The sequence below is a fragment of the Rhinichthys klamathensis genome, unplaced genomic scaffold (genome assembly GCF_029890125.1).
Source record: "Rhinichthys klamathensis goyatoka isolate OS25496 unplaced genomic scaffold, OSU_Roscu_1.1 h1tg000197l_1, whole genome shotgun sequence".
NCBI classification, from domain to species: domain Eukaryota; kingdom Metazoa; phylum Chordata; class Actinopteri; order Cypriniformes; family Leuciscidae; genus Rhinichthys; species Rhinichthys klamathensis.
Genome location: NW_026606723.1, coordinates 115,164 through 251,158, shown reverse-complemented (window position 1 = coordinate 251,158; position 135,995 = coordinate 115,164). Strand labels below are relative to the sequence as shown.

At 38.6% G+C, this 135,995-nt stretch overlaps 5 protein-coding genes across 7 annotated transcripts; all 5 read right to left on the bottom strand.

The window, feature by feature from the left end:
• Nucleotides 1-59,786: 59,786 nt before the first annotated feature.
• On the bottom strand, nt 59,787-67,909 carry LOC130096455 (signal-induced proliferation-associated 1-like protein 1). Of its 2 annotated transcripts, none has more exons than XM_056262935.1 (11): nt 67,466-67,909; nt 67,291-67,391; nt 67,076-67,188; nt 66,265-66,560; nt 65,191-65,733; nt 63,512-63,674; nt 63,238-63,376; nt 62,944-63,084; nt 60,267-60,387; nt 60,065-60,143; nt 59,787-59,957 (listed from the first exon to the last, which is right to left on the bottom strand). In XM_056262935.1, the coding sequence occupies exons 1-11, from the start codon at nt 67,561-67,563 to the stop codon at nt 59,811-59,813; spliced, it is 1,941 nt and encodes a 646-aa protein (XP_056118910.1). In that variant the 5' UTR covers nt 67,564-67,909; the 3' UTR covers nt 59,787-59,810. The 2 variants fall into 2 exon arrangements, with proteins under 2 accessions (XP_056118910.1, XP_056118909.1); XM_056262934.1 differs by having other exon boundaries at nt 60,065-60,146; nt 67,466-67,904.
• Nucleotides 67,910-70,643: 2,734 nt separating this feature from the next.
• itpkca (inositol-trisphosphate 3-kinase Ca) lies at nt 70,644-82,218 on the bottom strand. Its single transcript, XM_056262933.1, has 7 exons — nt 81,527-82,218; nt 78,466-78,565; nt 77,927-78,140; nt 72,959-73,163; nt 72,738-72,839; nt 72,049-72,120; nt 70,644-71,954 (listed from the first exon to the last, which is right to left on the bottom strand). Exons 1-7 carry the CDS (start codon nt 81,884-81,886, stop codon nt 71,748-71,750), a joined length of 1,260 nt encoding a protein of 419 aa, XP_056118908.1. The 5' UTR covers nt 81,887-82,218; the 3' UTR covers nt 70,644-71,747.
• Nucleotides 82,219-83,213: 995 nt separating this feature from the next.
• On the bottom strand, nt 83,214-96,486 carry ccdc61 (coiled-coil domain containing 61). The gene is made up of 13 exons (XM_056262932.1): nt 96,328-96,486; nt 95,507-95,682; nt 95,337-95,419; nt 94,238-94,398; nt 94,006-94,158; nt 93,480-93,681; nt 93,274-93,356; nt 92,944-93,167; nt 92,756-92,834; nt 92,197-92,403; nt 83,969-84,002; nt 83,781-83,847; nt 83,214-83,700 (listed from the first exon to the last, which is right to left on the bottom strand). The coding sequence occupies exons 2-13, from the start codon at nt 95,658-95,660 to the stop codon at nt 83,606-83,608; spliced, it is 1,542 nt and encodes a 513-aa protein (XP_056118907.1). The 5' UTR covers nt 95,661-95,682; nt 96,328-96,486; the 3' UTR covers nt 83,214-83,605.
• Nucleotides 96,487-98,929: 2,443 nt separating this feature from the next.
• On the bottom strand, nt 98,930-110,513 carry lifrb (LIF receptor subunit alpha b). Its single transcript, XM_056262931.1, has 18 exons — nt 110,376-110,513; nt 105,014-105,112; nt 104,710-104,885; nt 104,475-104,625; nt 104,125-104,373; nt 103,335-103,461; nt 103,095-103,219; nt 102,859-102,995; nt 102,592-102,745; nt 102,147-102,208; nt 101,845-102,055; nt 101,565-101,756; nt 101,268-101,369; nt 100,518-100,685; nt 100,315-100,428; nt 100,114-100,207; nt 99,942-100,005; nt 98,930-99,331 (listed from the first exon to the last, which is right to left on the bottom strand). The coding sequence occupies exons 2-18, from the start codon at nt 105,072-105,074 to the stop codon at nt 98,948-98,950; spliced, it is 2,571 nt and encodes an 856-aa protein (XP_056118906.1). The 5' UTR covers nt 105,075-105,112; nt 110,376-110,513; the 3' UTR covers nt 98,930-98,947.
• Nucleotides 110,514-113,364: 2,851 nt separating this feature from the next.
• rictorb (RPTOR independent companion of MTOR, complex 2b) lies at nt 113,365-135,425 on the bottom strand. Of its 2 annotated transcripts, XM_056262928.1 has the most exons (39): nt 135,324-135,425; nt 135,150-135,197; nt 132,468-132,565; nt 130,883-130,947; nt 129,869-130,000; nt 129,402-129,465; nt 129,000-129,126; nt 128,743-128,912; nt 128,425-128,492; nt 128,250-128,317; nt 127,809-127,891; nt 127,276-127,363; nt 127,073-127,163; nt 126,885-126,951; nt 126,504-126,584; nt 126,308-126,408; nt 126,032-126,197; nt 125,850-125,951; nt 125,089-125,135; nt 124,862-124,997; nt 124,465-124,664; nt 124,219-124,345; nt 123,908-124,072; nt 123,538-123,614; nt 123,145-123,223; nt 122,846-122,955; nt 122,653-122,740; nt 122,473-122,565; nt 122,032-122,138; nt 120,923-121,188; nt 119,030-120,065; nt 118,475-118,546; nt 116,680-116,857; nt 116,307-116,391; nt 115,989-116,192; nt 114,735-114,887; nt 114,512-114,635; nt 114,128-114,266; nt 113,365-113,873 (listed from the first exon to the last, which is right to left on the bottom strand). In XM_056262928.1, exons 1-39 carry the CDS (start codon nt 135,385-135,387, stop codon nt 113,799-113,801), a joined length of 5,244 nt encoding a protein of 1,747 aa, XP_056118903.1. In that variant the 5' UTR covers nt 135,388-135,425; the 3' UTR covers nt 113,365-113,798. The 2 variants fall into 2 exon arrangements, with proteins under 2 accessions (XP_056118903.1, XP_056118904.1); XM_056262929.1 differs by lacking the exon at nt 118,475-118,546.
• Nucleotides 135,426-135,995: the final 570 nt, after the last annotated feature.

Below are 135,995 nucleotides of genomic sequence, written 5' to 3'. Positions count from 1 at the left end.
AATAAAGGGAAAACAAACAATATTGACAATATTGTGTCTAAAAAGTAACTCCCAATGTTAACTTATTGTTAATTTAACTGTTGTATAACATAAATATCACAGTTGCAATTGTGCACGGGAAAACGGCACTCTTGCTGATGTGATATTCTAATATAAGAACATAATATGATATAAATATAAGACAAAAACTAATTTGGGGACATAGCCTACCTATGAACTGCACACAGCAGTGAAAGGACGATAGACAAATGCTATGTCAGCTCACAGTGCCTCGTACATACCGTGAAACTTCAAATAATAGCCGAGTCCCGAATAGACGCCTGTCTCTTTTACACGCCTGGTGTGGCGACAGGTTTGGGTACATAAAGGCCGGTCTCAAATAGAAGCCGGGTCTGTTTTTAGTTTCGGGTTGTATTTTATCTTCTAAAACCCGTCAGAGCGCCCGCTTGCTGCGCTTGACAGTGCATAACGAGCAGAGAGAGAGAGAGAGCGCCCCGGCCGCGCGCGCGCACTCACCTCTTCAAACATTCTGCCGCGATTCCCGCGAATGTGATGCGAATTGTCACGTGAAAATGCAAATCCACAAAGATAGAAAAATAAAAAAATAATACACATACAACGATAGCAAAAAACAGTTTTGTAAAAATTATTTCAAACTCCACATTTAGGGGGGCCACAAGGGGGGCCAAGCTTTTTGTCACAGGGGCACTGGCCCCCCTGGCCCCCCCTCTAGAACCGCCACTGCATCTGACCGTAGTAGATACTGAATGAGGACAACGCGTTTTTCTCAGGCACTGATGTGATAGAAGAGTCAACCGCTTTCACGCACGTCTTTCAAAATAAAAGTCTAGTGTCAGAAAAACAGAATTACGTTTGTTGACACAAGGTATACATCTTGCTTTTGGAAACATTGGACCCGAAGCCTGTATATGTTTTTATAAATGATGCCACTTCCGCATCATGTTTTACTGTTTGTATTGTTATTTATTTTATATATATCTGTACGGTGTTGTCTCTATGGACCTTTGTGTCTTGAATAAAAAGTTGATTGTTTCTTTGACTGCACACTCCGCGACCCACTCAAATGATCATCAAATATTCATCTTTGACTTGTCAAAGCACACCTTTCCTTAGCTGAAACTTAACCTTGTTCAGCTGGCTGACCGTACAAATATTCATATGGTAGTTAACATTTTTTTAAAAGGGAAATTACATTATAACAAATGTACCTTTTGTTAAAAGAAAAAAACTGAGTCTGCACATGCGCATAACCACTAAGTAGCAAATTCGATGGGTAGCATCTCTGGGTAGCATGAATCGTCAGAACACCTGTTGTAGCCTACAATGTTGCCAGATATTACTACGAAAAACAAACAAACATACAATAATAATCCGAAATAAGTTTAAAGCTTGTGTTTAGAAATAAGATTAATATATCACTAACCCTAACATGCAAATTCCCACTTTTTTAACGTCCTAAAGTGTCACAATAAATGGTAAAAACGAGTCCAAAAGACGTATAATAGGTGAATCTGACAACACGGAGGCTGCACCCGCGCCCTCGCTCAGCTCACAATACGCGCTCAAGCCGCGTTACCTGCGCTAGCTTCTCGCAGTGACATGAATTGCAAACATATGATGTGTTAAACGGCTAATTAATTATTCAGAAAACTTGAATTTTTATTTTTGAATATAAAAAAAATGACCAAGGTCCGACTCCGGACCTATAGACCTCGGTGACCTGATAGCTGGCTCGCACGCCTTGTGTCACCGAAAGGAATTGCACACAGAACGTTACACAAAAAGTTTCTTCGCTAACGTAGGCCCACGCCCAAAAGTCAATTGAAGCAATGTTGCTATGTGGTGTTCTTGAAGCTCAAACACAGATGATAGTGCCACCGAGTCAGGGTTTTCATGTTTTTGTAAGGAAATCAGCACGACTTATTTTAATGGTATTTTAACATTTAAAAAGATACACCCAGGCTTTAAAGTTTATTAAATGCATTTATTGCTAAGCAGCCCAGTAACCAGTTGTCACGAGGTCTGTGTAAAGGACCTATTGGAGAAAGCCTGATGCTTCTCGTTAGCCAATCCGCGTGAGCACTGAAGCTGATTGGCTCTTTTCTTTTCCAATGTCATTTTAAGAAGCTCTATGTTGGTGGAGATTTAATTTACTGAATATCCGCAATATACTGTTGCATTTTTAGACTCCGAAGAGTGTAATTCAGGTAAGGCAACTACATCTACACAAGAAAATATGAATCCATTAAAAAGAATAAAACATGAAAATAAAAGAGACGTATCAGTGATCAAAGAATTATGCGAACCTATTTACAAGCCAACAGAATCTAGGGTCTATTCTAAAGTATTTTAAAATAATATAGCTTTGAATAAAGCGCGAAACACATTGATACTCAGTCAGCTGTGATAAAATGACAACGATTATTTTAAAACTATATTTCTCAAAACTATATTATTATTAGAGAATTATTATGTAGAATTAAGAATAAGATATGGTGCTGTAAGCAGTGTAGGGTAAATTACTCTAAACTCTTCAACATTGTAACTAGATTACTGTACTAATTACTCTCTCTAAAAAATATTTCATTACTTATTATTGCTGATTACTTTCTATATCCCATATCAACCTCGACCAGTTGAACAATACAAGGATAGACATCAAGCTGCTCTTTTAATTCTTCTAAATAAATAATATAAAATTGTATAAATTATTCTTGAACTGACAAAAAAGCATTTAAATGGAGGTGGTTACATTAAAACATACATTTTAACATTTAAAGTTTGATGTTAAATCCACTATTGTTTTATATAGAATTGTTCTATAGTCTATACATAATTTAATGCAATTGCATCAGAAGTAACTAATTAAATTAAGAGTAATTCCTTACTTTTTTTTAAGGGAAAATGTATTAATTACATAGTAATGCATTTCACCCAACACTGATTGTAAGGGACTATATCTGGAGCATAATACTTTTTCTAGGCGTTAAAAAAACAGTCAATAAAAAATACTTTTCAATTTGTTACATGGCCCGAATGACTTTAATACATATAGTTAAAAATAATGATAAAACAATGTTATTGACTCTGTTTTGTGACTCTGACTCTGTTTAACAGGAGACCCTGATAAACATGCTGCAGTGCGTTGACTTCCACCACAGCCACATTCATAGTCTGAAGAGTCATGTTCCCCCACACTGTCTCCCCAAAAACAATGAGAAAAGTAAGTTGCTTTATTGTTTATGCTCAATTCAAGTATTTTTATGCATTTGTTTTGAAATATGGAAGGGGGCATGTGATATGTCTAAGACCTGTGTGTGTCTGCAGAGTCAGAGAACGAGGACACTCCATTATCGAGCCCACCACCACAATTCCTAAAAGCCAAGAAAATGTACACCTACAGTGGCATAAACAAGTATACAGGTAAAGTATATGTTTTTAAAGAATAAGATATTAAAGAAAGAACAAATCGTATATTTTATTATACAAAATGGTATTTATTTTCACATACACTATACGTTTACATTTATAAACAGTACAATTGAGTGACAAAAAGTGGGGCCCTCAGCGCAAAGACTCTGAGAGATTTATCTTAAACGCTGTTGAGAAGCAAGAACTCCAGCTGGTGTGTGACGGACAAAGCGATTCATCAGAAGTCCTAACTGCAGAGGACAAAGAGTCGTGGTCTGTTGATGATAGCCAGCCATCACAAAGCTCCATAGACTCCAACTCCACAACTTCCTCTTACAATACAGGTGAAACAATATTTTTTTTTTTCTTTTTGGTGTTAGACATCAATTAAATCCACATACTTAAGCATAAATGATACCAGGATATTTTTTGGTTATCAGGGAGCACCGAGACTGAATGTACCTGTAGTATCTGTGAAGACCAAACAGGAAGTGAGGATGGGAGCCCAGGGAGAGAGTTGTTGGATACACCTCCATCAGGGTTTGTATATTGGATATTTAATTTATATTTGTGAATAGCAGAGAAATTACATCTTAAATTGATAGATCACCAAAAAAAGAAAATTCTTTACTTACCCTCAAGTTGTTACAAGCCAATGTGTATTTCTTTGTTCTGATGAACACAAAAAAAGATATTTTGAAGAATATGGGTAGCCAAATAGTTAATGGACCCCCATGACTTCCATAATATGGGGGAAAAAATACTTTGGAAGTCAACGAGGCATCAACTGTAACCGACATTCTTCAAAATATCTTCTTTTGTGTTCAGCAGAAGAAAGAAATTCATACAGGTTTGGAACAACTTGAGGGTGAGCAAATTACATTTTTGGCCGAACTATCCATTTAAGATGTACCTGTGTGCAAGCTTGTAACTCGTTTTTATGTTTTACTAAATCTTCAGATCAGGAATTCTTCTTAAAGACCCCATGCTTGGAGCTTTTCCAGCTGCTTGGAAAATGCATTTTCCTTTCAGTCCCCCGCTGCCAAAAACACCAGTTCTGCCTCTGCGGCCACCCCTGTGGGAAGCAGACAGCCTGATCCTCAACCCCTCTCTGCTCGCGTCTCCTTCTCAAGGTCTCAGCCGGTCTCTCCATCCCGAAGGGCGAGAAGTGCTACAAAGTAAAGATGAGCCATACAGGCCTTCACACATAGTATTAGATATACATTATATATACTACTATAGACTAGCATGTATACTATTTATAAAAATCGATGCATTAGTTGTTTTATGAATAATATACTTTGTACAATATAAATGGAACAAAAACAGTTAAATAGACTTAGATACGGTGGCCGAGGGAGCTCAACGCACTGCAACAGAAGAAAACACATGCAAATAGAAAAAACACCAGCAAACATCTTTTCAGTTTGACAACACATGTGCTGCAAATACTCACAACGCAACCAAATTCAGAAACACGCTGCAAATACAATGCACATACGATCACGATGTTAAAATAAACAATAAACTCTCCTTTCGGGTCATTGACAACACCACTGACAAGTAGACATTGAGCAATAATCATGTTCCAGCCAGGTTCCTCACTTGTTGGGGTCTCCTTGAAATATTTCCTTTGTGGTCTGTGCTATTTGCAGCACGTTTCTGTATTTGGTTGCATTGTGAGTATTTGCAGCATGTGTGTTGTAAAACTGATGAAGAAGTTTTCTTAATTTGCTGGTGTTTTTTTTTCTCTATTTACATGTGTTCTCTTCAGTTGCTGTGTGTTGAGCTCTCTCGGCCACCGTACTTAGAGCCAAATGTGCACATTACTGACAGTGTGAAATTACAAACAAGACAGTGTTGCTGGAATGCTGACTGACCAATATTTTTTACCATAACAGCATTATTCGAGGACGTGTGGGTCACCCCAGAATCTACCATCTTAAATAGTCCGAGTTTGCATGGCAGTTTTGCAAATGACTCAGTAAGGCCAACCTTTGTGATCCTTTGTTGCCTCTATATACAGTGGGGTCTAAAAGTCTGAGACCACAATGAAAATCTGGGGTCAGAGACCCATCATAGCAGATTTTTAACATTTATGTAATGCAATGAAATAATGCATAACTTTATATGGGTAAAAACTACACATAACAGTGTGTTGTGGTGCGAAAAGTCTAACATACCCTGAAATTTTGAACGTACATAAATTTGAGACTATTCTAAGTGCAGCAAAAATGCAACACTGTGCATAACGGGTGAAGCTTTTTAATATTGTTCTCATATAAATGGAGCCTATTCAAAAATCCAGGTGTTTTTGGAGCTTGTTACAAGTTGGATATATTTGTTTGTAAATAGTGAATTTATTTTAAATTTTAATGACTGTATCTGGTTGAAATACATCAAATAAGTTTATCAAAACTTTCACTTACTGTATCAAAAAATAGTGGTGAAATTGCCATTCTGCAATATTTTTCCAATGGTATGTTAACCATTGGTATCCTCAAGACATGTTTAATGTGGACACAAATAAATAAATAATACATTGTGAACAAGCTTGGGTCTCTGGGGGTTAAACAGTTTCACACAGAAAACAGGATTTTCAAAAGTGTAAAATCTAGAAACGTTACGCATGTTAAAATGAAAATCATTATAGATTAATAAAAGATTCTGCACTACAAATAAGCTACTTTGTGACACTGGACATTTGTCTTTGTACAGGGTGCAAAAACTTCACGCTGAAAATAGGATAAAATTGGAGACAATTGTAATTAGAAAAAATAGAAGCATTTTTACCAGTGGAATTTTGGACCCCATTGTATGTTAGTTTAATGAGATATTGTTTTACAGTGAGCTCTCTATTCATGGTATCTTCTCTGCATTTCAAATTGCCAGACTTTCATGAGTGCTGGAAAAAACAAAAGTTCAGAAGACGAGACCCCAGAACAACTCATTCCACTGAAAAGAGCAAGAAAAGAATGTTCACGCAGGCGCACTTCAAGAGCAGGACGTGTTACAACGCAGCCAATCCCTAAGAAGAAATGTGTAAATGGCTTCATTATGTTCTGCCGAATGAACAGAAAATTATATATCAGGTGTGTATACTACTATTAGACCAATCGAAATATATTTGAATATATAATCCTTTAATGACACACAGTGTTGATATTATTGGGGAACAGATCCTATCCCGGCATCCCATCCACTACAGTCACCAAAGAGTTAGCCAACCTCTGGCACATCTTGCCCAAGAGGGAGAGACGTTTGTACTGGTAGGCTCTCTGAATTCTCCAAACTTCATACAGGTTAATCTGTTGCATTGCAATTTCATATAAACCTCTATCCATTTTAGCCTGAAAGCCTGGAGCTTCAGTCGGCAGCAGAACCGCAATGTGCGCGATCAAGAACACGAGACCGAAATGAAGGCAGAACGCTCTGTGCCCAGTCCACTGCACATGTTACTGGCCTACAGAGAAGTGTATAAAGCTGTCAAATGAAGGTCTTCACACCTCAGTTACCTACTGCACTGAGAATATGCTTGAACGGTCTAAGAAAGGCAAGCCAAACTGATCTTTAAAGTGCGTTTTATAGTTCGATACAGGTTTTTTTTAAGGTTAATGACTGTTGTGATTAAACACAATTACATCTCAGGCATTTTAAAATAACTTATTTATTGTGTTACGTATATTTTTTATTGTTCTAATGTTTTTAACCATCACAGAGCATATATTAGTGTTTTTATATGCTGTTTTCAGCATTTTCCATTGTGACTTTACATTGTTTGATAAAGCATATTCTGACTTTTATTACTTATTTATAATAAATGACAATTGTTAAGTATCTATCTTTGTATATAAATATTTATATATTTATTATAATGTTTTATATCAAACTGTTTTATAGCTTTTTTTACAGCCTTAACCTAATTATTCTCTAAGAAGCCTTAGGGGAGCTGTAATGTTTCCCAAGAGAGTTATCAACCTTATGAAAGTTGTTCTGGTTTGTACATACTGTGCTGTTATTAAACCTGGACTGAGTTCAGTTTGTTTGGCTTTTCTGTGGCTTTCAAACTCACATAAAACCTGCGTCAGAAGAACTGGAACATTGTCATTTCTGCAGGTCTTCATTCACCTTTACACAAATTAAGGCCTTAAAAAGTTCTTAAATCAGAGCAGAAAGTCTTGGGGCTCCTATTTTAAGGATCTAAGCGCATAGTCTAAAGCGCAGGGCGCAAGTGCACTTAGGGGGTGTCCGAATCCACTTCTGCTAGTTTAACGACGAGAAAAAGGGTTGTCCCTATTCTCTTAATGAGTAATGGGTGTGTTTTGGGCATAACGTGCAATAAACCAATCAGAGTCTCATCTCCCATTCCCTTTAAAAGCCAGTTGTGCTCGCACCATGGCGGATTCGCTATTTACATGACGGAATTTGCAAGCGGAAAGACCGAACGTGTCTCCAGAGAGGAAACGGATCTGCTCGTGCGCGAGATTAAAGCGCGCAAGCAGACCATCTATGGGACAAGCCGGATTCCACTATATCTTTATACACACAATATTAATCTTTTACATTGTAATCCTTTTATTTTTATTTGGCGTGTTTGTGTGCTGCTGCTGCGCGCCCCTGTGTGTGTAATAAGAAGAGTGTAGGCTACGCGTGTTGTATATGTGTTGCCTATAGACACACATTCCTAACGCGGTCTTTAAATAACAAAAAAAATAAGGCGCCATTGACTTTAGACCAGGTTTCAGTTGGTAAATGGTGCAGTCTATTTCAGTTGCCTCAAAATAGCAATGCGCCAACAATGCCCTGGGCGCAAATGCATTTGCTATTTAAACAACGTGGCGCAGGACGTGAAAATGATAACTGCATCGGACTGAAACTAACAAAAGACAAGACACTTGCTTGGGGCTGCATTGCGCCGGGTGTATGATAGGGCCCTAAAATTCACACAGTAAAAAATGTTGCTGCAATTAGATATAACAACTTAAAATTTGTTGAGATAACTATATCCAACTTAACTAAACTAAAGTTAACTACACTTTACATTTTAAGTCAAGCATGAACACATATTTTTTTAAGTTGAAATAACACTATTTCTTATTCTAATGTTGAATATTAAGATAAATAATCACACCAATCATTTTTTACAGTGTAAAATTATGAAATTAAATGTTGCATGCATTGCAAAAATGACTATATCTTCCATTTTTGTCCTGTTTTCCAATTCAAATATCGACTTGAGATGCTAATGTTAAATGTCTTGAAAGTACTTAATTAGGGCCCAAGCCTTGAAAAGGCGAAGGCCCTATTGTTTTCCTAAGGATTATTATTAGGGCCCAAGCCTTGAAAAGGCGAAGGCCCTATTGTTTTCCTAAGGATTATTAGGGCCCAAGCCTTGAAAAGGCGAAGGCCCTATTGTTTTCCTAAGGATTATTATTTATTATTATTAGGGCCCAAGCCTTGAAAAGGCGAAGGCCCTATTGTTTTCCTAAGGATTATTATTTATTATTATTATTATTATTATTTTACTACCTTTTGGGCACTTTTGGGGGCCTTAACGTGCTCGAAAACTCTTGAAACTTTGCACACATCTCAGAACCCGCGGCCATCAGGGCCGGGCTGAAGCTGGTACCCGGGCGTGGCAGGGGGGCTCGACAGCGCCCCCTGGAACGTGGTTTGAACACTTGGTCCATAAATCAAACACGCTTGCATGTAATAATATGAAACTCAGTACACATATAGATCTCATCGGTTCATATATACTTCATGCTCTTACTTTTTACCCCAGCCCAACAGGAAGTCGGCTATTAAGGGTTGTTTGGAAAACACATGCAATGGAATGTGAAATACTCCTCCTAGAGAATTCAAACACACGGCACGAAACTCGGTCAGCATGAAGTCAAGACACTGAGGATGAAAAATTGCCAGGGGATTTTTGATATCTCGAACGGTTTGGCCGTGGCGAGTAAACGAAATTATGGCGAGAAACGTGAAACAGGAAGTGTGTTATAACTACTGCATACATTAACTAATCTTGATGAAACTTCAGCAGTGTGTTCGTTGTAAGAGCCCGATCACATGGATGTGACTATTGTGAGTCAAAGTTATAGCGCCACCAACTGGCAGCAGGAAGTGTGTCACTTTCAAAATGCTTTTAAATCACCCTCTTATTTTTACCCGATTTGCTTCAAACTTCATGTGCATAATGTAGACACACGCCAGATGTAGACCTGTGAAAGGATTATTGATATCTTAGATACTGTTGCCATGGCAATGCATCAAACATTAATATTCCTTTTTTTAAGCTTTTTCATGCTTTTTTATGCTTTCGGGCACTTTTGGGGTTCTTAACGTGCTCGAAAACTCTTGAAACTTTGCACACGGGACAAAACCCGCGGCCATCAGGGCCAGGCTGAAGCTGGTACCCGGGCGTGGCAGGGGGGCTCGACAGCGCCCCCTTGAACGGGTCAGACAATTTGGTCCATATATCCAACACGCTTTACCCTATTTGCTTCAAACTTGATGTGTATAATGTAGACACAAGCCAGATGTAGACCTGTGAAAGGATTGTTGATATCTTAGATGCTGTTGCCGTGACAACGCATCAAACTTTAAAATTCTTTTTGGATACTTTTGAGATTCTTAGCGCACTTTTGGGGCCCTTAACATGCTCGAAAACTCTTGAAACTTTGCACACGGGTCAGAAACCGCGGCCATCAGGGCCGGGCTGAAGCTGGTACCCGGGCGTGGCAGGGGGGCTCGACAGCGCCCCCTGGAACGGGGTCCGAAAACTTGGTCCATAAATCAAACAGGCTTTACCCGATTTGCTTCAAACTTGATGTGTATAATGTAGACACACGCCAGATGTAGACCTGTGAAAGGATTGTTGATATCTTAGATGCTGTTGCCGTGACAACGCATCAAACTTTAATATTCTTTTTGGATACTTTTGAGACTCTCAGCGCACTTTTGGGGCCCTTAACATGCTCAAAAACTCTTGAAACTTTGCACACGGGTCAGAACCCGCGGCCATCAGGGCCGGGCTGAAGCTGGTACCCGGGCGTGGCAGGGGGGCTCGACAGCGCCACCTGGAACAGGGTCCGAAAACTTGGTCCATAAATCAAACACGCTTGAATGTAATAATATGAAACTCGGTACACATATAGATCTCATCGATTCATATATCCTTTGTACTTTTACTTTTTACCCCAGCCCAACAGGAAGTCGGCTATTATGGTTTGTTTGGAAGCGTATGCCCCTGGAATTCGATATACTCCTCCTAGAGAATTCAACCAATCGCCACGAAACTCGGTCAGCATGAAGTCAAGACATTGAGGATGAAAAGTTGCCAGGGGATTTTTGATATCTCGAACGGTTTGGCCGTGGCGAGGAAACGAATTTATGGCGAATAAAGGAAACAGGAAGTGTGTTATAACTTCTGCATACATTAACTGATCTTGATGAAACTTCAGCAGTGTGTTCGCTGTAAGAGTCCGATCACATGGATGTGACTATTGTGAGTCAAAGTTATAGCGCCACCAACTGGCAGCAGGAAGTGTGTCACTTCCTGAAGGCTTTGAAATCACCCTCTTATTTTTACCCAATTTGCTTGAAACTTTATGTGTATAATGTAGACACACGGCAGATGTAGACCTGAGAAAGGATTATTGATACCTTAGATACTGTTGCCGTGGCAACGCATCAAACTTTATTATTCTTTGTTGATGCTTTTGAGACTCTTAACATACTTGAAATTGCATGAAACCCGACAGACACATCACATTTATTAGACAGTAGACATGTGCAGAGTTTCAGAAACGGGCGTGGTGAGGGGCTCAGTAGCGCCACCTTTTGTCAAAAGTGGGGGGATTGATTTTATCTACAGTAATAAAAATCGGTATGTGTATTGTTCTCCTCCAGCCAGACAACTTTCTAATTTACACTCAATAGCTCCAACCAACAGGAAGTCAGATATTTTGGTTTGAAAATTGTCATTTTATGTCTCTCTCTCTCTGAGCCTACGTCTATGTGTGTGTGTGTGTGTCTGTGAGTGTGGGGAGGGGGAGGGGGGCTAGATTAACCATTTGACTGCTGTGTGGTTTGGCCTGCATTAAAAAAGAAAAAAAAATGTCTTACGCCTTGTATTTTTTAAATAAGTTGTATTAATAAGTAAAGGCATATAACCAGTTGAATTGTAGTGCATTGAAAATAGTTTTATATAATTAGTTTATTAATTAAATTAACTTGGTCAGAAAATTTGGTCCATAAATCAAACACACTTGCATGTAATATTATGAAACTCTGTACACATATAGATCTCATCGGGCCAAACAACTTTAAGCCAGCCCAACAGGAAGTGGGCTATTTTGGTCTTAATGTGGATGTTTTGCAAAACCAGGCTCTACATTTTTACCCACTCCTCTTAAGTGGTTTATTTTATTCCCACCAAACTTTTTCAACATGATGAAAATACATTAAAGAAGCATAATTGTGAATATCTATTGAATATCTCTAATTGTTTTGCTATGGCGAGGGATTAAAGTCATGTAAAAAAAAATAAACACCAAAAGCCTCATATCTTCTAAAAATTTAATTATACACCATTTATTTCTAGATAAAATTATACAAATATCAGAACTAAACCCATTTTATTCTTGTTTTCAATTTAAGAATAATGTACAAGTTTAAAAACAGCCAGGATGCACTATTCAGTTAAAAAATAAATATATCAAGTAATACATAGGGCTATACTGCCCTCTTGTGTTCAAAATCAGGTAGGCCTGTTGTATTTAAATATAGGTAGCTGCTATGTGACTCCGAGAATTTTTTCTCACCGGTTATTTGACGTGTAACACCGGGGGCTTTTATATCGCTAAGTTAAAAGTGAAAGTAAAGTAAGGACATTTATAGTGGTGGCGCTCACAGTGCGCTCGAATGAATTTCTATGGAAGTAGAAATGAAAAAACGTTCGCTCTGTTTTGCTCGCTCGTCGCCATGGACGCGCACCGTAATGAATGCCACTGCAGCCGCATACTTTTTAGTGTCACTTTAAAATTAGTGCAATATCGGGGGCCAATTGCTTGAATTGTGAGTTCAATAGTCTATTATTTTTCACGGAAAACACAACAACAAAAGAGTACAATGATAGATTCGCTTAAATAGGCGCTTTTACATAAAATAGCCTATTCCGTCATCATCTTTTCAGTCAGCTCTTCACTCTCGTGATTAATGAAATTTGACTCCTGTTGCTGATATTTGCTGCAACTTTCGTTCCGCTCACAATTTAGTAAGCAAACACGCTTCAAATGTGTTTTTATTTTATTTTTGTGTATATATATGTGTGTGTATATATATGTGTGTATATATATATATATATATATATATATATAGCTTATGTTTCAAATATGAGTTAATTAACAATCGTTTGAAAGAATGATACTTTTAAACATATCACTAAGCCGTCATTAGGTGTCGCCAGGCGACCGTCTTAATGAGCGAGTCATTGATTCATTTGTTCGAACGATTTGTTCGAACGGCTGAGTCATTCATGAATGAGACAGATTATGGATTGGTCATTGAATCTTTGAGTCAACCGATTCGTTCAAAATGCTGAATCATTCAGTAATGAGAAAACACGTTGCTGTGAGATGCTCGATGGTTCTGCTGTGATCTTTGTTTAACTAGTTTCACTGCTGAAACAGAAAAAAGTCAATATTGCATATAAAATGTAAGTGATTTGACTTGTGTGTGTGTCTGTGTGTGTGTGTGTGTGTGTGTGTGTGTGTGTGTGTGTGTGTGTGTGTGTGTGTGTGTGTGTGTGTGTGTGTGTGTGTGTGTGTGTGTGTGTGTATGATTGTGTCTGTTACTTTTTGGATATATATCTTTTTATATAAAAAAAAATAGGCATACAACCCATATATTTTAAATGTATTGTTTGCTTTAAATTACATTAAGATTTGTATGTTTGGTAATTGAACCTGAATGAATTTTAAATGAATGTGCTATATTTCAGAGTTTTCCTTAAAATTTGACCTAACACTAACTTTATTCTCATCTGAATGATAGATTATTTATTTCTGTATAAAATAAAAAAGAGATTTTGGTTGGGTGACAGTTGTAGTTTACAGTTTGACAAAAGCACAATGTTGTGTTTTATTGCGATTGTTCACAAATATAAGTAAACACTTATGAGATAGATGTTTATGGATTGATTGGTCATTGAATCTTTGAGTCAACCGATTCGTTCAAAATGCTGAATCATTCAGTAATGAGAACGCGTTGCTGTGAGATGCGCGATGGTTCTGCTGTGATCTTTGTTTAACTATTTTCGCTGCTGAAACAGAAAAAAAGTCAATATTGCATCTAAAATGTAAGTGATTTGACGTGTGTGTGTGTGTGTGTGATTGTGTGTGTGATTGTGTCTGTTACAGTGATAAGAGTTTAACCCTTGTTAAACTTTAGACCTTGTCTTTTTGGATATATATCTTTTTATATTAAAAAATAGTCATACAACCCATATATTTTAAATGTATTGTTTGCTTAAAAATTACATTAAGATTGTATGTTTGGTAATCGAACCTAAATGAATTTTACATGAATGTGCTATATTTCAGATCATATATTTGTTTTCCTTAAAATTTGAACTAACACTAACTTTATTCTCATCTGAATGATAGATTATTTATTTCTGTATAAAATAAAAACACCTTTGATTTTTCTTTTTTAATCAATGTAGAATGTGTAACTGAAAAAATAAACAGATTAGGGCTCTGTTTGATGACAAGAAATGAAAACCAATGCGATATGATGAATGTCCAAAAGATGGCTCCCACAGACTGTTTTTAAATAGGATTGTTTGATATTTTTTGCTTTTAAACTGTGTGTGTGTGTGTGTGTGTAAGAGATTTTGGTTGGGTGACAGTTGTAGTTTACAGTTTGACAAGAGTTTATAGTTTGACAAAAGCACAATGTTGTGTTTTATTGCGAGTGTACACAAATATAAGTAAACACTTTGCAGTTTGAATAATGTCCTGTATGAACAAAAGGACGGAGTATGTCTTTATGTCTACATTGTTCAATTACGCCACACACACACACACACACACACACACAAACACTATTTTTCTAATCAGATCAGGCAAGTAATATTCTGTCTTGTCTCTTAAAACAATATATATATATTTATGTATATATATATATATATATATATATGTGTGTGTGTGTGTATATATATATATAAATATAGCTGCGAGCAGCGTGAAAGGGCCAAAGCCGGCGGCACCGCCACCCCGGTTATAGCGCCACCAACTGGCAGCAGGAAGTCTGTCACTTTCAAAAAGCTTTGAAATCACCTGATTGCTTCAAACTTCACTACTATGATGTAAACACACGGCAGATGTAGACCTGGATGTAGACCTGACCTTTCAGAAGGTTGCTCTCGCATACTTTGTGGTTGACATGTGCCCTCAATGCACACTTTTGCAGAGCCCACACTGATACAAGCTCTACAGCACACTTCTTTTCGACAGTCAAAGCAGGGTTACGTTTTTGCACGTCGTGCACAATAACCCTAAAGGCACCAGGGTGGCGGTGCCACCGGCTTTATATATATATATATATATATATATATATATATATATATAAATAAATATAGCTGCGAGCAGCGATGAAGGGCCAAAGCCGGTGGTACCGCCACCCCGGTGCCTTTAGGTAACTAAAGGCACCGGGGTTGCGGTGCCACCGGCTTGGGCCCGTAATCGCTGCTCGCAGCTATATTTATTATTATTATTATTATTATTATTATTATTTTACTACCTTTTGGGCACTTTTGGGGGCCTTAACGTGCTCGAAAACTCTTGAAACTTTGCACACATCTCAGAACCCGCGGCCATCAGGGCCGGGCTGAAGCTGGTACCCGGGCGTGGCAGGGGGGCTCGACAGCGCCCCCTGGAACGTGGTTTGAACACTTGGTCCATAAATCAAACACGCTTGCATGTAATAATATGAAACTCAGTACACATATAGATCTCATCGGTTCATATATACTTCATGCTCTTACTTTTTACCCCAGCCCAACAGGAAGTCGGCTATTAAGGGTTGTTTGGAAAACACATGCAATGGAATGTGAAATACTCCTCCTAGAGAATTCAAACACACGGCACGAAACTCGGTCAGCATGAAGTCAAGACACTGAGGATGAAAAATTGCCAGGGGATTTTTGATATCTCGAACGGTTTGGCCGTGGCGAGTAAACGAAATTATGGCGAGAAACGTGAAACAGGAAGTGTGTTATAACTACTGCATACATTAACTAATCTTGATGAAACTTCAGCAGTGTGTTCGTTGTAAGAGCCCGATCACATGGATGTGACTATTGTGAGTCAAAGTTATAGCGCCACCAACTGGCAGCAGGAAGTGTGTCACTTTCAAAATGCTTTTAAATCACCCTCTTATTTTTACCCGATTTGCTTCAAACTTCATGTGCATAATGTAGACACACGCCAGATGTAGACCTGTGAAAGGATTATTGATATCTTAGATACTGTTGCCATGGCAATGCATCAAACATTAATATTCCTTTTTTTAAGCTTTTTCATGCTTTTTTATGCTTTCGGGCACTTTTGGGGTTCTTAACGTGCTCGAAAACTCTTGAAACTTTGCACACGGGACAAAACCCGCGGCCATCAGGGCCAGGCTGAAGCTGGTACCCGGGCGTGGCAGGGGGGCTCGACAGCGCCCCCTTGAACGGGTCAGACAATTTGGTCCATATATCCAACACGCTTTACCCTATTTGCTTCAAACTTGATGTGTATAATGTAGACACAAGCCAGATGTAGACCTGTAAAAGGATTGTTGATATCTTAGATGCTGTTGCCGTGACAACGCATCAAACTTTAATATTCTTTTTGGATACTTTTGAGATTCTTAGCGCACTTTTGGGGCCCTTAACATGCTCAAAAACTCTTGAAACTTTGCACACGGGTCAGAAACCGCGGTCATCAGGGCCGGGCTGAAGCTGGTACCCGGGCGTGGCAGGGGGGCTCGACAGCGCCCCCTGGAACGGGGTCCGAAAACTTGGTCCATAAATCAAACAGGCTTTACCCGATTTGCTTCAAACTTGATGTGTATAATGTAGACACACGCCAGATGTAGACCTGTGAAAGGATTGTTGATATCTTAGATGCTGTTGCCGTGACAACGCATCAAACTTTAATATTCTTTTTGGATACTTTTGAGACTCTCAGCGCACTTTTGGGGCCCTTAACATGCTCAAAAACTCTTGAAACTTTGCACACGGGTCAGAACCCGCGGCCATCAGGGCCGGGCTGAAGCTGGTACCCGGGCGTGGCAGGGGGGCTCGACAGCGCCCCCTGGAACAGGGTCCGAAAACTTGGTCCATAAATCAAACACGCTTGAATGTAATATGAAACTCGGTACACATATAGATCTCATCGATTCATATATCCTTTGTACTTTTACTTTTTACCCCAGCCCAACAGGAAGTCGGCTATTATGGTTTGTTTGGAAGCGTATGCCCCTGGAATTCGATATACTCCTCCTAGAGAATTCAACCAATCGCCACGAAACTCGGTCAGCATGAAGTCAAGACATTGAGGATGAAAAGTTGCCAGGGGATTTTTGATATCTCGAACGGTTTGGCCGTGGCGAGGAAACGAATTTATGGCGAATAAAGGAAACAGGAAGTGTGTTATAACTTCTGCATACATTAACTGATCTTGATGAAACTTCAGCAGTGTGTTCGCTGTAAGAGTCCGATCACATGGATGTGACTATTGTGAGTCAAAGTTATAGCGCCACCAACTGGCAGCAGGAAGTGTGTCACTTCCTAAAGGCTTTGAAATCACCCTCTTATTTTTACCCAATTTGCTTCAAACTTTATGTGTATAATGTAGACACACGGCAGATGTAGACCTGAGAAAGGATTATTGATATCTTAGATACTGTTGCCGTGGCAACGCATCAAACTTTATTATTCTTTGTTGATGCTTTTGAGACTCTTAACATACTTGAAATTGCATGAAACCCGACAGACACATCACATTTATTAGACAGTAGACATGTGCAGAGTTTCAGAAACGGGCATGGTGAGAGCAATTAGAGAATAATGTTTAAGTTTAAAAACAGCCAGAATGGTTGTTTAGTCAAAAAAAATTTTTTTCCAAATCATACATAGTGTTATACTGCCCTCTTGTGTTCAAAATCAGGTAAAAAGCGAAAGTAAAATAAGGACTTCTGCACAATTCATTAATAATGGTGCAGAGTAGAGTGAGCTTTTTCAATTAATTCCTATGGAAGTAGGAATGAACTAAACAACGTTCGCTCTGTTCTGCTCGTCCCTCACCGTGGGCGCGCAGAGTTATGAATGCCCGTGCAGCCGTGAGCATTTTAGTTTCATTTTAAAATTAGCGCCATTTCGGGGGACGTATTACTTTAATTTATTTAACAAAAACACAATGTTGTGTTTTATTGCGAGTGTACACAAATATAAGTAAACACTTTGACGTTTGAATGATGTCCTGTATGAAGAAAATGACGGAGTATGTTTCACTGTTCAATCGCGCTGAGCCACCCAGACCCCCACACACACACTGACACACACACACACACACACACACACAAACACACACACACACACACACACACACAATAATAAAACATTCAACCTAACATATACAAATTACACTGCTATGTTGAAATAGTCAGTAGTACAATTTGTATCATTCACAGTAAGCACCGCTCCACTGTGATTTTTCCAAGCACATTTTTGCACAAGTGAAGAGGATGATTTTTTCCGTCGATATTGGAACGTGAGTGAAGTACAAAGCCTGTAATAAAGAATAGTTTAGCATCCAAATACATCGCAAATGTTGCAACATTTAGATTCTAAAGAGAGATTTACGTGAGCCTAACACCACTTACTTTTACTTTTGTTTTAAATTATTTCGTTTTGGCTTTATTATAGTTATTTTTTTATTCGTGTTCTGTTCTGAATATCATTCAATTTAAAGGATTTGTTGTGGAATATTTAATCAAATAACACTAAACCGTCACTAGGTGTCGCCAGGCGACCGTCTTAATGAGCGGGTCATTGATTCATTCGTTCAAACGATTCGTTTGAACGACTGAGTCATTCATGAATGAGACAGATGTTTATGGATTGGTCATTGAATCTTTGAGTCAACCAATTTGTTCAAAATGCTGAATCATTCAGTAATGAGAAAACACGTTGCTGTGAGATGCAATGGTTCTGCTGTGATCTTTGTTTAACTATTTCCGCTGCTGAAACAGAAGAACAGTCAATATTGCATCTAAAATGTAAGTGACTTGACACGTGTGTGTGTGTGTGTGTGTGTGTGTGTGTGCGTGTGAGTGCGTGCGTGCGTGCGTGCGTGTGTGTGTGTGTGTGTGTGTGTGTGTGTGTGCAATCAATCCCAGGTAAGAGGCATGAATAATGAGAATTGGACTTCTAGGAGTGAGGTTAATATTCCGGAGACGGTTCCCTCGGATTGTGAAAAGGAGGCGGCGCGGGAGTGGCCAGGCATTGCGCTACTTCTATTTCAAAGTTTAAAACAATGCTAATATCATTTTTTTGAACGATTTCATTACAAATGTTTATTTTATATATTTATAAAATATTATAAAATATAATAACTATGTTTTGTCCTATGTCCTATTAACAAAAGACAGGCAATGTACTATTAACAAATGTTAATAGTTTTTTAAAAGTTAAAATGATACTTTATGCATTTGTTTTGTGTCAGATGATTAACAATATAAATTAAACAAAGCTTAAAACAAACAAAATAATAAAACGAAAACAAAGCTTGAACATTTTATTTAATTGAAAAGCCTTTTTGAAATAAAATGTGTTTTTTTCCCTCTGAAATAGCAAAAGCATCGCACACTTAGCTGTACCTGCTCTAAATAAATAATAGTATTTAAATAAAAATACAAAATCGAAATAAATAAATTATATAAAACAAAATCAAATCAAAGAAAATAAATCTTATTAAAGTTATGCAGGCACACATTTAACAATAATTTTCAAGTGACAAATAAAATCAATCAAAATTCCTTACACATGGAGTTAATCCTGACGATTCCTGAGGCGCCTTTCCTCATGACACTCGCTTTTTTTTTCGAAGATATATTTTCTTTGGTTTGATTTTGTTTTTGTAATAATTTATTTTATTTAGTTCGATTTTGTATTTTTATTGAATTACTATTTTTTATTTAGAGCAGGTACAGCTAGTGTGTGATGCTTTTGCTATTTCAGAGGAAAACAATAATTTTATTTAATTAATAATTTTTGTTTCAGTCCACCATATAATTATGTTGTGTTTGATCTATGGAAAAAAGTTAGTTGTGAAATGGTTGAATATTAACAAAAGTTAATAGTTTTTTACAAGTTAGAATAATACGATATATATATATAAACAAGCCGGTGGCACCGCCACCCCGGTGCCTTTAGGGTTACTGTGCATGACGGGCAATATCGTAACTCCGCTTTGACCTTTGAGAAGATGTGTGCTATAGAGCTTGCATTGGTGTGGGCTCTGCAAAAGTGTGTGTGTGTGTGTGAGGCGTGATTGAACAATGTAGACATATATATATATATATAAAGGCACCGGGGTGGCGGTGCCACCGGCTTGTTTATATATATATATATATATATATATATATATGAATATAGCTGCGAGCAGCGATGAAGGGCCAAAGCCGGCGGCACCGCCACTCCGGTGCCTTTAGGTAACTAAAGGCACCGGGGTTGCGGTGCCACCGGCTTGGGCCCGTAATCGCTGCTCGCAGCTATATTTATTATTATTATTATTATTATTATTATTATTTTACTACCTTTTGGGCACTTTTGGGGGCCTTAACGTGCTCGAAAACTCTTGAAACTTTGCACACATCTCAGAACCCGCGGCCATCAGGGCCGGGCTGAAGCTGGTACCCGGGCGTGGCAGGGGGGCTCGACAGCGCCCCCTGGAACGGGGTTTGAACACTTGGTCCATAAATCAAACACGCTTGCATGTAATAATATGAAACTCAGTACACATATAGATCTCATCGGTTCATATATACTTCATGCTCTTACTTTTTACCCCAGCCCAACAGGAAGTCGGCTATTAAGGGTTGTTTGGAAAACACATGCAATGGAATGTGAAATACTCCTCCTAGAGAATTCAAACACACGGCACGAAACTCGGTCAGCATGAAGTCAAGACACTGAGGATGAAAAATTGCCAGGGGATTTTTGATATCTCGAACGGTTTGGCCGTGGCGAGTAAACGAAATTATGGCGAGAAACGTGAAACAGGAAGTGTGTTATAACTACTGCATACATTAACTAATCTTGATGAAACTTCAGCAGTGTGTTCGTTGTAAGAGCCCGATCACATGGATGTGACTATTGTGAGTCAAAGTTATAGCGCCACCAACTGGCAGCAGGAAGTGTGTCACTTTCAAAATGCTTTTAAATCACCCTCTTATTTTTACCCGATTTGCTTCAAACTTCATGTGCATAATGTAGACACACGCCAGATGTAGACCTGTGAAAGGATTATTGATATCTTAGATACTGTTGCCATGGCAATGCATCAAACATTAATATTCCTTTTTCTAAGCTTTTTCATGCTTTTTTATGCTTTCGGGCACTTTTGGGGTTCTTAACGTGCTCGAAAACTCTTGAAACTTTGCACACGGGACAAAACCCGCGGCCATCAGGGCCAGGCTGAAGCTGGTACCCGGGCGTGGCAGGGGGGCTCGACAGCGCCCCCTTGAACGGGTCAGACAATTTGGTCCATATATCCAACACGCTTTACCCTATTTGCTTCAAACTTGATGTGTATAATGTAGACACAAGCCAGATGTAGACCTGTGAAAGGATTGTTGATATCTTAGATGCTGTTGCCGTGACAACGCATCAAACTTTAATATTCTTTTTGGATACTTTTGAGATTCTTAGCGCACTTTTGGGGCCCTTAACATGCTCAAAAACTCTTGAAACTTTGCACACGGGTCAGAAACCGCGGCCATCAGGGCCGGGCTGAAGCTGGTACCCGGGCGTGGCAGGGGGGCTCGACAGCGCCCCCTGGAACGGGGTCCGAAAACTTGGTCCATAAATCAAACAGGCTTTACCCGATTTGCTTCAAACTTGATGTGTATAATGTAGACACACGCCAGATGTAGACCTGTGAAAGGATTGTTGATATCTTAGATGCTGTTGCCGTGACAACGCATCAAACTTTAATATTCTTTTTGGATACTTTTGAGACTCTCAGCGCACTTTTGGGGCCCTTAACATGCTCAAAAACTCTTGAAACTTTGCACACGGGTCAGAACCCGCGGCCATCAGGGCCGGGCTGAAGCTGGTACCCGGGCGTGGCAGGGGGGCTCGACAGCGCCCCCTGGAACAGGGTCCGAAAACTTGGTCCATAAATCAAACACGCTTGAATGTAATAATATGAAACTCGGTACACATATAGATCTCATCGATTCATATATCCTTTGTACTTTTACTTTTTACCCCAGCCCAACAGGAAGTCGGCTATTATGGTTTGTTTGGAAGCGTATGCCCCTGGAATTCGATATACTCCTCCTAGAGAATTCAACCAATCGCCACGAAACTCGGTCAGCATGAAGTCAAGACATTGAGGATGAAAAGTTGCCAGGGGATTTTTGATATCTCGAACGGTTTGGCCGTGGCGAGGAAACGAATTTATGGCGAATAAAGGAAACAGGAAGTGTGTTATAACTTCTGCATACATTAACTGATCTTGATGAAACTTCAGCAGTGTGTTCGCTGTAAGAGTCCGATCACATGGATGTGACTATTGTGAGTCAAAGTTATAGCGCCACCAACTGGCAGCAGGAAGTGTGTCACTTCCTAAAGGCTTTGAAATCACCCTCTTATTTTTACCCAATTTGCTTCAAACTTTATGTGTATAATGTAGACACACGGCAGATGTAGACCTGAGAAAGGATTATTGATATCTTAGATACTGTTGCCGTGGCAACGCATCAAACTTTATTATTCTTTGTTGATGCTTTTGAGACTCTTAACATACTTGAAATTGCATGAAACCCGACAGACACATCACATTTATTAGACAGTAGACATGTGCAGAGTTTCAGAAACGGGCATGGTGAGAGCAATTAGAGAATAATGTTTAAGTTTAAAAACAGCCAGAATGGTTGTTTAGTCGAAAATTTTTTTTTTCCAAATCATACATAGTGTTATACTGCCCTCTTGTGTTCAAAATCAGGTAAAAAGCGAAAGTAAAATAAGGACGTCTGCACAATTCATTAATAATGGTGCAGAGTAGAGTGAGCTTTTTCAATTAATTCCTATGGAAGTAGGAATGAACTAAACAACGTTCGCTCTGTTCTGCTCGTCCCTCACCGTGGGCGCGCAGAGTTATGAATGCCCGTGCAGCCGTGAGCATTTTAGTTTCATTTTAAAATTAGCGCCATTTCGGGGGACGTATTACTTTAATTTATTTAACAAAAACACAATGTTGTGTTTTATTGCGAGTGTACACAAATATAAGTAAACACTTTGACGTTTGAATGATGTCCTGTATGAAGAAAATGACGGAGTATGTTTCACTGTTCAATCGCGCTGAGCCACCCAGACCCCCACACACACACTGACACACACACACACACACACACACACAAACACACACACACACACACACACAATAATAAAACATTCAACCTAACATATACAAATTACACTGCTATGTTGAAATAGTCAGTAGTACAATTTGTATCATTCACAGTAAGCACCGCTCCACTGTGATTTTTCCAAGCACATTTTTGCACAAGTGAAGAGGATGATTTTTTCCGTCGATATTGGAACGTGAGTGAAGTACAAAGCCTGTAATAAAGAATAGTTTAGCATCCAAATACATCGCAAATGTTGCAACATTTAGATTCTAAAGAGAGATTTACGTGAGCCTAACACCACTTACTTTTACTTTTGTTTTAAATTATTTCGTTTTGGCTTTATTATAGTTATTTTTTTATTCGTGTTCTGTTCTGAATATCATTAAATTTAAAGGATTTGTTGTGGAATATTTTGAGTGTATAATCAAATAACACTAAACCGTCACTAGGTGTCGCCAGGCGACCGTCTTAATGAGCGGGTCATTGATTCATTCGTTCAAACGATTCGTTTGAACGACTGAGTCATTCATGAATGAGACAGATGTTTATGGATCGGTCATTGAATCTTTGAGTCAACCAATTTGTTCAAAATGCTGAATCATTCAGTAATGAGAAAACACGTTGCTGTGAGATGCAATGGTTCTGCTGTGATCTTTGTTTAACTATTTTCGCTGCTGAAACAGAAGAACAGTCAATATTGCATCTAAAATGTAAGTGACTTGACACGTGTGTGTGTGTGTGTGTGTGTGTGTGTGTGTGTGTGTGTGTGTGCGTGTGAGTGCGTGCGTGCGTGCGTGCGTGCGTGTGTGTGTGTGTGTGTGTGTGTGTGTGTGTGTGTGTGTGCAATCAATCCCAGGTAAGAGGCATGAATAATGAGAATTGGACTTCTAGGAGTGAGGTTAATATTCCGGAGACGGTTCCCTCGGATTGTGAAAAGGAGGCGGCGCGGGAGTGGCCAGGCATTGCGCTACTTCTATTTCAAAGTTTAAAACAATGCTAATATCATTTTTTTGAACGATTTCATTACAAATGTTTATTTTATATATTTATAAAATATTATAAAATATAATAACTATGTTTTGTCCTATTAACAAAAGACAGGCAATGTACTATTAACAAATGTTAATAGTTTTTTAAAAGTTAAAATGATACTTTATGCATTTGTTTTGTGTCAGATGATTAACAATATAAATTAAACAAAGCTTAAAACAAACAAAATAATAAAACGAAAACAAAGCTTGAACATTTTATTTAATTGAAAAGCCTTTTTGAAATAAAATGTGTTTTTTTCCCTCTGAAATAGCAAAAGCATCGCACACTTAGCTGTACCTGCTCTAAATAAATAATAGTATTTAAATAAAAATACAAAATCGAAATAAATAAATTATATAAAACAAAATCAAATCAAAGAAAATAAATCTTATTAAAGTTATGCAGGCACACATTTAACAATAATTTTCAAGTGACAAATAAAATCAATCAAAATTCCTTACACATGGAGTTAATCCTGACGATTCCTGAGGCGCCTTTCCTCATGACACTCGCTTTTTTTTTCGAAGATATATTTTCTTTGGTTTGATTTTGTTTTTGTAATAATTTATTTTATTTAGTTCGATTTTGTATTTTTATTGAATTACTATTTTTTATTTAGAGCAGGTACAGCTAGTGTGTGATGCTTTTGCTATTTCAGAGGAAAACAATAATTTTATTTAATTAATAATTTTTGTTTCAGTCCACCATATAATTATGTTGTGTTTGATCTATGGAAAAAAGTTAGTTGTGAAATGGTTGAATATTAACAAAAGTTAATAGTTTTTTACAAGTTAGAATAATACGATATATATATATAAACAAGCCGGTGGCACCGCCACCCCGGTGCCTTTAGGGTTACTGTGCATGACGGGCAATATCGTAACTCCGCTTTGACCTTTGAGAAGATGTGTGCTATAGAGCTTGCATTGGTGTGGGCTCTGCAAAAGTGTGTGTGTGTGTGTGAGGCGTGATTGAACAATGTAGACATATATATATATATATAAAGGCACCGGGGTGGCGGTGCCACCGGCTTGTTTATATATATATATATATATATATATATGAATATAGCTGCGAGCAGCGATGAAGGGCCAAAGCCGGCGGCACCGCCACTCCGGTGCCTTTAGGTAACTAAAGGCACCGGGGTTGCGGTGCCACCGGCTTGGGCCCGTAATCGCTGCTCGCAGCTATATTTATTTATTATTATTATTATTTTACTACCTTTTGGGCACTTTTGGGGGCCTTAACGTGCTCGAAAACTCTTGAAACTTTGCACACATCTCAGAACCCGCGGCCATCAGGGCCGGGCTGAAGCTGGTACCCGGGCGTGGCAGGGGGGCTCGACAGCGCCCCCTGGAACGGGGTTTGAACACTTGGTCCATAAATCAAACACGCTTGCATGTAATAATATGAAACTCGGTACACATGTAGATCTCATCGGTTCATATATACTTCATGCTCTTACTTTTTACCCCAGCCCAACAGGAAGTCGGCTATTAAGGGTTGTTTGGAAAACACATGCAATGGAATGTGAAATACTCCTCCTAGAGAATTCAAACACACGGCACGAAACTCGGTCAGCATGAAGTCAAGACACTGAGGATGAAAAATTGCCAGGGGATTTTTGATATCTCGAACGGTTTGGCCGTGGCGAGTAAACGAAATTATGGCGAGAAACGTGAAACAGGAAGTGTGTTATAACTACTGCATACATTAACTAATCTTGATGAAACTTCAGCAGTGTGTTCGTTGTAAGAGCCCGATCACATGGATGTGACTATTGTGAGTCAAAGTTATAGCGCCACCAACTGGCAGCAGGAAGTGTGTCACTTTCAAAATGCTTTTAAATCACCCTCTTATTTTTACCCGATTTGCTTCAAACTTCATGTGCATAATGTAGACACACGCCAGATGTAGACCTGTGAAAGGATTATTGATATCTTAGATACTGTTGCCATGGCAATGCATCAAACATTAATATTCCTTTTTTTAAGCTTTTTCATGCTTTTTTATGCTTTCGGGCACTTTTGGGGTTCTTAACGTGCTCGAAAACTCTTGAAACTTTGCACACGGGACAAAACCCGCGGCCATCAGGGCCAGGCTGAAGCTGGTACCCGGGCGTGGCAGGGGGGCTCGACAGCGCCCCCTTGAACGGGTCAGACAATTTGGTCCATATATCCAACACGCTTTACCCTATTTGCTTCAAACTTGATGTGTATAATGTAGACACAAGCCAGATGTAGACCTGTGAAAGGATTGTTGATATCTTAGATGCTGTTGCCGTGACAACGCATCAAACTTTAATATTCTTTTTGGATACTTTTGAGATTCTTAGCGCACTTTTGGGGCCCTTAACATGCTCAAAAACTCTTGAAACTTTGCACACGGGTCAGAACCCGCGGCCATCAGGGCCGGGCTGAAGATGGTACCCGGGCGTGGCAGGGGGGCTCGACAGCGCCCCCTGGAACGGGGTCCGAAAACTTGGTCCATAAATCAAACACGCTTGCATGTAATAATATGAAACTCGGTACACATAGATCTCATCGGTTCATATATACTTCATGCTCTTACTTTTTACCCCAGCCCAACAGGAAGTCGGCTATTTAGGGTTGTTTGTAAAACGCATGCAATGGAATTTAAAGTACTTCTCCTAGAGAATTCAAAGAAATGCCACGAAACTCGGTCAGCATGAAGTCAAGACATTGAGGATGAAAAATTGCCAGGGGATTTTTGATATCTCGAACGGTTTGGCCGTGGCGAGGAAACGAATTTATGGCGAGAAACGTGAAACAGGAAGTGTGTTATAACTTCAGCATACATTAACTGATCTTAATGAAACTTCAGCAGTGTGTTCGCTGTAAGAGCCCGATCACATGGATGTGACTATTATGAGTCAAAGTTATAGCGCCACCAACTGGCAGCAGGAAGTGTGTCACTTTCAAAATGCTTTGAAATCACCTTCTTATTTTTACCCGATTTGCTTCAAACTTCATCTGTATAATGTAAACACACGCCAGATGTAGACCTGTGAAAGGATTGTTGATATCTTAGATGCTGTTGCCGTGACAACGCATCAAACTTTAATATTCTTTTTGGATACTTTTGAGACTCTCAGCGCACTTTTGGGGCCCTTAACATGCTCAAAAACTCTTGAAACTTTGCACACGGGTCAGAACCCGCGGCCATCAGGGCCGGGCTGAAGCTGGTACCTGGGCGTGGCAGGGGGGCTCGACAGCGCCCCCTGGAATGGGGTCCGAAAACTTGGTCCATAAATCAAACACGCTTGAATGTAATAATATGAAACTCGGTACACATATAGATCTCATCGATTCATATATCCTTTGTACTTTTACTTTTTACCCCAGCCCAACAGGAAGTCGGCTATTATGGTTTGTTTGGAAGCGTATGCCCCTGGAATTCGATATACTCCTCCTAGAGAATTCAACCAATCGCCACGAAACTCGGTCAGCATGAAGTCAAGACATTGAGGATGAAAAGTTGCCAGGGGATTTTTGATATCTCGAACGGTTTGGCCGTGGCGAGGAAACGAATTTATGGCGAATAAAGGAAACAGGAAGTGTGTTATAACTTCTGCATACATTAACTGATCTTGATGAAACTTCAGCAGTGTGTTCGCTGTAAGAGTCCGATCACATGGATGTGACTATTGTGAGTCAAAGTTATAGCGCCACCAACTGGCAGCAGGAAGTGTGTCACTTCCTAAAGGCTTTGAAATCACCCTCTTATTTTTACCCAATTTGCTTCAAACTTTATGTGTATAATGTAGACACACGGCAGATGTAGACCTGAGAAAGGATTATTGATATCTTAGATACTGTTGCCGTGGCAACGCATCAAACTTTATTATTCTTTGTTGATGCTTTTGAGACTCTTAACATACTTGAAATTGCATGAAACCCGACAGACACATCACATTTATTAGACAGTAGACATGTGCAGAGTTTCAGAAACGGGCGTGGTGAGGGGCTCAGTAGCGCCACCTTTTGTCAAAAGTGGGGGGATTGATTTTATCTACAGTAATAAAAATCGGTATGTGTATTGTTCTCCTCCAGCTAGACAACTTTCTAATTTACACTCAATAGCTCCAACCAACAGGAAGTCAGATATTTTGGTTTGAAAATTGTCATTTTATGTCTCTCTCTCTCTGAGCCTACGTCTATGTGTGTGTGTGTGTGTCTGTGAGTGTGGGGAGGGGGAGGGGGGCTAGATTAACCATTTGACTGCTGTGTGGTTTGGCCTGCATTAAAAAAGAAAAAAAAATGTCTTACGCCTTGTATTTTTTACATAAGTTGTATTAATAAGTAAAGGCATATAACCAGTTGAATTGTAGTGCATTGAAAATAGTTTTATATAATTAGTTTATTAATTAAATTAACTTGGTCAGAAAATTTGGTCCATAAATCAAACACACTTGCATGTAATATTATGAAACTCTGTACACATATAGATCTCATCGGGCCAAACAACTTTAAGCCAGCCCAACAGGAAGTGGGCTATTTTGGTCTTAATGTGGATGTTTTGCAAAACCAGGCTCTACATTTTTACCCACTCCTCTTAAGTGGTTTATTTTATTCCCACCAAACTTTTTCAACATGATGAAAATACATTAAAGAAGCATAATTGTGAATATCTATTGAATATCTCTAATTGTTTTGCTATGGCGAGGGATTAAAGTCATGTAAAAAAAAAATAAACACTAAAAGCCTCATATCTTCTAAAAATTTAATTATACACCATTTATTTCTAGATAAAATTATACAAATATCAGAACTAAACCCATTTTATTCTTGTTTTCAATTTAAGAATAATGTACAAGTTTAAAAACAGCCAGGATGCACTATTCAGTTAAAAAATAAATATATCAAATACATAGGGCTATACTGCCCTCTTGTGTTCAAAATCAGGTAGGCCTGTTGTATTTAAATATAGGTAGCTGCTATGTGACTCCGAGAATTTTTTCTCACCGGTTATTTGACGTGTAACACCGGGGGCTTTTATATCGCTAAGTTAAAAGTGAAAGTAAAGTAAGGACATTTATAGTGGTGGCGCTCACAGTGCGCTCGAATGAATTTCTATGGAAGTAGAAATGAAAAAACGTTCGCTCTGTTTTGCTCGCTCGTCGCCATGGACGCGCACCGTAATGAATGCCACTGCAGCCGCATACTTTTTAGTGTCACTTTAAAATTAGTGCAATATCGGGGGCCAATTGCTTGAATTGTGAGTTCAATAGTCTATTATTTTTCACGGAAAACACAACAACAAAAGAGTACAATGATAGATTCGCTTAAATAGGCGCTTTTACATAAAATAGCCTATTCCGTCATCATCTTTTCAGTCAGCTCTTCACTCTCGTGATTAATGAAATTTGACTCCTGTTGCTGATATTTGCTGCAACTTTCGTTCTGCTCACAATTTAGTAAGCAAACACGCTTCAAATGTTATTTTTGTGTGTATATATGTGTGTATATATATATATATATAGCTTATGTTTCAAATATGAGTTAATTAACAATCGTTTGAAAGAATGATACTTTTAAACATAATATCATTATCATTATGTAAACTAATATCATTTTTTTGAACGATTTCATTACAAATGTTTATTTTATATATTTATAAAATATTATAAAATATAATAACTATGTTTTGTCCTATTAACAAAAGACAGGCAATGTACTATTAACAAATGTTAATAGTTTTTTAAAAGTTAAAATGATACTTTATGCATTTGTTTTGTGTCAGATGATTAACAATATAAATTAAACAAAGCTTAAAACAAACAAAATTATAAAACGAAAACAAAGCTTGAACATTTTATTTAATTGAAAAGCCTTTTTGAAATAAAATGTGTTTTTTTCCCTCTGAAATAGCAAAAGCATCGCACACTTAGCTGTACCTGCTCTAAATAAATAATAGTATTTAAATAAAAATACAAAATCGAAATAAATAAATTATATAAAACAAAATCAAATCAAAGAAAATAAATCTTATTAAAGTTATGCAGGCACACATTTAACAATAATTTTCAAGTGACAAATAAAATCAATCAAAATTCCTTACACATGGAGTTAATCCTGACGATTCCTGAGGCGCCTTTCCTCATGACACTCGCTTTTTTTTTCGAAGATATATTTTCTTTGGTTTGATTTTGTTTTTGTAATAATTTATTTTATTTAGTTCGATTTTGTATTTTTATTGAATTACTATTTTTTATTTAGAGCAGGTACAGCTAGTGTGTGATGCTTTTGCTATTTCAGAGGAAAACAATAATTTTATTTAATTAATAATTTTTGTTTCAGTCCACCATATAATTATGTTGTGTTTGATCTATGGAAAAAAGTTAGTTGTGAAATGGTTGAATATTAACAAAAGTTAATAGTTTTTTACAAGTTAGAATAATACGATATATATATATAAACAAGCCGGTGGCACCGCCACCCCGGTGCCTTTAGGGTTACTGTGCATGACGGGCAATATCGTAACTCCGCTTTGACCTTTGAGAAGATGTGTGCTATAGAGCTTGCATTGGTGTGGGCTCTGCAAAGGTGTGTGTGTGTGTGTGAGGCGTGATTGAACAATGTAGACATTTATATATATATATAAAGGCACCGGGGTGGCGGTGCCACCGGCTTGTTTATATATATATATATATATATATATATATATATATATGAATATAGCTGCGAGCAGCGATGAAGGGCCAAAGCTGGCGGCACCGCCACTCCGGTGCCTTTAGGTAACTAAAGGCACCGGGGTTGCGGTGCCACCGGCTTGGGCCCGTAATCGCTGCTCGCAGCTATATTTTATTATTAGGGCCCAAGCCTTGAAAAGGCGAAGGCCCTATTGTTTTCCTAAGGATTATTATTTATTAGGGCCCAAGCCTTGAAAAGGCGAAGGCCCTATTGTTTTCCTAAGGATTATTATTTATTATTATTAGGGCCCAAGCCTTGAAAAGGCGAAGGCCCTATTGTTTTCCTAAGGATTATTCTTTATTATTAGGGCCCAAGCCTTGAAAAGGCGAAGGCCCTATTGTTTTCCTAAGGATTATTATTTATTATTATTAGGGCCCAAGCCTTGAAAAGGCGAAGGCCCTATTGTTTTCCTTAGGATTATTATTATTATTATTATTATTTTATCGACTATTCGGGCACTTTTGGGGCTCTTAACGTGCACGAAAACTCTTGAAACTTTGCACACTGGTCAGAACCCGTGGCCATCAGGGCCGGGCTGAAGCTGGTACCCGGGCGTGGCAGGGGGGCTCGACAGCGCCCCCTGGAACGGGGTCCGAAAACTTGGTCCATAAATCAAACACGCTTCCATGTAATAATATGAAACTCGGTACACATATAGATCTCATCGGTTCATATATCCTTTGTACTTTTACTTTTTACCCCAGCCCAACAGGAAGTCGGCTATTATGGTTTGTTTGGAAGCGTATGCCCCTGGAATTCGATATACTCCTCCTAGAGAATTCAACCAATCGCAAGGAAACTCGGTCAGCATGATGTCAAGACATTGAGGATGAAAAATTGCCAGGGGATTTTTCATATCTCGAACGGTTTGGCCGTGGCGAGGAAACGAATTTATGGCGAATAATGGAAACAGGAAGTGTGTTATAACTTCTGCATACATTAACTGATCTTGATGAAACTTCAACAGTATGTTCGCTGTAAGAGGCCGATCACATGGATGTGACTATTGTGAGTCAAAGTTATAGCGCCACCAACTGGCAGCAGGAAGTGTGTCACTTTCTAAATGCTTTTGACAAAAGTGGGGGGGTTAGTTTTATCTACAGTTACAAAACTCAGCGTGTATATTCTTCTCCTCAAGCCAAACAACTTTCTAATTTAAAGTAATTAGCTCCGACCCTCAGAAAGTCAGATATTGTGGTTTGAATAGGGTCATTTTCTCTCTCTCTCTCTCTCTGAGCCAATATGGCAAGCCGCTTTAACATTTAATCATTTTAACCTACTAGTCTCTATTTTCATGCTACTAGTACTTATTTTTAGATACTAGTATCTATTCCATTAAGTACTGGTACTTATTCATTAGCGACTAGTGCTTATTCTTTAGTACTAGTGCCTATTCTTTAGATACTAGTGCTTATTCTTTAGATATTCTTTTGAATACGTATTAGTAGCTAATGAATAAGTACTGGTATCTATTTAATAGGTACTAGTATCTAATGACTTAGTACTAGTATTTATTGAATAAATACTAGTATCTATTAATAGGTACTAGTATCTAAAAGGTCATTTTCTCTTTCTCTCTCTCTGAGCCAATATGGCAAGCCGTTTTAACATTTAATCATTTTAACCTACTAGTCTCTATTTTCATGCTACTAGTACTTATTTTTTAGATACTAGTATCTATTCCATTAAGTACTAGTACTTATTCATTAGCGACTAGTGCTTATTCTGTTTAGAATATTCAAAGTGCTTATTTAATTTTTTTGCTTATTTATATTTTCAGAGCAGAAAATCCGATTTTTCTGCTTATTCAATATTGCATCTAAAAATGTAAGTGACTTGACGTGTGTGTGTGTGTGTGTGTGTGAGAGAGAGAGAGAGATGTGTCTGTTACAGTGACAAGAGTTTAACCCTTTAAGGCCTTGTCTTTTTGGATATATATTTTTTTTATTAAAAAAAATGTGCATACAACCCATATATTTTAAATGTATTGTTTGCTTTAAATTAAATTAAGATTGTATGTTTGGTAATTGAACCTAAATAAATGTTAAATTAATGTGCTATATTTCAGATCAATATATTTGTTTTCCTTCATTTTAATCAACACTAACTTTATTCTCATCTGAATTATAAAGAATTTATTTCTGTATAAAATAAAAAATCCCGAATAATCCAGACCAACCAGAGCGCACTATTTCTACAACATCATCAGTGCTGAAGCGAAACTACCAGAGCCGTTCGGCAGATAGCAAGCAGATATTTTGTGTCACGTCGTGCACAATAACCCTAAAGGCACCAGGGTGGCGGTGCCACCGGCTTTATATATATATATATAAATATATATATATATATAAATATATATATATATATATATAAATATAGCTGCGAGCAGCGATGAAGGGCCCAAGCCGGCGGCACCGCCACCCTGGTGCCTTTAGGTAACTAAAGGCACCGGGGTTGCGGTGCCACCGGCTTGGGCCCGTAATCGCTGCTCGCAGCTATATTTATTATTAGGGCCCAAGCCTTGAAAAGGCGAAGGCCCCTATTGTTTTCCTAAGGATTATTAGGGCCCAAGCCTTGAAAAGGCGAAGGCCCCTATTGTTTTCCTAAGGATTATTAGGGCCCAAGCCTTGAAAAGGCGAAGGCCCCTATTGTTTTCCTAAGGATTATTAGGGCCCAAGCCTTGAAAAGGCGAAGGCCCTATTGTTTTCCTAAGGATTATTATTAGGGCCCAAGCCTTGAAAAGGCGAAGGCCCCTATTGTTTTCCTAAGGATTATTATTTATTAGGGCCCAAGCCTTGAAAAGGCGAAGGCCCTATTGTTTTCCTAAGGATTATTATTTATTATTATTATTATTATTTTACTACCTTTTGGGCACTTTTGGGGGCCTTAACGTGCTCGAAAACTCTTGAAACTTTGCACACATCTCAGAACCCGCGGCCATCAGGGCCGGGCTGAAGCTGGTACCCGGGCGTGGCAGGGGGGCTCGACAGCGCCCCCTGGAACGGGGTTTGAACACTTGGTCCATAAATCAAACACGCTTGCATGTAATAATATGAAACTCAGTACACATATAGATCTCATCGGTTCATATATACTTCATGCTCTTACTTTTTACCCCAGCCCAACAGGAAGTCGGCTATTAAGGGTTGTTTGGAAAACACATGCAATGGAATGTGAAATACTCCTCCTAGGGAATTCAAACACACGGCACGAAACTCGGTCAGCATGAAGTCAAGACATTGAGGATGAAAAATTGCCAGGGGATTTTTGATATCTCGAACGGTTTGGCCGTGGCGAGTAAACGAAATTATGGCGAGAAACGTGAAACAGGAAGTGTGTTATAACTACTGCATACATTAACTAATCTCGATGAAACTTCAGCAGTGTGTTCGTTGTAAGAGCCCGATCACATGGATGTGACTATTGTGAGTCAAAGTTATAGCGCCACCAACTGGCAGCAGGAAGTGTGTCACTTTCAAAATGCTTTTAAATCACCCTCTTATTTTTACCCGATTTGCTTCAAACTTCATGTGCATAATGTAGACACACGCCAGATGTAGACCTGTGAAAGGATTATTGATATCTTAGATACTGTTGCCATGGCAATGCATCAAACATTAATATTCCTTTTTTTAAGCTTTTTCATGCTTTTTTATGCTTTCGGGCACTTTTGGGGTTCTTAACGTGCTCGAAAACTCTTGAAACTTTGCACACAGGACAAAACCCGCGGCCATCAGGGCCAGGCTGAAGCTGGTACCCGGGCGTGGCAGGGGGGCTCGACAGCGCCCCCTTGAACGGGTCAGACAATTTGGTCCATATATCCAACACGCTTTACCCTATTTGCTTCAAACTTGATGTGTATAATGTAGACACAAGCCAGATGTAGACCTGTGAAAGGATTGTTGATATCTTAGATGCTGTTGCCGTGACAACGCATCAAACTTTAATATTCTTTTTGGATACTTTTGAGATTCTTAGCGCACTTTTGGGGCCCTTAACATGCTCAAAAACTCTTGAAACTTTGCACACGGGTCAGAAACCGCGGCCATCAGGGCCGGGCTGAAGCTGGTACCCGGGCGTGGCAGGGGGGCTCGACAGCGCCCCCTGGAATGGGGTCCTAAAACTTGGTCCATAAATCAAACAGGCTTTACCCGATTTGCTTCAAACTTGATGTGTATAATGTAGACACACGCCAGATTTAGACCTGTGAAAGGATTGTTGATATCTTAGATGCTGTTGCCGTGACAACGCATCAAACTTTAATATTCTTTTTGGATACTTTTGAGACTCTCAGCGCACTTTGGGGGCCCTTAACGTGCTCAAAAACTCTTGAAACTTTGCACACGGGTCAGAACCCGTGGCCATCAGGGCCGGGCTGAAGCTGGTACCCGGGCGTGGCAAGGGGGCTCGACAGCGCCCCCTGGAACGGGGTCCGAAAACTTGGTCCATAAATCAAACACGCTTGAATGTAATAATATGAAACTCGGTACACATATAGATCTCATCGATTCATATATCCTTTGTACTTTTACTTTTTACCCCAGCCCAACAGGAAGTCGGCTATTATGGTTTGTTTGGAAGCGTATGCCCCTGGAATTCGATATACTCCTCCTAGAGAATTCAACCAATCGCCACGAAACTCGGTCAGCATGAAGTCAAGACATTGAGGATGAAAAGTTGCCAGGGGATTTTTGATATCTCGAACGGTTTGGCCGTGGCGAGGAAACGAATTTATGGCGAATAAAGGAAACAGGAAGTGTGTTATAACTTCTGCATACATTAACTGATCTTGATGAAACTTCAGCAGTGTGTTCGCTGTAAGAGTCCGATCACATGGATGTGACTATTGTGAGTCAAAGTTATAGGGCCACCAACTGGCAGCAGGAAGTGTGTCACTTCCTAAAGGCTTTGAAATCACCCTCTTATTTTTACCCAATTTGCTTCAAACTTTATGTGTATAATGTAGACACACGGCAGATGTAGACCTGAGAAAGGATTATTGATATCTTAGATACTGTTGCCGTGGCAACGCATCAAACTTTATTATTCTTTGTTGATGCTTTTGAGACTCTTAACATACTTGAAATTGCATGAAACCCGACAGACACATCACATTTATTAGACAGTAGACATGTGCAGAGTTTCAGAAACGGGCATGGTGAGAGCAATTAGAGAATAATGTTTAAGTTTAAAAACAGCCAGAATGGTTGTTTAGTCAAAAAAAATTTTTTCCCAAATCATACATAGTGTTATACTGCCCTCTTGTGTTCAAAATCAGGTAAAAAGCTAAAGTAAAATAAGGACGTCTGCACAATTCATTAATAATGGTGCAGAGTAGAGTGAGCTTTTTCAATTAATTCCTATGGAAGTAGGAATGAACTAAACAACGTTCGCTCTGTTCTGCTCGTCCCTCACCGTGGGCGCGCAGAGTTATGAATGCCCGTGCAGCCGTGAGAATTTTAGTTTCATTTTAAAATTAGCGCCATTTCGGGGGACGTATTACTTTAATTTATTTAACAAAAACACAATGTTGTGTTTTATTGCGAGTGTACACAAATATAAGTAAACACTTTGACGTTTGAATGATGTCCTGTATGAAGAAAATGACGGAGTATGTTTCACTGTTCAATCGCGCTGAGCCACCCAGACCCCCACACACACACTGACACACACACACACACACACACACACACACACAAACACACACACACACACACAATAATAAAACATTCAACCTAACATATACAAATTACACTGCTATGTTGAAATAGTCAGTAGTACAATTTGTATCATTCACAGTAAGCACCGCTCCACTGTGATTTTTCCAAGCACATTTTTGCACAAGTGAAGAGGATGATTTTTTCCGTCGATATTGGAACGTGAGTGAAGTACAAAGCCTGTAATAAAGAATAGTTTAGCATCCAAATACATCGCAAATGTTGCAACATTTAGATTCTAAAGAGAGATTTACGTGAGCCTAACACCACTTACTTTTACTTTTGTTTTAAATTATTTCGTTTTGGCTTTATTATAGTTATTTTTTTATTCGTGTTCTGTTCTGAATATCATTAAATTTAAAGGATTTGTTGTGGAATATTTTGAGTGTATAATCAAATAACACTAAACCGTCACTAGGTGTCGCCAGGCGACCGTCTTAATGAGCGGGTGCTGAAACAGAAAAAAGTCAATATTGCATATAAAATGTAAGTGATTTGACTTGTGTGTGTGTCTGTGTCTGTGTCTGTGTGTGTGTGTGTGTGTGTGTGTATGATTGTGTCTGTTACAGTGATTGTTTAACCCTTGTTAAAGTTTAGGCCTTGTCTTTTTGGATATATATCTTTTTATATAAAAAAAATAGGCATACAACCCATATATTTTAAATGTATTGTTTAGGCCTTGTCTTTTTGGATATATATCTTTTTATATAAAAAAAATAGGCATACAACCCATATATTTTAAATGTATTGTTTGCTTTAAATTACATTAAGATTTGTATGTTTGGTAATTGAACCTGAATGAATTTTAAATGAATGTGCTATATTTCAGAGTTTTCCTTAAAATTTGAACTAACACTAACTTTATTCTCATCTGAATGATAGATTATTTATTTCTGTATAAAATAAAAAAGAGATTTTGGTTGGGTGACAGTTGTAGTTTACAGTTTGACAAAAGCACAATGTTGTGTTTTATTGCGATTGTTCACAAATATAAGTAAACACTTTACAGTTTGAATAATGTCCTGTATGAACAAAAGGAGTATGTTTTTATGTCTACATTGTTCAATCACGTTTCACACACACACACACACACACACACACACACACACACACACACACACACACACACACACACACACACACACACACACACACACACACACACACACACACACACACACACAAACTTTTTTTCTAATCAGATCAGGCAAGTAATATTCTGTCTTGGCACAATTGATTTAACTTTCATAACTTATTTCATGTGTCCATTAAGTCCATGAGACCGTAGGGTGTCTCATTTTTCATTTTAGGTTTCAGAAGGTTGCTCACGCATACTTTGTGGTTGATATGTGCCCTCAATGCACACTTTTGCAGAGCCCACACCAATGCAAGCTTTACAGCACACATCTCAAAGGTCAAAGCGGAGTTACGATATTGCCCGTCATGCACAGTAACCCTAAAGGCACCGGGGTGGCGGTGCCACCGGCTTGTTTATATATATATATATATATATATATATAAAGGCACCGGGGTGGCGGTGCCACCGGCTTGTTTATATATATATATATATATATATATATATATATATATATATATATATAAATATAGCTGCGAGCAGCGATGAAGGGCCAAAGCCGGCGGCACCGCCACTCCGGTGCCTTTAGGTAACTAAAGGCACCGGTGTTGCGGTGCCACCGGCTTGGGCCCGTAATCGCTGCTCGCAGCTATATTTATTATTATTATTTTACTACCTTTTGGGCACTTTTGGGGGCCTTAACGTGCTCGAAAACTCTTGAAACTTTGCACACATCTCAGAACCCGCGGCCATCAGGGCCGGGCTGAAGCTGGTACCCGGGCGTGGCAGGGGGGCTCGACAGCGCCCCCTGGAACGGGGTTTGAACACTTGGTCCATAAATCAAACACGCTTGCATGTAATAATATGAAACTCAGTACACATATAGATCTCATCGATTCATATATACTTCATGCTCTTACTTTTTACCCCAGCCCAACAGGAAGTCGGCTATTAAGGGTTGTTTGGAAAACACATGCAATGGAATGTGAAATACTCCTCCTAGAGAATTCAAACACACGGCACGAAACTCGGTCAGCATGAAGTCAAGACACTGAGGATGAAAAATTGCCAGGGGATTTTTGATATCTCGAACGGTTTGGCCGTGGCGAGTAAACGAAATTATGGCGAGAAACGTGAAACAGGAAGTGTGTTATAACTACTGCATACATTAACTAATCTTGATGAAACTTCAGCAGTGTGTTCGTTGTAAGAGCCCGATCACATGGATGTGACTATTGTGAGTCAAAGTTATAGCGCCACCAACTGGCAGCAGGAAGTGTGTCACTTTCAAAATGCTTTTAAATCACCCTCTTATTTTTACCCGATTTGCTTCAAACTTCATGTGCATAATGTAGACACACGCCAGATGTAGACCTGTGAAAGGATTATTGATATCTTAGATACTGTTGCCATGGCAATGCATCAAACATTAATATTCCTTTTTTTAAGCTTTTTCATGCTTTTTTATGCTTTCGGGCACTTTTGGGGTTCTTAACGTGCTCGAAAACTCTTGAAACTTTGCACACGGGACAAAACCCGCGGCCATCAGGGCCAGGCTGAAGCTGGTACCCGGGCGTGGCAGGGGGGCTCGACAGCGCCCCCTTGAACGGGTCAGACAATTTGGTCCATATATCCAACACGCTTTACCCTATTTGCTTCAAACTTGATGTGTATAATGTAGACACAAGCCAGATGTAGACCTGTGAAAGGATTGTTGATATCTTAGATGCTGTTGCCGTGACAACGCATCAAACTTTAATATTCTTTTTGGATACTTTTGAGATTCTTAGCGCACTTTTGGGGCCCTTAACATGCTCAAAAACTCTTGAAACTTTGCACACGGGTCAGAAACCGCGGCCATCAGGGCCGGGCTGAAGCTGGTACCCGGGCGTGGCAGGGGGGCTCGACAGCGCCCCCTGGAACGGGGTCCGAAAACTTGGTCCATAAATCAAACAGGCTTTACCCGATTTGCTTCAAACTTGATGTGTATAATGTAGACACACGCCAGATGTAGACCTGTGAAAGGATTGTTGATATCTTAGATGCTGTTGCCGTGACAACGCATCAAACTTTAATATTCTTTTTGGATACTTTTGAGACTCTCAGCGCACTTTTGGGGCCCTTAACATGCTCAAAAACTCTTGAAACTTTGCACACGGGTCAGAACCCGCGGCCATCAGGGCCGGGCTGAAGCTGGTACCCGGGCGTGGCAGGGGGGCTCGACAGCGCCCCCTGGAATGGGGTCCGAAAACTTGGTCCATAAATCAAACACGCTTGAATGTAATAATATGAAACTCGGTACACATATAGATCTCATCGATTCATATATCCTTTGTACTTTTACTTTTTACCCCAGCCCAACAGGAAGTCGGCTATTATGGTTTGTTTGGAAGCGTATGCCCCTGGAATTCGATATACTCCTCCTAGAGAATTCAACCAATCGCCACGAAACTCGGTCAGCATGAAGTCAAGACATTGAGGATGAAAAGTTGCCAGGGGATTTTTGATATCTCGAACGGTTTGGCCGTGGCGAGGAAACGAATTTATGGCGAATAAAGGAAACAGGAAGTGTGTTATAACTTCTGCATACATTAACTGATCTTGATGAAACTTCAGCAGTGTGTTCGCTGTAAGAGTCCGATCACATGGATGTGACTATTGTGAGTCAAAGTTATAGCGCCACCAACTGGCAGCAGGAAGTGTGTCACTTCCTAAAGGCTTTGAAATCACCCTCTTATTTTTACCCAATTTGCTTCAAACTTTATGTGTATAATGTAGACACACGGCAGATGTAGACCTGAGAAAGGATTATTGATATCTTAGATACTGTTGCCGTGGCAACGCATCAAACTTTATTATTCTTTGTTGATGCTTTTGAGACTCTTAACATACTTGAAATTGCATGAAACCCGACAGACACATCACATTTATTAGACAGTAGACATGTGCAGAGTTTCAGAAACGGGCATGGTGAGAGCAATTAGAGAATAATGTTTAAGTTTAAAAACAGCCAGAATGGTTGTTTAGTCAAAAAAAATTTTTTTCCAAATCATACATAGTGTTATACTGCCCTCTTGTGTTCAAAATCAGGTAAAAAGCGAAAGTAAAATAAGGACGTCTGCACAATTCATTAATAATGGTGCAGAGTAGAGTGAGCTTTTTCAATTAATTCCTATGGAAGTAGGAATGAACTAAACAACGTTCGCTCTGTTCTGCTCGTCCCTCACCGTGGGCGCGCAGAGTTATGAATGCCCGTGCAGCCGTGAGCATTTTAGTTTCATTTTAAAATTAGCGCCATTTCGGGGGACGTATTACTTTAATTTATTTAACAAAAACACAATGTTGTGTTTTATTGCGAGTGTACACAAATATAAGTAAACACTTTGACGTTTGAATGATGTCCTGTATGAAGAAAATGACGGAGTATGTTTCACTGTTCAATCGCGCTGAGCCACCCAGACCCCCACACACACACTGACACACACACACACACACACACACAAACACACACACACACACACACACACACACAATAATAAAACATTCAACCTAACATATACAAATTACACTGCTATGTTGAAATAGTCAGTAGTACAATTTGTATCATTCACAGTAAGCACCGCTCCACTGTGATTTTTCCAAGCACATTTTTGCACAAGTGAAGAGGATGATTTTTTCCGTCGATATTGGAACGTGAGTGAAGTACAAAGCCTGTAATAAAGAATAGTTTAGCATCCAAATACATCGCAAATGTTGCAACATTTAGATTCTAAAGAGAGATTTACGTGAGCCTAACACCACTTACTTTTACTTTTGTTTTAAATTATTTCGTTTTGGCTTTATTATAGTTATTTTTTTATTCGTGTTCTGTTCTGAATATCATTAAATTTAAAGGATTTGTTGTGGAATATTTTGAGTGTATAATCAAATAACACTAAACCGTCACTAGGTGTCGCCAGGCGACCGTCTTAATGAGCGGGTCATTGATTCATTCGTTCAAACGATTCGATATCAGTACGAATCAACGAATCATTCAGTAATGAGAACGCGTTGCTGTGAGATGCTCGATGGTTCTGCTGTGATCTTTGTTTAACTATTTTCGCTGCTGAAACAGAAAAAAAGTCAATATTGCATCTAAAATGTAAGTGATTTGACGTGTGTGTGTGTGTCTGTGTGTGTGTGTGTGTGTGTGTATGATTGTGTCTGTTACAGTGATTGTTTAACCCTTGTTAAAGTTTAGGCCTTGTCTTTTTGGATATATATCTTTTTATATAAAAAAAATAGCATACAACCCATATATTTTAAATGTATTGTTTGCTTTAAATTACATTGAGATTTGTATGTTTGGTAATTGAACCTGAATGAATTATAAATGAATGTGCTATATTTCAGATCATATATTTGTTTTCCTTAAAATTTGAACTAACACTAACTTTATTCTCATCTGAATGATAGATTATTTATTTATGTATAAAATAAAAACACATTTGATTTTTCTTTTTTAATCAATGTAGAATGTGTAACTGAAAAAATAAACAGATTAGGGCTCTGATCGAGGACAATAAATGAAAACAAATGCAATATGATGAATGTCCAAAAGATTTTTTTTGCTTTTAAACTATGTGTGTGTGTGTGTGTGTGTGTGTGTGTGTGTGTGTGTGTGTGTGTGTGTGTGTGTGTGTGTGTGTGTGTGTGTGTGTAAGAGATTTCGGTTGGGTGACAGTTGTAGTTTACAGTTTGACAAAAGCACAATGTTGTGTTTTATTGCGATTGTACACAAATATAAGTAAACACTTTGCAGTTTGAATAATGTCCTGTATGAACAAAAGGACGGGGTATGTTTTTATGTCTACATTGTTCAATCACGCCACACACACACACACACACACACACACACACACCAACTATTTTTCTAATCAGATCAGGCAAGTAATATTCTGTCTTGGCACACTTCATATAACTTTCAAACTTGTGTACTTATTTCATGTGTCCATTAAGTCCATGAGACCGTAGGGTGTCTCATTTTTCATTTTAGGTTTCAGAAGGTTGCTCACGCATACTTTGTGGTTGATATGTGCCCTCAATGCACACTTTTGCAGAGCCCACACCAATGCAAGCTCTACAGCACGCATCTTCTCAAAGGTCAAAGCGGAGTTACGATATTGCCCGTCATGCACAGTAACCCTAAAGGCACCGGGGTGGCGGTGCCACCGGCTTGTTTATATATATATATATATATATATATATATATATAAAGGCACCGGGGTGGCGGTGCCACCGGCTTGTTTATATATATATATATATATATATATATATATATATAAATATAGCTGCGAGCAGCGATGAAGGGCCAAAGCCGGCGGCACCGCCACTCCGGTGCCTTTAGGTAACTAAAGGCACCGGGGTTGCGGTGCCACCGGCTTGGGCCCGTAATCGCTGCTCGCAGCTATATTTTATTATTATTATTATTATTTTACTACCTTTTGGGCACTTTTGGGGGCCTTAACGTGCTCGAAAACTCTTGAAACTTTGCACACATCTCAGAACCCGCGGCCATCAGGGCCGGGCTGAAGCTGGTACCCGGGCGTGGCAGGGGGGCTCGACAGCGCCCCCTGGAACGGGGTTTGAACACTTGGTCCATAAATCAAACACGCTTGCATGTAATAATATGAAACTCAGTACACATATAGATCTCATCGGTTCATATATACTTCATGCTCTTACTTTTTACCCCAGCCCAACAGGAAGTCGGCTATTAAGGGTTGTTTGGAAAACACATGCAATGGAATGTGAAATACTCCTCCTAGAGAATTCAAACACACGGCACGAAACTCGGTCAGCATGAAGTCAAGACACTGAGGATGAAAAATTGCCAGGGGATTTTTGATATCTCGAACGGTTTGGCCGTGGCGAGTAAACGAAATTATGGCGAGAAACGTGAAACAGGAAGTGTGTTATAACTACTGCATACATTAACTAATCTTGATGAAACTTCAGCAGTGTGTTCGTTGTAAGAGCCCGATCACATGGATGTGACTATTGTGAGTCAAAGTTATAGCGCCACCAACTGGCAGCAGGAAGTGTGTCACTTTCAAAATGCTTTTAAATCACCCTCTTATTTTTACCCGATTTGCTTCAAACTTCATGTGCATAATGTAGACACACGCCAGATGTAGACCTGTGAAAGGATTATTGATATCTTAGATACTGTTGCCATGGCAATGCATCAAACATTAATATTCCTTTTTTTAAGCTTTTTCATGCTTTTTTATGCTTTCGGGCACTTTTGGGGCCCTTAACGTGCTCGAAAACTCTTGAAACTTTGCACACGGGACAAAACCCGCGGCCATCAGGGCCAGGCTGAAGCTGGTACCCGGGCGTGGCAGGGGGGCTCGACAGCGCCCCCTTGAACGGGTCAGACAATTTGGTCCATATATCCAACACGCTTTACCCTATTTGCTTCAAACTTGATGTGTATAATGTAGACACAAGCCAGATGTAGACCTGTGAAAGGATTGTTGATATCTTAGATGCTGTTGCCGTGACAACGCATCAAACTTTAATATTCTTTTTGGATACTTTTGAGATTCTTAGCGCACTTTTGGGGCCCTTAACATGCTCAAAAACTCTTGAAACTTTGCACACGGGTCAGAAACCGCGGCCATCAGGGCCGGGCTGAAGCTGGTACCCGGGCGTGGCAGGGGGGCTCGACAGCGCCCCCTGGAACGGGGTCCGAAAACTTGGTCCATAAATCAAACAGGCTTTACCCGATTTGCTTCAAACTTGATGTGTATAATGTAGACACACGCCAGATGTAGACCTGTGAAAGGATTGTTGATATCTTAGATGCTGTTGCCGTGACAACGCATCAAACTTTAATATTCTTTTTGGATACTTTTGAGACTCTCAGCGCACTTTTGGGGCCCTTAACATGCTCAAAAACTCTTGAAACTTTGCACACGGGTCAGAACCCGCGGCCATCAGGGCCGGGCTGAAGCTGGTACCCGGGCGTGGCAGGGGGGCTCGACAGCGCCCCCTGGAACAGGGTCCGAAAACTTGGTCCATAAATCAAACACGCTTGAATGTAATAATATGAAACTCGGTACACATATAGATCTCATCGATTCATATATCCTTTGTACTTTTACTTTTTACCCCAGCCCAACAGGAAGTCGGCTATTATGGTTTGTTTGGAAGCGTATGCCCCTGGAATTCGATATACTCCTCCTAGAGAATTCAACCAATCGCCACGAAACTCGGTCAGCATGAAGTCAAGACATTGAGGATGAAAAGTTGCCAGGGGATTTTTGATATCTCGAACGGTTTGGCCGTGGCGAGGAAACGAATTTATGGCGAATAAAGGAAACAGGAAGTGTGTTATAACTTCTGCATACATTAACTGATCTTGATGAAACTTCAGCAGTGTGTTCGCTGTAAGAGTCCGATCACATGGATGTGACTATTGTGAGTCAAAGTTATAGCGCCACCAACTGGCAGCAGGAAGTGTGTCACTTCCTAAAGGCTTTGAAATCACCCTCTTATTTTTACCCAATTTGCTTCAAACTTTATGTGTATAATGTAGACACACGGCAGATGTAGACCTGAGAAAGGATTATTGATCTCTTAGATACTGTTGCCGTGGCAACGCATCAAACTTTATTATTCTTTGTTGATGCTTTTGAGACTCTTAACATACTTGAAATTGCATGAAACCCGACAGACACATCACATTTATTAGACAGTAGACATGTGCAGAGTTTCAGAAACGGGCATGGTGAGAGCAATTAGAGAATAATGTTTAAGTTTAAAAACAGCCAGAATGGTTGTTTAGTCAAAAAAATTTTTTTTCCAAATCATACATAGTGTTATACTGCCCTCTTGTGTTCAAAATCAGGTAAAAAGCGAAAGTAAAATAAGGACGTCTGCACAATTCATTAATAATGGTGCAGAGTAGAGTGAGCTTTTTCAATTAATTCCTATGGAAGTAGGAATGAACTAAACAACGTTCGCTCTGTTCTGCTCGTCCCTCACCGTGGGCGCGCAGAGTTATGAATGCCCGTGCAGCCGTGAGAATTTTAGTTTCATTTTAAAATTAGCGCCATTTCGGGGGACGTATTACTTTAATTTATTTAACAAAAACACAATGTTGTGTTTTATTGCGAGTGTACACAAATATAAGTAAACACTTTGACGTTTGAATGATGTCCTGTATGAAGAAAATGACGGAGTATGTTTCACTGTTCAATCGCGCTGAGCCACCCAGACCCCCATACACACACTGACACACACACACACACACACAAACACACACACACACACACACACAATAATAAAACATTCAACCTAACATATACAAATTACACTGCAATGTTGAAATAGTCAGTAGTACAATTTGTATCATTCACAGTAAGCACCGCTCCACTGTGATTTTTCCAAGCACATTTTTGCACAAGTGAAGAGGATGATTTTTTCCGTCGATATTGGAACGTGAGTGAAGTACAAAGCCTGTAATAAAGAATAGTTTAGCATCCAAATACATCGCAAATGTTGCAACATTTAGATTCTAAAGAGAGATTTACGTGAGCCTAACACCACTTACTTTTACTTTTGTTTTAAATTATTTCATTTTGGCTTTATTATAGTTATTTTTTTATTCGTGTTCTGTTCTGAATATCATTAAATTTAAAGGATTTGTTGTGGAATATTTTGAGTGTATAATCAAATAACACTAAACCGTCACTAGGTGTCGCCAGGCGACCGTCTTAATGAGCGGGTCATTGATTCATTCGTTCAAACGATTCGTTTGAACGACTGAGTCATTCATGAATGAGACAGATGTTTATGGATAGGTCATTGAATCTTTGAGTCAACCAATTTGTTCAAAATGCTGAATCATTCAGTAATGAGAAAACACGTTGCTGTGAGATGCAATGGTTCTGCTGTGATCTTTGTTTAACTATTTTCGCTGCTGAAACAGAAGAACAGTCAACATTGCATCTAAAATGTAAGTGACTTGACACGTGTGTGTGTGTGTGTGTGTGTGTGTGTGTGTGTGTGTGCGTGTGAGTGCGTGCGTGCGTGCGTGTGTGTGTGTGTGTGTGTGTGCAATCAATCCCAGGTAAGAGGCATGAATAATGAGAATTGGACTTCTAGGAGTGAGGTTAATATTCCGGAGACGGTTCCCTCGGATTGTGAAAAGGAGGCGGCGCGGGAGTGGCCAGGCATTGCGCTACTTCTGTTTCAAAGTTTAAAACAATGCTAATATCATTTTTTTGAACGATTTCATTACAAATGTTTATTTTATATATTTATAAAATATTATAAAATATAATAACTATGTTTTGTCCTATTAACAAAAGACAGGCAATGTACTATTAACAAATGTTAATAGTTTTTTAAAAGTTAAAATGATACTTTATGCATTTGTTTTGTGTCAGATGATTAACAATATAAATTAAACAAAGCTTAAAACAAACAAAATAATAAAACGAAAACAAAGCTTGAACATTTTATTTAATTGAAAAGCCTTTTTGAAATAAAATGTGTTTTTTTCCCTCTGAAATAGCAAAAGCATCGCACACTTAGCTGTACCTGCTCTAAATAAATAATAGTATTTAAATAAAAATACAAAATCGAAATAAATAAATTATATAAAACAAAATCAAATCAAAGAAAATAAATCTTATTAAAGTTATGCAGGCACACATTTAACAATAATTTTCAAGTGACAAATAAAATCAATCAAAATTCCTTACACATGGAGTTAATCCTGACGATTCCTGAGGCGCCTTTCCTCATGACACTCGCTTTTTTTTTCGAAGATATATTTTCTTTGGTTTGATTTTGTTTTTGTAATAATTTATTTTATTTAGTTCGATTTTGTATTTTTATTGAATTACTATTTTTTATTTAGAGCAGGTACAGCTAGTGTGTGATGCTTTTGCTATTTCAGAGGAAAACAATAATTTTATTTAATTAATAATTTTTGTTTCAGTCCACCATATAATTATGTTGTGTTTGATCTATGGAAAAAAGTTAGTTGTGAAATGGTTGAATATTAACAAAAGTTAATAGTTTTTTACAAGTTAGAATAATACGATATATATATATAAACAAGCCGGTGGCACCGCCACCCCGGTGCCTTTAGGGTTACTGTGCATGACGGGCAATATCGTAACTCCGCTTTGACCTTTGAGAAGATGTGTGCTATAGAGCTTGCATTGGTGTGGGCTCTGCAAAAGTGTGTGTGTGTGTGTGAGGCGTGATTGAACAATGTAGACATATATATATATATATAAAGGCACCGGGGTGGCGGTGCCACCGGCTTGTTTATATATATATATATATATATATATATATATATATATATATATATATGAATATAGCTGCGAGCAGCGATGAAGGGCCAAAGCCGGCGGCACCGCCACTCCGGTGCCTTTAGGTAACTAAAGGCACCGGGGTTGCGGTGCCACCGGCTTGGGCCCGTAATCGCTGCTCGCAGCTATATTTATTTATTATTATTATTATTTTACTACCTTTTGGGCACTTTTGGGGGCCTTAACGTGCTCGAAAACTCTTGAAACTTTGCACACATCTCAGAACCCGCGGCCATCAGGGCCGGGCTGAAGCTGGTACCCGGGCGTGGCAGGGGGGCTCGACAGCGCCCCCTGGAACGGGGTTTGAACACTTGGTCCATAAATCAAACACGCTTGCATGTAATAATATGAAACTCAGTACACATATAGATCTCATCGATTCATATATACTTCATGCTCTTACTTTTTACCCCAGCCCAACAGGAAGTCGGCTATTAAGGGTTGTTTGGAAAACACATGCAATGGAATGTGAAATACTCCTCCTAGAGAATTCAAACACACGGCACGAAACTCGGTCAGCATGAAGTCAAGACACTGAGGATGAAAAATTGCCAGGGGATTTTTGATATCTCGAACGGTTTGGCCGTGGCGAGTAAACGAAATTATGGCGAGAAACGTGAAACAGGAAGTGTGTTATAACTACTGCATACATTAACTAATCTTGATGAAACTTCAGCAGTGTGTTCGTTGTAAGAGCCCGATCACATGGATGTGACTATTGTGAGTCAAAGTTATAGCGCCACCAACTGGCAGCAGGAAGTGTGTCACTTTCAAAATGCTTTTAAATCACCCTCTTATTTTTACCCGATTTGCTTCAAACTTCATGTGCATAATGTAGACACACGCCAGATGTAGACCTGTGAAAGGATTATTGATATCTTAGATACTGTTGCCATGGCAATGCATCAAACATTAATATTCCTTTTTTTAAGCTTTTTCATGCTTTTTTATGCTTTCGGGCACTTTTGGGGTTCTTAACGTGCTCGAAAACTCTTGAAACTTTGCACACGGGACAAAACCCGCGGCCATCAGGGCCAGGCTGAAGCTGGTACCCGGGCGTGGCAGGGGGGCTCGACAGCGCCCCCTTGAACGGGTCAGACAATTTGGTCCATATATCCAACACGCTTTACCCTATTTGCTTCAAACTTGATGTGTATAATGTAGACACAAGCCAGATGTAGACCTGTGAAAGGATTGTTGATATCTTAGATGCTGTTGCCGTGACAACGCATCAAACTTTAATATTCTTTTTGGATACTTTTGAGATTCTTAGCGCACTTTTGGGGCCCTTAACATGCTCAAAAACTCTTGAAACTTTGCACACGGGTCAGAAACCGCGGCCATCAGGGCCGGGCTGAAGCTGGTACCCGGGCGTGGCAGGGGGGCTCGACAGCGCCCCCTGGAACGGGGTCCGAAAACTTGGTCCATAAATCAAACAGGCTTTACCCGATTTGCTTCAAACTTGATGTGTATAATGTAGACACACGCCAGATGTAGACCTGTGAAAGGATTGTTGATATCTTAGATGCTGTTGCCGTGACAACGCATCAAACTTTAATATTCTTTTTGGATACTTTTGAGACTCTCAGCGCACTTTTGGGGCCCTTAACATGCTCAAAAACTCTTGAAACTTTGCACACGGGTCAGAACCCGCGGCCATCAGGGCCGGGCTGAAGCTGGTACCCGGGCGTGGCAGGGGGGCTCGACAGCGCCCCCTGGAATGGGGTCCGAAAACTTGGTCCATAAATCAAACACGCTTGAATGTAATAATATGAAACTCGGTACACATATAGATCTCATCGATTCATATATCCTTTGTACTTTTACTTTTTACCCCAGCCCAACAGGAAGTCGGCTATTATGGTTTGTTTGGAAGCGTATGCCCCTGGAATTCGATATACTCCTCCTAGAGAATTCAACCAATCGCCACGAAACTCGGTCAGCATGAAGTCAAGACATTGAGGATGAAAAGTTGCCAGGGGATTTTTGATATCTCGAACGGTTTGGCCGTGGCGAGGAAACGAATTTATGGCGAATAAAGGAAACAGGAAGTGTGTTATAACTTCTGCATACATTAACTGATCTTGATGAAACTTCAGCAGTGTGTTCGCTGTAAGAGTCCGATCACATGGATGTGACTATTGTGAGTCAAAGTTATAGCGCCACCAACTGGCAGCAGGAAGTGTGTCACTTCCTAAAGGCTTTGAAATCACCCTCTTATTTTTACCCAATTTGCTTCAAACTTTATGTGTATAATGTAGACACACGGCAGATGTAGACCTGAGAAAGGATTATTGATATCTTAGATACTGTTGCCGTGGCAACGCATCAAACTTTATTATTCTTTGTTGATGCTTTTGAGACTCTTAACATACTTGAAATTGCATGAAACCCGACAGACACATCACATTTATTAGACAGTAGACATGTGCAGAGTTTCAGAAACGGGCATGGTGAGAGCAATTAGAGAATAATGTTTAAGTTTAAAAACAGCCAGAATGGTTGTTTAGTCAAAAAAATTTTTTTTCCAAATCATACATAGTGTTATACTGCCCTCTTGTGTTCAAAATCAGGTAAAAAGCGAAAGTAAAATAAGGACGTCTGCACAATTCATTAATAATGGTGCAGAGTAGAGTGAGCTTTTTCAATTAATTCCTATGGAAGTAGGAATGAACTAAACAACGTTCGCTCTGTTCTGCTCGTCCCTCACCGTGGGCGCGCAGAGTTATGAATGCCCGTGCAGCCGTGAGCATTTTAGTTTCATTTTAAAATTAGCGCCATTTCGGGGGACGTATTACTTTAATTTATTTAACAAAAACACAATGTTGTGTTTTATTGCGAGTGTACACAAATATAAGTAAACACTTTGACGTTTGAATGATGTCCTGTATGAAGAAAATGACGGAGTATGTTTCACTGTTCAATCGCGCTGAGCCACCCAGACCCCCACACACACACTGACACACACACACACACACACACACAAACACACACACACACACACACACACACACAATAATAAAACATTCAACCTAACATATACAAATTACACTGCTATGTTGAAATAGTCAGTAGTACAATTTGTATCATTCACAGTAAGCACCGCTCCACTGTGATTTTTCCAAGCACATTTTTGCACAAGTGAAGAGGATGATTTTTTCCGTCGATATTGGAACGTGAGTGAAGTACAAAGCCTGTAATAAAGAATAGTTTAGCATCCAAATACATCGCAAATGTTGCAACATTTAGATTCTAAAGAGAGATTTACGTGAGCCTAACACCACTTACTTTTACTTTTGTTTTAAATTATTTCGTTTTGGCTTTATTATAGTTATTTTTTTATTCGTGTTCTGTTCTGAATATCATTAAATTTAAAGGATTTGTTGTGGAATATTTTGAGTGTATAATCAAATAACACTAAACCGTCACTAGGTGTCGCCAGGCGACCGTCTTAATGAGCGGGTCATTGATTCATTCGTTCAAACGATTCGATATCAGTACGAATCAACGAATCATTCAGTAATGAGAACGCGTTGCTGTGAGATGCTCGATGGTTCTGCTGTGATCTTTGTTTAACTATTTTCGCTGCTGAAACAGAAAAAAAGTCAATATTGCATCTAAAATGTAAGTGATTTGACGTGTGTGTGTGTGTCTGTGTGTGTGTGTGTGTGTGTGTATGATTGTGTCTGTTACAGTGATTGTTTAACCCTTGTTAAAGTTTAGGCCTTGTCTTTTTGGATATATATCTTTTTATATAAAAAAAATAGCATACAACCCATATATTTTAAATGTATTGTTTGCTTTAAATTACATTGAGATTTGTATGTTTGGTAATTGAACCTGAATGAATTATAAATGAATGTGCTATATTTCAGATCATATATTTGTTTTCCTTAAAATTTGAACTAACACTAACTTTATTCTCATCTGAATGATAGATTATTTATTTATGTATAAAATAAAAACACATTTGATTTTTCTTTTTTAATCAATGTAGAATGTGTAACTGAAAAAATAAACAGATTAGGGCTCTGATCGAGGACAATAAATGAAAACAAATGCAATATGATGAATGTCCAAAAGATTTTTTTTGCTTTTAAACTATGTGTGTGTGTGTGTGTGTGTGTGTGTGTGTGTGTGTGTGTGTGTGTGTGTGTGTGTGTGTAAGAGATTTCGGTTGGGTGACAGTTGTAGTTTACAGTTTGACAAAAGCACAATGTTGTGTTTTATTGCGATTGTACACAAATATAAGTAAACACTTTGCAGTTTGAATAATGTCCTGTATGAACAAAAGGACGGGGTATGTTTTTATGTCTACATTGTTCAATCACGCCACACACACACACACACACACACACACACACACCAACTATTTTTCTAATCAGATCAGGCAAGTAATATTCTGTCTTGGCACACTTCATATAACTTTCAAACTTGTGTACTTATTTCATGTGTCCATTAAGTCCATGAGACCGTAGGGTGTCTCATTTTTCATTTTAGGTTTCAGAAGGTTGCTCACGCATACTTTGTGGTTGATATGTGCCCTCAATGCACACTTTTGCAGAGCCCACACCAATGCAAGCTCTACAGCACGCATCTTCTCAAAGGTCAAAGCGGAGTTACGATATTGCCCGTCATGCACAGTAACCCTAAAGGCACCGGGGTGGCGGTGCCACCGGCTTGTTTATATATATATATATATATATATATATATATATAAAGGCACCGGGGTGGCGGTGCCACCGGCTTGTTTATATATATATATATATATATATATATATATATATAAATATAGCTGCGAGCAGCGATGAAGGGCCAAAGCCGGCGGCACCGCCACTCCGGTGCCTTTAGGTAACTAAAGGCACCGGGGTTGCGGTGCCACCGGCTTGGGCCCGTAATCGCTGCTCGCAGCTATATTTATTATTATTATTATTATTATTATTATTTTACTACCTTTTGGGCACTTTTGGGGGCCTTAACGTGCTCGAAAACTCTTGAAACTTTGCACACATCTCGGAACCCGCGGCCATCAGGGCCGGGCTGAAGCTGGTACCCGGGCGTGGCAGGGGGGCTCGACAGCGCCCCCTGGAACGTGGTTTGAACACTTGGTCCATAAATCAAACACGCTTGCATGTAATAATATGAAACTCAGTACACATATAGATCTCATCGGTTCATATATACTTCATGCTCTTACTTTTTACCCCAGCCCAACAGGAAGTCGGCTATTAAGGGTTGTTTGGAAAACACATGCAATGGAATGTGAAATACTCCTCCTAGAGAATTCAAACACACGGCACGAAACTCGGTCAGCATGAAGTCAAGACACTGAGGATGAAAAATTGCCAGGGGATTTTTGATATCTCGAACGGTTTGGCCGTGGCGAGTAAACGAAATTATGGCGAGAAACGTGAAACAGGAAGTGTGTTATAACTACTGCATACATTAACTAATCTTGATGAAACTTCAGCAGTGTGTTCGTTGTAAGAGCCCGATCACATGGATGTGACTATTGTGAGTCAAAGTTATAGCGCCACCAACTGGCAGCAGGAAGTGTGTCACTTTCAAAATGCTTTTAAATCACCCTCTTATTTTTACCCGATTTGCTTCAAACTTCATGTGCATAATGTAGACACACGCCAGATGTAGACCTGTGAAAGGATTATTGATATCTTAGATACTGTTGCCATGGCAATGCATCAAACATTAATATTCCTTTTTTTAAGCTTTTTCATGCTTTTTTATGCTTTCGGGCACTTTTGGGGTTCTTAACGTGCTCGAAAACTCTTGAAACTTTGCACACGGGACAAAACCCGCGGCCATCAGGGCCAGGCTGAAGCTGGTACCCGGGCGTGGCAGGGGGGCTCGACAGCGCCCCCTTGAACGGGTCAGACAATTTGGTCCATATATCCAACACGCTTTACCCTATTTGCTTCAAACTTGATGTGTATAATGTAGACACAAGCCAGATGTAGACCTGTGAAAGGATTGTTGATATCTTAGATGCTGTTGCCGTGACAACGCATCAAACTTTAATATTCTTTTTGGATACTTTTGAGATTCTTAGCGCACTTTTGGGGCCCTTAACATGCTCAAAAACTCTTGAAACTTTGCACACGGGTCAGAAACCGCGGCCATCAGGGCCGGGCTGAAGCTGGTACCCGGGCGTGGCAGGGGGGCTCGACAGCGCCCCCTGGAACGGGGTCCGAAAACTTGGTCCATAAATCAAACAGGCTTTACCCGATTTGCTTCAAACTTGATGTGTATAATGTAGACACACGCCAGATGTAGACCTGTGAAAGGATTGTTGATATCTTAGATGCTGTTGCCGTGACAACGCATCAAACTTTAATATTCTTTTTGGATACTTTTGAGACTCTCAGCGCACTTTTGGGGCCCTTAACGTGCTCAAAAACTCTTGAATCTTTGCACACGGGTCAGAACCCGCGGCCATCAGGGCCGGGCTGAAGCTGGTACCCGGGCGTGGCAGGGGGGCTCGACAGCGCCCCCTGGAACAGGGTCCGAAAACTTGGTCCATAAATCAAACACGCTTGAATGTAATAATATGAAACTCGGTACACATATAGATCTCATCGGTTCATATATCCTTTGTACTTTTACTTTTTACCCCAGCCCAACAGGAAGTCGGCTATTATGGTTTGTTTGGAAGCGTATGCCCCTGGAATTCGATATACTCCTCCTAGAGAATTCAACCAATCGCCACGAAACTCGGTCAGCATGAAGTCAAGACATTGAGGATGAAAAGTTGCCAGGGGATTTTTGATATCTCGAACGGTTTGGCCGTGGCGAGGAAACGAATTTATGGCGAATAAAGGAAACAGGAAGTGTGTTATAACTTCTGCATACATTAACTGATCTTGATGAAACTTCAGCAGTGTGTTCGCTGTAAGAGTCCGATCACATGGATGTGACTATTGTGAGTCAAAGTTATAGCGCCACCAACTGGCAGCAGGAAGTGTGTCACTTCCTAAAGGCTTTGAAATCACCCTCTTATTTTTACCCAATTTGCTTCAAACTTTATGTGTATAATGTAGACACACGGCAGATGTAGACCTGAGAAAGGATTATTGATATCTTAGATACTGTTGCCGTGGCAACGCATCAAACTTTATTATTCTTTGTTGATGCTTTTGAGACTCTTAACATACTTGAAATTGCATGAAACCCGACAGACACATCACATTTATTAGACAGTAGACATGTGCAGAGTTTCAGAAACGGGCGTGGTGAGGGGCTCAGTAGCGCCACCTTTTGTCAAAAGTGGGGGGATTGATTTTATCTACAGTAATAAAAATCGGTATGTGTATTGTTCTCCTCCAGCCAGACAACTTTCTAATTTACACTCAATAGCTCCAACCAACAGGAAGTCAGATATTTTGGTTTGAAAATTGTCATTTTATGTCTCTCTCTCTCTGAGCCTACGTCTATGTGTGTGTGTGTGTGTGTCTGTGAGTGTGGGGAGGGGGAGGGGGGCTAGATTAACCATTTGACTGCTGTGTGGTTTGGCCTGCATTAAAAAAGAAAAAGAAATGTCTTACGCCTTGTATTTTTTAAATAAGTTGTATTAATAAGTAAAGGCATATAACCAGTTGAATTGTAGTGCATTGAAAATAGTTTTATATAATTAGTTTATTAATTAAATTAACTTGGTCAGAAAATTTGGTCCATAAATCAAACACACTTGCATGTAATATTATGAAACTCTGTACACATATAGATCTCATCGGGCCAAACAACTTTAAGCCAGCCCAACAGGAAGTGGGCTATTTTGGTCTTAATGTGGATGTTTTGCAAAACCAGGCTCTACATTTTTACCCACTCCTCTTAAGTGGTTTATTTTATTCCCACCAAACTTTTTCAACATGATGAAAATACATTAAAGAAGCATAATTGTGAATATCTATTGAATATCTCTAATTGTTTTGCTATGGCGAGGGATTAAAGTCATGTAAAAAAAAATAAACACTAAAAGCCTCATATCTTCTAAAAATTTAATTATACACCATTTATTTCTAGTTAAAATTATACAAATATCAGAACTAAACCCATTTTATTCTTGTTTTCAATTTAAGAATAATGTACAAGTTTAAAAACAGCCAGGATGCACTATTCAGTTAAAAAAAAAAAATATCAAATAATACATAGGGCTATACTGCCCTCTTGTGTTCAAAATCAGGTAGGCCTGTTGTATTTAAATATAGGTAGCTGCTATGTGACTCCGAGAATTTTTTCTCACCGGTTATTTGACGTGTAACACCGGGGGCTTTTATATCGCTAAGTTAAAAGTGAAAGTAAAGTAAGGACATTTATAGTGGTGGCGCTCACAGTGCGCTCGAATGAATTTCTATGGAAGTAGAAATGAAAAAACGTTCGCTCTGTTTTGCTCGCTCGTCGCCATGGACGCGCACCGTAATGAATGCCACTGCAGCCGCATACTTTTTAGTGTCACTTTAAAATTAGTGCAATATCGGGGGCCAATTGCTTGAATTGTGAGTTCAATAGTCTATTATTTTTCACGGAAAACACAACAACAAAAGAGTACAATGATAGATTCGCTTAAATAGGCGCTTTTACATAAAATAGCCTATTCCGTCATCATCTTTTCAGTCAGCTCTTCACTCTCGTGATTAATGAAATTTGACTCCTGTTGCTGATATTTGCTGCAACTTTCGTTCTGCTCACAATTTAGTAAGCAAACACGCTTCAAATGTGTTTTTATTTTATTTTTGTGTGTATATATATATATATAGCTTATGTTTCAAATATGAGTTAATTAACAATCGTTTGAAAGAATGATACTTTTAAACATATCACTAAGCCGTCATTAGGTGTCGCCAGGCGACCGTCTTAATGAGCGAGTCATTGATTCATTTGTTCGAACGATTCGTTCGAACGGCTGAGTCATTCATGAATGAGACAGATTATGGATTGGTCATTGAATCTTTGAGTCAACCGATTTGTTCAAAATGCTGAATCATTCAGTAATGAGAAAACACGTTGCTGTGAGATGCTCGATGGTTCTGCTGTGATCTTTGTTTAACTAGTTTCACTGCTGAAACAGAAAAAAGTCAATATTGCATATAAAATGTAAGTGATTTGACTTGTGTGTGTGTGTGTGTGTGTGTGTGTGTGTGTGTGTGTGTGTGTGTGTGTGTGTGTGTGTGTGTGTGTGTGTGTGTGTGTGTGTGTGTGTGTGTGTGTGTGTGTGTGTGTGTATGATTGTGTCTGTTACTTTTTGGATATATATCTTTTTATATAAAAAAAAATAGGCATACAACCCATATATTTTAAATGTATTGTTTGCTTTAAATTACATTAAGATTTGTATGTTTGGTAATTGAACCTGAATGAATTTTAAATGAATGTGCTATATTTCAGAGTTTTCCTTAAAATTTGACCTAACACTAACTTTATTCTCATCTGAATGATAGATTATTTATTTCTGTATAAAATAAAAAAGAGATTTTGGTTGGGTGACAGTTGTAGTTTACAGTTTGACAAAAGCACAATGTTGTGTTTTATTGCGATTGTTCACAAATATAAGTAAACACTTATGAGATAGATGTTTATGGATTGATTGGTCATTGAATCTTTGAGTCAACCGATTCGTTCAAAATGCTGAATCATTCAGTAATGAGAACGCGTTGCTGTGAGATGCGCGATGGTTCTGCTGTGATCTTTGTTTAACTATTTTCGCTGCTGAAACAGAAAAAAAGTCAATATTGCATCTAAAATGTAAGTGATTTGACTTGTGTGTGTGTGTGTGATTGTGTGTGTGATTGTGTCTGTTACAGTGATAAGAGTTTAACCCTTGTTAAACTTTAGACCTTGTCTTTTTGGATATATATCTTTTTATATTAAAAAATAGTCATACAACCCATATATTTTAAATGTATTGTTTGCTTTAAATTACATTAAGATTGTATGTTTGGTAATCGAACCTAAATGAATTTTACATGAATGTGCTATATTTCAGATCATATATTTGTTTTCCTTAAAATTTGAACTAACACTAACTTTATTCTCATCTGAATGATAGATTATTTATTTCTGTATAAAATAAAAACACCTTTGATTTTTCTTTTTTAATCAATGTAGAATGTGTAACTGAAAAAATAAACAGATTAGGGCTCTGTTTGATGACAAGAAATGAAAACCAATGCGATATGATGAATGTCCAAAAGATGGCTCCCACAGACTGTTTTTAAATAGGATTGTTTGATATTTTTTGCTTTTAAACTGTGTGTGTGTGTGTGTGTGTGTGTGTGTGTGTAAGAGATTTTGGTTGGGTGACAGTTGTAGTTTACAGTTTGACAAGAGTTTATAGTTTGACAAAAGCACAATGTTGTGTTTTATTGCGAGTGTACACAAATATAAGTAAACACTTTGCAGTTTGAATAATGTCCTGTATGAACAAAAGGACGGAGTATGTCTTTATGTCTACATTGTTCAATTACGCCACACACACACACACACACACAAACACTATTTTTCTAATCAGATCAGGCAAGTAATATTCTGTCTTGTCTCTTAAAAAAACAATATATATATATTTATGTATATATATATATATATATATATATGTGTGTGTGTGTGTGTGTATATATATATATATAAATATAGCTGCGAGCAGCGTGAAAGGGCCAAAGCCGGCGGCACCGCCACCCCGGTTATAGCGCCACCAACTGGCAGCAGGAAGTCTGTCACTTTCAAAAAGCTTTGAAATCACCTGATTGCTTCAAACTTCACTACTATGATGTAAACACACGGCAGATGTAGACCTGGATGTAGACCTGACCTTTCAGAAGGTTGCTCTCGCATACTTTGTGGTTGACATGTGCCCTCAATGCACACTTTTGCAGAGCCCACACTGATACAAGCTCTACAGCACACTTCTTTTCGACAGTCAAAGCAGGGTTACGTTTTTGCACGTCGTGCACAATAACCCTAAAGGCACCAGGGTGGCGGTGCCACCGGCTGTATATATATATATATATATATATAAATAAATATAGCTGCGAGCAGCGATGAAGGGCCAAAGCCGGTGGTACCGCCACCCCGGTGCCTTTAGGTAACTAAAGGCACCGGGGTTGCGGTGCCACCGGCTTGGGCCCGTAATCGCTGCTCGCAGCTATATTTGAAATTGTGTTTATGCTTAAACCAAGAACAAATATCTGTCAATGAGTTTCCCTTTGAATTTAGTTTTTTTTTTTACTCATTAGCAGATATTTGTTCTTGTTTTAAGCAAAACTCAATTAATTTGATCAATTTTACAGAAAAGAAGGCTTCATATTCTGTCATTTTCTATCTCCAGTTAATGCATCATGATTTAAGAATCTTTAGACAATTGCACTGAAAAACAAGACAAATATACTAAGGAAGAACACCACTTTTTTGCAGTGTGATGAGAAGATACAGTAAAAGTTATATCCATATTCTAGTGGTTGAAAACAAAGGTTTTCAAACTACCTTTTTTGTAAAATAATTTAAAAAGTAATGGATATCTGTTTGAATTTGTATTTTTAGATACACACTGCGTTTATCATATTGACGTATTGTGCTCCCTTCAATTTATTCCTTAAATGTCCTTTGCTTGGTCTTAAAAAGGTCTTGAATTTACATAAAACCTGCAGAAACCCTGAGTTACCAGTGGCTCCATTTAATGCATTTTAACATTTTAAATCCATTCTGCAGATTTTACCTCCCAAATTAATAAGGAAAAAAATTTGTAGTCTTTGCTTCCAACCCTGAATTACTCCTCCCCTTCAGGTGTTGTGTTTAAAATGTTGCTGATTTTGTGTAATTGTGCAACTGCACTGAAGGACTCTTCTCTCAGATTCTGGTTGCTAATACGAAGCTTCAACACTTCAGCCAGTAGTCCCACTTTGTCTCTCTTCTCCTGAATCAGAGGACAGAGGAACACATCGTGCTAATGAGCCAGTTTGTCCTCTATGAGAGCACATATTTCACACCTTTCTCATTTATTAACCGCTAAATAAGCCTCACCTTCAGCAGGTCACTACTCAGTCGCCTAAGCATCCCTTCCAGGTGAGAGAGTTGGTCGGGGAATTCAATGAATACGTCACTGCTAAAAATAACCATGCAAGTCTATTAATATTCATGCAGTGTATTATTCAAAGAAAGAACTTACACATCAATAACATGTTTACTGGTTTTAAATTAAGATTAGAAAAGATGCTCCACTCACTCCATATCTTCTCCACTGCAATAAGCACTGGAATGGTGGATCTTGTAGGTTTCATTGGATGGTGTATCTGGCCTGCTTGATACAGGACTCATTTCTGACAAAAGGCTTGCCATCCTTTGTGCTGTAAAAATATAACCATGGAGTCATTCATTTTAATGCTAATACTACTAATAGCAGGTCATTGCATTAAACAAAATTATGAAAATTATGAGTCACCATGGAATTAAAATAATTCTTATTTTTTTGTGCAGGAATGGTGCAGTATTTATTATAAATGATTTATCTGTTCACATAATATATATTTTTTAATTCATGTGGCTTCGTAACCTTTAGTCAAAATAAAAGACAGACCTACTGTGAGCTAAGAGGTTGTTAATCCATTGTATTTGCTTCTGCTGAAGCTGTCAGCCCACATTATTACAGCTTATATTATCAGAATTCCTAGTGAAAAACTACATTATCCATGACACTGTGCAGAAAATTACACCAACCAGAGAGTGGAAAAAAAGCAACACGCTCCAAAATAGCTCTTTAGCTCCGCCCACTGCGAATGAAATAGTTGATTTTTCTACATTCTCAAAATGCTTAAATGTTTGTGTACATATATATATATATATATATATATGCATATTTTGCAATAAACTTGTAAATGATTAGTTTTATATTTCTCCATAATTTTTAATATCGATTATGCTGTTCACAGTGCTTTGTGGGATTGTAGTTCTTTCCGTCACTAAAACCGTTAAGTACACAGTCTTATACCTTTGTCTTTTTGTCGGATTTTTTGCTTCAAATCAAACTTTTTTGCTTCAAATCGAAGTTTGTAGTGTTGCGATTCACCTCGTAGCTGATTGATTAACACTGGTTCATAGCTTATTACTCTTTAACAAAGACTATTTTAAAATCCTTATGGGAAAAATTAATGAAAAAAAATAACTTCGGGAACCAGCTCTGCTGAAAAAGGGCGCGGACACTGTTGCACTTTTTGCCCAGATCCGGGCCACATCTGGTACATGTGGATTCCACGCGTACCAGATGTGGGCTGGATCTGGGCGACACTATGTTGCTGTGTGGGAACCATCTAATCAATTACCGATGGACAAAATCAAGTCTTGCCCTACATTTTCTCTTGTTCGAGAAGCAGTTTCATGCGGATATACACTCACCGGCCACTTTATTAGGTACACCTGTCCAACTGCTCGTTAACACTTAATTTCTAAGCAGCCAATCACATGGCGGCAACTCAGTGCATTTAGGCATGTAGACATGGTCAAGACAATCTCCTGCAGTTCAAACCGAGCATCAGTATGGGGAAGAAAGTTGATTTGAGTGACTTTGAACGTGGCATGATTGTTGGTGCCAGAAGGGCTGGTCTGAGTATTTCAGAAACTGCTAATCTACTGGGATTTTCACGCACAACCATCTCTAGGGTTTACAGAGAATGGTCCGAAAAAGAAAAAACATCCAGTGAGCGGCAGTTCTGTGGGCGGAAATGCCTTGTTGATGCCAGAGGTCAGAGGAGAATGGCCAGACTGGTTCGAGCTGATAGAAGGGCAACAGTGACTGAAATAACCACTCGTTACAACCGAGGTATGCAGCAAAGCATTTGTGAAGCCACAACACGCACAACCTTGAGGCGGATGGGCTACAACAGCAGAAGACTCCACTGGGTACCACTCATCTCCACTACAAATAGGAAAAAGAGGCTACAATTTGCAAGAGCTCACCAAAATTGAACAGTTGAAGACTGGAAAAATGTTGCCTGGTCTGATGAGTCTCGATTTCTGTTGAGACATTCAGATGTTAGAGTCAGAATTTGGCGTAAACAGAATGAGAACATGGAACCATCATGCCTTGTTACCACTGTGCAGGCTGGTGGTGGTGGTGTAATGGTGTGGGGGATGTTTTCCTGGCACACTTTAGGCCCCTTAGTGCCAATTGGGCATCGTTTAAATGCCACGGCCTACCTGAGCATTGTTTCTGACCATGTCCATCCCTCTATGGCCACCATGTACCCATCCTCTGACGGCTACTTCCACCATGTCACAAAGCTCTAATCATTTCAAATTGGTTTCTTGAACATGACAATGAGTTCACTGTACTAAAATGGCCTCCACAGTCACCAGATCTCAACCCAATAGAGCATCTTTGGGATGTGGTGGAACGGGAGATTCGCATCATGGATGTGCAGCCGACAAATCTGCGGCAACTGTGTGATGCCATCATGTCAATATGGACCAAACTCCCTGAGGAATGCTTCCAGCACCTTGTTGAATCTATGCCACGAAGAATTGAGGCAGTTCTGAAGGCAAAAGGGGGTCCAACCCGTTACTAGCATGGGGTACCTAATAAAGTGGCCGGTGAGTGTACGTCACAATACTCCGTATTAAACTTCTTGTTTACTGAACTGTTGGATTGAAGTAGTATCACAAATTAATATAAATATCACTTGAAGGAAACGTACTTCACACATCCACTAATGGCACTGGGTTTAGTCAAAAAAGTAAAGTTAATACTGAGAAAAGGTTTAGCATTATTTGTTTGCACATGACACATGATTTGATATTTTATATCTAATGCAATGGGATTTATACATTTATAAGTGTCAAAAACGTTTGGGACCACTGTATGTTGAACAATCTTAACTCAACATATTCATTTATACTTCGATACTTACTCTCATACTCTTGGGCTGCTTGAACTAAACTATTCCAGTCAAGATCATAGGCTGTGCTTGGCAGCGGCATGAGTTGAGGATTAGGATGTTGGTCTCTGTCCCAAAGGTCAGATTCAGTCTGCTCAGGCAATTCCACACATTCTAGGACAAGACAACCAGTGAGTGCTATTGTATACAATTAAGATCCTCCAAAAATCTCTTCAAGACAAGGTAAAACTAGTTGAAGAGCAATTGATAAAAGCATTAGAATACATGCAAACCGCAACAGTACAATAAATATCATTTTAATCTTGCCTGTTTGACGTGTTTGCAGGTGGAAATGGACAGGTGTGAGCGTGGGAGTCTCTGGGTATAATCGCTGAGCAGGACCGAATAGCGACGGACTGGCACATAAACTTCTGCAAAGCTCTGCCTCATTTTGTTGAGGTGGTGACTAGAAAGAGACAGTAAACACATTGCAACACTGCTCACATGCCAATGCACAGCAGAACAATACCTGCTTTTTCCACATTATTGTCCTAGGCTGTCAGGTTGTTTAGGGTCATACTGAGCCGAATACATCACGTACTGAATCACCCTGAGCGCTGTCCTCGGTGTCATCCATCACAATGAGTTTTTTCAAGTCCTCCACCACTGTGCTCTTGCGAACGGGTCGCGGGGAACATGCTGCTCGCAGTGATGCGAACACTCGAGGCTTTCCAAACACATTCTTTGAGTTCACATCCACCTGACTGAGAAATATATGTTAAGCCAACTACTAATAAAATTCTGATAATTACTTATTATTGATTCTTTTTGTTTTGTGGGCAACACTTTACAATAAGGTTTATCATTAGTCAAAGAATTAGGTACAATCATTTTTTTACAGCATTAATTCATTAAGAGATAATGCACACCTCGGACATTAAATATTGATCTGAGTTGAAATTATTTTATTATTTGTATATTAAATCTTCCAAAGACGAATAAGGGGCTATTCACACAGAATGTGTTTTTGCATTCCACTACACTGCATTTTCTTTGTTTTTTTTTCTGTGTAAACACGCGCTATGTGGACATCTTTGACTATTGCGCTTGCATATTTTGCAGTCTCACACATGATACATTGTTCTAAAAAAGCAGCACTCAAGTTAAAATAAGTGTAACTTTTTAAACATGTGCCTCAAGACCAGTGATTCCCAACCTTTTTGACTAAAAGACAATATATGAATGCCCCTCTGACAAAGCTGATAATGAATATCTGGTACTTTATCACAAAAATAAATGCATATAAAAGTATTATGTCAGTTTAATGTTGTTCATCTTTATTTTTATTGTTTATTATTTTTTATGTTATAATGTTTTTGCCTTTTAACTAAGATTATGTTAATAACTAAATTTAAATCATTATAAGATTTATTGGGGCCTCCCTGGATGTTTGATGAGAAGTCGGCACACCAGAGAGCTCTAAAAATGCAAAAATGTATTAATGTCTCTCTCACACAGATGCTGTTTCACGCTCTTCATCAGACGATTTGGTGGGCCGATTTATTTTTTGAGTTCTTTTTAAGTCAATGCATTGTTTTATTATTGTTGCATTTTTGTATAAATGCACTCTGTGCCATCATGTTGGTTTAAGCCAGTCAGTGATGCTCCATCTTACATGCTAGCGTACGACTACCGTGAACTGATTTAAATACTCAGAAGGCGGTAATTTGGTCTGTTTTAGGCAAGCAAAGCAGACATTTGAAACAAAATGAATCTTTAATCTTTTCAAAAAACTAAAACATACTTTTTAAGTATGGCTATGGCATAGCACTGCGCAGGAACCGTCTTCTGACCTTTTGCCATCAACTGATCAGTGTTCAAAAAATCCTCCACTGACTTTCAAAGCTGCTACATATAACTTTTTTGGAGGACCTTGGTAGAAATGTATTGGAGTGAAAAGTATGATATTTGTCTTTCAAATTTAGTGAAATTAAAGTCATACGTTTCCAGATAAAATAACTCAAGTAAAGAACAGATCCTCAAAAAGTGAACTCAAGTAAATGTAATTCGTTACTGTCCACCTCTGGTTGTCACAGACGACATGGATATTAGGAAATATCTGACCAATTAAAATCAAGTATTTCAAAGAGCTGTGTAATAACGTATACTGACAAAATAAACCTTATTGTAAAGCGTAATAATTGCTACACTACTATAACCTATTGTTATGATAATGGTACATTAAAATATTAAGTATATCCCATAAAGATATCTGCTTACCTTTTTATATGGTTGTGGTTACCGTTTCTGACACCACCGGTTTCTCTATGTAGTGTGTACTCGTACTGTATCTTCTTTTGTTTTGGGCTGTAGTGAGGTTGAGTCTGGCTGGCTTGAACTTGACATGACCAGTCAGGGTCACCTTGAGATGGTTTAATGCCAGTGTCAACACCCTCATGACTTACCTTTTCCAGTTTTGGACAGAACGTTGCAGGCTGGTCTGCTCTAGACTGTCGTCCAGGGAAGAGATGTAGTGTGTTAATAGAATAATAATCCTTGGTAGAAGTATCCTCAGTGAATGAATTCTGGCTCTGCCTCCACGCAAGTTGGTCATTTCTGGGAGGTTTTATATTGGGTTCCTGCAGATTGAACAAAATGCAGTCCTGGTTCTTGACGAGATGGTCCTCTCTTAGCTGGAGTTGGCTGAAGTGCTCCTTGCCGGGTTGATTCGAGGTTGGTGAAGACTGAGAAACCACAGCTCTCATCAAAGGAGGCTTTTTCACCACGGAAGTCTTAACCTCTTGCGGTTTGGAAAACAAAGGGCTGGCAAAAATAAAACAAAAAGTCCACAGACACACACATATTGTAGAAACATAAAAACAAAGAATGAGGTAAGCGGTGCATACATTGCACAAGGACAGCAAGCATAAAGACAGAGCCATTTTAAAAATGTAAAAGTCATTTCATTATATTTCGAATGTCCTTTTTTTCTCTGTGACATTGTTCATTTACAGCAATACAGAAAATCTGACTCAGAACTCTAGTGACAGATGGTGACTGGAAGGTATAGACTGAATTTAGGGTCAGGGAACAACTCTATACAATGTGGTGGGAATGTCCCACTTTTTAGTGACTGTCCCACCCCTCCCCCGTGGGATCTCATGGGTGGAAGCTGGGAAGGAGGGGTCCGGAGGCGCAAGAATATTACAAGTATTGAATCAACAGTTGTGTCCTGGATTAAAAACCCATTGTGAGCCATCATAGGAATTCATACTGGTTTAATCTAGCCTTTTCATCAGGAATTGTATAAAACATTATATAATCATAAATTTTGACAAGATTTATGCATCTCACCTGGGTTTGAGAACAGAAGTTTTGGAGCATGGAAGAGGCAACGTGAGAGCACAGAACTCCTTCAAGTTGTTTGTGGAAGCAGATCCTTTTAAAGACTTTTTTGTGGATTGTGCAGCTTCCCAGTGCTTCGATCGTTGGATTTTTGGACTGTAGAAACCCGGCTGTGTCAGCGGGTGCTGCTTACGACTGTTTCTGAGGGGCTCAGCATTGTTCTTGGCATCTTTGCCATTCAACCAGAAGTCATTAGCATAGGGTGAAAAAGCACTTGATTCTCTATTTGGCTGGAGAAAATGCGCCTACGAAACATAAAAATGATTTGTTAATGATAATTGCAATTAAAAAATGGCCCAAATGAACTGATTTGTTACTTATCTTTCAAGTGCTGTATCCTTTGATAGTCAAGATTCAAAAGTTATGGTAAACAGTAATAAAGTAATTTCACTCATACATTTTTCAAGTAAGCCCTCTTTACTTTATAACATTTTATTTTTATGGGAATTTTTACTTCATTCCAAAACATATGACATAACACAAAAAAAAAAAAACATAACACAAAATAAAACAAAAAAAAATAACATAACAAAAACGTAACATAACATATAACAAAAACATAACATAACTACATATAACATTAAACAAAACACAAAACATAATACAACAAAATAAAAACAATATAACAAAAAACAACATGTTATATGTTATGTTATTTGTTTGTTGTTTTTTGTTATATGTAATAAAATAAAATATAACATATAACAACACAACATAACAAAAAACATCACATCACATAAAACATAGAATTCAAACTCACTCTTGGCAAGCTGTTGTTAGTCGCTTTCTGCTGGTCCTGCAGACAATCCCTCTGGCCTCTTCTTTCCCTGCCAAGCAATGAGCGAGTGGCTGTTACCATATGCCATTCTCCTTCTGAAATATATGATGAAATTGCAGAGGCAAGTTGCCCTAAGTGACATGAAATACTGACTGAATCTTATCACTAATAAAAGCACTCAGAACCTGCTATCAGACCTGTATTGTCTTTCGTTCTGGAGCGGTTTAATCTTGTGAACTCCACTTGCTCACTTGAAGGCCAATCTGAGCTGTTTTGCATGGGTGAACGATCATAGGAACTGAAAAAGATGAGGTCATTTTCACCAGGTCAAATTGTAATGATTGTCAAATATGGTAAAAGATTACATCTCACCTCACAAGGCTGGTATGCCTGAACTCAGAACTGAAGTGTAGAGGTGGTGTCTGTGGAGGAGTTGTAGCGCAATCCAAGTCCCAGAACAATGCAGCCATCTTCCTGGATTCCAAGTTTTTCCTCAATATCCTTATAAATGAAACCAAGATATATGCAGCAGCCAAGATGATGTCCAAACATAATAATTTTCATTTAAGACACCCTTCCTGAAGTCATCTGAAATGCGTTTATAGATTGGGTGGGACAAATGATGGTACAGACCGCTCCAATTCAACTGAGCTAGCGGAGAAAGCAGGGAAAGAGCTGTGTGGGCTCTTCAGCAGCTGAATGGAACAGAGGATGGGATTGTGTTGCCTGGTCTGTTGGCTGTTGTAAGCACTGTGCTTGTTTGCTCCAGGCAAATGATGCTGCTGTGTGCACTGCAATAAATTAAGAAAAAAAGATTAACATTCAGTATGCGGCTTCCAGCATATACAAATCCTACTCAACACATGTATCTAAATAAACAGAATTTACAAAATACAATTAAAAACTAATCTAAATAGCAGTATTTCACTACTAGACTTTTGAGCCCCACTGTATTTGTTAAGTGCCTTTTTATTTCCTAATAAACATTTTATCCTATTTACATTAATAATAAATGTGTGCAGCATCAGAGTCCAAGCAGCAATTGCTCATTTAGACTATTCAATAATACAATTGCCATGAACATTTGCATATTTAAAAAAAAAACTAAATTTAGTAGTTACAGTCACCCGTAATTTTGCCAATTTAGACGTGTATTAAGGGTACGTTTACACTACAACGATGTATACTAAAAACTGACAAGTTTTTCCTTTGCGTTTTTCGCGTACAGACAACAACATTGTCAAAATGATCCCAGTTCACACGGATCCACGAAAATTAATAAAAACATTCATGCCAGCTAAGTAGTTATAGACTGAACATGTAATATGTATGCACATGACGTCACCGGTTTCACAAACACGCATATTTGATGTTTACATAGGCACGATAATGGTATCGTTTTCAAAAGCTTGCGTTTTCAGCCCCAAAACACCGTTGTTGTGTAAATGAACGGCCAAAACGAAAAAGAAAAAAAATTTTTTTGAAAAAGCTGCTGTGAACGGCCCCTAAATTTAGTTATGAAAACATGCCTAAACTTGAGAGAACTTAAACTGTAAACTTGCCCCTCAAATCTGAGTGATTGGTTGCAATATTGATCCAGGAGAATGTTGTACTTGGTGAAATCACATTCACCGTAATGACTTATGTAGCTACCTTGTAGCCTCCACAGTACATGTACAGTGCATCCGGAAAGTATTTCACAGCGCTTCACTTTTTCCACATTTTGTTATTTTACAGCCTTATTCCAAAATGGAATAAATTCATTATTTTCCTCAAAATTCTACAAACAATACCACATAATGACAATGTGAAAGAAGTTTGTTTGAAATCTTTGCAAAATTCTTAAAAATAAAAAAGAATCACGTGTATACAAGTATTCACAGCCTTTGTCATGACACGAGTCAAGGAATTGTCTGTAGACCTCCGGGACAGGATTGTATCGAGGCACAGATCTGCATAAGGGTACAGAAAAATATCTGCAGCATTGAAGGTCCCAATGAGCAGAGTGGCTCATCCGTAAATGGAAGAAGTTTGGAACCACCAGGACTCTTCCTAGAGCTGGCCGCCCGGCCAAACTGAGCGATTGGGGGAGAAGGGCCTTAGTCAGGGAGGTGACCAAGAACCCGATGGTCACTCTGACAGAGCTCCAGCGTTTCTCTGTGGAGAGAGGAGAACCTTCCAGAAGGACAACCATCTCTTTAGCACTCCACCAATCAGGCCTGTATGGTCGAGTGGAAGGAAGAAGGAAGGAAGGAAGCCAATCCTCAGTAAAAGGCACGACAGCCCACCTGGAGTTTGCCAAAAGGCACCTGAAGGACTCTCAGACCATGAGAAACAAAATTCTCTGGTCTGATGAAACACAGATTGAACTCTTTGGCCTGAATGGCAAGCATCATGTCTGGAGGAAACCAGGCACAGCTCATCACCTGGCCAATACCATCCCGACAGTGAGACATGGTGGTGGCAGTATCATGCTGTGGCGATGTTTTTCAGCGGCAGGAACTGGGAGACTAGTCAGGATCGAGGGAAAGATGTACGCAGCAATGTAAAGAAACATCCTTGATGAAAACCTGCTTCAGAGCGCTCTGGACCTCAGACTGGGGCGACGGTTCATCTTCCAACAGGACAACGACCCTAAGCACACAGCCAAGAAAACAAAGGAGTGGCTACGGGACAACTGTGAATGGCCTTGAGTGGGCCCAGCCAGTGCCCAGAATTGGACATCTTTGGAGAGATCTGAAAATGGCTGTGCTTCGACGCTCCCCATCCAACCTGATGGAGCTTGAGAGGTTCTGCAAAGAAAATGGGAGAAACAGACCAAAAATAGGTGTGCCAAGCTTGTAGCATCATACTCAAAAAGACTTGAGGCTGTAATTGGTGCCAAAGGTGCTTCAGCAAAGAATTGAGCAAAGGCTGTGAATACTTATGAACGTGATTTCTTTTCATTTTTTATTTTTAATAAATTTGCAAAGATTTCAACTTTTCACGTTGTCATTATGGGGGTATTGTTTGTAGAATTTTGAGGAAAATAACTAATTTAATCCATTTTGGAATAAGGCTGTAACTGTAACATGTTTGCACACAAAAGTGTAGCGCTGTGAATACTTTCCGGATGCACTGTATGGATTGCATAATTGCTGCTGCAGACCCAGAAAGCATGAGGGCAATGTCCTATGCTGCATCTCTAGTTACAGTAATTCACCTCCATCTATGGTTTCTGCTCCACGATTGCCAAAAGTCCTCTACCTACAACAGCCAAGGTAAACATCTATTTGAAAGGGTGGCACGTAACATTCTTAGCATAGGAATAGAGCAGGTCTCTAAAAGAAAGCATTAACTTGACAATTTGTGGAGGGTTGGGAGTCCATTGGATCATTTCACAGCGGAGTCAAACATCTATAAAAGCCTAAAGGTAATAAAATAACCAGACAAGCAACATAAAAACAATTCTAACTAAAATGAATTATTGCGTGTGTGCATAGGCGCACCAATACGAGTCATCTGATCAAAGCTTTTGTATGGTTTTGAAAGATGAGAAAAAGTAAATAAATCAAATCATGTTCATGTTTATTGTTCTGACATTCAAAAACCTTTACAAAATTACCCGGCATGAAAAAAAAAAAGATTCTGTAGTTATCACAGCAACCCAGAACACAGAACTGCAAAACCGATACAGCCAAGTTAACAAAGCTCCCAACATAAACGACCACAAGTCGTGTACTTATTATACAGTACAAAATCTCAATAAGGTGAGATCAAATTAAGTGCAAACAGTGATTTTGTGCATAAGGAGTACTGGCTCAAATATCCCAGACACCATTCTCAAGTCGAATTGGCAGTCTATTTGATATATTAACATGGGCAATTTAGTTGCTTAAAGAATGACGTACTGTATTCCCCTTTTGTAGCTCATGTGTGCATGCAAATAACACACAACATAGGAATGTGAGGCATAAGATTAGCTTAACTCACCGTGCTTGATGTGAATTAAAATGGTGCTTGATCAAGACAAAGAAATACAAAACACTTTTTCCACATGTTTTCATTACTTTGGGAGCTATGCAACGATGCATAAGAGGTCTTTGTTGTTCTGCGATTCGATTTAGCTTCAGTTTATCGAATTGTTAGTAGTGTGCACTTAAATTCAGTTCATCCCCAACCCAAAATAGAGCCATTTGGTCACAGATATAAAATAAAACGAAGGGAAAATATCTGGCAACTACCACAAACATACTATGGTGGTTGATTAGTAATCAAAAGCACTCCTGTTTTATGGATCTTCACACACCTGCCAAAACAACATTACTGTAATGATTTTCATTTGCAAGGTTAATGTTCCTAAAACGAAGCTAATCTTTTACTCACCAACCCTTCAGGGCAAACTGCTTAAATAAAACTCTATTTACAGTGTCAAAATACATACAGCGGTTCCAAAGTAGTGAAAACGACTAAATAGCGAGGGGCTTACAACTTCAGCAGATAAATTCACAGGCTTAGATGTTCATCAGTAGGACTTGTATTAAATATTGAGGCCAGTCAGTCCATTCCATCATTTCATTCTCTCCAACCTTCACCTATTCTCCACGTAGACAAAACAGAGTGGAATTAGACTGTCTGTGCAGAAAATGACAATTCTGAAGATCCACAATGCCCCTCATTTCTCTGGAAGTATGTTGGTCAGAATGTCAATAAAATTGTCCAGGCCCCAGAGGTACCCGTCCTCTCTGTTGCCCTCCACCCACGGGCTGCGATGGTCCAGGGTGAGAGGGGGCGGCAAGGGCACAGTCTTTCCAAAGTCTATCATCCAGATTCCAGCCTTGCCAGTGAGGTCATGGACAAATAATAAGGAGCTGCCCACCACCTACAGGCAAACATAGCAAAAACGTCCGTATTAGAGCCTGTATTTTACATCAGCAGTGTAGAATGAAGAACCACCAAATGAAGATGCATCTCACCTCATGTGCTTTGAAGAAATCAGATTTTTCCAGCACGCCTCGTAGTTCCTTCAACCGTTGTTGGTAGCTTCTCTGAGAACAGAAGAGCCTAACAATGAACTTGTTTACATAATAGTTTTTTTCAAATGGATTATTGGTTAAAAGACGCACAGGCAGAGGAACCATTATTTTAACCATACAGCAATTATTAATAAAAACTAGATCTGAAACGTTTAAAAGCAAAAAGTAAAATAGAATAAAATACTACAATAATTAATTTATATGCACAAATATAATAATTACATTTACCTGCTTATATTTTTACCAAAATAGTTTTAACATGAAAAAAATCTGTGCATGTTATTCAAAAGAAAAATTGTTTACCTTCATAATTACAATTAACAAATAATAGTTTATACACGCACGGCGCACGTATATATATATTATACATACATCTCAAATTAATATACTGATATTAGTCTAAATGAAAAGTAAAGTATGAAAATAATATTTTAATAACATTGTTAAATGTATTCGTGTTCTAACAAATTAACTTTAAGTAATCATTAGATGATGGCAAATGTAAAAAGCAGAAAATGAGAAAGAACAATTAAAAATACATTATTGACAGATCCTGATGAATTGCTACATAGTATTGAATATATTGTAAATATTTGATATATATCGCACACAAATTGACAAATTCATACCAAAATTAGCATGTTGTTGTCCACAAAGTCCTCCAGGGTTTGGATCACCTCATCTTTGTACTTTGTTCTCTTGAAGTTAGTGTTACAAGTGCCATCCGATTTCTGAAGACAGATCAACTTGGTCAAGACAATATACTGAAGACTAAAACAAAACTAAGCCATCTCAAGAAAAACTAAGCATTTCCAAACATAAATTCAGAGGGGTCCTGAATCATATCTACCTTGATGCCCTCGATGCGAAAGCCCAGCGTAGCCGTTGAGCTGAGGGTTTCTCTCCACTGCATGTATCTGGTTTTGAGTACTGCTTGCCTGGCCCGCTCATCCGCAGTGGGGGCGTTCGGTTCCACAGCTATCATTTTTTCATACATGTCTTTGCGAGGCTGAGGACACTCCCGGGCCTTCTCCAACTCTTCCTCCAGGTAAGTCCTAAAAGCATGTATACAGTCAACATCAGCACAGGAATAATTATTTAGCATGGAAACATTGTGATTTGTATTTGAGAACTGCCCTAACAGGATTATGCCAGTTCTCAGAGATGCTGACAACCAGTGATCATATTTCCTCCTCTATTGTTTGGACACCACTGTCTACTGTGTTGTAGTCTTGGCTTCAGCTGGCACACCCATGAACAAGCCCCTATATAATTGTCAGCTTAAGTGGGAAGCACTAGTAAAAAAAAAAAAAATTGCCTGACAGCAATACAAATACTGAGAGTCAGGTGCACAAATTGATCAGTTTGCCAAGAAATAGTGTTTAAAAAGATACCAGGGTTGATGTTAAAAGCACTTGATATGAGTGGAGATACACTGATTTTTAAATTCTGTCTGATATCGATAAGCTGCAAATTATTCTCATGTTGTGGCCGATAAACAATACAAGGCCCCTTGTAAATATCAAATAGTAATTAATTTGTATTTAGACATCACAACACTATAAAATATAGTATGAAATAAAACAATATTCCTGTTGTTAAAGATTCCATTTAACAATGTAATTATGACGTACATCTGAGTGTAACAGATTATCAGAGAAATAAAAAAGTTGAGTGGGGGTTCCATCCATCAGTTGTTGATTAGATTTTGTGATGTGACAGTGGCACTCAAAAGTGGAGGCAGATGAACGTGAGCTTGCAGAGGCAGGTTTAAGTGGACTAAATGATTAAGAAGTCTGTTATTTTCACTAGGTCCAGTTAGGAGTTAGTTTGTTTAAACCCTACAAGGTCAAAACATTTTTTTTAAATTAAACAAATGCACAGATGAATTGTTCACAATAACATCTAAAATGCATTCGAAAAAGGGATAGTGTGAATTTTCAGTTCATGCAGACTTTATAGATTGAGTGAGTGTTGAACAATTAAATATACAATAATCAGCAGATACTGATAAGTTAACACAATAAACTAGACACCCAAAAGCAAAACTGTAGATCCCACTTTGTTTTCTATTTGTATAATAATTAGTACTTGTAACTAATTTAAGTTTGGATGAACAAAAAATAATAATAATAATAATAATAATAATCCTTAATTTCTAGTGATCTTTAGCAGAAACAGCAAAAAAAAAGCATGCATTTTCGATTTTGAACAAAACCGTTTTGGAGAGCCGCAATCATTTACCGGAATAGTGACGTTTAATTAGTGCTTTTCCGATGATGCATTTTTACTGTGTCAGTATTTATTTCATGAACACAATGTGGATAAGCTAAACATGGTAAACGTGTCAGCAGTGTGGACACTTCACAGTGACCAAAAATGATGCTAGAGTAGCAATATGGACAATTTTGTTTGGCTGAAATATCAAGACGCAGCTTGTTAATGAAGAAATTTACCATGCCGGGTTTAATTTATCACCTAAAAACACGACTGCTTGAAGAGAATAAAGTGTTTAAAGGGTTCGTTCATCCAAAAATGAAAATTCTGTCATCATTTACTTACCCTCATGTCGCTCCAAACCTGTAAGGTTTTTGTTCATCTTTGGAACACAAATTAAGATATTTTGAAGAGACATGATCGATTTAAATGATGAACAGATTGAATTTAGGCTTTTATTCACACAAAAACAGTCATCACCTCACACATCAGTTGTGGTAAAAGGAAGCTCAAGCATGTTCGCATGACGTGCGAGAACCAATGAGGTTCATTCTCGTGTTACGCAGCACGTTTAAGCTTCAGCAAGAACCAATGAAGTTAATTCTCGTGTTACACAGCACGTTTGAGCTCCTGCAAGAACCAATGAGGTTCATTATCGTGTTACGCAGCACGTTTAAGCTCCTGCAAGAACCAATGAGGTTCATTCTCGTGTTACGCAGCACGTTTAAGCTCCTGCAAGAACCAATGAGGTTCATTCTCGTGTTACGCAGCACGTTTAAGCTCCTGCAAGAACCAATGAGGTTCATTCTCGTGTTACGCAGCACGTTTAAGCTTCAGCAAGAACCAATGAGGTTCATTCTCGTGTTACGCAGCACGTTTAAGCTTCAGCAAGAACCAATGAGGTTCATTCTCGTGTTGCGCAGCACGTTTGAGCTTCAGCAAGAACCAATGAGGTTCATTCTCGTGTTACGCAGCACGTTTAAGCTTCAGCAAGAACCAATGAGGTTCATTCTCGTGTTACGCAGCACGTTTAAGCTTCAGCAAGAACCAATGAGGTTCATTCTCGTGTTACGCAGCACGTTTGAGCTTCTGCAAGAACCAATGAGGTTCATTCTCGTGTTACGCAGCACGTTTAAGCTTCAGCAAGAACCAATGAGGTTCATTCTCGTGTTACGCAGCACGTTTAAGCTTCAGCAAGAACCAATGAGGTTCATTCTCGTGTTGCGCAGCACGTTTAAGCTTCTGCAAGAACCAATGAGGTTCATTCTCGTGTTACGCAGCACGTTTAAGCTTCAGCAAGAACCAATGAGGTTCATTCTCGTGTTACGCAGCACGTTTAAGCTTCAGCAAGAACCAATGAGGTTCATTCTCGTGTTACGCAGCACGTTTAAGCTTCAGCAAGAACCAATGAAGTTCATTCTCGTGTTACGCAGCACGTTTAAGCTTCAGCAAGAACCAATGAGGTTCATTCTCGTGTTACGCAGCACGTTTAAGCTCCTGCAAGAACCAATGAAGTTCATTCTCGTGTTACGCAGCACGTTTAAGCTTCAGCAAGAACCAATGAGGTTCATTCTCGTGTTACGCAGCACGTTTAAGCTTCAGCAAGAACCAATGAGGTTCATTCTCGTGTTACGCAGCACGTTTAAGCTTCAGCAAGAACCAATGAGGTTCATTCTCGTGTTACGCAGCACGTTTAAGCTCCTGCAAGAACCAATGAAGTTCATTCTCGTGTTACGCAGCACGTTTAAGCTTCAGCAAGAACCAATGAGGTTCATTCTCGTGTTACGCAGCACGTTTGAGCTCCTGCAAGAACCAATGAGGTTCATTCTCGTGTTACGCAGCACGTTTAAGCTTCAGCAAGAACCAATGAGGTTCATTCTCGTGTTACGCAGCACGTTTAAGCTTCTGCAAGAACCAATGAAGTTCATTCTCGTGTTACGCAGCACGTTTAAGCTTCAGCAAGAACCAATGAGGTTCATTCTCGTGTTACGCAGCACGTTTGAGCTCCTGCAAGAACCAATGAGGTTCATTCTCGTGTTACGCAGCACGTTTAAGCTCCTGCAAGAACCAATGAAGTTCATTCTCGTGTTACGCAGCACGTTTAAGCTTCAGCAAGAACCAATGAGGTTCATTCTCGTGTTACGCAGCACGTTTGAGCTCCTGCAAGAACCAATGAGGTTCATTCTCGTGTTACGCAGCACGTTTAAGCTTCAGCAAGAACCAATGAGGTTCATTCTCGTGTTACGCAGCACGTTTAAGCTTCAGCAAGAACCAATGAGGTTCATTCTCGTGTTACGCAGCACGTTTAAGCTTCTGCAAGAACCAATGAAGTTCATTCTCGTGTTACGCAGCACGTTTAAGCTTCAGCAAGAACCAATGAGGTTCATTCTCGTGTTACGCAGCACGTTTGAGCTCCTGCAAGAACCAATGAGGTTCATTCTCGTGTTACGCAGCACGTTTGAGCTTCTGCAAGAACCAATGAGGTTCATTCTCGTGTTACACAGCACGTTTGAGCTTCTGCAAGAACCAATGAGGTTCATTCTCGTGTTACGCAGCACGTTTAAGCTTCAGCAAGAACCAATGAAGTTCATTCTCGTGTTACGCAGCACGTTTGAGCTCCTGCAAGAACCAATGAGGTTCATTCTCGTGTTACGCAGCACGTTTAAGCTTCAGCAAGAACCAATGAGGTTCATTCTCGTGTTACGCAGCACGTTTAAGCTTCAGCAAGAACCAATGAGGTTCATTCTCGTGTTACGCAGCACGTTTGAGCTCCTGCAAGAACCAATGAGGATCATTCTCGTGTTGCGCAGCACGTTTAAGCTTCAGCAAGAACCAATGAGGTTCATTCTCGTGTTACGCAGCACGTTTAAGCTTCAGCAAGAACCAATGAGGTTCATTCTCGTGTTACGCAGCACGTTTAAGCTTCAGCAAGAACCAATGAGGTTCATTCTCGTGTTACGCAGCACGTTTAAACTTCAGCAAGAACCAATGAGGTTCATTCTCGTGTTACGCAGTACGTTTGAGATTCAGCAAAAGGTTCGGTTGATCTTCTGTTTATGTTCGCTGATCAAGGTTTATATGTAAATAAAAGACTAAAATTATAATTTTCATCATATTAATCATGTCTTGTTAGAAAATTTGGACTAACCATATGGATTAGTTTTACAATCTCTTTATGAACTTTTTGAAGCGTCAAAGTGGTAGTTGTGTAGCTGTCAATGGAGGGACAGAAAGGTCTCAGAATTCATTACAGAGATCTGCATTTGTGTTCCAGAGATGAACGAAAGACTTGGAACTACATGAGGGTGAGTAAAAATTTTTGGGTGAACTATACCTTTAATTACCCAAACTTCATTTTCGGATTCAGTTGTTGTCCAGATTAAAACATTAATTTCAGTTTCGATTAAAAAATAAATAAATAAATGAAAAATAATTTCGGTGCGTCACTTAATTTCCTAATGGTGTTTTCATGTAGTCATCCGTAAAGCCATGACATTATTTTTTTTGTGTGTGCCAGTCCATTATTGTGGAATCTACCCATAAATCATCCATTTAAAGAAAATATGATAAGTGCAGAATTTACAAAGCACAACATCCTCACCGGCTTCCCATTTTGCAGTCCATGATGCAGGGAGAGTCAAAGTCAGCAAGCAGGTCGTCCATGAGGTTGTAATCCTGCTCGTCACGCTGGGTCACGCCGTAGTATGCAGGAACGAAGGGCTGCAGCGAGTCGCTCATGAGCTGCAGAAAACACTGCTGCTCGCACTCGCAGAACTTCTTCAGCAGCCTTCCATCACTGCCCATCTGAAAGTTTCCTGGAGAAACAAACAAAACCATGCAGACGTCAGACAAAAAGGGAATCACCAAACACAGCAATAAAAAAAATCATTAGCTTTACGGTATATGCAAATTCACATGACCATAAAACAATAATAAATATTAAGGCTCAAACATGAAAGTTATATATAAATGCTATCAGGTGATCCAAATGTAATTTCAGGAAATGAATAATTTAAATTCAATCAACAGACTTTAATCATCAATATATTTATTTATTTACTTTGATAGCTGAAGTCTCTTGATTGAGAATACACACACACACACACACACACACTCTTATAAACAGATGAACAAGCAAACCTGCATGGCCGACCACCTGTACCCAAGGAGAGCGCTTTTTCACCGCCACTGGAGTGGGAGACCAGTTCACCATATTCTTTGACTTCTTCCACAGATCAGCCTTTGAATGAAGAGATATGATTGAAAAAAACATAAATGAGACTGACATGTCAGTTAACACCCTACGACTTTGACTGAGCAGTACGCAATGGCAATTCTGTACAAGGGTCATTTGTTGGTAGAGGCTTTTCTCGTCTTGCCTTCTGTTCTCTTTTTCTTACATAGCAAGCCGCTCTGGGGCACTGAGTGCATTCAGTCGACCTCAGACTCCAACGTGCAACTCAATCTCCTCCATTAACCATAGGTCGAGTTTTTCCCCATGTGGCAAATCATTGACGACAATCTCGAACTAAACAAAGTCATCAAGCAATACCAAGAGGCTGTGATTAAGAAATAGCTAATCTTAGAAGGATGTTCATAAAACATTTACAGACGGCACTTGTTATGCTGCCAGATAAAATGGAGGAGCCAGTGTGGACTGTGCCAACAAGAATAGCAAATTTTCTTTACAACTTGAATACATGCGAGTGAATGTCAGTGATTAAATTTAAAAAAGGTTTTAAGGTAAAAAAAAAAAAACATTTTTTTAATATCATGAATTAATATTTCATAAATGCCATTAAGTTTTTGTGGATTCACAGCACATGACATTTCAAAACCTAAAGTAACATTGCTTGTCAAAAAAAAACATCTGAAGTTTTTAATTTGTTAGATGCCATGGATCAAATGTTAATATAATGTATTTTTTCTATATAATACTGTTAGATGTATTATTTATTTTATCTTTATTTAAATTCATTTTATTTGTTAAAATATATCTTAATTTATAAAATTTTAGTTATTTACTTTTTTTAGTTACTTTTAGTTAGTTTTTTTTAAGCATTCCCTTGCTTAAAAGTGTCAATAAGTTTCTTAATGTTTTTTTTTTTCCTGCATGTTGATCACTCAATTTTAATGTGGCAGACAATTTGTTTTCCAAATATTAATAAGCAGTGTAGCAGTTTTGATTTAAAAAAAAATGCTAGAAATAAAAATAAAGGATTATGGCTAACTTTTCAATAATTTTCAATAGTTTTTTTTAATCATGATTCCAGAACAGTAGCATCACTCTGACTTCACCACCAAAAAATATATGAATGAATATAAAATTAATTTTAAAGCAGACATTAAAAACATGCCCATCATACAAGAGGTGTATTCAAGTCAATGCATGTGTGTGAAATGATATTTGATGTTTTTTTTTTAATAAATAAAAGATCTGGACACAATAAAAATAAAAGTGTGCGTCACATCATTGACTCTTAAGTATTTAGTTCTGCTGCTCACCCACACTTCTTCCTGACCGACTTGATCTGTTGATTCCTTCCTCTCCGCCGTTTTGATGTTGTCAGAAAACCGTCTACACGATTCCTTTGAGCTGATGTGCCATCAACCTTTTTTATCCTACTCTATACAAGACCCTATACCGCTGTAACGACTGAAGGCAATGTGAAAATCTTTCTATCGTGTGTAACTATCCTCCAAGCGTCAGCCTTCTGAATGAAGCCAATTAACCTGTACAGTTCTCTCTGCTCTCCAAGCTCAAACACTCACTCACGGCTAGTGGAAAACCAGTCAGACGAGAATGACTTTCTCCAGAACAAAGCAAGAGAGGCCCACCATACAGAGCTGGAGGTGCATCATTTGTTGACCTTATAAGTTCAGTTTCAATAGAGCATTGACTCACTATTGTGAGTTTCTCAATGGGCCACTTCCCCCCCTCATGATCCATAAAAACAAATCCCATTCAATATCATCATCAAAATGATTGGAGACAGAACAGCTCCTACAACAGAACAATGCAGATTATATTCAAACACCTTTATGGTTTCAATGATGAATAGGCCTAATCCTTGTTGACTTAACATATCACTGAGTTTACATTTGATTTATTGTTATCATGTGATTATAATGATGGTGGCTGCTTTACCGTCACACAAATACCTTCTTAAGAGACATTTGTCCTACTCAAATGGACCTCTTTACCAAAAAAAAAGTAATAGACATGGAATTTTTTCCTCCATTTACAACCATGATCTCATGACCCGAAGCCCATAATGTTAATCAGTCATCATGAGAATTACTCAACAACTGCATATTTTGATCTGCAGCATGCAGTGTGCACACTTGGCATTCAATGCATCTGCACTTAAAAAGTTACCATGACAACTATAGTTTGATAAAATATCACTTAAAGTAATAAAAAAAAAATTGGAAACTTTTGCAGTTGTATCATGATAGCAGAGAAGTACAGTATAGTATCTAGTTGCAAGTATTGTACAAAGGTAAACACCTTGCTAAGCTTTTTTAATTGACTTTTGACAAGAAACAGATACGATTTTCTTATGTTTGTATTTTTGATGCAAAAACTTTGTAGAGAAACCGGTCAAAAATCACTATTCTCTCACTGACAGAGGGAAAATTATTCTACAAAAAAATAAATACTGCCCTATCAGTAGTATTTACTCTCAAATAAAGTCCAGAGGCTGTTTAAATAAAAGGAAAGTTAAATTTGTGGACATGATTGATAGTTTTGTTAGTCACATTTGGATAAAGAAAAATACTTTTTTTTTTTTATCAGTAGTATTTACTCTCAAATAAAGTCCAGAGGCTGTTTAAATAAAAGGAAAGTTAAATTTGTGGACATGATTGATAGTTTTGTTAGTCACATTTGGATAAAGAAAAATACTTTTTTTTTTTTTTTTAATCAGTGAGGAAACATTTAAGTCCTGATGGCATAATGTACATGAAATTGTAGTGAAGTAAAAAGTATTTTGTCCCCTTGTAAAGAGTAAACAGAACTCTAGTAAAGTACAAATTGCCAAAACAATACACAAGCATAGTATTAGTAATTAAGTACTTATACTTCACACATCTGCCAGTTTTGTCAGTAACATTGGAATATTTTGTGTATTGGGATAGCAGTGACTATCAAAGAAATAAGTTCCAATACATAATGAAAAAAGTTCAAACGGATTCTTACCGTGAGCGGTTCACCTGGAGACTGATTATAATCACTGTAACCCATTAAATCCTCTTCGCATTCCTCAAAAGACGAAGCTGGCGAGAGGCCGGTGGAGGAAGAGTTGGACAGCTTCCTCAGCGCCAGGGACGAGGCGGGAGAGCCGCTGAGTCCGCTATCCGAGCAGATGGACTCCTCGTCGGGCTGATGTGAGCCTGAGCAGGGTCCGCGGGGGCTCTGGTCACACTCGCAGGTTACAACCAGCTCAGGAACAGCAACACGAGCGCGTCTAGAGAGCTGCTCCATGGGCTCCTCTGGGTGGCTGTGGTGGACGTCACCCATAACCACGCAGGGTGCCGGGGTATCGGGTGTTTTAGTCATCACGCTGCTTCTGATCTACAAGATCATTGAGGTTGTTGATGGCTTTATCCAGATTATTAGGGCCAAACCCAACGCGTAACCGGCTCGCGCTGACGGGCACTGCCGCACCTTTTATATGCGTGTGACGCGTCGCGCAGCTGCACAATAAAAGCAATATTGGCCTACTATCAACGTTAAGTGTCTGTGATCACATCCTTTTAGCCTCTGGAAATTAATTTTAATAATAATTACCTGAAAAATTTAAAGAACACACAAGTATTAACGTACAAACAACGTTAATGCGTATTTCAGCGACAGTGTCAAAGTATTATTTGCTCATGCTCAAATCGTCGCTTTAACAGACTGAACTGCTTTGCCCCGCCCTCTTTTCTTTAAAGCAACAGAGCCACAAAAAAATCCCTTATATCAGATTTACAGCGCCACCTAACCTGCGGTAGCTAACGTCCACAGTACAGGATGAAACAGTTTGTTTCTGGTCAAAATCAATTAAAAGGCATTTAACACATTTGAACAATATGTTTTTAAAGAAGACACGTTTACAGTAGAATAAAGTACTTAAAGGGACAGTTCACTCAAATCAACTTGTCAAGCCTCAAAAAGGACGCAAAACTCATCAGTTGTCCAGTGTTCTGGAGTAAACTGTGTGAAGAACAGACCGAAATGCAGGTCGTTATTCAATGACGATCTTGACATACTGAACACTCAAGTTCTACTCTCTGCATTTGTGAGAATGCAAGTTTTATTCCTGGCTGAACTAACAACTAATTTGAGTCAGACTGAAGCACAATGCCCCTAAATACTTAGTTTAGCTGTGCCTATATTCATGACAGCTTTTATACCTGCTTAAATTGACTGTACATCATAGCAGATGTTAATCTGTAGAGTAGACAACCATGCCATTTTATTATATCAAGAAATGTTTAAAAATTCTGGCCTCGTGATCACACCTAAAAACAAATTTAATGTTTTTGTTATTCTACATACAAGATTTTGATGGAATCACATTAAAAATATGACTTTGGGAGAAATGGCCACAATTAAAGCAAACATGTTAGAGGCCAAAAGACAAAATATCTGCTGCATGTACATCTTTACATTTATGCATTTGGCAGATGCTTATCTAAAGCAACGCACCCTTAAGATACATTTTATCACTATATGTGTTTCCTGGAAATCAAACCTATAACCTTGGTGTTGATAGCGCCATGCCATGCATTAGTTATGGGAACAATAACTTAATAAATATATATGTAATATAAATAAAATGGATATCGCATTCTGTTGTGCTCTATTGTGTAAGATATAATTCCAGAGTGTCTCTCAAGAATAGACAAACTGCAAAATCATTTTATATATAAAAAGCTTTGTTTGTCAGAATCTCACAAAAACAAAATGTGAAAGTATCTAAAACAGACATAAAAACATACACACTAATCATATAAAAACAACAATGGTCAACAAGCACTAATTCATCAAATGTACACAGGAATGTGTTTTAAAAAACAGTATATCCTGAGGTCATACTTTTGGACAAGTCTGATATGGCAACAGTCACAAGAACCCCCTTGACAAAGCCAGTATAACTGCATTTTGAGTCAAGCCCAAAAGCTACATTAGGGATTAAAAAATAAACAGTTTCAAAGAAATGATTGTCCAAGTTTTTCAGTCTCAGTCTTTGTGCAAAATACCTAGATTGACATCTGAATCCACTGGGATTAATTAGTGTCCTGTGTCAAGGTCCCGCATGTAGTCCTGCAGGGCTTGGAGTCGAGCGTCAATCTCCGACAAGTCAGCACCCGTGTCAATAGAAGTGTCTGAGTTGGAGAAATATAAATGGCTTACATGTATTGGCTATAGATGCATATACATAAAGAAAGGGGAAATGATATGGTACCTGCCGCTCTCATCCTTTGTGCAGGGGTGCTACACATTGGTTTTTTGTTTATGTGTCTTCCTCTGGACTAGATGGAGCAATGCAATGCAATGCAAAAAAAAAACAGCAATTAGAATTATAAAAAAAATCAGCAATTAGAGGCCTAATCTTTACAAAATCTTACACAAACATTTCACATTGTTACTCACCACAGCTGGACCATTATACACCAGTTTCCTTCCTCTGCAAAAAAAAAGAAAAAGAAAAAAGAAAAAAAATAATAGCAATAATATCAGACATTATACATGACACATTCATTTTGATCATACATTATGATTTTTTTTAAAGGAAACTTACGCTTTATTTGATTAAAAACTACATAAAAACAGTAATATTGAGAAATATTATACATTTAAAAATTTGATTTTATTTGTTCAGCATCCTCATTACTTCAGTCTTCAGTGTCACATGATCTTCAGAAATCATTCTAATATCAGGGTTTATGCAGGAATCATAGAGATGAATTTACTACCTTTTACTACCTTTTTTACTACCTCCAGAATATGTTTTACTACCAACACGACATCAATCAGCAGCCCTTTTTTGGGGGGTGTGGGAGGGGTATGCAAAGCACCACTTACTACTTACTATAAGGTATAAGTGTGACACTGTCACACACATCATACATATTAGGTACACTAATGTTTAATTGTGATCATTACAAAAAAAAACATAATTGACAATGACAATATTAGTGTTGAGTTGAGTTTCAGTTGTCCTTATCTTAACCCTAGCCCTCGAGTTATCCTCACCATAACGTTAGCCCTTAGGCCTAATAAGGTGAAGAAAAACCTTGGCACTTCTTAAAAACAAATGACACTTAACAACAATAAACATTAAAAAAAAAATTATAATAAAAGTGTGTCACATCACACACACTTACCCACAAACACACATTCTCACACACGCAGACTTAAGCAGTGAAATTACTATCCCAAAACAGCAATTTATTTCATCACATCTCTAAATGTGCTTCAAATATTGCACTGGTTTGCTGCTGAGATGGTGCGACGACAGCTAACCTTAAGTTGGCATGATTTGCCATGATCTGTGTAGTGCTGCTAGCATCGCAAAACAACAAAATAGGGAGCTGCTCCCCCCTCACCCTCACCCGTTAAATATTTTCAATTAGGGATGCACCGATACCACTTTTTGCAGAACGAGACCGATACCAATACTTTCATTTGTGGTACTCGCCGATATCGATACCGTAACCGATGCCTGAATTTTCACTGCATTTGTAATTTTTAAATGTATTAGTAGATAGATAAACCAAAAGAATATAAATCATATTAGTTGGCTTAATTTGTTCATCAAATATATATTTCCTTTAGATATTTTCATGCTTAATTAATCCTTCTAAAAAGCATGCTTCTGTTTCTGTCACTGTTCATTCTATTACTCTATCATATTTTATCTTGCATTTAATAGCATAGCACATATTTAGAGCTGCTCCAGCAGGGCTCAGTGCTGAGATTGGGTCAGTGGTACAAATGTTTTGACACCAGTGAAATACCAGTTATTTAATCCAATTTTGATACTACAACAAAAACTACCAGCCCAATAAAAGTAAGCAGTCAGTAACAAAATAAGAAAAAATAATCGAATTACAAATAGGACAAATAAATACAATAGAACAAAGAAAAGCTACAAATGAAATAAACAGTGTTTTTAGAGTTTTTCGGGTAGATTGGTACATTTGAATACATTAATCAAATGTAAAAAAATTGCATATTCATTATTGTATAAATTTAAATCTAGATGGATATTTTTGTAAAGTTGAAAAGGGTAGACCATTTAGTCAAGAGCAGTGAGTAATTTATTTGTCCTTTGTTTGATTAACATTAAAACACAGTAGCAAGTATATTAAAGTGCTGCCCCTTTAAGACCGAACGCACATTTGAACATGGCTACGTTCACATGAGATATAACCAACTTTGTTTACTAGGATACTCGCCAAGACGGGCGTTTTTACATAATTTTGTGACGTGATGTGAAAGACAATTTTCAGTATTCGCGCGCTGAGGCGATGGTTTGCGGAGCGCGCGCTTTGGATGTTTGCGTTCATGGAACTTCTTGACCTGCACACGTCCAGTAATAATGTAGGGAACCATTTGTTATACATAAATCAGGTAACAGGTCATGTCTTACTTTACTTACATATACGATTTAGTTTTCATTCAAATAACACGTGCTGAGTGAACGATCAGGAGCATTCGGTCAGAAACCGGAGTAAAGATAGTTTGCGGTTTGATTTTCAGTTTTCGTTTCGCTGTGGTCCCGCAGTGCGGTGTCGTGGACATGCAAATAATATCTCATGTCGTTATTCATGATTTGTGAATTTGTGTAACGGTATTTCTCCGGGTCAAAAACCTTTTTTTTTTTTTTTTTAAATTGGGTATAGCTCCAAAAGTCGGTCACTTAGGAGTCTGAACCCAGTGTCACCTTGACATGCTCGATTTGTGAATTTTTTCACAGCAAAGCTCTTATCTGTAAAACGTTCGCTAAGTCCGGTAGACAGGAATGTTGAAAATAGGCGTTGTTCATGTTTAAACAATGGATATTAACAATTTATAATAAACACACACACTGCTGGATTACAAAAACACTTGTTTTAGATTGAACCTGATTTGTGAAACCTTTCAGAGGTCAGTTTGGGTCAGTTAACCCCTCCCTGAGTGGTTAACTAGGTCATTCTGATTTGTGAAACCTTTCACAGATCAGTTTGGGTCAGTTAACCCTTCCCTGAGTGGTTAACTAGGTCATTCTGATTTGTGAAACCCTTCACAGATCAGTTTGGGTCAGTTAACCCTTCCCTGAGTGGTTAAATACGTCATTCTGATTTGTGAAACCTTTCACAGATCAGTTTGGGTCAGTTAACCCTTCCCTGAGTGGTTAAATAGGTCATTCTGATTTGTGAAACCTTTCACAGATCAGTTTGGGTCAGTTAACCCTTCCCTGAGTGGTTAACTAGGTCATTCTGATTTGTGAAACCTTTCACAGATAGGTTTGAGTCAGTTAACCCTTCCCTGGTTGGTTAACTAGGTCATTCTGATTTGTGAAAAGTTTCACAGATCCGTTTGGGTCAGTTAACCCTTCCCTGAGTGGTTAACTAGGTCATTCTGATTTGTGAAACCTTTCACAGATCAGTTTGGGTCAGTTAACCCTTCCCTGAGTGGTTAACTAGGTCATTCTGATTTGTGAAACCTTTCAGAGGTCAGTTTGGGTCAGTTAACCCTTCCCTGAGTGGTTAACTAGGTCATTCTGATTTGTGAAACCTTTCAGAGGTCAGTTTGGGTCAGTTAACCCCTCCCTGAGTGGTTAACTAGTTCATTCTGATTTGTGAAACCTTTCAGAGGTCAGTTTGGGTCAGTTAACCCCTCCCTGAGTGGTTAACTAGTTCATTCTGATTTGTGAAACCCTTCACAGATCAGTTTGGGTCAGTTAACCCTTCCCTGAGTGGTTAAATAGGTCATTCTGATTTGTGAAACCTTTCAGAGGTCAGTTTGGGTCAGTTAACCCCTCCCTGAGTGGTTAACTAGTTCATTCTGATTTGTGAAACCTTTCAGAGGTCAGTTTGGGTCAGTTAACCCCTCCCTGAATGGTTAACTAGTTCATTCTGATTTGTGAAAACTTTCACAGATCAGTTTGGGTCAGTTAACCCTTCCCTGAGTGGTTAACTAGGTCATTCTGATTTGTGAAAACTTTCACAGATAGGTTTGGGTCAGTTAACCCTTCCCTGGTTGGTTAACTAGGTCATTCTGATTTGTGAAAACTTTCACAGATCAGTTTGGGTCAGTTAACCCTTCCCTGAGTGGTTAACTAGGTCATTCTGATTTGTGAAACCTTTCACAGATCAGTTTGGGTCAGTTAACCCTTCCCTGAGTGGTTAACTAGGTCATTCTGATTTGTGAAAACTTTCACAGATCAGTTTGGGTCAGTTAACCCTTCCCTGAGTGGTTAACTAGGTCATTCTGATTTGTGAAACCTTTCACAGATCAGTTTGGGTCAGTTAACCCTTCCCTGAGTGGGTAACTAGGTCATTCTGATTTGTGAAAACTTTCACAGATAGGTTTGAGTCAGTTAACCCTTCCCTGGTTGGTTAACTAGTTCATTCTGATTTGTGAAACCTTTCAGAGGTCAGTTAACCCCTCCCTGAGTGGTTAACTAGTTCATTCTGATTTGTGAAAACTTTCACAGATCAGTTTGGGTCAGTTAACCCTTCCCTGAGTGGTTAACTAGGTCATTCTGATTTGTGAAAACTTTCACAGATCAGTCTGGGTCAGTTAACCCTTCCCTGAGTGGTTAACTAGGTCATTCTGATTTGTGAAAACTTTCACAGATCAGTCTGGGTCAGTTAACCCCTCCCTGAGTGGTTAACTAGTTCATTCTGATTTGTGAAAACTTTCACAGATCAGTTTGGGTCAGTTAACCCCTCCCTGAGTGGTTAACTAGTTCATTCTGGTTTGTGAAAACTTTCACAGATCAGTTTGGGTCAGTTAACCCTTCCCTGAGTGGTTAAATAGGTGACCTAGTTAACCACTCAGGGAGGGGTTAACTGACCCAGACTGATCTGTGAAAGTTTTCACAAATCAGAATGACCTAGTTAACCACTCAGGGAGGGGTTAACTGACCCAAACTGACCTCTGAAAGGTTTCACAAATGAAAATGACCTAGTTAACCACTCAGGAAGGGTTAACTGACCCAAACTGATCTGTGAAACTTTTCACAAATCAGAATGACCACTCAGGGAAGGGTTAACTGACACAGACTGATCTGTGAAAGTTTTCACAAATCAGAATGACCTAGTTAACCACTCAGGGAGGGGTTAACTGACCCAAACTGATCTGTGAAAGTTTTCACAAATCAGAATGACCTAGTTAACCACTCAGGGAGGGGTTAACTGACCCAAACTGATCTGTGAAAGTTTTCACAAATCAGAATGACCTAGTTAACCACTCAGGGAGGGGTTAACTGACCCAAACTGACCTCTGAAAGGTTTCACAAATCAGAATGACCTAGTTAACCACTCAGGGAAGGGTTAACTGACCCACACTGATCTGTGAAAGTTTCAACAAATCAGAATGACCTAGTTAGCCAACCAGGGAAAGGTTATCTGACCCAAACTGACCTCTGAAAGGTTTCACAAATCAGAATGACCTAGTTAACCACTCAGGGAAGGGTTAACTGACCCAAACTGAACTGTGAAAGTTTTCACAAATCAGAATGACCTAGTTAACCACTCAGGGAGGGGTTAACTGACCCAGACTGATCTGTGAAAGTTTTCACAAATCAGAATGACCTAGTTAACCACTCAGGGAAGGGTTAACTGACCCAAACTGATCTGTGAAAGTTTTCACAAATCAGAATGACCTAGTTAACCACTCAGGGAAGGGTTAACTGACCCAAACCTATCTGTGAAAGCTTTCACAAATCAGAATGACATAGTTAACCACTCAGGGAAGGGTTAACTGACCCAAACTGACCTCTGAAAGGTTTCACAAATCGGAATGACCTAGTTAACCACTCAGGGAAGGGTTAACTGACCCAAACTGATCTGTGAAAGTTTTCACAAATCAGAATGACCTAGTTAACCAACCAGGGAAGGGTTAACTGACTCAAACCTATCTGTGAAAGTTTTCACAAATCAGAATGACCTAGTTAACCACTCAGGGAAGGGTTAACTGACCCAAACTGATCTGTGAAAGGTTTCACAAATCAGAATGACCTATTTAACCACTCAGGGAAGGGTTGACTGACCCAAACTGATCTGTGAAGGGTTTCACAAATCGGAATGACCTAGTTAACCACTCAGGGAAGGGTTAACTGACCCAAACTGATCTGTGAAAGGTTTCACAAATCAGAATGACCTATTTAACCACTCAGGGAAGGGTTAACTGACCCAAACTGATCTGTGAAAGGTTTCACAAATCAGAATGACCTAGTTAACCACTCAGGGAGGGGTTAACTGACCCAGACTGATCTGTGAAAGTTTTCACAAATCAGAATGAACTAGTTAACCACTCAGGGAGGGGTTAACTGACCCAAACTGACCTCTGAAAGGTTTCACAAATCAGAATGACCTAGTTAACCACTCAGGGAAGGGTTAACTGACCCAAACCTATCTGTGAAAGTTTTCACAAATCAGAATGACATAGTTAACCACTCAGGGAAGGGTTAACTGACCCAAACTGACCTCTGAAAGGTTTCACAAATCGGAATGACCTAGTTAACCACTCAGGGAAGGGTTAACTGACCCAAACTGATCTGTGAAAGTTTTCACAAATCAGAATGACCTAGTTAACCAACCAGGGAAGGGTTAACTGACTCAAACCTATCTGTGAAAGTTTTCACAAATCAGAATGACCTAGTTAACCACTCAGGGAGGGGTTAACTGACCCAAACTGATCTGTGAAAGGTTTCACAAATCAGAATGACCTAGTTAACCACTCAGGGAAGGGTTAACTGACCCAAACCTATCTGTGAAAGTTTTCACAAATCAGAATGACCTAGTTAACCACTCAGGGAGGGGTTAACTGACCCAGACTGATCTGTGAAAGTTTTCACAAATCAGAATGACCTAGTTAACCACTCAGGGAAGGGTTAACTGACCCAAACTGATCTGTGAAAGTTTTCACAAATCAGAATGACCTAGTTAACCACTCAGGGAGGGGTTAACTGACCCAAACTGACCTCTGAAAGGTTTCACAAATCAGAATGACCTAGTTAACCACTCAGGGAAGGGTTAACTGACCCAAACTGATCTGTGAAAGTTTTCACAAATCAGAATGACCTAGTTAACCACTCAGGGAGGGGTTAACTGACCCAGACTGATCTGTGAAAGTTTTCACAAATCAGAATGACCTAGTTAACCACTCAGGGAAGGGTTAACTGACCCAAACTGATCTGTGAAAGTTTTCACAAATCAGAATGACCTAGTTAACCACTCAGGGAGGGGTTAACTGACCCAAACTGACCTCTGAAAGGTTTCACAAATCAGAATGACCAAGTTAACCACTCAGGGAAGGGTTAACTGACCCAAACTGATCTGTGAAAGTTTTCACAAATCAGGTTCAATCTAAAACAAGTGTTTTTGTAATCCAGCAGTGTGTGTGTTTATTATAAATTGTTAATATCCATTGTTTAAACATGAACAACGGCTATTTTCAACATTCCTGTCTACCGGACTTAGCGAACGTTTTACAGATAAGAGCTTTGCTGTGAAAAAATTCACAAATCGAGCATGTCAAGGTGACACTGGGTTCAGACTCCTAAGTGACCGACTTTTGGAGCTATACCCAATTAAAAAAAAAAAAAAAAAAAAAAAAAAAAAAAGGTTTTTGACCCGGAGAAACACCGTTACACAAATTCACAAATCATGAATAACGACATGAGATATTATTTGCATGTCCACGACACCGCACTGCGGGACCACAGCGAAACGAAAACTGAAAATCAAACCGCAAACTATCTTTACTCCGGTTCAACACAAGTGCGCGCGCGCGCTCTCTCTCTCTCTTTCTCTCGTCAGTTAACGTAAATAATAAGCTAGATGACTCGTTTTAATCTTCTTTGCCATTGACATCCGAATGAACTACAAACTTTCCACTGATGTCTGTTTGAAGGGATGTGCTCGTGCTCGAGCTCGACCAGCTCGCGCGTCTGTGCCGCTGCGCGCTCAATCCACTGCTCGCGCACCACAGCTAATGTTACTATATTGCGTTTAATATTCCACTAATAAGACACATTTACGTCATAGACAGCCTTATTTTTTTGGAAAAAAATGGAAACTCATATTGAGGTGGTGATGAAAAATTTACTACCAAGTCAAATTGCATTTATTACCTTTTACTACTTTTCAAGGGCCTTAATTTTGGTAGATTCTTTTTACTACCGCGCGGAAACCCTGAATATCCCAATTTGCTGCTCATGAAACATTTATCTTTTTTTATCAGTTGAAAACAGTAGTGCAGCTTAATATTTTTGTAGAAACTGTGATACATTTTTTGCAAGATTCTGAGTAGAAAACAGCATTTATTAGAAAAAAAAAAAAAAATGTGTGACAATGTACAAGTTTTTACTGTCACTTTTAATCAACTTAATGCATCCTTGCTGAATATTTAATTTTTTCACAAAAAAGCCTTACTTAAAATGTACAGTATATTCTAAGGTTCAGAGAGAGGGTACAAAAATTGTCACGTAAAATTATATTTTGAAGATAATATACAAGAAATCTTGACTAATATTATAGGCCAACTGGAAAAAAATTAAATAAAAGTGTAGGCCTCTCTGCACCTTGTTTGAACTGATCGCTGACGTCACATTTAACCTGGCCAACATGTACTTGGATAAGCAACGTGCTTTGTTATTGACTTGCCTGCTATTTAGAGGCTTAGCAAGCTCTTCAAACTCAGCTACTGATCCTTCAGAAGAACACCGACTCCTCCTGCTCTCCACAGACACACTCCTCCCCCTGCCAGCACTTCCTGCTCGCATCAGCTGAGGTACGGGCTCTCTGGAGCGTGAACGCCCTCTTTCCATCAGAGACGGTGAAGCCAACATGTCCCTTCTAATCTTCCTCTGACTGTAGGAAACAAAATCTCCTCATGTATATCTTTAAAGGTAGGTAACGGAACGTTGCATACAAAAAAATTCAACTTTCATTCTCTTATCAGTCCGATCTGATTCTGATGAAATTCTACAGACTTTTTTTCTTGCATTGATGTGCCAGATTCATGACTGAGGATCAACAATTTGAGAAAATGGATTCATGCAAGGGACAAAAAGAGTTTATGGTTCACACCTTTTAAAGGAAACCATATTCCTGCTCACAGAAAGGGCAGTGCTTGTAGGGAAAAAGATGACAAATAAAACAAAACACAAAACAGCAGAAAAGATAGTAAAAACTTTTAAATGAAAAGGCGAAAGGGTCTTACTTCTTCAGATCGGACTCTTTTTGGCGCCGTTGTCGGTCCTGGATGTAGGCTGTAGGGTCAAACCGTGCCCCCCGCGACCCTGTCATGAAAGAAAACAAGACTTGAATCAAATTGGGCCTAATAAGGGCCTCTACATTTGTTTCTAGACTTTGACCATAGGGATATTGTGTCCATCTTCACACATTTACCTGTTGGAGATGGTGAGGGTCTTGTGATACTATTCCGAGCCCCTGAAGAGTCTGCCCTCCTAACTCTCTCCTCTGACCTCCGACCCCTGTCCTCCATCCTCTCCCTCGACCCTGAGCGCGCTCTTAACCCTACACGGGTCAAACTGCGCTCTCTGGATAAAGACCGATGAATCTCCCCATCACACCTGAGCCCACTTCGACCAGACATGACTGGAGTCGCCCGACTGTCAAAATAGGAAGAATGAGACGATTAACATGTGCCCCAAAAAATAAAATAATTATAAAATATATTCAATAAAAAGGGCATTGATGGCAATTGGTTAAGCTTACCCACGTCGTAACAAGGCCAACTCAGTTGTCAAACTTTTAACACGTATCCGAAGAGACCGTTCGGAAGCCCTGAGTTCCTCCAACTACCAACGAGAATGAATTAGAATATACAAGTGGGTGCTAATGACTTTGCATGAGTGTTTCAATCATATTGTCAGCTTGTCTATTTCATTAGCATACAACAACAATAATCTCATTAGACGCACCTGTTCCAGTAGGAGGCGCTGTTCCTGGCTCCTCTTGCTTGCAGACCGTTGACTTTTTGCCCTTTCCTTCAGCAGCTGCTCCTCCAGACTGTGCACAGCCTCTCTGAACCCACGAGCCCCAGGAGTAGAGCCGGCCCCTGCCATCTGGAGACGATCCAAAGCCTTGGCCAAGGCCTCCTTTTCGTCTCTCACCAAAGCCAACCTGATCAAACATAAACCACATTAAAACATGAGAGAAAAAGATTTGTAAGCACAACATTCAGTTTTTACACTTAGTGGGTAAAAATGTTGAAATACTTTTTTTTGGTATATTTCATGCCAATAAATGCTGGTTGAAATGTATCCACTCTGAGAGTTGTCATGACTGAACTACCACTTTGAGGTCTTTAACTAAAAGATTTACAAGCTACAACAGTGTACAGGAATTTTATTTTATATTGTGCTGACTTTGTCCTGTGCACCTGCCCGCAACTACCCAGGTGTGCAAGGGGTTTTTATTTACATAATGCATAAATAAATAACTGACTCTGCACGGAGCCTGCGTGTTTCCTGGTCTGATACTTTGTGGTCTCCTCTCAGTCCCAGTGTTTTCAGCTCGGCCCTCAGGGCTCTTATCTCTTTCTGAAGCTCTGCAGGATCAGGTTTGCCAAGATATGGAAGTGGAAGAGGATAGTGTATCCTAAACAAAAAGAAATAAATTGAAAACTGCTCTGTTTTAAAAGTGATCAAAGTAGACTGAGTAATTAAACTACACAGACCTGTCAAACTCCACAGTGTAGATGAGGATGAGGTATCGTTTTGCACTGAGAGCAGGAGACTGCGGCTGAGCACGAGGTCGGCCAACTACACCTGCCTTTCTGTTCCGCAAAAGCTCAAGGTCGGAATATGTCAAGAGGTCAAGGGTCACTGATTCACTGGACTGCAAAAGAGAATTAAAGCAAATTAGATTTATTTTTAGTCATTTCATAGCCATTGTTTTCTGTTGCAAATAATTCAATAAGTGCATAGTAGGGTGGCACATTAATTGAAATCTAACCGAAACTGTGGCATGATGTGATATCAAATCGCAAAGGCTGTGATTTAATTACATACATTTTTGTGCAGCATGTTTCAGAGTGAACAGTAGCACTGTTCATCACGCAACCAGCTCATGAACGGGTGTTTTCAGCGTCTCAGAGCAGCTCAGTTCACAGTAAATTCTGCTCCACACAAAGCCATCTCTAAATCTGGTCTACTTTTGAGTGGCTTATAACACATTTGGGAACGGAACATACACCAACCATCTTCCCAAACTTGTAATGAGAACCAACTGTTTGCTTACTGCTTTTTTTTCTTTTTTTTTTAAATAAAATCTTAAGGGGCCACACAGAATGGCTTTTTTGGAGAACTGGTTCATTGTGCTACTTTTCATCCCCCAACACTGACATGCGTCTCGTGTTTTTAACATCAAAAACGTGTTCTGTGTAAATGGAAGATGAAGAAATTCAGACAGTTGTAAAACTGTAAAATGAAATTGTATTACCTTCATTCTTTTTTTTTTTTTTTTTGCTTTAGAGTGAAATATTACATTATTAATGTTTTGTATTTTGTTTAGTATTCTTTATTTAGTAATACTACTACTACTAAATAGTAATAACTATTTTATTCATATTGATATATAATCACAATTTTTTTGGGCCAAATAGTGCAGCCCTACAAACAAGCACAGCACACCAGAATAAAAAAAAAAAAAAAAAAAAATGTATGAGCGGGTGAGAGGTCCCCAAATTGTGCAGCCCTAGTGCATTTACTGTCACGACAAGCATTAAGAATTAAGACACCATTACAGTAAATATGATTTTGTTTTTATGGACCCACCTTGTTGACGGCAGACTCAAGCATGCTACAGAATACTGGAAACTGTTTAAAATTCCCAGTTTTCCGGGTCAGATCCTCAATATCTAATTATAGGGGAAAAAATTATAATGATATAAAACTACATTTCAAGCAACCAAACAGCGAATGTCAGTTTTAAAAGCTTAACTTACAGGCAGGATCGAACTCTCCTCTCCACTGGTCCGCTGTAACAACATCTGAAATCTCTACGATTAGTAACCGCTCCGCCAACTCGACCTTGACAGCAAATTCAGCGCCCCGAAATTTCATTTCGTCCTGCACAACTGTGCCACTGCCAACCTCCATTGCGTGCCACTAACAGCCGAAACTAAAGGAATCATTGCACATGGTCATTGCAGTTCCTAATATAATAATGCTCTGATCAGAATTTCTTGATTACAGTTACAGATAGATATATAGATAGATAGTCTTATTATACGAAAAAGTTCATTATAACCATGCAGTTTTCATTAAGGTTGTCAGTATTCTTCATATTAGTGCTGTTAATGTCAAATACACACCGACCTGTCCATTACAAATGTCAACTTCATCACTGCCATGACAGGCAGGATTTAGGTCATGAAACATTTCAATGAATGACACCCTTATATCTTTACACTTCACTGAATTTCTTTGTATCTTAGATAAATAGAGGTTGTAATCTCATTTATTCATGAATTAATTTGCAACATAAGTTGCAAACTAATAAACAACTCAGCATGTCAGTTGAAAATGACGGAGGACTTGCTAACCCTAAAGATTTGCCAAAAGACTAACGTTAACGTTACCAACGTAGGGCTAGTCGCACAATAATAACACTATAAAATCAATCGCAGGAATAATAAAGACATCATACGTCATGATTTGGAGGCTACAGGAGAACATGCGACTACAGAGGATGATAAATGTGCATAAGTTCATGTTACGATAGATGCATCTTAGTCCACACACAACTAGCACATTAGCAACATACCCGTTATTGGTGGAAATGCTTTAAGCAGGGACGAGCTATACGATTAAAAACCTACATTTATAACGTCGATGAAATGAATGGAAAAAACTGAAAGCAGATTAATATCTTTTCTATGCTAATTTAGCTAGCGCATGTTCATAAAACAGGTCGTTGACTCGTGAGTTGAGAGCTCGAACAACTGAAAACAGCGGCTCAATGACCGGGAATTTAAAACTCCCGCCCACAACTGTTTACATTGGTCAACTTGTAGAAAAGTTGATATTCTATTGGGTGTTCTGCCTGTCAATCAAAAAGAAAAGGTTTCATTTTGGCAACGCCTTCGGATAACTCTTGACGCCCATAAAATACATTTTATATGCATAGTTTATAAAACATTAAAAACTGTCAAACATTACAAAATAAATAAATAAAAATAACATTGACATCCTGTTCCTTTTGTGGAGCTTTGGGATTGTCCTTTTGTTCAGTCTTTTTGGAGTAAGAATGTTTTATCTGACTTTTCTTTATCTTATGGACATATTCTTTTTGGTTTTTACATTAATGACAAAAATTGGGACAACACAAGTTTTGTGTTGTTGGGAAAAATTTGTTTTGTGTTGTTGGGAAAAAAATTGGGAAAACACAAGGTCATAAATATAAATACACAAAATGTAAACCACACTTTCTTTAAGCAAGAAATAAATTTGTATTTTGGTACAATTTCAACGTATATTAATAAGAAAACAATATAAAACAATAATGATAAACATTTACCATGTTTGACATTCTTTCTTATTATATTTTCATTATTGTTTGTGTACCAAACCTCTCCCTTTCCCCCTTTATTTTTTCTACTGTTGGATTAACCTTGTTGTTACTCTTACCTTTTATTAATTTCTAATGTAATTGCTTCCCATTGTACTTTGTCTTGATAATTATAGGAATAAGTGTGTTGTTTATTTCTTCTTGTGTGTTATATTTGCATTAATACTACATAAAAAAAAGTGTTTTGGCATAAATATGGTCTGTGTTTCCATAACAGTTTTACTATTGTTCTTCTTCCTAATTATTTATTACTTCCCCCCAATACTTCTTTTTCCATTCTTTAACATTAATCTTTTTTTTTTTTTTTCATCTACACTATATAATGTTGTTGTTATTATTATCATCAATTTGTGTAAAGTTGCATTACTTTCATTATGGATTATTTTGATGGAAAAACTGTCAAATATTTGTCATGTCAATAAAAGCAAACTCAAATTTAAATTGACTTCAGTCCACAAGAGGGAACTATAACTCTATTGGAGCATAACTCTATCAACATCAAGGTCACGGGTTAAATTCACAGGGGTCACACTTGTAACATAGATAAGTACAGTAAATGAATACTATAGTGAAATACAATGCAAATTTACAGGCAGTTCTAAAGAAGGTCACAGCTTTATTTCATCACAGTATACTTAAAAGAAATGCATTTTCACAAAAATCCAGAAAATCACATTGTATGATTTTTAAGTAATTCATTAGCATTTTATTGCATGACATAAGTATTTGATCACTTACCAACCAGTAAGAATTCCAGCTCTCACAGACCTGTTAGTTTCTCTTTAAGAAGCCCTCCTATTCTCCACTCATTACATGTATTAACTGCACCTGTTTGAACCCGTTGTGTAAAAGACACCTGTCCACACACTCAATCAAACAGACTCCAACCTCTCCACAATGGCCAAGACCAGAGAGCTGTGTAAAGACATCAGGGATAAAATTGTAGACCTGCACAAGGCTGGGCTGGGCTACAGGACAATATAGGCAAGCATCTGAAGGCAACAACAGTTGGCGCAATCATTAGAAAATGGAAGAAGTTCAAGATGACGGTCAATCTCCCTCGGTCTGGGGCTCCATGCAAGATCTCACCTCGTGGGGCATCAATAATCATGAGGAAGGTGAGGGATCAGCCCAGAACTACATGGCAGGACCTGGTCAATGACCTGAAGAGAGCTGGGACCACAGTCTCAAAGAAAACCATTAGTAAAACACTACACCGTCATGGATTAAAATCCTGCAGCGCACGCAAGGTCCCCCTCCAGCCAGGGCAACTAAGGACCGCTCCAGTCTCCAGACCTGAACCCAATAGAAAATCTTTGGAGAGAGCTGAAAGTCCGAATTGCCCAGCGACACCCCTGAAACCTGAAGGATCTGGAGAAGGTGGAGTGGGCCAAAATCCCTGCTGCAGTGTGTGCAAACCTGGTCAAGAACTACATGAAACGTATGATCTCTGTAATTGTAAACAAAGGTTTCTGTACCAAATATTAAGGTCTGTTTTTCTGATATATCAAATACTTATGTCTTGCAATAAAATGCAAATGAATTACTTAAAAATCATACAATGTGATTTTCTGGATTTTTGTTTTAGATTCCGTCACTCACAGTTGAAGAGTATGATAAAAATTACAGACTTCTACATGCTTTGTAAGTAGGAAAACCTGCAAAATCGTCAGTGTATCAAATACTTGTTCTCCCCACTGTATGTACAATATATCAATTCACTGGCATTTACTTAGGCATAATTCAGATATACATGGTGTGCATTATAGCACAACACTGAGGTTTATCTTAATGTACTGTAGTATACATTTGTAGGCTATGTTGATTGGGGCTTGTAGCCTGAGGAGTCTTTAACAACAACATTTTTCTGAACACAGTTAGGAACTGGGAGGTAACTATCCTCCATTTCCAGAGTAAGCTCAGATATCTGGGCAACATCGACTGGTTCTAGAATGGACATATTATAGGAAGGGTTTTCAACAATTGAGGTAAGTTTCCTAGCACAGGGCCATAGAGGAAGATAGAGAACTGGAGATTTAGACACATTCTGGTTGGAATGTTGTGCAGGAAACACTGTCGAGTTGGAGCGGATGAGGTCAAGGCCATGCAGACTTTCCGTTGTCGCAGGACGCTCTGAATTGTGGACTTCATGGATCTCACACTTCATATACCCCTCAGTCATCTGGGTACACTTAAAGCCCTGCAAACAGCAAACATTTGTTAAAAGTCTTTAGGACAATATTTTTTAACTGGTGTGCCACAGATAAGGATCAAGTGGCCAAGCAACACAGTGGCGAAACTGCTTTTCATATAAAAGTAAACAAAAATGACATTCCAATTTTTGATTATTATTTAGCCTATTATTAAGCCAATAATGCACCACAAAAAGTCTTTGAATTGCAAGTGAGCCCCTATTGAATGTTGTCTGGATCATAATTTAGTTTGACCTTGCATAGTTTTTGAGCATAAGGTCAAGGTCATGGTCATGCAACCTGTTCATGTTGAAATCTGCCAAATTTTATTGTTATACCAAGTGGCAGGTTAATTTGCACACAACCTTTGATGTCAACAACAATAAGAAGTTAAGCATTTTTATTTTGCTATGATGACTATGCACAAGTATATAGTTTGTTACAGTTTATTATAGGATTTTATTGGGATACAAAGTTGCCCCAGACATGATGAGAACACACCTGCAACCCATTTTTGGCTTGTGACCCACATAATGCTACATGCACATCATAATAATAATTAGGATTTGGGGAATCTGTCAGGAAAATTATAAATTAAAATCAACACTGATGGCTCACCTTTGAATTCCATTCACCTGCAAGTTTTGGTTCAGGAATATCTGGATACAATAATTTCTTTAACCTGAAGGATTTTTTAAGAGTGACATTTTAATTGCAGCTGAAAAATTTGTTAAAAACTATAGAAAATACTGGGTTTTTGAAATACATGTACGACGTGACGCTTCCATACCATTTTCTCTTTCTGTAGCAAAGGATTGTGATGATAATGAAGACAAGAGTAGCTGAACTGAAACCCACAACAGTGGCCACAATCATCTGCTCAACTATGAAGAATTTGTCACATTGCACACAATGATTATTGAACATTATAAAATAGTTCAATCATCAATAGTTTCAATTATATTGTATAATTAAATGTCTTTAGCCATACTGTCTTTTTCGATGTTCATTCTGAATGTAGCGGGATCACCTAATCCTCCAGATGTAATGGCACTAACATTAAAGGTGTAGGAGCCTGGATCTAAGGTCAAACTAATTTCAGGCCCTAAAATGGAAAAACAAAGTATGCTCATTTGTAATGTACAATCGTCTATAGGGGGAGGGGGGGGGATGCTTATTAGGGAGTAAACCCACCGTCTGTCTCTGATGTGATAACAGGTGTTTTAGAATCATAACGATACGTTATGACCCTGTAGCTTTTTATGAATCCTTTTTGCTGTTGTAAGGGCACTTCGTCCCAGGAAAGTTCAAGGTTTATGCCATTCTGTTTACCTCTCAAATTCTGAACTGTCCCTGATGGTCCTGAGAACAGATATCAGAAAGGACAATAAGAGAGACAATGTGAGGTAAACATGAAAAACTACAATAAACATTTAGGTTGCACAGACCTAAATAACATTGCATGCATTTTAAAACGACACTCTTGAAAATACAGGTTATTTATTGGCATCTATGGTGCCTTGAAGAAACTTTAACATCCATGGAACCTTGCATTCCACAAAAGGTTCTTTAGATTTTTAAAATGTTGTTCACAATTAGAAGAAATGGGTTCTTTTAAGAACTGAAAGGTTCTTTAGGGCAGTGTTTCCCAACCCTGCTCCTTGAGGCACACCAACAGTGCACATTTTGGATGTCTCCCTTTTCTGACCCATATATTTCTTGGAGTCTCTACTAACGAGCTGATGAGTTGATTCAGGTGTGATCGATTAGGAAGAGTTGGAAAATGTGTAGTGTGCCTCCAGGAACAGGGTTGGGAAACACTGCTTTAGGGAACCAAAAATGGTTCTTCTATATGGCATTGATGCGAAAACCCCCTTTTGGAACCTTTATTTTTAAGAGCAATCAGTCCATCATTTTACCAGTTATTAATTACAGAATGCTTACGTTGCTCTATAGCATATCCCTCACTCCTCCGCAGAAGCATTGGTTTATCATCAATGCAGGCATAGACCGAGACAGTATATTTCACTCCAGCCTCAAAAATACCTGCGAAAGATAGAATGACTGAAATAATTTGTTCACCAGCACCAACAAATCTAATTTTAGCTGTTTTTATGAACATAGCCACAGGTTACAGCTCTTTATCATTGATGAACAATTACAAATGTGCACAAATTCTGTATCAAAACAACAACAGCTCAGAAATGAGACAAATGACTCCTCTTTATGTTCCCAACTGACCATACTGTTTCCAGGTGCAAAAGGCGGGATGGTCACATTCTGGGATCTTCTTCCATTCCACAGCACATTGTGTCTCATAGTAGGTTGGAAACCATTCAACAACATAGCCACAAGTGGAATTAAAGTATCCGTCCCAAGCTATTTCAAAGCCAGCATTACCATTATAGATTTGGCTTACATTGACTTCATTGTCTGTGAAGAGTATGTTAAAAACTTTATTAATTTAAACACACTTTTCAACCCATTTAAAAAGCCTTTTGAATATACTTGGAATGCTCACCAGGATAACCGGGGACGATGATCATAGAAGGAGGAGAAAGACCAGCTGAGTTTTTTGCTGAGACTGTGATTTTTTGATCAGTTCTTTCATTCCCAGGGGAGATATTGTAGCACAGCTTTGTTTCTGGTGTTATGTCAATGATTTCTCTCCTCTTGCCTTTGGTAAGTTTATATTGCGTAATCGTCCCATGGCTTTGTTGTTGAGTTAGAGGCTTTAAAACATTTTTATTTGTTTGATTGTAGCCACAAAATGCAGAGCTAAAGCTAAAGACAACAGAGCCAAATCATATAAACTGCACTTACCTTCCACAGAACATACGTGTTTTGTTCAAAATACTGAATCCAAACATCTACTGCTTCTGGAACTGAAGAGAGATTATTAGTGTGATTCCCTAAATTTGATTGGCCGAGTGGCAGTCATTGACTCATCACTCACCCGACTAGTTCAAAAACACTAATTCATCCAGAAATGTAACTGCGTGTTGCTCAGAAAAGTGCAATGGAGTAATTTGCCGTGGCTTCGTAAGGAACTATTCACGTTGGCGGAGAAAAAAAAAATTGACTAAGTAAAATGTAAGTTGTGTCCACACTGTAAGTTACTCAATATGAACTTCTTGCATATTGAAGTCTTGTATAAAAGCAATATCACTCACAAAATGATGTAGAACTATAAAAACAAAAGCATATATATATAAATGAATGAATGAGTATATTTTCTAATAGGTTAATTAATTCTCTGTATACTTACTGTCCTCTTTAGTGGAGAACTCAGTAATTTCACTCCAATCACCCCATTTGTAGAAGTGTTCATCAGACCCACATCTCACTTTAACTGTGTAATTAGCAAAGGGCTGCAGATGGACAATGACAATTGATGAAAGTCCCAGTCCATTGAAGGTTTTCTGAAAATATGTAGACATTTGTGAGAATGCAAGGCCTTGAAAGTTTAACAGCAGAGAGCTAAAAGAGTGCAGTTATCAATTTTTAATGCAAGACAATAACTGATGAAACCAACATTGTAAATGCTTCCGTTGAGCATCGCTTGACAAATCATCGGAAATAAAATATAATTTTTCACGTTCCAACTCCACAGAAGAGTGACATTTCTTGCATAAGCAGCATAGGATACTTTACTGGGTGCTCTCAACCATACTGTGCAAGAAGAAACAGAAGATTAAATTCACAAATAAACGCTGTGGCTTGCAGTATTCTAAGAGATTCATCATTATTAAAATAAATAATTTGTTATACCCCGATGTGTGGGGTCTGCTGTATCCGTGAGAGTCTTCACACCAAGGGGATTTTTGCCAATCAGAGTCCAGATTGTCACCTGCTTTGGCACCGCAGGCAGGACACATTTATCGAAATCGCAATCTCTGACAAATACAAAACACTTAGAATCAGTGAAGACTCGGTATGAATCGTATGATATGTAACCATGATTTGCACTGTACATTAAGATGGATGATATATTGTTGGCTGTGTGGTTACCTTCCATTAAGTGTGTAGATTGTCTTTTTAGTACCGTCCAGGTAGGTTTTTCGACCACGATTCCAGTGACATTCTACAGAGTTGAGATCCCGTGTCATACATGTAAGATTCTGGTCATCTGGAGGATCTAGAGCAGTCAGTGAAACGAAACATTTAAGGCCAGGACTCAACTTAAAAGCCAATTAACACATTTGGTATACACTACAGTTCAAAGTTTGGGGCCAGTCAATTTTGTTTATTTTTGAAAGAAATGAATACTTTAATTTAGCAAAATACTTTTACTCAATTAAATTGATCAAAAGTGACAGTAAAAAAAAAATGTAAGCATAAAAAATATATATATTTCAAATATAAATGCTGTTCTTTTGCCATCACAGGAATAAATTACATTTTAAAATATATTAACCTAGAAAACAATTATTTTAAATCATAATAATATTTCACAATATTACTGTTTTTACTGTATTTTCTGATCAAATAAATCTGACTTTTTAATTATATAAGTGTTAGTATATGTTTACTGTAACTAATGATGGGGGGGGGGGGGGGGGGGTCATTCTTCTTTTCATTCTTTTTTTTTTTTTTATTCTTCCAAAAAAAATTTCACACTTTTTTTCTCTTATTTATCCAATGGCTTCATCAGTTAAAATGGTGGGCAAAAATATCCAAAGAAGCTGTGACTAATCCTCACCTAATTGGAAAACAAAGTCTAGCTGCCTAACTCTCTGTAAAACAAGTAAAAAATGACGGGTAGCATTTAATTTAACAATTCATGAATGTTTACACTTACAGCCAATAAATACTGAAGAGCCTGCTGAATTGCCTCCTTTATCATTACAAAGTATGTCTGAAGTTGCTTCCGAAGGGCTGAGAAAGTGAACTGGTTTTGTGATGTATGTCCTGTTACTGATGCAGATTTGAAATTTAGAATCGGGCGATGGAGCGGTCTTGAAGATGCAACAAAATGTGATGGTACTCCCAACCATGAAAACATGATCACGAGGATAGACAATTAATCTTGTGGCAATAAGATCTTGTCCTGTTATTTTAAAGGCAAAACAGTTCAGTTAAATTCAGTTTGTTGTTTAGTCTTTTGCATAATATGTGCATACAGAATGAGAACAACCTGTGGCTACAAACCTTTGTACGTGTATAATGGTGTCCATTCACCAGTGTGATCCTGATCTCGACGCCTAAGTCTAACCGAATGGGAAGTGCACTGCAATGGTATAGGTGAGGTCCATTTCCAGTGATGATGGGTTGTATTGTTTGGCGTCACGTGTACGGTTTCCTAAAACAGTTATTTCTCATTGAAAAAATAGCCTTAGACATATCTTCCATTGCTCCAGCAAAGAATCTCAAAAGATCAACTTACATTGTGAACAGGATTCATCTTTTCAGTATGATAAACCTGCACCTCATAGCTGACTTCCATGGATTCATTATTTTCAGCAAACCCATCTCTCCATTCAACATTCAACACCCATGCACCATTATCATGGGTGTCTGTTTCTGCATACACGTTCACCTCTTTTATAGAAAGTGGATGCCCTGTTGATACACAATTTGACCATCATTTATTTGAATTCTTCTATTAAGGGTCTCAGATAACATTTGAAATAAATGGGTATTGTATTATTAAGAGTTTAATGATATAGTTGAATGCATTTAAGACTCACCGTCCTGTTCCGTTGTGCAAATCAGAGAAGAAAGCAAAGCACACAAAAGCCAGACTGACATAATAGAACTCACCAGTGTCCCCACTAGCAATCAGATCTGCTAAGGAAACAAAATGGCATTAACCATGGCTGAATAACATCTTCTAAAAGGGTATTAAAAAAACAAAACAAAAATAAACATCTTCCCTAATGGGTTTTAAATTAAAGGACATTTAGGGGAGATGGTAAAGTGGAGAGAGACTGATAATGGAGTCATCATGGCACGACTCAAACCTGCATTCCCATGAGTATGTGCAGTAGATTGTAGAGTTTATAAAATTATTTTATTTGGACTTTAACACTCCAAATCATTTGTGAGTACAAATAGTATGTTTATATAACCCTCAAAATGTTTCCTTTTAAGAAACTGGAAGACCTGGAAGAGAGGGCAACTCTCTGACAAAACAAAGGAAATTAACATTTGTACTCTCTTGCTATTACCATCCTCATTCGAGACACAATCACACTTGAGTTGATCACCTCCCAATTTACACATCATTCGCTTCCACCATCCCTACCTGAAATCACCCAAAAATCTATATGGTTTAATATGAACAATTATCATACAGTATTATACATGTTATTTGAAATGTCTCAGTGCGACTGGTACAAAGGTCTCATTCAGAAGTAAAGCAGGTAATAAGGTGTGGAGAGTTTAGAGATATCTTGTTGACTGTGTGCCCCCATGTATATCAACTTCTGTCCCCATTAAGTCTGGGACGGTGATTAATGCAAATTCCCTCTGTGAACTCATGTTTACATTTGAACAGAGGTTTCTGCCTTGGTCTGTATTTAGGGAGATGCTGAAGAAGGCTCGTGGCGATTTGTAACTCAAATTAGCCTGTGATTGTGGAGTGTATGCAAAACATTCCGCATTATGTATTTTATAATGTCAGGTTCGCATCTTCTCTCTTTATTCAAGAGCAGTTGATGTTTTGTATTTATTATCTTTGAACTGATTATAAAATTGGCATGATACATTTACCTGACATGATAAATTGACCTGACATGATAAATTGTTACATTTGATTTTATTCCGACTGACTCTGAAATTGTTTTCCCAAGTAGATTAAATGGATTCGTATGTTACCGCAAGTTTTGTGTCAGATTAGTGACGACTAATATTTGGCACTAAAATTCAAGTGTACTTGTTTCGCAAAGAAGTTAATTTCCGTTTAGGGCAGCAAAATGCTGCTTGACCAACCTAAATATGGGTGTGTCTTTCCTCTGTTTTAATTTAATGTTACTTTAGATAAGTGTACGTGGGAAACCACGGCATGGCCAATCCAAAGCTATTATAAGAGAAGTAAAGTTGGTTGACTTATGTATAGTGGCCATACCTCTGCCTAAAGTAAACGTTACTTTAATTTCAAGTGTATGCAATCACGGGGGCTATAGCCAAAGAATCTTTGATTGTGTAAGCGTGAATGCGACCGATCTCAGGTATATAGCAATTACCTCTGTTTGGTGACCAAAGCTGGCGGCGAGCTTGATCGTGAGACCCGCCTAAAATGAACGGGTAAAATATAAGTAAAGAGTTAAGTAGAAAAATCAAATGTATTGCTAAACTATTAGATAATTGACCAATAACCAATTGGCAATCTAAGCTAAATTCGAGGTTGTGATAAAATGGAGTCAGATAAAAGCTAAAATGGAATTAAATTACACGAGGAAAGATGGTAACACGAAGACAAACACGCCTTTGGACCGATCTAGACGGGCTTACACTTATATGACCAGAAATGGATAAGCAGTGAATAAATAATCTATTCGAACATCTATTATCAGGCCATTAAGAGAAGCAATACTGATTATTGGTGCATTACTACTGGAAAGCTATAGATGCTCAGTGTCTATTGAAACTATCATAATCAGATATGATCTGCAGAAAATTAGTAAACGATAAACATACCACAGATGGTGACTGAACAGGCACAAATGTATGTCCATTACTTCAAATCCTAACATGTTTACCTTAACCAAGAGTTAAAACTTTGTAATATGATTGACAAATCTAAGCTCGAAAGACTCCAGAAACATGTTAATTTCAAGTGCTTTCGAATTGAAACTTAATATGAAAGCCATTCCAACGAATGGGTGACATTTCTGTCCCCAGGACATTACATGTATAAAAATGCATGAAAATTAACTCTAAAATACATTTTATTATTAAGCAAAGTGTCCCGCACATTAAGATAACTGCAAATTTAAAATGTATAATTAAAACCATTAATAAAACTACCAAGAACACTAAAAAAATAGCATTTGTTGCATGTCCCCACTCTCTATCTCTAAAGTTTACCATGAAATATAATTATTAAAATCCATCAAAAATCTTGTTTTTTTTGCATTGTTGTGTGACTTTATATATCCAATCTATGCTTTAGAATGTTTTTTTTTTTTTATGAGAATTTTTTGTAATCTAATATTTTTGATAAAATACACATTTTAGTCGTATCCCCGGATTTTTACTCAGTCCTGTTACCCTAACACATTCCCCCCTCTGAAAACTTGGAACATTCCACAAGACACATTTTCAACAGGAAGTTGCATCATCTGGATCTTCTGAAAGCAATGGGAAGTCTTGTTACCTAAATTATTTCTTAGATGTTATTTGTTATTTAAAAAATATTAACTTTTATAATACCAATAATATTAAATATTAACTTCTAAGTCACTAGAATTTGCTCAGTGTCCTCATGCTATTAGCATGTGTGATATGTGGCCATATGCTATATGTATTTGATAACGTTTTGCTTAAAAACTCAATCCTGTTACTCATATGAAAAAAACAAAACAAGAGTAGAGTCCAAGGTTGAGTTTTCAAGGTTGCAATTACTTATATTGTAGACATTAGCATTAGTTTTACAATGTGAATACCATACTTCTAGGGAGCCAGTCCACCACGAAGTGACTTTTACGTTTTGTCTTTCTTATATTTTGTAGAAGATGGAGAGAACCCATATTCAGGTGCCAGAAACACCCACCCTTGGCAGGCTGCAAGGGAAGGAGCGAGAAACACCCGAAAACCCTCTCTTTCCCCTCTTTTTTGTCTTAACTTCCCTCTTTCTCCCTCCCTCTCTCTCCTTCTTTCTATTTCCACCTCCTTCGCTGTGAAGTACTACTAGCACATACATCACTCAACACAGAAATCTTATGCACACTCTCTCTCATACAAACACATGCACACATATGGAGTATGGACACTCATTGCTGTTACCCAATGTTCATTCCTGTTACTATTTTATTTTTATTCAAAAAAAATAAAGTTAAACCACTGTTTTAATCAGTTTTGTTTGGTCCATAATTTATACAATTGTTTAATAAATTTAATTATTATAAAAAGTGATAAACTTGATGGCTTTGTGTTTTATATTAAAATACACCTCACAATACAGTGATTTTTTCAATTATTTGAATCATATAACCAACAATTTCTTTCAAATAAACACTTTCTTGTGGGGAAAACAAAGGAATTAATTGAAATGCTTTTAAACATGCTTTTTAAATGGCACATGAGTTTCGGTAACAGGACTGAGAAAACATGCGTCCATCTTCTGCTTAGAAACCTTGTAAAAAATTAAATAAAGTTGTCTGAGATTGACCAATACATTTTGAATATAAGTATTGTGTAGTATTAGATTCAGTGTTGAAAAAATATTTTAAAAAAAAATTAAGTTTAATTTTGAAGAGTTACAAGCAAATGTCACACATTCGGATTAAATTAATGCACACAAAAATCGCCCGCCTTCCTCTTTGTCACCATCTCTGTTCGAAATCTGCAATTGCAATTATTCGCGGAATTATCAACTTTACGTGGGTTGTGCCTCGGCACCGCACAGCGCGGATGAATCCAATGTTTTGAGGAGACTGTGCAGCTGTCAGTCACCGCGCCGGAGTGGATATGTCATTCGGAATCACAGATTCTACTTTTTGGAAGTATGACCAACATAAGAATTTGCACCGGAAAATGTCATCTGAACAAGTAAGTAACATCCACTTTTGTTCTGACCAACTAAGGGGAAAAAAGCATTGCAGTAAATCGCGCTGATTAAATCTAATGATCGCTTATCATATCACGTCAAACCGTGCATATCTACTTAGATCTCAAATTGTTAATGTTAACAACATCAGCATTGCGTGATGTAGTGTTACAAATTTATTAAAATGTTTAATTTAGATTCCAATACAATAGTATTTTATATTGAGAAAGTTCATAAATGATGAGATCAGGAAATCTCTGCAAACGGTAGGGGTTCCCAACGGGATATTCCTGACTGTCCTCTCTGTCACCTTTTGTCTTGGGGTTCCTGTCTCAGTGAGGGAAGTCCTGCCCTGTCCTGTTCTTGTGTCTCAGCTCATTTACTTGCTTTGTTTCAGAGTTTCTGTTGCAGTCTCTTTTTTCTGTAGCCACTCCGAAGTCTTTTGCATACAGGTGAGATACAGGTGAATCTCTAGTTGTCACTGGTGATTGTTGTTTGAACCTTTCTGGATCCGCCATCAAATTGATAAGTTTAATTATATCAGGTGATGTGAGAAGGCTATAAATTTCCACCTCCAACATCCTCACACGCAATATCGCCTACTAGCTGAGACGCCTTCTTTATGTGTACTGATGTGACGTAATGACGCAAAGACAAGACATGCTCGAATTTCCCGCGGAAATCCACCAGTAACACTGAAAATTAAAAACATTATTACAAGCTTACGTTTTGAATCGAGCTAAGGCAAGCAGATAATTTTGAACACTGGTTATGTTCTTGCTCAATTTATTTTGGATAATTTTTAACCCAAAAAAGTGACGGACTGCAGCTTTAATTATATATTTTTTTTAATGTTTTTCGATCAATTGTATTGTATAACTTTCTTTATATATTTTTTCTTTCTCATTTGGAGGATTTCAGACACCATATCTTAAAACAAAATATCTAAACATTAAAAAATGTTGCACTCTGCAGTCTAAATCACTCATGACTCGACTTGGAAGTTATGTCAGGACCATGTGTCATTAATTATTACTAATAATTAATCATTTATTTTAGGAATATTTGAAAGAGCTGAATATGGTACAGATCCAATGGGCTGAAGAATATACACCAAACAAAATAGAACTAATCGCATGAGTGAGGCAAAGACAAACTGCGCATGCTCACTGCTCATCTCTTCGTCTAACTGTTTCAGTAACAATCAGGTACGCCATAAAACACAATCAAGTAGTTAACATGACAAACTTACTCATAATTATAGGAGCGTTATGGTTACTGAGAACAGCAAGCCTCTTCATGAGCAGTTCAAAGAATAACGAGAATAAACACCCACCTATAACCTCACTGTAGGCAGAAGAATAAGCTTCGGTTTTCCTTATTATTTTCATCCGAAAGCAAAAATGGAAAACTTAAAGCTGAGTTATAGAGAGCAATAAAGTTCACTCGTAGTTCACACCGGAGGACATGAGCAGAAGTGTGAGTAATCTACATAACGTGGGAGGAGGATCTCAGTGTAAGCGTGCTGGAAGTTACGAGCGTCATTTGAAGGAATCAAGAATAACAAGTTTATTAACCCCTAAAGCACGTTAAAACGATTCCCTAGTTCCATTCCGTAGATTTTAGACTCTAAAATCGATCATTTTCCTGTGTACAGTAGGCCTACTTCCAATGAGAGTATCACCACCAGACAAAAGAGAAGTACTGTAGTAATGTGAATTAAACTTCCAATTTCACATTGTAAGCAAGGATTTACATAGGGGTTATGTAATACATTCGTAGATTAAAGTAGATAAAAAAAAAAAAACGGCCAAGAGAGTACAATGACGGGCTGTTCTGTGGAAAGTAGCAGAAATTTTTCTGTGGAATTCTACACAAATGTGTAAAGCCTATAAACAAATTATTTATGCTTACTGATTTGGATTGGAATGATAAAAACCTGCAAAGCAACATGAATGAAACACGTAGTCAAGAAAATCGAGGTTTATTTTATCACAGATGCATCCCTTCCATTAGATTTTCAAGGCCAATAGCTAATGCCCCCCAAAACACATTAAATTATAGCTCATAATTACAGAAATATTGTAAATATGTACAACAGTTTTAGATGTTCTTCCCTTCAGGAAAAAATATAAATAACACTTCTTGCATCAGTCTCTGCAATTTCATTATTAAATGGTGCTTAAATTTCATACAGTGCTCTGCAAAATAATGAGTGCACTTAAACAAAACAAAAAAGGAAAAAAAAAATCACTGAAAGGTGCAATTAGTTTTAGTTGTACAATGAACAAATGTACACTTAAAATATATGCATTTCCTTTACACTTTTAGCATTAATAGTGATGGACAAAACAACCCCTTACAAATACTTGAAAAACCTGTTCCACAAATACAATTATTATCTTTGCAATAACTGGCGCTTTTATTATTATTTCAAAGGTTTTATAAACACCAGTACATTACCAATTCAAAATTCTTTTAAAAACAATTTAACACTGGCTTCCGGTCACATGGTGGAAAAAAAGCAGCAAGAAAATAACAAAACAATTTAACAGTGGAAAAAGACCCACAAATAATCTTTTCACCACACATTCTGATATTAAATAAATTTTTCTGAGAACAGTTCAGAATATATTAGGGGCAAATTCCAGATGTTTTTTGTTCAAAAAGCATATTTTATCAGTGACTTAATTATTGTCTAATGTCCAGCTATAGTATAAAACCTATTATTCAGCTTAAACAGCATCATATGTACCACTCAATGCTCTCAGTGCTCACTGGCAGCTCTCATATTTCTTTTATTTCTCTCCATTATACTGCAGATAGGATTAGAATGCTCATGCACTTAAAAGTTTTCTCCAGAAGCCTAAAAGGAAATGTTGTAACAATTACTAGTATTGCTGGCCATATCAGACTCATTAGTTTTCACAATACAAAAAATAATGGATGTTGAAACCTGATGCTCAATTCAAAATCCAAGGCAGACAAAGGCAGATTTGTTAGTTTCTATAGTAAATATAAAAAGAAAAAGAGAAAATTCATTAATTATAATAGGGTTAAAGCTAATACAATTAAGGCAAAATAATTAAAGCTGCCTAAATAAAAAAAGGTCCAGCCAAGAGAATGAATTGATCGTCCTATCTTCAATAAGTCAATTGTGCATATATAATTAACAGGCACATTGCATAGAAATAATTAAAATATGAACCTCAAATTTATACTTGCAAATGGGGATCTAACCATTTTTGGTCATGTTTTTTATGCAATATTACACTAGATGCATCCAAACCCTAAAGACAGTTTGTTACCTCATTAAACCAAAAAGGCAATGCACAAAACTAAGAATTGCTGTTATTGATGATAATAAAGCACAGTATTTTATAGGTGCCGATCAGTTGAATTTGTGCAGAACATGTCAAATGTTTTTTTCTCAAAGGATTGAAGATCAGCATCAATCATTTCTTATCGGTTTAACCTCAGTGACTGAATATTTTTTACCTGTTTAAAATATCCTGACCACATTCTGGTTAAAAAGTGTTAATAGCAATCCCAATGAGAGAATCAAGTACAAAAGTATTTTTTCATAACAAATTTTGTGAAATATGTTTGGCGAGTCTTAGTTTGATTAATTCTCTGCAGAAAGTCACTTCTAATCACTAATAACTTGAGATAGAGAAAAGTAAACTTTCAAAATAGCAGTGGTGAAATGCACTTTAACTTCCTCTTTTGAGCCCATTGTCTACATTTACATTGACTGTCAGACATAATTAATAGACAGAGAGTTTTATCCTGGCTAATACGCTAAAATGGCGTGAAAAGGACAGAGAAACTGCTTGGACCAAACAATAAATAAGTAAATAAATAAATAAATATCTTACTGGTTTAAAATTGCAATTTTTTTGGATGATGTTACAGAGGTCAGTTAACAAAGTTACACAATAATACAATACAGTCACTACTGCATGATTGTGTAACAACACCATCAAATACATGTTACATACATTTACTCAGGGATTGCTATGTGCTAAGAATTGATTCAAATTAGCAGAAACTACTCTTTCATGAGTCAGGTACAAAAGGGAAATAAAAACTGGCAGTTGCTCATTAGTATTACTTAATGATGATTGTCTTACATAGCAAATCAAATCAAGACTAAAGCAGACTGTTTGCTCATCCTAGTTGCAAAAGCCACTTCTTCATATTCTTTAAACAACCAGAATTAATAACAGAGGATTCCAAAGAAAAACAGCCGGAATGTTGTAGTGTTGAGGGATCCGCTCAGGGAAAAAATGCTTTTGTACGTGCTATCAGACGCATTGGCCCTTCAAAAAGGACAAAATTGTCTGAACGGAATTGAGGGAAGTTAATAAACTTCCTAGAGAGTCTTGAATGATTTTGCTCGCTTGTGTTTGAAATACAATTTGCATTGACTCAGTTCAAATATTTGCGTGTTTCACTCTCCGTTCAATGCTATACAGTTTAGAACTGTCAGTCACAAGGATTTTTTTGGTTACAATATCCAATATAGATGTCTACAGAGCATATGTGTAGTGTATTTGTTCAGATAAAAACAGTTTGTTCTCTTAACGTACCGCCTTTTCTCTCTGTGGAAACATCCCGTGTGACTCTCTCAATCCACCCATGTCTGTCACATAGTCCTAGTCTGTTATTGCGTATTAATCTTAAGAGCATGGTCAGGCCAAGGAAATGGATTGACAGCTTGCTGCTTGGGGAAGAGAATTGGCTGAAAAACGTCTAGAGGATCACGGCTCTGATGGAAGATCTACTGTGGTAGACTTCTTGGGCATTGCCAGAATGCTCTCGGCCTCCTCGTACATCTACAAATAAAAAAGGTTACATGAATATTTAGTAAAAATAGTGCTGAAAAAAAAAAGCAATTCCGTTTACACTACTGGCAGAGAAATTACACACTTTAGCTTTGAAAGACAATTTGTAATGAAAATCACCAATAACATTATTATTAACCTTTCCACCTTACTTGTGCAATCTATATTGTTAAAAAGAGTTTCGTGTCAGAAAAACAATCCTGTTGGGTCTTTATGGGCTATTGAGACAAAAGTTTCATTATTACCGGAATGAATTGAACATCTTGGAAGAGTTCCTGAATGAAGCGTCGGGAAGCTAGTCTGAACATGCAATGACCCAGCAAGTAAGAAACTTCAGAATACAGGCAGATGTCATCAAACGCATAAGGAAACTTTTCCTTGATTCTGCAAGGTACAAAAAGTTCATTTGACAGAGAACAGGGAAGAAAAAGAAAATCCTATCTCTACTAAGCTGTACTTTTCTTTCCATTTTCCCCAAGTAATTTTTCACTTCACATTGCCTCGTGAAAATAATCAAAAGAATCAAATCACATAACATTCAGCCAAACAGTTACAGCAACCTTTGTTGGGAAAATAATTAGGAAAGCATTTGTTAAACTGAAATCCTTGTGGATGAATTGTCTCCTTACGTGAGGAGTCCAGTTTCATTCCCTTTAGTCCCCACTGAGGAGCTCAGGTTGATGACAAGCCGAAGCACCTCCTTCCTCAGAAGAACACGGCAGGCTGGAGCATCCTCTGGAATGTTTTTCACCCCTGGTAGAAAAACAGCATGTACAGACAAAAAAATAAACTCAACCTGTACAAAACACGTAAGATTGAATTTCTCATCTGACTTTTGCAAGAATTTCTCACCAAGGACAAGCTCTGTGCTGCGTATGCTTCCACCAGAGCCCTGAGAGACCGCGTCGCTGCAGCCAGACACTCCTGAGAACTTCGACTGAGGCATGACTTCCAGGTTGTGTATGGACTGGTTGCACCATTCCGTGAATGGAGCATCGGGATAGTCTAAAATGGGAACATGAGGAAACCATATAAATAAAAAATTATTTACTAAAATATGGTAACCAGACGACCATGATTACAATGAATAATGGGAAGTGTCTCGTAAAATCCCGTCTGGTCACCCTATACCACTTATTTGTGGTTAGTGAGGTACCAAAATGATGTTACCTATTTCCTATATTCATTTGGATAAATTACAGGAACATAACAAAACCTGCAGCTTATGCCGAGTTCAGACTGCACGATTTTAGCCCCGATTTTGGCTCGCCGACAGGTTTTGAGAAATCGCCGACAAATGCCCGAAATCACAGGCAAATCGGTGCTCGTTCACGCGAGTGACAATCACGCAGTGTGAATGAGCAAAGACGCGATCTGAGAGAATCGCAGACGAGTCGCCGGCGCACGTGAGATATTTGGCATGCTAAATATCTGGACCTGTCGGCGATTCACAATCCTGCTGTGTGAATGTGTTCTGACTGAAAACTACATCGGCGATGACCGACAGCCAACGAGAGAGCAAGATACAGGGAGGAGGAGGAGGAGGAAGAGGAGGAGTTATAGACCAGAATATCAGTATTTTAATAGATAGCCCTATATTTACAATTATATCAAACAAAAACAAAGCACACACATTTGCATGACCAGCAGCAACAGCAGGACATTTGCAAAATTATTTATTTACCCCCAACTCTCTTTGCAAAACAGTCCTTGCTCCCCTCGTCTTCCCAACCATTTCCTGCATAAACTGTTTATTATTATTTTTTCATTTTCGCTACAAATCAGTGCACAGACAATTTGTAGGCTATCATTTTTAATAACAAATTCAGTGTCGCGCGAGAACTCCGGTCTCACGCACGCGTGATCTTCCGTTATTTCCTATCACTTCTCGCCTTTGTTTGGTTGTGAAACGTAGTTTGCGGACCAGGCAGAAGTTGTCGGCGATTCTTTCTTTTGTAAAGTCATGCAGTGTGAAACCTCCTGTCGCCGATCCATCGTGCAGTGTGAACACAGCAGCAACTGAATGTTACCCCAGATAGTCATGCAGTGTGAAAACAACAGTGACCCGATTATTTTGAAAATCGTGCAGTCTGAACTCGGCATTACCTGTGCGGCTTTGTGCGGGAGTGTTTGAATTGCAGCCAAGCACACACAGCCCTGCACAGTAAAGGCAGTTCTCCTCATTGTGCTCCTGCAGGCCAGTCTCCTCTGCACCCAGCAGCTGATGCTGGTCCGCACGGCTCACTGCAATCAGCTCTGTGATACTAAGCTGAGACCGCAGAACAGAGTGCCTGGATCCTTCGCTGGAACCTGAGAAAAGAACAGCATTAAGTAGCTGAAAGAATAGTGAAGCACTAATGCTATGGGACTAGTATGCAGGCTAATAAGGAGCTGATTAAACAACACAACCATTCTTGTCTTTACCATCTGAATCTCCCAAGAAGAACTTTGCTGATCGGTCCTCTGATGGTGGACTCGTCCTCTTCTGGAAGTATGGTATGTCTTTAATCTAGGTAGCAACCGAAAACAAGGAAAGCAAGTTTCAGATACGAGTTTAAAAGGCATTTCTGTATGGTAACATCCTTCTCGGATGTTCCTGTTCCAAGTGGACACCTTTTGCACGTGGTTAAAGGATGCACATGGCCATAACCTTGACCTTGCAGACTTCACTTTGAGACAATTCGACCAAGACATATTTAATAGGCATGTGGAAACAGCAATTTGCCTGGGATCGGATAACCAGAGATTGATTTTAGTACCAGGTGTAAACACAAGCATAGAGTAATTAGTTAGTGACCTGGAACATGCTGTTGATGTCCATTGGCAAAGCAAGGCCAATGTAGTCATCGGAGTTGCCATATGTGGCACTGGACACCATGGAGCGCACTGAGGAGGAGCGCTGCAGGGAGGTCTGACTGATAGGGCTCAGAAGATCCTCTTTATCCAGGGATGCAAAACTCAGAGCCTTGAGAAACCTGTACTCATACAGAAGGGAAGAAATTAGAGAGAGGCGTTTGAAAGAAGCACAACATTGGCAGAGAGAATGGTAAGAAAGGAGGTTTGGACATTTTGGAACTACTTGTACTGATTCTGCAATAATGCAGTCTTGCTAGCAGATGAATGGTAGGTTTGTCAATGTGGAAACAGGTTGGTGAAGTGTATTCATATTTCAGAAAGGCAGCAGCTGTTTGTCATTAGCTGCATCATGCAAGTACTGTAGGTCAAAAACCTTCTACATGCTTCTTGGAACAAATGAAGTGTATTCATATTTCAGAAAGGCAGCAGCTGTTTGTCATTAGCTGCATCATGCAAGTACTGTAGGTCAAAAACCTTCTACATGCTTCTTGGAACAAATGCGGGAATGCGGCTAGTGTGGGAATCGGTCTGACCCATTAGTTGGTTCACATCAACAAACTACTTGAGGGAATTCTGCGACAATGGAGACAGGGCATAGGTTAGAAAGTCTTTTCAGAACTACAATCAATGGGGAATGAAGAGAGTTTAATTTGTCCTACTGTGGGAAGGTCATTTCAAGGACTGAGGAGTCATGGTTGAAGAGAATCGGGTTAAGGCATGGGCTGTGGGAGTGCTAATGTGAAATGGAAAAAAGGGGGCAAAGTACGATGAAAAAGAAGTCAAAAGGCTCGGTTTTTGTATTGTAAAGCCTTGTTTATACTTTTGCCTTGCACCGCAACCGTCCAATGACTGCATGCGCACTTCAGAGGGGCTTATAGTCAACACGGTCACTGAAACGACAGGGAGCATATTGGAGAAAAAAATCCTCCCAAATCATCAAAAAAAAGTAGCGAAGTAGTAGTAGTTTGGCTGAACAAGGTCAGATCATATTGTCACTTCAATCTAGGTTTTTGTTTTTGTCAAACATTTCTTGGAAAGTTTTAAAGATTGTTTTAGAAGGAATGTTGAAACGTATGTTGAGGTTTTTTAATAAAAACATACGCGTTTCATACTTTTTATTTTAAAGATATAAAATATATAAGCTTCCTTTAAGTTACATAATTTTTGCATAAAAGCTCTAAAAACATGTTAAGGAACATAAAGCGGTTTTGCAATTTATATAAGTTTATTATCTCTTGCAAAACCATTTTTAATGTTCTAATGGGACTGATTAATAAAAACACATAAAAAGGTTTTGGTTATTATTGGAATCAGCATCCAATAGTAAAAATATGTCTATAGTATATTTACACTGTTTCACTTAAAATGTACAAAATTTAAGGAAGTGTAAGGAATTCACATAAATGCATATACAATATTCTTTGAAATGCTTACATATTGCCATATATCCTCTTTTAGTAATGCATAAATAGCATATGATGTTACAAGTTCTTTCCACATTTTTCCAGCAAATGTTGCCTTGAAATTGTTCATTGCTGAATACGTGCGCTGTTCGCTCAAGTTACAAAAAATGGCATACACAACGTGACGCGAAATGGGTTCTAGCCAAGTCAAAACCAACTTTGGCCAATTCCACGATGACATCATTTGTGTCGTGCGGAGAGTATAAACCAGGCTTAAAAGTGGACGCTCAAACAGAAAAAGAGGAACGTTAGCGCTGGGGATGGTCCACGCACCGTGGAAGCAGTGATCTGCGATGGGGCTTGCTCGAACCTTGGCCCAGACATCTGAAGCGCTTTTTAGTAAACCTGAGAGGGACCATCAGAAACAGATCACATTATTTCCAGAGGGGAGCAGTGATTTTAAATGGGCTTTTGGGCGTGCCGTTTCCCTATTACATGGATGGTAACACAACAACATTAATGGGGAATTCTGGTGCTCATTTTTTGTCTGATTAACACAGGTATTTCTAGAATTGATAACATTATGATCGTATCAGGCGGATATCCTTCACAGCCGCATCACAAAAAGGAACAATATAAAAGAGGTCTAAAAAAATGACATCCGCAGTAATGTCTTTAGTCCTAATGAGTTCTCTGAGAAATTTTCGAGTCATCACACCTAGAAACTTTGGAGCAGGACGATAACGTCTGTGGATGAATTCTGTGAATGTTGTGTGACACAAGTGGTGTAAAGTCTAAAATTGTAAGCGAAAGAAACAGTAAAAGAAAGGTGTCGTAATGACAGAAAAGGGGAAAGTTTGGCAACATCTCAGGGTCCATCTGCTTTACCTGCGTGGTGTGAGTCTGGAGTCCAGGCTGCCAGTTTTCATGGTGATGGCATCAGTGAAGAGCACGTCTTTGGCAGGCGAGGAGAGCGCCTCGCTATGAGAAAGGGAAGGATGGATGCGCTGTTGCTGCAATCGTTTGAGGGTAGCGTAGCCTAGTGCATCCCGAGGGCTGGCGTACATGAAGCTACAGTCAGTCAGGCTCGAGATGGTCGTGACAGAGGGCGATTTAAGAGACTGCGCCCTGCGGGGTAAAGTATGTGAAGAACCCGGGGGCATCAGCAGTACTGAGTTTGATTTGGATAGGGGCAGGTGGTTGGACTGGGGCGTGAGAGAGTTAAGTGTTTTGATAGTTTGAGTGCTAATGACCGTATTGAGGCTAACGCAGTCCGTGTCAATGGTGGAAGAGTCCACGCCACCCACAGTCTCTCTGGATGGGCTGGAACTCATGGAGCTGATGCCGCTGGTGGTCGTGTCCGTGTTGAAACTCTGGCTACGGCTTTTAAACTGAGACCCGCCCCCAGAGGTTGAGCCATCACCGGCCAGCCTTTCCCGACTGGTCTGCTCTCGGTGGGCATCTCCAACCCCTGAGCTCTGTTCTGCAGTTCTGTTCTGACGTACCTCCGGCTCCCCAATACTAGATGTACTGCCCTGAGTGTCCGAAGTTTTGCTGGCCACAAAAGAGGTCTCCAGACTAATGCTTGGGCTTTTCGGCAGATGTCCGTCGGTAAATACAGGACTGAAAACATCTCCCTGACCTGGAGAGAATATAGAGGGCTCCGTGACTGTGCGTATCCTCCTGAGGCCTCCTAGAGTGGTCTCGCCATGGAGTTTACTGCTGCTGCCAGTGCCTTTGGGGTCACTGGTACTGCGGACTTTCTTTCCGGAGAGGGAAATGAGGAAGCGGTTGCGGACAAGCCGGCTGGAGGCCAATATGGTGAAGGGGCTGCGGTCCTTTAGGAGTTTGGGCCTGAAGTACAGTGGCTGGTCCTCTGAAAGCTCGGAACTTTCCAACTTGTCATCATCCAGGATGTACATGCCTGAAAAGTAAGTCATTTAGGCAATTTTACTTTTAGATGTTTTTAAAAGGAACCACTGAATACATTTTCACAGTGTGTGCACAAGTACAGTGTGTGGTTTGTTTCTTCCATTTACCAGTTTCTATGTGAGTCAGAATTACTGACTGAGCTTAGTCATCTAAACCCAGTCTTGAGGGTAGATAATGATTTGTGGCTTTCTAAGCCTTACTAAGATGTATTTGGTGCACCTCTGTGTATAAATGCAGGCCCAACCATTCCATTAAGTAGAAAAAGATAGCTTTTATAGCTCAATCTGGCATATTAAGAAAAGGTTTGAAGTAAATCACCCCAACATTCAAAAAATAAATGTATAAAAAATAAAAAAAATAAAAAAAATCACATCACAAATCTGTACCAGGTTTCCAATCAAATTCAGCGAAAAGCAGACTAAAAGTCAGCGTCAAAAATAAATAATGATTGTGAAAGAAATGGCACAACTTTTCCCTTAAGGCAAGAACAGGAAGGAAGAAGCAATAGTGGTGCTATGTAAGCACCATGTGTGTTATGTGCTATACTGTTTTGCTACATTAAACTAACTTAATCTATCAATATAGATGAAATAAAGAGTGAATAAAAATCTAAAAATGAAATCATATCTAAAGACACATGTCTAAAAAATCTAAAAATGAAATCATGTCTAAAGACACCTTTAGACATAAACAACATAATACAGGTGGATTCTAAGCTAACACTAATGATAAATATGAGATAAACATGCTTGAAATAAGCAGATATGGAGCCCATCTGAAATGTGGTTAAACCAAAGTGTTGCACTAAAGAGTATTAGTCATGGATGAGTGGATGGGAGCGGCACTCACTAGGCTGAGTGGAGTCACTCTCGCTGTTGTGTCTAGAACTGGTGGACTCAGAGTTCAGGCTAAGGGTGCTGGGCGCTGAAGACAGGTGGATGAGGGGTTGCTGTTGTTGTTGCTGCTGCTGTAGGTTCTGGTGCTGATCAACCTCATCCGGCACCACAGGCCAAAGTTGTCTGCGATTGTGCCTGACTGCATCCCAACCCTGCAGTTTGAGCAGCTCACAGCCCTGCTTAGTTTTAGAAATGAGTCCCAGAACATAAAGACACGTTCTGAGAGAAAAAAAAAGAGGCAAAGATTGTGAGTAAGGCAAAAAATAAACAAAAAGACTAAAGAGTGTGTAAGAGCAATAGAATGCAAGATTGCCAAATAGTAGGGGAGGAATAATGACAAATAATGACAAAAGCTCCTGTGATGGTTTTACCCCAGATGGGTAAGCAGTGCAATAGCTTCACTCTTGCATAATCACAAGCGAGCAACAAGTGAATGTTGCAATGCCAGTGTCTTTTGTATATTTCACTTCTGATAAGCTTTAACTGTTGCTCTGGTCTTCATCAACAACACGCGCTTGCACCTCCTGCTGGTGAGGTCGTCTACTGCTTTTTCTGCAGTTCCTAAATGTCAACGTTGAATTTACTGTCGAATTTGAACCACTGAATTTGTGGAAGCGAATTTGCAAAGCGATATAAAATGGACCGAAAATTGCCTGTTGAATATTATAGGTTGTATTTTTAAACAGTTTTAATATTTTGGAAGTGAAATATGAAAGGTGAATATGGATTATTGAATTTTTAATAATGAAAATGTGTTTGAAATGTTTTGAATTTAAATATTCACAGCTTAAATATTCAACCATGCTGAATTTCAGCCCATAAAAATGCAAGCCCTAAAAATACAATGCAATTAAAATGCAAGCATGGTTAATGCAATGCAATTTTTTTTTCAAGTAGTGCAATTCAACATGCTTTTTTGTTTCAAAAACATTTGGCATTATTTTACTTCCATACACACCCCACCTAAATCCAAAATTGTGCATCTGACTTTAATGCCATTTCTTAATTTTGCCATTATTGGCAATATGCAGCCAGACATATCCAGTAATCAAGAATACATACCCCCTAATAGACAGAACCTCACAGTCATGGGCAAGAGCGACGATATCTGGAATCACATTCTCTTCCTGTAAGAGGTTCAGTCCCCAGTTAGACGTTCCAATGTTTCCCTTGAAGTAAACAGAGTGAGTTTAGACTTTTAATTATATTACTAATGCAACTGACAATTATTACCACATTTTATTGCATAAATGTTTAAACAATAATTGTTTCACAATAATTGTGGCGTTATTACCAAGATTTTGTAGTGACAGTAGTGAAAACAAGCTTCAACATGTCTTATTCTCACAAGACAAATATCAAAACCTCACACACACGCTTTTTGGGACTTTCCATATACGTAATGATTTTTTGTACATTATACATTTTATACATTTATTTTTTACATTTGGTCCACACAACGTAGGGTTTACCAGGACCACACATACACACACAGCTGCTCACCAGGGCCCAAAGAGCAGCTTTAAGCTGTTTGATGCCCTCCCATTTGTCCAGCGCTGGGCAGCGCACTGTGTAGCTCAGATCAGAAACTACATTCTGTCAGAGAGAGAAAAGGCATTTTATGAAGACATGTGTCAGTCACCATCGGGGCCTCTAATAAATCATTTAAAAAAAAACACATACCTGAGCTTCCAGCAAATGACAGCCTGTCTTATCATGTACAAGTTGCCCATACAAATGCACAGGAAGAAAAACATTTGGTCTTTGTAACCTGTAAGAAAAATATTTTAAAGGCTGAAGAAGTTATGGATGACATCCTTTTAAATATTGATATGAACTACTGATAAATTAAAAAGGGTAAAGTTCCCAGGAAAACCTTTGGTTGCTCCGTCGCACATAGTTATCCCCATCCACTGGTTTACGGTAAGTAGTGAGTGCTTCATTTAGCTGTTCCTCTATGAGGTCCACATACTTGAGGTTGTATTCCTTCAGGGGAACAAAAGAAATTTGACAGAATGGTTAAAGTAAGCTTGAGTTTGAATACTTTATTCTAATTCAAGTACGCTATAAATCTATGGACAAACAATAAATAACATGTGTAGAATATAATTTTTTGGTGCATCTAACAATCCAACACACCTTTAATAGTGCAAAACAATGGTAAAGATACAGTACCTTCTGCCACTTTTCCAGCTGTTTAGTGACATATCCCCTCTCATTTAGATAGGAGAACCCTTTTGGAATGGACAAGAACCTGGAAATGGTTGCCACATCATCAGATGAAAAGAAGCAGTTCGTTTCTTATGCAAAATAGACCCTTTTCAAAGATGCTATATTTGAGATACTGATTACTGAAGATGATACTGATGATTTCTGAAGGATCTTGTGTTTTTTCTAAGACACAAAGACTCGTGTCTTCATCTGAGAGCCCATCATTTTACATACTTTTCTGAAAAATGCTATTAATTTAGGTGTACATCTTTTATGAGGAACAAATATGTAATGCACCTTTAAAGCCAGACCTCTGGGTTATATAGTGTAGTTATACAGGGAATATCTGAGCTTTACCGTAGCAGCAACAGCACACCCTTGTCTCCCAGGTGAGTTAGTGCTGGCTTCATCTGAATCAGAGCGTGTAAGTTTGCCTAAGACAACACGAACATAAGAAAACAGCAGTCATGAAAATAGGCATGTATTCACAAGCCATGATATAACGGTCCATCATTGATATTCTGGTACAGAACTTGTTGTATATGCTGGCTGTTTACAGATCTTTATGAGTTTTCTGGAGCAAAGCTACACTGGCACAGAACAATCAAATCACACAAGTGTCTCCAACATCAATCCATGTTTTATCATTTTATCTAGACCAGCCTCAGCTAAACACAACTTTCTGGGAGGAGTTAAACATCCTCCCTTATGGGTTAATTGACTTCACCTTGTCCTCACAGGCCTCATCCAGTATGTCCAAAGCCTCCACCGAGATGGCCTTGTTGCGGTCATGTAGCTGAGTCACCAGCAGTTCAATACCCCAGTTGCTGAAGAACTCAACGTTAGCTCGGAGTAACACCCGCAGATGCTTGGTGGCGTACAGCCTGCAGTTCTGTGCCAAAACGTTGAAGAATTATATTACTGACCCATAGGGAAATGCTTTTACCAGCATGCTTTGCTAAGCACAGCTGAGTTGAAATGTATGGCACTAAGACAAACACGCTCAAAGGGTCAAAGGGTAGTAGGTCTGTTTCTTACGTCAGTGGCAGCAGTGAGGATCTTTGAGAGGATGACTCGTGCTAAACCATCCCGGCTGTAGTCCAGTGTGGAAATGATCAGCTTGAGAAGATGGTCCTGGTTCTTCAGGGAGCACAAGTTCAGCAGGCTGTCAAAACGACAAAGAAAGAAGCAGAATGTTATTTCAAAAAGGTTAATATTGGCAGATTCCTTATATTGTGTATCCCTAGTTTGCTGTAAATAGCTTCTGATAAGTCCTAGACTAACCATTGGAAGACACTGCACTTCTCAAGCATCTTAACACCCTGCGGGTGGGCTGAGAGGGTGCCGAGGAAGAGGAAGTAGTGCTGGCTGACGGTGGTAAGGAGGCCGTTGCTCTGCAGACTACGATCTGGTTTCAGCCCAGAGGATGAGGACAGCCACTGCACAATGTCCTTCACCAGGTCCTCAAGATACCCCTGCCCATCCTGAGAAGACGCAAATGTGGAAAATGAAAGTAAAGTTAGAGGAATAGCTCAATTCTGTCATCTATCATCATGTCATTCTTTCTTCTGTGAAACACAATAGGAGAAACAGGAAGGAAGAAAGTTATGGAACAACATGATAGTGAGTAAATAATGGGTGATAATAGGCTCAATTCTTTGATAACATAATTTTCTCTCACTTCATCTGACTCCAGCAGGAACTCAATGAACTGACAGCCCACCGCTGTTAATTGCCTGGCCTTGCTGTGGTCCAGCTCTAGGCTAGCATACAGCTTGCTGCTAGGCTTGTAGAAGAACAGCAGCCTTCGCACAAACCTGAGTAAGAAATGTAGGATTTACAGCAATGAATGGTGGACGAAAAAGTCCTAAGAAGATTTCTAAGAATAGTAAACTAAACTCTGCTTACTTGTGCATCTGTTCATCTTTGTTGTTTCGAAGGTTGACATTTGGCCACTGCATCGTGATTAGAAACAAATTAGAAGAGATACCACACTGCATTTCATTAAGAAAATGTGAGAGATGCTTTTTGCCATGTTGACAAAATATAATATACTACCAAACAAAGGTTTGAGGTCAGTAAGATTTCTTTTGTTGAAAGTAATTCATTTTGTTATTCAGCAAAGATGCATTAAATGATCCAATGTGACGGTAAAGACTTTTACATAGTTACAAAAAAATATTTTTCAAATAAATGCTGTACTTTCTATTCATTAAAAAAAGATTCTTGGGCACAAAGCAGCATATTAGAGAGATTTCTGAAGGACCATGTGACACTCAAGTAATGACTGCTGAAAATTCAACTTTGCCATCACATGAATAAATTACAATTTTAAACAGTTATTTTAAAATGTAATAATGTTTTACAATATTACAGTATTTTTTTATCAAATAAATGCAGCCCAGCCTTGGAGACTTCTTAAAAAAAAAAAATCCCCCCCAAAAATCTTATCAACCCCAAACTTTTGAATAATAGTGTACATTTAAAATCACAAATGGTGGTTCATGGCTATGATCTAATCAAAGCCTATTGGGTTTTTGAAAAAACGAGGAGCATGATACCTTTGATATGCCCCACCAATTTAATCAACAAGAGGAAGAAAATGGCTCTCGTCAAGTCATTTGTCGGTTTAAAAAAATAAAAAAATATTTTAATCCAAAATCTCATACCTTGAGTATGGTACTGATCAGGACCCAGTTCCAGTCCAAATTCTGTTTATGATTGAGAATCTGACTGTCTCTGAGGTTCATCATCAGGGCCTCCTCAGTGTCCTTAAGAACACAACAAATATGTAGATCACATCCAAGCTAAAATATCCAAGAATTGCTTTCTTCCAGTCACCGGCACATACCTTAATGACAAAAATGTCTCTCTGGGGCCTGAGGTGCTGGTCCCGACTGCAATGAGCAGCCAGCGATTTGCGAATAATTTGGTCCAAGTAAAGACTATTGGGTTTGGGGCCTCGTTTCTTCTTCTCATGAAATCGCTTCAAGTAATTGATCGCAGCACTGGCCCGTCTAAGAAACAATCAAAACCGACTCCATCAAACCACAGAAATAATAATCACATAACTCTGACACTGTGCTATTTGTGCTGTCGGCTATGTAGGACACGACAGCTAACTCACAGTCTTTTCTCCTGAGGAATGTCAAAAGAAGCAGCCATGTTCATAAGTGTAGGCAGGCAGTGCAGATGGTGACTATGAGAGTGAGGAAGAATAGTGTTTGCCTGAAAATAAAAATGAAGATCACTCAAGGTCATTTGAGGTAGAGTACAAGGTTAAGCTGTATTTGCTGTTACTTTCATTCATTTCAGTATAATACCATATGCAGGAGTTCTCCTAAGAGGATGGTTGCACGCACTGAAATGCTATCATCACTGCTAGTGATCACTTCAACCAGGCCCTGGAAGAAAAAAACATTATGACTTCAGAAGTCTTGGAATATAGTGCCACATGGACTACTTTCAGGGTTTTTTGTTTAGATCTTTTTTGGAGCTTGACAGTCTCTGGTCACTATATGCTTGTTTTGCATGGAAAAGAGCAGGATTAACATTATTCAAAATATCTCCTTTTGTGTTACATGTCAGAAATTAAGTTAAGACATTAGGGTGATGACATAATGACTGCTAAAATGGACTACTGCTTTAAAAGCCTCTTTTCTTCATCACAAAGATGATGCCATTTCAAATGGTATAAATGGTACCTCTAAAAGTCCACAGTGGATGAAAGCAGAAAGTAGCAAGGCGAGATAGTTATCCATCAAATCAGGTCTGGGTGGACACAAAGAACACAAACACGTGTCAAGACTTTGAAGTTGCACACATACAAAGCTATGAGGTTTCATTAGTTAGCTCAGTTTCAGGGTTAGTTAAGCCCAGCAAATGCTCTTACCTGGAGCGTGCCCTATGCGGAAGTATTATTTTTGCTTCTGATGCTACAAAGCCATCTGACAGTCTCCAGCTGTCCTGAAACCTACTGGGGTCTGAAGAGGGGACAAAGGAGATTGTTTCTGTCAATGTGAGTTGACTTCAGATGTGGTTGATGTCTGGAAATGAATATGTTAATCAGTGCAAGCAGACAGCGGTAGCACTCACCCACACTGAGAAGAGCTTCTAGAAAATCTTGTGTCACCACGGGAACAGGGAGTCTGAATATATCATACATCACTTCCAGCAGACCTCGCTGAGAAGAGAGTGATAGACTGTGATAAAGTACCTCATAATGAGTCTTAAGTAAATGTGGACATCTCATTGTATAACATATAGGGCTTATTATTCTTTTTATTTGTTTTAATAAATACCAGTAATTTAATTACTATAATTATATTATAATATAGGACATCAAAATATTTAATTGTGATAAATCTTAAGAAATAATCTTATATTGTAATTTCATTATTTTATATGCATTCAATTCTCAGAACACTAAATAAGCCTTTGTGTAACTATCAAGTTTCAGCAAAATGTGTGGATCTCACAACCAACAGTGTTCTTTACTTTCTCGAATATATTAAAAACACATATTATGCATCATATTTAGTGTTGTAGCTTTTGAAATAAAAGTAAATGGCTGTTTGTTCTGCATGCTATGTGTACAGCAAGCTTTATAATTATATCCTTTGTCATACCCTCACTTCCATATTTGGTATACACAGCAGACCAATGAGAGACTGGATTCCAGAGTTGCCTGACTTGCAGAGATTAATGATGCCTGGAGGTGCAGTGGGACAAAACAACAGGTTCGGTCTAAGCAGCAATAAACAAACTCCTACTGCAATGAGGTGCACTCATGAGGAAATTCCATTTAAAAGATGTATGATGTATAACAATATGCATGCACTCATAAGCCGGCTTCTTTGGTAATCTTTTTTGACGCATCATTCTAAGATATGCATTGTTACACAAATAACCTTAAAAAGTATTGATTGAAAACTGGGCCCATGCCAGGATTCGATTCGTTTAATTACTAATTAAACCAACGACAGCATAGACAATGTGAAAAATGGGGCCCTGGCAATAACTAATTGTATGTTTGACATATTCTACGAAAGATATTGAGATATGTTTACCTGACCAAGAGCGAAGCGAAGCAACAATTGACATCTTACTGGCCAGAAATCGAGCCTCCCTGTCTTCTCTGTAGAGAGAAATACCACACATCTATACATGGAGCCAATAAAAGTTGCATGCTCTTCTCTCCGATGGGAAATTCTACTATGAAAGACCTTAAAACAACACACTCACTTTAGTTGACTCTCTGCCGTGTCTGGATTGTGTCTGTAGTGAAAGTCTGTGTAAGGTGCCAGGATTTGCTGAAAAAAGTAAACAAAGCTTTACTGAACACCTTTTAAATGGTTTTACAAAACGTAGGAAAAAAAACATACATATAATCATTTAAACTGTAAAGATAAAGACAAATTAACCAGACTAAAGGAATGAGAAAATAAAACAGTAATAATATTAATATTTAATTATTAGTGATAAATGAATAGTTATTAAAACAATTATATAAAAAATAAAATAATATTTCTGATGGGGTCATTGTTGAAGACAGTTGCATACCTCTAGCTCCACATCAGAGCGAACGTATTGCCGTGTATGTGGGTGATTGAGCAGGTGCAGGATGGTGGTGATCAGAGCCTCATTGATTCGACTGAGCTGACAGTCGATTACATTCTTCAGGATGGTGCTGAGACCACCCCTCTTGGCCACAATCTCAGGGTTCTCCAGTGCTGCACGCACAAACATGCGTGAGGTCAACATCTGCGTTCACAGATTAATACATTACAGAGTGTTCTCTAATCAGTGTGCGAACCCACCAAGTTCACAGATAATGGCGATGCAGGCCCGAACCATACGGTCCCGCTCCTGCGGTCCATCATTGCCCACGGCAATGAGAGAGTTTGCGACTGAGCTTGGGAAGAGCAGGGCATTCACAGTGATCATCTGGAAAATCGTTGTAAAACACAGATACTTCCATCAATGACAAAAACAACACACTGAAATCGTTAAACAAATGGGCCAGATTATTTTTGTTTGAGTGGGACATAATGCAACTATTCTGATTCAGAAGGTTTTGATTCAAACAGGTTCAATTCAGATTCGGAAAAATCAAATATCAATTCAGTATAAAAAAAAAAAAGAAAAGAAAGGGGGACGGCTTTCCTTTTTTTAATTATGGAATTAAACCAACTAAACATCAGGAAGTGTTCAGATCTCACCTTTCTCACCAATCTGAGAGCTTGTGTGCGTTCCACCTCGTTACTCTGCTGGATGTCAATGCACCTGCAGGTTAAAAAGGTCAACATTACTCTAACCAGTCAACAGTGAAATGCACCTCAAACCCTAATCACATCCTTTTCCTACTCAAGATCTGACATGCTGGATGTTCAGACAGGACAGAGCGAGAGCCGAACCTAAAGTAATACACCTACAGTGGGATACAGAGGAAACACAGCACACAACGCTTCAAAATGACCTTAACCGGATGTGACTAGCTCTTCACATGAAGACTCCTTCTCTCTCTCACACACACAGAATGAGAAACTAACAAGAGATGATCCACAACTCGCCATACATTAGCATCAAGTCTTGTTTTTTTTGTTCCCACAATCCCTAGCTCAGACTTGAGCTAAAGAGCTCAAATGACTGGCCTGCGCACAGTGCTATGAAAACGCGCCATACAGACCTGGCAATCAAGTAATCCACCTGGAGACGCAGTACTTTCTGAAGGATATTACTGTCTCTGATGAGGTAGCGGAGAGAACGCAAGCCAGCTGCCCGCACCTCCTTAGCCTCATTGAGTAGAGCCAACCTGAGGCTGTCAAAGAAACAGAAGAGACCACATTGAGCCTGCATTAAAACTGGAGTAATGTCACATATTTCAGAGTAAAACATATCATTCACTGAGAAATAATGTTTTATGCTCAGGCAGACTTGGTGACTCACATGTGTGATTACAGAGGAGGACAAAGTCATTTCATTTAAATGAAACGTTACAAAAACAAATCTAGCATCCTCTGATTAATCATGCACTGGAACGTTTATTAAGAAAATCATGCACTGGAACGTTTATTAAGAAAATCATGCACTGGAACGTTTATTAAGAAAATAAATATGGTTGATTTTATGCGCAACCAGTCCCGACGCCAGGACACACGGGGATGGTGGGGGAGTCCCCTTTAAAAAATGAGGTTTCATGCTCATCAAGCCAGCATTTATTAGTTTAAACAGTAATATTCTGAAATATGATTCCAATTAAAATAACTCTTTTCTATTTGAAAATATTTTTAGGTGTAATTTATTCATATGATGGTAAAGTTGAATTTTTAGCAGCCATTACTCCAGTCTTCAGTGTTACATGATGCCGATTGCTGATTCATTTGCTTCTCAAGAAACTTTTCATATTATTACCGATGTTAAAAAAACAGTTGTGCTGCTAAATATTTTTGTGAAAACTGAGATGCACTTTTTTTAAAGTTCAAAAGAACAGCATTTATTTAGAAATCTTTTGTAACATTATAAATATCTTTAAATGTCACTTTTGATCAATGTATTGCATCTTTGCGGAATAAAAGTATCAACTTCTTTAAAAAGAAAATTTAAATGGTAGTTGTTTTTTAAATTATAAATAAAATAACGGGGGGAGGGGAGGGGGGGGGGAGCCCCACTCAGATCAAATCAACGATCCTCTATGACTCACCATATGATAATTTCTTCAAAGGTAAAGCCAAACCTTTCCTCAGAGTGCCCGACATTGCAGAGGAGCTGTATTGGAGACACAAACAAGAACTTATTTATTTTGCTTGGCAACAAATAGAGACATTGATGACTCTACTTGTACTCAAGTATGCAAATAATTGCTGGAACACTGCAGGGTATTTCACGCAGAGCAAAAACAAGCTTATGCTCAAACAGTTGGGAGGGTATGTTTTTTTCATCCACAGGTGATTTATACAACTGATAGCATTGTTGACGTAATAAAACCTGTCAGATTGAAGGAGCTCATGCTATCAATGAACTGATAATTCATGAGCTGAACCAGTAAATATGAACAGAGATTTTCTGTAAATGTTAACAAATATGTGAAGAAAAAAAAAACAGTGTTTGCCGCCTGTGACAGTTCAATGAGAAACAAAATAACAAATTCTACAGCCATGGGATGGCAAAAACCACATGACATGTAATAGTAATAGTTATGCCACAGAGCCATCAAAAGTGTTACTGTCTCTTCTTAAGCCCATTATTAGACTGGCAAGCACCTCACACCTTCAGTATTATACTGGTTCTGTGCAGCTGGCAAGCATCAGAATATCGCAACTCGAAAGATCAGGAAAAGATAATGTTTGTGCTGTTGCCCTTCTCCATGTTTATGTTCAAATGCAAAACTGATTCGATACAGCACTGCAGTAATATGAGGCTTTGAGAGCATCTGAGATTTGGTTAATTGCTCACGTCTGGTCATATCCTCTTATTTTAGGCCAGATCCTGTAAGTGTGGGGCAGAAAAGCCCTCAGGCCTCGACTGGCGGAAGCCATGAAGTACTCTGTTTACTCCATTTCACCAAACACCAGTAAGCATTCACATGCAGGACTCCTGTGTTGTAATACTAAACAGATGTCCCAGATTGGAGAGGCTGCTATGCATTAGGGATAGATTTTCAACTAGTTTTCCAAACACCAACTAGTTAATTTGAAACGTTTAAGTCACCAGAAATATCTTCAAAATATATTTTTTATGTTCTAAAGAGGAAAGTCATACATGTTAGGAATGACATGAGGCTGAATAAATGAGACAGAATTTTCATTTTGGGTGAACTATCCCTTTAATGATAGTGAACTAAACCTAAAAACCAGTCATGTGTAGTTTTCATATCCCTACAATGCACGTCCTGCAGTATCAGAGAGAGAATACTGTCTGATAAGTTGGGATTTAGGCAGTTAAAGTCAGCATGAAACGAAAGTTGAGATAGTCTTCTCTTCCCTATTGTGAAACGCCTTCTGCAGTGAGAATTTTTTTTTGGGGGGCGGGACTGGATTTCGTCCTTCGGGAACTGATTGGATCGTAGGAAGTTGCTAACTAAATGGAGGAAGATCTGAATGCCAGTTTGCAGTCAGTTGTGGAAGATATTTAGTCCCACCCTCCTTTGAGCCATTTGTCATGGAGAATATGAATAAATCATATACAATAAACACTGCAAAATTTTGAATTCATTGTGCCTTTAACAACATTCATCCCAGCATTCCCTGTTCCACTGAAATTACTGATCCACTTTTAAGATGACAAACCTTGATGAAGTTGTTCAGGTGGCCTAGTTTGCGCATATTCGAAACTCCCTGCTGTTTGGCCACATTCTGGAGGATCTCTCGCATGTTCTCAGAAGGGTCTAGAAGAAAAAGATGACAAGAGCTGTGAGTTGTGAGGTCATCAGGAATAGAGAGATGGGAACAGAGACATTACGCTCTGCCTGGAACAGCAAGATCAAAGTAATCCACACCATTTCTACTATTGGTGTGCTACAAATGCAGGAAGCAGAGAAGTGCTTTTTGGGATGGAATCAAACACAGTATAGTAACATTAGAGAAAGCACACAAAAGCATATTCAAACAATAACCAGACAAGCACGTTACAATACAAACATCTCACACATGAACAGCTTCTCATAAATAACACCCTCTGCTCAGTTTTGTAACGTCTTCTTGTAACATGCATCAAGATCCAGTGAAATGTCCACCAAACTGCAGTTCTAGTGTGGATGGAACAAACTATGTAGCTAATATAATAATAGGTTTTGATAAATTTGTCACAGGAATATCTAAAAAGAAGACTGACCAATTCAGAGCAAGTCTGTGAGAATTCAAATATTTCAGTCTCACTTCTTAATATTTCTTTTTTCCCCCCTTTTCCACTAAAATCTAAACTAAAAGATGCATCTTCAGCCGTTTCTAGAAAATGGACTCAGCAGTTCTGGTTGAATTAGGCAGGTCATTCCACCAGCAGGGAACAGTCAAGGTCAAAGTCCGAGAAAGAGACCTATACCTATAAGAGACTTATAGTTAAGTAGTATAATAAATCTAAAATTCTTCTTTTATTTTGTGTAAAACCATCTTATATAAAATACGGACACTCAAAGGCACTAATAACACAGCACTTGCTTTTACGACTTATTTCCCCCAGCAGTCACACAGGATATATGTTCAGTCATCTGTACCGCAAAACAAAATCGCCAACCACAGAGACTGTTGCCAAAAACAGTTGTCTAAATACAGGTACACCACCTTCTAATTTAGCAAGGAGGCATTAAATTGATCAAAAGTGACATTTATAAGTTACAAAAAGATTTCTATTTCAAAAAAATTAACTTTGAAATTTAGTTATTAATAACTAAATTTTCTAAAATTAAATTTTGGACTTTATATTCATCAAAGAACCCTGAAAAAATATTAAGCAGCATTGAAATTGTAGTAAAGGGTGCTGACAAAAACAGACCAAAAAAACAAACAAACAGTTATTTCACAATTTTAACGTTTTTACTGTAAATTTGATAAAAAAAATGCAGCCCTGGAGAGAGCATAAGAGACTACTTTCAAAATCAACAAAATAATCGACACCAAACGCGTCAACGTAAGTGAATTCATGATGGAAACCAACAGACAGTGCAGTGTTGCTGGAATATGACTACTGGATTAATACTGTTCGATTCAGCTCAGAAACTGAGGCAACCTTTTTTGGGGCAAGTTAAAAAAAAATCTAGCCAGCATAGCAATAACAACTTATCCCCGGAAGCGGGGCTTCATCCAGAAAAGGCCTTCCACACAGAGGTCATATGGGAAAAACAGCCTCAGGGTAAACCTATCAGCAAAGACAGCACACAATCATGTGCAGCAACAGCTAATGAGCTACTTTCCCCCACAAAAACACACAAATACCCAGCAATACCAGAGTTAGTTTGGTATATTTACTCTTCACAACATATTAAATATATATACAGTATATTTTGTCCATTCAAAATTGTAACCCAAACAATGGTGCTTTGAAAGAGGCATACTTTATAAAACAGACCCATAACAATCTTGTTACTAAATAAAAACTAAGATATAGCGTGCACAAGAAATAAAAAAAAAACAATATGTATATCAAGCTGTGGCAAGATTTTGATTTGTCTGTTGAGCTGTACGGTGAGAAACCAGAAGCAGCCCTGATCTATCAAGATCAAAATTATTTCTGAATTAGGCCTACTTCAACAGAATTAATACATTAAAAGGTAAGAATTTACAACAAGATCCATTTAGTTAACAATAGTTATGCATTAACTAACAGCAATACATTTGTTCGAATACTTATTTAATCTTTTTTTAATGTTAATTAATAAAAATAGAACTGTTCCTTAGCGCATGTTATCTCAAGTCCATTAAATGATACTAACAGAGATACAACTTTTGTTTTTTAATAACGCATTAATACATGTTGATATTAACATTAACTTATGGAGTAATAAATGCTTTAGAAGCATTCCCATTGTTAGAATTATTGCAATATATCTGACGTCCGCTTACGTAGTATTTATTTTAAAAATAATGAACAATCTAAAAGTGAGTTTTGCATGCTTTTTGGAGCACTGTGTTTTGCTCTCTACAGTCGCTGGACCCTACAGCCCTGCAATGTTGGACATGAATAAGAGATGTATGATATTCACACATCATGCATCCTTTATATAATAATAAAAACATTAGAAACCTCTAACACCATATGTTTTTCTCTGTATTTAAGTATTTTATACGAGCATACATTGGATATGGATGTGTGTGATGCTGCGGTCTTAGTTTAAGGCTGTGTCTCAAAACCTAGTAACGTTACCGCAAGCATTTTTGGGCATCATAGGCGGGTTTGGGACGCGCGAGGCTGACATTCCAACCAAGCCTATGATGCCCAGAAATACTGTCTAGGTTCACAGGGTTCATCTGACTTACCTCTTGTGAGATCGAGCGGTACATTTTCCTCCCCACTGTCATTCCGACCTGTTTATGTAAGACAAAATAAAACACTGAGAAAAGGACGCTTGGGGCAAGTGTAGCTGAAGAAGACTGCATCATATTATCCTGAAGCATCTGTCAATCGGCCGAGCAGAGTCTGCTTAATCTCACCTCGCATCCGTATACTTCGGATAGGACGGCCTCGGATGCTGACCGCCATCTTTTCCAGACACATTCACAACACCGGAAACCTCGAGGAATATCGCGAGAACCGGACCTGAGCAGACTGTTGCGCTCATAGATATATAGATGCCTCAGACGGTGAAAGGCAAGCCAGTCCGTGAACACTCGAGTGCGAGTTGATTCCATTTTTTACAGTCTATGAGTTGATTGAGCGTCTCCAACAGTAGTTGGACGCATGAATGTACATCTATATCTGCAATATACTTCAGCAGATGATTTTGCTAAACTAGCATAATACAACAAGACAAAGGCATCAGCCGACACAGTTACCCTAGTATAAAAAAACTGTGAAATGTTATTCTCAAACTCGCCTGTGAGAAGGTTATCAAATTTCTTCGGGAATTTTAATCTCGGCGGCTTCACAACCAGAAGCTGCGCTTGTATCGATTTCACTGTGAGTGACGACGACACGTAGACCTTTCCAAGATGGCGGGCGCGCCGACGTGTCTGGAGTTGTCGACTCGAATGGGAAATCTACGTATGCACATCTATGGTTGTGTCTGCACCACTAGCTGTCTGTGCAGATTGGCTGTGATATCAATCCGATTTGATGTTTTTGAATCTTTTGCTTGTAAAGTGTGTTTTTCTCAAAGAGAAATT

Bases quoted from the DNA above. Each gene is read 5' to 3' on its own strand.
- rictorb (XM_056262928.1), bottom strand. From the start codon at position 135,387: ATGTGTCTGGAAAAGATGGCGGTCAGCATCCGAGGCCGTCCTATCCGA. The intron at 127,364-127,808 runs GTATGACAAAGG...CTCTCTTCTCAG, and splicing joins TACCAAATATGGAAGTGAGG to CGAGGTCTGCTGGAAGTGAT. The intron at 116,392-116,679 runs GTCACTAACTAA...GTTGCTACCTAG, and splicing joins ACATCAACAGCATGTTCCAG to ATTAAAGACATACCATACTT.
- lifrb (XM_056262931.1), bottom strand. From the start codon at position 105,074: ATGTCAGTCTGGCTTTTGTGTGCTTTGCTTTCTTCTCTGATTTGCACA. The intron at 102,996-103,094 runs GTATAACAAATT...CTTCTTGCACAG, and splicing joins AGCAGACCCCACACATCGGG to TATGGTTGAGAGCACCCAGT. The intron at 100,686-101,267 runs GTAAGCATTCTG...ATCTGTTCTCAG, and splicing joins GGGATATGCTATAGAGCAAC to GACCATCAGGGACAGTTCAG.
- LOC130096455 (XM_056262934.1), bottom strand. From the start codon at position 67,563: ATGGCTGCATTGTTCTGGGACTTGGATTGCGCTACAACTCCTCCACAG. The intron at 66,561-67,075 runs GTGAGTTTGAAT...TATGTTTCGTAG, and splicing joins CTAACAACAGCTTGCCAAGA to GCGCATTTTCTCCAGCCAAA. The intron at 63,085-63,237 runs GCAAGATTAAAA...GTCTTGTCCTAG, and splicing joins CCTGCAAACACGTCAAACAG to AATGTGTGGAATTGCCTGAG.
- itpkca (XM_056262933.1), bottom strand. From the start codon at position 81,886: ATGACTAAAACACCCGATACCCCGGCACCCTGCGTGGTTATGGGTGAC. The intron at 73,164-77,926 runs GTGAGGATGTTG...ACATGCTTTTAG, and splicing joins GACTGCAAAATGGGAAGCCG to GACTTACCTGGAGGAAGAGT. The intron at 72,840-72,958 runs GTAGATATGATT...ATCTGTCTTCAG, and splicing joins TTCGCATCGAGGGCATCAAG to AAATCGGATGGCACTTGTAA.
- ccdc61 (XM_056262932.1), bottom strand. From the start codon at position 95,660: ATGGAGGTTGGCAGTGGCACAGTTGTGCAGGACGAAATGAAATTTCGG. The intron at 95,420-95,506 runs GTAAGTTAAGCT...CCCTATAATTAG, and splicing joins AGGAGAGTTCGATCCTGCCT to ATATTGAGGATCTGACCCGG. The intron at 94,399-95,336 runs GTGGGTCCATAA...TCTCTTTTGCAG, and splicing joins TTGAGTCTGCCGTCAACAAG to TCCAGTGAATCAGTGACCCT.